Source organism: Gossypium hirsutum, chromosome A04 (genome assembly GCF_007990345.1).
Source record: "Gossypium hirsutum isolate 1008001.06 chromosome A04, Gossypium_hirsutum_v2.1, whole genome shotgun sequence".
NCBI lineage: Eukaryota > Viridiplantae > Streptophyta > Magnoliopsida > Malvales > Malvaceae > Gossypium > Gossypium hirsutum.
The window spans coordinates 61,255,285-61,399,463 of record NC_053427.1 but is presented as its reverse complement, the minus strand read 5'-3'; the positions used below and the strand labels follow the sequence as shown (position 1 = coordinate 61,399,463).

The 144,179-nt window shown below is 33.5% G+C and overlaps 3 protein-coding genes, 1 long non-coding RNA gene and 1 pseudogene across 36 annotated transcripts; 2 read left to right on the top strand and 3 right to left on the bottom strand.

The window, feature by feature from the left end:
- Positions 1 to 1,829: 1,829 nt before the first annotated feature.
- LOC107948396 (F-box protein PP2-A15) lies at positions 1,830 to 5,848 on the bottom strand. The gene is made up of 3 exons (XM_016882930.2): positions 5,260 to 5,848; positions 4,969 to 5,087; positions 1,830 to 2,345 (listed from the first exon to the last, which is right to left on the bottom strand). Exons 1-3 carry the CDS (start codon positions 5,569 to 5,571, stop codon positions 1,883 to 1,885), a joined length of 894 nt encoding a protein of 297 aa, XP_016738419.2. The 5' UTR covers positions 5,572 to 5,848; the 3' UTR covers positions 1,830 to 1,882.
- Positions 5,849 to 47,308: 41,460 nt separating this feature from the next.
- Positions 47,309 to 51,750, top strand: LOC107948395 (uncharacterized). Of its 30 annotated transcripts, XR_005925531.1 has the most exons (11): positions 47,315 to 47,597; positions 47,776 to 47,952; positions 48,449 to 48,601; positions 48,755 to 48,772; positions 48,850 to 48,898; positions 49,205 to 49,363; positions 49,996 to 50,109; positions 50,222 to 50,674; positions 50,914 to 50,967; positions 51,117 to 51,230; positions 51,590 to 51,750. XR_005925531.1 is itself a non-coding variant. In XM_016882929.2 (6 exons), the coding sequence occupies exons 3-6, from the start codon at positions 48,743 to 48,745 to the stop codon at positions 49,564 to 49,566; spliced, it is 342 nt and encodes a 113-aa protein (XP_016738418.1). In that variant the 5' UTR covers positions 47,323 to 47,597; positions 47,776 to 47,952; positions 48,449 to 48,742; the 3' UTR covers positions 49,567 to 49,704. The 30 variants fall into 30 exon arrangements, 1 of the variants encoding a protein (XP_016738418.1); XR_005925530.1 differs by having other exon boundaries at positions 47,313 to 47,597; positions 49,463 to 50,109; positions 50,222 to 50,967; XR_005925522.1 differs by lacking the exon at positions 48,755 to 48,772 and having other exon boundaries at positions 47,323 to 47,597; positions 50,222 to 50,261.
- Positions 51,751 to 74,730: 22,980 nt separating this feature from the next.
- On the bottom strand, positions 74,731 to 77,873 carry LOC107948394 (pyruvate kinase 1, cytosolic-like; annotated as a pseudogene).
- Positions 77,874 to 98,356: 20,483 nt separating this feature from the next.
- Positions 98,357 to 99,160, top strand: LOC121228004 (uncharacterized). Its single transcript, XR_005925515.1, has 3 exons — positions 98,357 to 98,495; positions 98,573 to 98,711; positions 99,031 to 99,160. It is a non-coding gene; the product is annotated as an uncharacterized lncRNA (long non-coding RNA).
- On the bottom strand, positions 99,069 to 111,713 carry LOC107948393 (probable 3-deoxy-D-manno-octulosonic acid transferase, mitochondrial). Of its 4 annotated transcripts, none has more exons than XM_016882926.2 (12): positions 111,329 to 111,713; positions 111,067 to 111,109; positions 110,792 to 110,914; positions 110,377 to 110,496; positions 110,192 to 110,270; positions 109,762 to 109,872; positions 109,123 to 109,220; positions 108,502 to 108,592; positions 101,112 to 101,231; positions 100,961 to 101,031; positions 100,144 to 100,301; positions 99,069 to 99,800 (listed from the first exon to the last, which is right to left on the bottom strand). In XM_016882926.2, exons 1-12 carry the CDS (start codon positions 111,634 to 111,636, stop codon positions 99,788 to 99,790), a joined length of 1,335 nt encoding a protein of 444 aa, XP_016738415.1. In that variant the 5' UTR covers positions 111,637 to 111,713; the 3' UTR covers positions 99,069 to 99,787. The 4 variants fall into 4 exon arrangements, 2 of the variants coding, with proteins under 2 accessions (XP_016738415.1, XP_016738416.1); XR_001697354.2 differs by lacking the exon at positions 99,069 to 99,800 and adding an exon at positions 100,638 to 100,765 and having other exon boundaries at positions 100,143 to 100,301; positions 111,329 to 111,705; XM_016882927.2 differs by lacking the exon at positions 99,069 to 99,800 and having other exon boundaries at positions 100,143 to 100,765; positions 111,329 to 111,705.
- Positions 111,714 to 144,179: the final 32,466 nt, after the last annotated feature.

Below are 144,179 nucleotides of genomic sequence, written 5' to 3'. Positions count from 1 at the left end.
TTTATTAAAATAACATAAAGATTATCCCAATCAACTCTAATAAGTATTCTAATCAATAATAATTAGGCATAATAATAAAGCATTCTTAAAGAAATAAAATTTGCATCCTAAAGATGATGTTAAAAAAGGCAACCATGAATCTTGAAAGGTTAATTTTCATACACCATAACTCGAAATGAAAAATACACTAGTTCCAAAAAAAAAGGGGGGGGAGATTAGAAAAGAAAAGAAAATGGTCTAAATTATAGTAGGGTTGATTAGTTGAAACAGTTGAAAACATTAACTAGAAAAAGCATAAATCTGCTCTGTTGGGATAAAGTTAGGGAGGACCTAATTGGAATTATAGGTGTGAAGTTATAGACGTCAAAATTCATGGATATATTGGATCTGAATTATCGTAAGTGGACCAATGTCTAAATGTTAAGTTAAGCTACATGAATAATAAATTGAAAAGCCAAAGAGATAAATGGGAAGAAAAGGAGACACTTGGTTGGGAACTTAGAACTTGGAAGGGCTAACCTTGTCAATGGCATGCATACATACATACATAGCCACAAATATTACAGCTATCAGCTATGCTATGCTAATAATAGAGATTCCAACTTGCAAAGAATCAGCATAGTGCAAACAGAAGTTAAACATAAAACCTGCTGCTTCAACATCTAATTTGAAAACATGCTGGATGCTTAAATGAAACTCAAAAAGTGACATACCTATTTGCACCCACAAAACGTAGTTTTAACGTCCAGATAGACTGACATGTCTTCATTCCACCTCAAAATGTAGTCATCTTGACTGGAAAACAACTCAAACGCATCATTGCATAAGTTCACACATCAAACACCTACTGTGGCGTCAACAAATTTTATTTTATCTTATCATCCCACGATCGGGTTTTAGACAGCCTCAACTTGTTGGTGGCGGTCCCGCCTGCCCTAGCATCAACCGCTTTCATTTGCCCATAGCTGTAAATTGACTCCATGGACCAAACAGTGGTAAAGAACACTATAAGCCTAAGGGTCAGTCAAGAGTTTCAACTAGGACTGCAACTTCAGTCTTATCTCAAATTAACAACTTTTGAAGTTTTGAACCATCCAGTGATTAACAACATGTTCAAAGATCGAAACTTAACCACCTACCTACAATGACATGCACCTATGCTACTCGAACTAGTGTGGGACTGTCAGAAAGGACAGGTATGTGTTCCGCACAAGCATGTGTCCACCACAGGTATATCCCCATACCAAATATGTGTCAAACATGAGTGGTAGAAACAGGTATTTCAAGCAAAAAGAAAAGTCCTAGCAACATGAAATGTAACATTTCAACTATCACTGTTGCAGTCACTTGATGAAAGCATTAAAACAAAAAACGTTGTAGTAGAGATGCCACGAATTTCATAATCAATACAAACATTCATTCTGGTGGTGTAACCATTAAAAATAATTTAACATATTTACTGCAACGGCTAAAATGTTGAGAGATCAGAAGAGAGAACAAAGATTCTCCTAGCACCATGAGCTTTTCTAAATATATAAAGACGCAATGAAGGGAATAAAACCGTGTCGGTAAGACCTAATAAGGAATTTAGAGTTGTACCTCATTTGCATCACAAGTAAAGAAAATTTTAACAGAAAGCGCCTCGTGAAACAATATGATAAACAAGCATAATCTTTTAATTTTATCTGCAAAGGTGCAAAGGAAACAAAACTGGATCAAACCTGTGATAGTGAAACTTATATAACCATACCTACTCCAAGACCAATTAATAATGTACCTACTAAAACAACACACGCCTTTAGAAATATAAGCTGCATGAGAAACCCCACCTGGAATTTCCAGGGATCATCGATGATAACAACCAACCCTGATGTGTTTCAGACTATTTCAAAATCCCTCGCCTTTTACAGTCTATTAAATCAGTGGGGATAATAAATACAGAATCTACACAAAGTCCTCCTTTAGAGTGTGTGCAATCTATCTGTTTCATGGAAAATCTGACTTCGGTGACTGTCTCTGAGTTGCTGACAATAAATTCACCTACCTTGTACTCTATCCAGCATCCTCGTTTATGGTTTCTATTTTCATAATCTTGTTCCATATCATCTAAATAGCACTCACATGATGCTAGCTGACCATCAGTAGTAGACAACTCAAATCTTACAGGCTTTATGTCCCAACCATGGGTGTGCTCAAAACTAGACACCCGTCTTCCCAACCTTTTGGAAAATCTTCCAAGGTGAATCCTGAATGACAGAGTATAGACATCAGCAGGAAGAGGGAACTTCACAACTCCATCAACTTCAAACCACCATATTTGCAGCAAATAGGCCACAATATGGAACCTGCAAGAAGAGCAACGTAGAGGGTACTTGTTCAAATTCATTAACCAAAAGCTGGGGTGAAAAAAACGTGGAAACATATTAATGACCAAAACAATTTTGCAAAATAATTTTTCAATAACACAAAATTCTGAACAGTGACCTGCAGCAATTGTTAACGTTCCCAATGGACATTGACTCTTAACAGAGCAAGAAAAGAAGTTCAATAAGAATTTTGCAATTAAGTAATACACTGTTCTCATTGACCAATTGAGAACTGTGAAGAATGACTGCATCAGTGTATATAATTATTAAAGGAAAAAGGTCACTGGGAACCCATTCTTTTGTCACACTGTAATACGTTCGAGAGGAATAAAGATGTGGGTAACATTACATCCTATCTAGAAATACATGCCTCTAGCACATTCGAAAATTGATCTCCCTAAATGCTTCAGACAACCAAAACAGTAAGTCAAAATTAGCCCCATTTTATATATCTTCTATAAGTATAAAAGCATCTATACACTGTCTGAAGAACAGAAAGAAAAGAAAAGTAATCACTCTACTAATGAAATGCATATAGATATAGTCACAAGATAAAGACAATCATTAAAATTCAGATCACTCTTCACCAGAAAATAGAGAATTAACTTTATTGACAGGATCAACAATACTGTGGCCGTGATCATTATGATCAATACAAGAACCATTCCCAGTTGAAGAAAATTAGAAAAAAGTTGAATCATGCTAAGTAACCAATGAGAACTGATGACATGAGAGTACTAAAACCCGGAAAGCCTACTTGAACAATAAATTTATGCTTCTATAGAGCCCTTAATCACAAAGTCTCCTACTTCAGTAATTGTACCAAGAACTTGAGATCTATCATGCGTAAATAAAGGACTGGAGAGTTTATGGGAAAGCGAAGGGCTACCCTCTTATCATATGCATAGGCATTGCAAATAAATAAGCTCCTAGTAATCAATCAAAAAAAAAAAGGATGAAAAAGGCTCCATGTAGGCCATCAATGGATTAATCATCAATATGAAGGAAGAAACCTGAAACCAGCCAGCCCTATCAAAGTGCTAGGAGTCCATTTAAAAATCATATAGAGTTTAAACATAGAATTTTTAAATGGAAGCCTACAGATGCAAAGATGGGAATGTTTTTGAAGAGTTTTATTTATCCTTTTACAATTTAGAATATAATAAAGCAAATACCAAGCAGAATTTCCATAGCTTCTCCTCGGCCGTCATTTTCTCCTTGTTATCGCTTTGTCTGGTGTTTTCTTGTCTGGGTTTCTATTAGTGTCTTTAGATTCTGATCTTTGGTTCTATTACCTGAACACTCTTCATCTTGAGAGATAAAAACTGACAACTGTTTTTAATTGAAAGTTCTCTACAATTGGTTTCCAAACAATTACATGCTTTTATCTTAGATGTGGACTGGCCAGTTGCTCTAGGGACTCAAGAGATATCCCATTTCCTCAAGGCAAAATCTTAAAGTAATTAACATGGGACAAATACAGCGACCTGTAGTTTAAAACATATATCAAACAAGGGAATAGAATAATACTTAAGAAAGACCAAAGCATTAATGTTTTTAAAGACTTGCACAATATATAATCATCTAAATGAAAGGACAAACTTCTAAAATCGTAGTGCATGTAAAAAAGTAGGAAAATGGTCAGTGTTCTGTTCACTGAACAGATAACTGATAAACCCTTATTAACTCGGACCTTACACTGATGATAAACGCCAGTTCAAGCATGGAAGACAGTTATGAACAATGTATAAAAGGGTAAAGAAATTGAAAGTTTATCAGATTATCGGCTTCCATATGCTTATTTGTATATTCGACAAAGAGTTTCACCATTAAAATAGCATATGTAATCCAAAATAAACAAATCTAGGAAGCTAAAATCATATGGCAAATATCTGTAAAACGAAAATCTCAATTTACTAGGAAGATTTGAAAAAGTAAACTAAAACTAGGCAGCACTATATCCATTCATGAAAGCTCACACTTCCATATGGTGATACAGCTCTATCAAACAAAATCATCTTTCTTATCCCGCTCTTCAGACCAAATATACCTTGAGATTAAGAATGTGGCAACCAAGACAAACACCAAATGCCATACATCATGCATATATGTATGTATACATTTATTTATGCGTATATGTATAAGCATATATACATACATCATCTTGAGCTCAATACTTAATGATCAACAAAGATACAAATATTCAGAGGTTTCAGCCTTTCCACATAATACCATTTGTATAAAAACAACATCAACAAGCAGCAAAGCCTAGAAAACAGCAGTTGATTAGCATCCAAATGCATTTCCTTCCACCAAAGGAAAAAAAAGGTGTAGATTGATAATACAATTTACCAAGAGTTCCATTCCAAGAAATATATAGCTTATCCATCGACATGCTCCATGTAGAAGAAAAATTATAAGCAACTAATTCTACTTTATGCTAGTTCAAGCAATCAATACAAAAATCCCACTCCTATGGTTAAAAAAATTTACTAGAAACATTTCAAGATACAAGTATATCAATCCCATATTAAGTGAACGTCAAATTAATAAATTCCACTTGAAACTTTAGCATCGAAATGTGATGATGTTAATATCAAACCTAGATTCTTCAGTAGCAACCCTATTCCAATATCTCCGATCATCGATTCCAGTAATTGCCATCCCTTTTGCAGATATTGCCATGCATACCCTGCCTGTCACTCTGTCTAGCCATACTTCCTGCATCACCCCATGTTCAACCGTCAATAATCTTCACTTGCTCATCTAATGATAATAAAGCAGCTAAACCAAACAAAAAGGGAAAATCATTTAACAAGGAAATGTCTAGATATTTAAAACAATAATCAAAAGGTACCGGGCGAAAAAAAAACGAACTTCTATAATGACCTACCTTATATCCATCATCAAAAGGTACCGGGCGAGAAAGAAGCGCAAAAATGTCTTTCTTGGACATGTTCTGGTACCTCTCAGGAGGCAACAAATTTAGCAGATCTTGAAAATTAGTGGGTAGCTTCTTTACCCAGATGGAGTCGGAGGAGGCAGCCCCTCTAAAGGCGCGATTCAACCTGGCGAGATTGCAAATCTCCGGGGGCGTCAAGTTCATGAAAACGCAGGCCAAGCAGCCCTCGGGTATGTCCCCCAATCCTGGTGTCATCTCGGTCCTATTGGTTCCTTCCGTTCGTCTGGAAAGGGAGGCACCCATGAAATCCTTTCTCTTTAAAAAATACCTTGTATTTCTATTTATAAAAATTCAGTGTTTTAGAGGTAGGTTGGTGGTGAGAAGAGTGAAGAGGGGAGGGAGAAAATCTGTGGATATTTTCTACCATTTTACTTTGGTTTGTTTTTTCCGGGAAAATGTGTGTTTGGGGGAGGTGGGAAAGAAACCGAGGCAAAAATGTTTGTTTAGAATTTACCTAGACAGACTTTTGAGGATGCGTTTGGTGGGGTACATTAACCGAAACGGAAATGGAATGCAGCTCTTCTTTTTATCATTTTTTCTATAACAATATTTATATTTTTTTTTATGTCATATGCACATCAAGGACACCCATATTTTACTATTACAATCATACTCCAACTTCAGATTTTTTCTCTTACCATATATCTTATTCATTATAATTCTAAAATTATTTATAATCCCTCTCTAATTCATAAATAAAATTATTAACGTTTTTAACATACTCAAACAAACGTCCTTCTATATTGATAATAATATTCATATCAATCGAGATAAAACTCAAAAAACCCAACTTTGAATTCTTAAAGAAAATATTTAATTAAATTACATCAAATAAACTATCTTGATAAACATGATGAAATTGTAAAAGTTTTATCCTCTAATCTATTAAAAGAAAAAAAAAAGGACAAAACTTGATCTTTCCATAATCTTTGTTTCCCTTTTAGGAATTTTTTTTTAAAAAGAATTTTATGGATGCCCATTATAACTATACTGAATATTTTTCATCCAAATTAGTTAAAATTAAATTTTAATATCCATAATAATCATGTCACATTCTTTATTAAAAAATCATCAAGTTCAGTTTGTATTATTATTGTTACAATTTCACTTTATTCAACTCGATTCAAATTTCATTTCATTCGACTTAATTTGAAAAAATTTCAAATTGAGTTAGAATGATAAAATAGGACTCCTAAACTCGATTAACTCGAAATTTTTCACTCGATTCGGTCGAACGCTCACCCCTAGTTTTGATCTTTAATTTTTAATTGTGGTGGATTTTGAATGTTTGTGCTTTAATTTCCATTGGGCAATGAAATAATAGTGATGTCGATTGAATTCTATTACTCCATTAATTATTCGATAATTGAGAATTCAATATTAACAAGTTATAGTTTTATTTGGTAATTGTAAAAACATTAGAATTTTAGTTTTACTAAAAGTATAGTTAATGCATATTTTGGTGTATTTATATGTAGATTTATTTTGTGCGTTAAAAAATATGTTTTGGCGCATCTCAAGTTTACTGATAAGAATTGCTTTGATGCATTACTACATTATTTGTTTGATTCAAATTTTAATTGATTTATATGATATATATTTAATGTTTCCATGTGTATATTATTATATTTTTAAATAGAATTTAACAAATTGGTTCGACAGATTTATGATTGAACATTTCTTATTAATAGCGATTCCTCGTGGTTTTTTTTTTTTTATTTTCGATTAGAAAACCTAAATCATATAAGTTTCTCATTGTTTTAAAACATTATTAATTAATCAATTAAATTAAAAGAAAAGGGTCTTGAATTTGTGAAATCATAGAAGACGCTATTTTTAAAGAAAATAATTCAAATTCAATTTTTATTGGTTTAGTTTTAATAATTGCGGTATTTTATTCATGTCAGTGATTTATATTGATTTGTCTGCTATTATACTTATGAAATTATTATAGTTTTTTAAGGTAGTTATGAACTTATTATATTAAATTACATCTTTAATGAATGATAATTACCCTTAACATTCTCTTGATTTTTTATGAATTCAGACTTTGACTTGAATCGTGGTGGACTTTATATAAATATATATAAGGTATTGTATATATTATGTATTCATTGTTAAAAAGATAAAATCTATTTATGATATGTTTATTTATTTACTTATTTTTTTTATATTAATGATATGATTATTTATTATACATGAATTTGGGGGATAATATGTGTTGTTAATCCATTAGACAATTTTCATGAATAGATATTGAATTGATGCAAATAAATGATTTTGAATTTTTGCATAACTCAGGGAAAACTTACCGATTCATATTTTGTTAGTTTTGTAAAGCGATGATTTTTAAATTGATTGCTTGCTTCCAGTTTGGTTGTAGTTGGCTATTAATTTTTTTTAAAGAAATCTCAAGCACATATATTTTGAATATATATATTTGGTCTTTAGAGAATTGTCAATTGATGTTCTAATAATTTTGTTATATGTTTAGGTTGAATGCTCGTTGAACTCTTATTCAATTGAAGTTGTTATCTTTATATATATATATATGAATATATATTCAATTTTTGGGTGTTTTGACAATACATATTGTAACAACCTGAAAGTCAATGATGTCCGGAAATGTACTTCTAGGACCTCATAACTGTAAACCAAACTTATAAAAATTATAACACCCCGTTTTTAGTAGAGTCGATAATAGTGGTTCGGGACCCTAATTCTGACAAGCAAGTTAGTATTTATTTTATAAATAAATATAGAGTTTGATGAGGGTTGTATTAAAAATCGGTTAAAAAATTTTGACATTGGAAGGTTAATTTAATAAAAATGATTAAATTGTAAAAACTTGAAAGGTTAGTTCCAATAATTAAAAGTATTAAGTGGTTAGTAGATAATAAACTGATGGTCTATGTGGCAATTAAACCATATAAAATATTAATGGACAAGTATTAAGTGGTTAGTAGATAATAAATCAAGCTTAATATATAATGTTTAACCATTTACACATCTTTTGTAAACATAAACACTAATAAATTCGCATGATAATCACATATGCTTTTACAACTTAAATCATTTGTGACATTAAACAAAATGTCCCTAAGTACATGCTACAAGACAAAAATGAAACACACTATACAAACTTTTTTGAGTCAGAAGCAATGGTTTGGATGCTAACGACAATCCCTGAAGCTTTGAGGAATACCTGAACCTATGCATGAATAAAACAAACTGCACAATGAGCAATTGAGCTCAATAGTACTTTTAGGATTCTAGATATTATAAATTAGTATAAATAGCATGACATAAAACATGTGAACTCAAAATGCAACTTTCATATGTTCATATAAATATTTGAACGTGTGCATTACTTCAACCAATTCTAAAACTTTTGCTACTCACTTTTCAATTACATACATGTCAAAGGCATTACTTCAACCAATTTTTCATGATCAATTTCTTTACTTACCTTATAATTTTTTGTCCAACCTGTTTCTGAAGTTTACCAACTCGTTCACATTTGTTTTAGCCCCTAGGGATAGATTTCACTTTCTTTGCATAATAAGATACATACTTCTCATTTCAATTCATATATGAACATATACAAAATATCAAGCATCATATCAATTCATTTCTAAATAAGTTATCAAACTTATTATTAATGACACCTATTAACCTAACTTGGACTCGGACTCGGACAGATACACGGATCGTCCAACCAATACACCAAACTGGCATTGAAGTGCATTAACAGAAAAACTGAGTTAGGGAAGCTAGCATGTAAGTGCATACTAGTACACAAAGTGCATCCTAGCGCACAAAGCGCATACTGGCTCACGAAGTGCATCCTGGCGCGTAAGTGCATAAACTTATACACAATCCAGTCCTATGGTATGTCAAATTATATCCGACTCAACCCAATTAGTTAATAAGGTATTAATGTTCAATTCACATTACATTATTAACAATTCATCATCAATATATCATGTAACATACCATATTTAAACTCAATTTCGTACCAATTATCATACATCAATTAAATCAGACTACTTTCTATTCTATTCAATTTAGTCCTTATTTCGATTTTCAATCTCAACCAAAGCAATTCAATGGAAACATTTCATATTGTCATAATAGACTCAACAATTAATAAGCATGCATACATGATCAAATATTTTTACCCCTAATCATAGAAGTAAAAATTGAGATTTCACTTGTCACTCATCGACGATTTTCACTTTTCCTTTGCCTCTCGACGGTTCGGTGTTGTCGTTTACTGCGAATAATAACAAAACATATCATATTATCAATATCTAGCTAAATTAAAATCAAATACCAAATTTCACATATTTTTCAGATTATTCAATTTAGTCCTTAAAACGGGGACAAGCATAACTTTCAATTTAATGCCTTAGATTAGAATCTAATTTCACCAAAACTCATTAGGGACTCTCTATTTTCTATTCCTACCAAAATTTCACAATATTTTTGAGTTAAATTTGATTTGGTCCTTAATGTACTAAACTAATAATATAGCTTTACAATTTAGTCCTTTTCTTAAACTAAGCTTAATTTCTAACAATTTCACACCAATTTCGTTCAATTCTCAATAATAGAAATAACCAAAAACTTTAAAATTTTTGAAAATTAGTACATGGGCTAGCTAAATCAAGCTCCCATGATCTCAAATCTATAGTGAAAAATGGCTAAGAACTTACTTAAAAATAGTGGTCAAATGTGTAAAGCTTTCAAAAGCTTTCTCCCATGGCCTTTAGGGTGGGCGATGGTGAAAAGATGAAGAAGATGATATTTTATCATCTTCTTCCACTATCTTAAGTATATATAGTTTGTTTAGTTTTAATTAAACTTAATTAATTAACTTAATTATAACCAATTAATCACTAATCCTTAATTACTCTAATCTAATGGTAATTAACATCACACCTCACTACCATCCACTTAAAATCGGCTTATTAACCATTTTAGCCCTTTGAATAATTTTTATTTAAGTCCCCAAGCCTTAATCTAATTAAAAATCTATAATGATTAAACTTTTACGATTTAGTCCCTGAGCCATAATTACTCACAATTTCAACTAAATCACTTAACCAAATTTCAATTCATCCATACTCTAACTTTTTAAATATCCTTATTTAATATTTAAGAACTAGGTTTACAAAAACAGGATCCCGAAACGACATATTCTAACACCACTAGAAACTTTCGTTATAGCGTTTGACACAAACAACTCAATCATTTTTCTATTTAAAAAAATCACAAAAGAATAATATTAAATTAAAAAAACCCTTAAATTTTTTTAAAATATTGAGTTGAAGATTTCACCATATTAATAGCGTAACACTAATCCATCCCGAACTTGGTGGTTAAACTCTATTGCGGTGACGATACTGTAGGAGAAGTCCCGTGGTGAAATAGTCAACAAATTTTACATAGAAAATAAGTTAAAAATAATAAGTTCTTTTTAGAGTTGGAGTGTGATATCCCGAATTAGGGCCTAATTGGAATAGTGGTTTCGGGACCACAAATCTGAGATAGAAATAATTATTTTATGATTATTTTGAGGTCTATGATATGATTGCATGATTGTGTGAAAATTTCATGAAGAAATTTTATGCATAAAGTGCTTAATTTGAATTTAGGGACTAAATTGAATAAGTTACAAAATTTGCATTCTAGAAGTTTCTAGTATGAAATTGCTTTGAAATATTAATTAGGAGGTCTTAAATAGCAATTTGATCAATTTCTAAGTTTATGGACAAAAATTGGACATGGATGGAATTTTTGAAAGTTTAATAAGGAAGGGCATTTTGGTCATTTTGATATTAAATGAAATAAAATGGGAAAAATTACACAAAAATGATCATCTTCTCCATAAGTTGCTGCCAAATTTTGCTCTCCACCATAGCTAGGGTTTCAACACTTTTAAGCCTTGATTGTAAGTGATTTCTATGCCCGTTTTTAATGTTCTTTACATTTTTGAAATCCTCGTAGCTCGGTTTACCTGTTTCTACCAATATTTTGAGCTAGGGTTTATATTTAAAAATTTACCCATGAATGATATGCATGAATTTTGATTTTTTATGGTAGAATATGAAGCTTGAGATTGTGTTAAACAACTTTTCCTAAGTGATTTTACGTAAAAACGACTAAAATGACATAATCGGTAAAAATACCTAATGTTCATAAGTACATGTTAGAGTGAGAATTGGATGTTGCTGTAGAAGGGAAAAATGATCAGCATATCATAAAACATAAGAAAATAGGATGAAGTTTAATTTACGAGATTTGGGGCAAAAGTGTAAATATGTGAAAGTTTAGGGGCAAAATTGTAATTTTTCCAAAATATGATTTTGGGTTGATTTGAATAATATGAGTCCTAATTAGGCTATATTTGAAATGATAGAGCAAGGAAAATCGAAATTCGGGCTAAAATAGGCAAAATACCAAGTTGTGGACAAAATGGTAAAAATAACCATTTTCGTATACGAGGTAAGTTCAAATATAAATATTGTAATATAACCGTTATTTTAAATCATTTAATGTTATTTATACGATATTATGATTGTTATCATGCAATTCTATGCTTTGTGGTCATTGTTGGACAACATGCAAAAATTTTATGAATTATGTGAAAAATGTGAAAGACTACCAAAGTATCGTCATGGGTATTCCAAGGAGAATGGTAAAGGAGTACGAACGAGGAAAGTCCTGTTGAACCTTAGGAATAGATTCGGATATTTTGGCATCCGAGCTCGTTGAGTTGAGTCCGAGTTCACTTATGGATGCGAACGTCCGAACTCGTTGAGTTGAGTCCGAGTTCGTGAGATGTAACTAGGCATCCGAGCTCGTTGAGTTGAGTCCGAGTTCACTTATGGATGCGAACGCCCGAGCTCGTTGAGTTGAGTCCGAGTTCGCTTATAGGCGGGTTACATGGTAGCTTGGCTACATATGTGGCACTTATGTGCAAACTTTCTATGTATCCAAGTTATATTCCGATGTGTTCAACGGGTAAAATTCTAGTGAAATGAAAGAATACTCAAGATGCAAGTGACGTATTGGTAAGTGTTGTGGAATGTGCACTTTGGACAGGTATGTACTTAACCCTTGGGTTGAGACTTGATACGACAACAATAATATGGTAAGATGATGAATGATGAATAGAAATGTGATATATGTTTTGGTGATATAATGCTAATGTTGGTTGGTATAATTGCTTTGTTAAGTTATTTGTTATTTGCATGTGAACTTACTAAGCATTTATGCTTACTCCTTCCCTTCCATTCCTTGTAGTTTTGACAAGCCGGTTTGGAGATCAGGATGGTCGGAGGCACGCTCACACTATCAACGGACCATCTCGGTATGGTGGCTTGCATATTTTGGGAATATGGCATGTATAGCATTATAATCCTTTTGTTTATATAATCTTATGATATAGCTCATGTATGGCATAAAAATGTTTGAGAATGATTAGCTATTGGAGTGGCTAATCGAGATTATATTTGATAACACGTATGCTTTATGTGTTAACTAATCTATGGAAATCCATAAAATGGTGAAATTGGCTATATAACAGAATCACACAGCAGCAGTGATGTGAGTTTGAAAAATCACTAAAAATAGTAGAGATAGAATTAGATGATGAATAAAATATGGAATTGAAGCTTAATGAATCTATTTTCATGTGAAAGAAACAAAATAGGTAAAAGAGTTGTATTTTATGAGATATTTATGTTTTGGTGAAACAAGGTCAGAGCAATTTCTGAATTCCCTGTTCTGACTTGTGTAAAAATAATTAGGACTCACAATTTATATTTATGGATTCCTTATTGAGTTTATTTTTAAGTGAAACAAACTGTATAGTCATTGAATTTCTGTACAGAAAGATATCTGATTCGTAATACACAGGGGTCAGAGTAGTCGAACCCTGAAATAGGGGAGACTTTAACTAATAAACTGTACTAATTGCCCCAACCAAAAAATTCTAGAAAAAAATTAGTATATAGATATATGAGTCTATTTTCAGGAAAATTTTACGGAATTGGATTTCGAGTTTCGTAACTCGAGATATGGATTTTATAGCGACTGTGACGCAGTTAGCCAGCTTTTCTGAAAATTCTAAAATAAATTGTTTGAGTTGTTTTATTAATGAATTAAGTCCGTTAACACCTCGTGCTCGACTCCGGCGATGGTCTCGGGTACGGGGGCGTTACATGGAGAGGTGAAGATGATTTTGGAAGGAAAGAAAAGAGAAAGAATAGAAATTGATTTCACTTAAATGAGCGGACAACCAAGTAAATTCCCAAATTAAACTAATCGACTCTAAACTTGAATACCATGAGTGTAATCGTTAATTTCACATTACAATGCTTCTCTCTGCAAAAACTGCTATGATGATTTTATATCACCTTGATGTTAAGTAATCCTAAAAATAACATTGATGCAATATAAAAGTCAAAATTCCTAATTATAGATGCTTTAGATAAGACGGATGATGTTATCTTCATACAATTAAACAGGCTACCAATACAATCATGATCACTAGAATTTTCTATTTAATATATTTTGCAAAAGGAATTGGCGTGAATTTAAAGTAATGCAGGCATCATAGATTATTATATCATCCAAATGCTTTAGGTTTAAATGGTGAAAGGGAGAACCAATTTATCAACTAATTTTGTACATTACCGATTTAAAGATTAGTATATCATCGAAAAGACAAATTTTGAAAGAATTACATTAAAATTAAATTAAATCCTTAAAAGGCAAAACCTCAAACACTTGAACACTTTCTCTCCTCTTTTAAATTAATTTAGCAATTTCATTAGTTTCTTCATTGACTTTCCTAAGAATACGTCGAATGACCAGATGTCTTTTTTTTATTTTGTATTTTTTATAAAAGTAAGTGAATTCTTCTAACCAAAGTTGAATCTGAATCATTACAAGCTTGATCTTGATTTGCTAGGACTGCCTCCATATTATCAATCTAAATTATCACACTTTTATAACTCCGCTCTAAAAGAAACGATGATCCATCCATGATGCCCCACAACTCAACCTCAATAACAGAACAAAATCTCAAATACTGGTTATAGCCTAGGATCCAATTTTCATTTCGATCCCGCAAAACTCCCCCAGCTGCAGCAAAACTAATATCCACTTTGACTAAACAACCTGAACTTAAGCAAATTCAATTCTTGTCCAAGGATGTAAGTGAGGATGTAGTTTGCAAAGCATCCTTTGTTGCCTTATTATTAAAGGAGGCATCTAATTTAGTCCAACTGTAGGCGACTTTAATAATTTCGTTTGCACTCCATGGAATATCCTGAAACATAAGAAGATTACGATTTTTCTATATAAGCCACAAGATGAGTCCAAAGAGGCATTGCCAATCAACTTTCCCCAAATGTATCTGATGGTGGTTTTGCAAATTTGTCGCTAACCACTCCAGTAGACCTCTTGAATTAAAACAAAGACATCTTATCAGCTGGGACTATAAGCTCCTAAATATCTCTAGTCGCTGGACAAGCTCTTAGAACATGCAGCACATCTTCTAACTCATAATGATAGAATTTACGAGAAATATCCATACCAATATGCCTCCTTACTCTTTCTACATTTGTAAGAAGTCATTGTTGAAATGCAATCCAAATGAAGTATATAACCCTCTGAGGCTCTTGAAATTTCCACGGAAGTTGCCAAACTGTCTGTTTTGGATTCCATGACTTTGGAAAGATGATAGCCAATGCTTGATAAGGATGTCTTGAAAGTCAGATAGCCAATGCTTGATAAGGATGTCTTGAAAGTCAGATACATCTCATCTCATAAGCAAATGTGAAATTAAAAATTTTGTATTGAAATTTAAAATTTTAGAGAGGTTAAAGCTAAAATTATTTATGTTGAAATAATTGAAATTAAATTATTAATATTTAAAGCAACCCCAATTTTTACATATAATTAAAAAGTTAAAAGATATTATTAATATTTTGATTCAATTTGAATTAGAGGTGTGCATGGGCCGGGCCGGACCCATAAAAAAATTTCTGCCCGTTTTGAAGGCCAGGGCCTGGCTCTGGCCCTGCCCGAAATATGAGCCTAGAAATTTGTCCAAGCCCGGCCCGGGAAAAAATAGTAGGCCCGAGCCCGGTCCGGCCATATTAATTTTTTTGCTTTTTTTGTTAAATAAAAAAAATTAAAATATAATAAATCAAATACATTTAAAAACATAAAAACAAATATTAAAACAAAAAACAAATAAAAAATGAGACTAAAATAATTCTTAAAATAATACATAAATTAAAAATATAATAAAAAGTAATTATATTAAAATTGAAAAATTGAAACAAATTAGAACTAAATTAAGAACCAAATTATATTAATAACAAAAGTTTTACAATATCAAAATAACATTAAAAACAACAAAAAGAGTAAAGTCAAAGTACTAAAGTTACTTAAAATTAAAAATAAAAAAATTTAAAAAACAATTTAATATTAAAATCGGGCCGGGCCAGGCCAAAAAAATCTTACCCGGGGCCCGGTTTGTTTTCTAAACGAGCATCGTTTTTTGTCCAAGCTTATTTTTCGGGCCTATATTTTTACCCAAACCCTCCCATTTTTTGGGCAGACCTTCGGGCTTGGCCGGGCCGGGCCGCTCGGCCATGCACACCTCTAATTTGAATTAATAAAATATATAAAGTAAAAAATTGTTTCCAACACAATGATGTTTATCATTGTGATTTGAGTTTGACTTATTGACGGGTTTATGTACTTTTAATTCCAATAATATTTTACATGAATAATTAGTTAAGTTTGATTGTAATTTTTACTAGTTGTTATAATTTCATTAATTAAAACGCCGAGAAATTACGTCAAGAAAATGAAAGGCCAGGACTTTTCTGCGTCTGTATGTCTACCATTTTGTCACCTAAAAACATATCAGATAAACTATACTACGATTCGAGTTAATAAATTTTATTTTATTATTTTAATTTGATTTAAATTAAAAACTTTTATTTCACAAATTCAATTGGACCCTATATAGAATCATAAAAAAAAACTAATACTTATCCTTAAGATACATAATCTATAAAATAAAAAATTAAAAAAAGAAATAGTATACTTACCATTTGATTAATATCAAGGTGGCAATAAGCCAAAACTAAGTCTACTGCCTCCATAACCTAAATCATGATTTAATGTGTGAAATTGGCGAGATAAAGTCATAATTAATTCTCCTATCCAGTTAATAAGAAATTAGTAAAAAATAAATTCCAATATCTGATTTAAAACGAATAAACTATATTATTTGGAGTCCATTCTTTCTCAGGGCTAGTTTAATCATGTTTTTGAAAAGTGCTTGAAAAATAAAATTTCTATTTTAGGCATGTTATTATCCAGTAACAAATATGCATTTAAATAATATTTAAATTAGTTTGATATTATTATATTTTAGTAAGAATATAAAAATCAATTTATTTTAACTTGTTAATATTTTAATATATGAAATATAAATTTTAAATATTATATTAATTATTTATAAAATTTAATTAGAATATATAAAATATATTTTAAATATTTAAATATAACCATTAAATACTTGTAATTAGATATTAACATATTTTTATTATTTTCAAAAATATTTTTTTTTATGTTTAACACATTTATAATTAAACACCAAGAAAAAAAAAAGAGAAAAGTACTATATTGTTGAAGGGTGAAAAAGTAATTAAGCACCAAAAGCGTTTTTGGTAAAGAAAAAAATTAAAAATTTGGATGGTAAAAGGTAGGTGGGGAAAGTAAAAGGGTTAGAGGTAAAAATGTAAAATAATTAGAATAAATAATAATATAAATTTAAAATTTAAAATAATATAGTTTGATATTCTATTTATTCGAATTAAAAAACTTAATTTGACTCGAAGTCAAAATTCGAAAAAAATTTGAATTGATTCGATTAATTTGATTCGAATAATTTGAAATCCAAACTTTTTTTTCAATTTTTTCGAGTCAAACCGAATTTTGCTCACCACTAATATCATTAGTCATTAAATTATGGACAAGTTTTTGTTTTGGTCACTTAATTGAAAAAAGTTACAATTTAGTTATTGAACTATTTGAAAGTTTTCGTTTAAGTCACTAGACTGTTAAAATTGACGCCATATGACTTTTTCTGTCTGTACTTTCTGCACTAATTGAAAGTTCCCTTTCCCATTTTCTTCTACAATTTAATTTTTTTATGAAACAACTTTAGAGGTTATGAATTTGCAAACTAAAATTCAAACAACTTTTTTCTTTGATATCTGACATTGGCAGTTAGATCAATTTGGATTTAAGGTATGTTTTTCTACTCATCAATGGGTACTAATCCACAATACCGAACGTCGAATCATTACTTAGATCTTATTGGCAGAACTTTAAAGAAAAAATTAATAATTCAATAACTTAAAATAAAAACTTTTGGATAATTTAATGACTTAAATTATAATATTTTAGTTAAATGAAAATGAAAATTCATAATTTAAGGAGTAATAGTAAAATTTTACCGAAAATCATTATGATTTCATACAACACTTCGTGTCTTTGTCATCAACATTTCATTCCCTTCTTTCTGAAGGGTAAATGAATTTCGATGCTATGATTGATGATGAAGTTATACTCTGATGAAGTTTTCAGGGGGAAATGCATTTGTCATTTTGTGTTATTATCATATACTACCTGTCCCAATGATTTTATTATCATGAATTATAAGAAAAACATTATTAATTAATAATTTCATCCAATTGATAATTTTGAAATAATTTTTAAAAATATGCATGTTTAATGATGAAACTACTCCTTTATCTCACCTGAAACAAAATTTAAACAAACCATTCAAATTGAATAGACACCTATGCCAAATTACTATTCAGGGATATTAATTTTTTTTATACCTACTCATATTTATTTTTATAGATAGATGCAAGATTGAATTTTAAAAATAATATTATTAAAAAAATAAATTACAAATATTAAATATAGATCATAAAATAAATATATAAAGTACATAAAATTAAAAATACAAAAAGTCAACAATTATTAATACTTCATTATTAAAGTTTATTAGTATATTTTTTCGAGATTAAGCCTACTAATATTATTCTCCTCCACTTTAGTGTGGTTTAGAAAATTATTTAAAAGAGGTCATTAAATTAAAGATAAAGAAAGAGTGATGGATGACAGAAGAATTAGGAATTGTGAGGTGGAATGGTGATGATGATGAAATTGAGAGGACATTTTGGGTCACGATTGCTTTTAACCAGCTGTAACCCAGTTTTCTATCAGGTTATGCTGTCAAAATATCTATACTATAATAGTTCGATTCAAAATCTGTATTTGTTTCAGGAGTTAATTTGTTTTTTTTTTCAACATAAATATTTCATTTAACAACCATAGGATTACAATAAGATGGAATACAGAACTGTCAACTTTTTATTGTGTTCTTGGCTACCCAATTGCCCACCTGATTTCTAGTACGATGAATGTGTCTAAAACATATGGAACCCTATATAAGAAGTACTTGACATAATATCCTTACTGATTGTCGAGACGTCCCATATCAAGCTAAGCTTACCTCCAATAATGCTGATAACCTTGGAGTAATTTCACTCAACGATAACATTGTTCCATCCATTGTGATTGATCTAATCGCCAAGGTTTCAACTAAAAATGCGATAAGAGAGCTCCTTTGTGCATTGATTCCGTCAATAACATTAACATTACCGTTTCTAGCTACTGTTGTCAAACTAGTCGTATTTGAATTTCTTACAAAATAGGCATTACGATTGATTTTCACGGAGTTTGGAGGTGGAGAGGCCCAATAAGGACCAAGATGATTGTGTCCTGATGAATCGCTAGCATGAGCTGTTGCGGAAGCGACGATAATATTAATAACAATATTATCAGAAATATTTAGATAATTATTATGCCAACAATTATACTAAGAAAATTCCCAGTTAAATTGGAGGGGTCACAATGGTCCCGCTTAAAACCCAACAACTAGACAGAACTCACTTAGATATTTATAGCAATAATAACTAAATAAATATAACCAACATAAAGCTATTAAATAAAAGCAAACAAATAAGAAATAAAATACCAGAGTTTTAACGAGGTTCGGCCAATTTAGCTTACGTCCTCGGACACTACCAAATTAATATTTCCTCTAGAAATATTACAAAAGAGAAGATTTTGGGATGATACAACCAAAGGGGGAGGGGTTCTATATATAACAAACCAAACCCCCTCCCTTTCTATCTTTTCCTAATGTGGGATATTGCCAATATTCAACAAATCTCCACCTTGGCGATATTCCACATCTTCGAACATCTTCTCATAACACAAACTTCAATAGTGTCTTCAAATTTGCGCCAACGACGCCATATCAAATGTGTCGGACATTGATCAAGTCTAAACAATGTTCAAACTTGGCCCTTGTAACCACCTTAGTCAGCATATCTGCAGGATTCTCCGTAGTGTGAATCTTTTGGAGAAGTATCTCCTCTTCTTCGAGAATTTCCCGCACAAAGTGATAGCGAACGTCTATGTGCTTCGTTCGTGCATGAAAAACTTGATTCTTTGCTAAATGAATAGCACTCTGACTGTCAGAATACACCTTAAGTTGTTTCTGACCAACTTCCAAGTCTTTAAGCAATCCATGAAGCCAAATTGCTTCCTTCACAGCCTCTGTAATTGCCATATACTCTGCCTCTGTTGTAGACAAAGCCACCGTGGACTGTAAGGTAGATTTCCAACTAACTGGCGCTTTCGCTAAAGTAAACAAATAGCCAGTTGTAGACCGTCGCTTATCCAAATCACCTGCATAATTAGAATCACAATATCCAACTATGCATTGACCAAATGATTCATCCTGCTCGAATGCCAATCCGACATCTATGGTATTTTGGAGATACCGCAGAATCCATTTCACAGCTTGCCAATGACCCCTGCCCGGATCATGCATGTACCTGCTAACAACACTAACAGCCTGTGAAATATCTGGTCTCGTACATACCATTGCATACATCAAGCTTCCAACTGCATTTGCATATGGGACTTTTGCCATGTACTCTTGTTCTTCCTTAGTCGTTGGAGATAACTGGTTACTTAGTTTAAAATGAGGAGCAAGTGGGGTACTTACAGGTTTTGTACCTTCAGACATACCGAAACGTTGTAGTACCTTCTCCAAATACTGTTTTTGTGACAGCCAAAGTTTGCCCCTCTTTCTATCCCGAGTTATTTCCATGCCGAGAATCTTCTTAGCTTCCCCTAAATCCTTCATCTCAAACTCTTTACTCAACTGAGCCTTCAGTCTATCAATCTCCATTTGGCTCTTTGCTGCAATCAGCATATCATCAACATACAAGAGTAAGTAGATGTAGGAATTATCTTGAAGCTTGCGCAAATACACACAATGATCGTATTTGCTTCTTTTGTACTTCTGGTCCTTCATGAACCTGTCAAATCGTTTGTACCATTGTCTCGGAGATTGTTTCAATCCGTACAACGATTTGCTAAGTTTACACACCCAATTTTCTTTACCAGCAACCCTGTATCCATCTGGCTGAGTCATATAGATTTCCTCCTTCAAATCACCGTGTAGAAACGCGGTCTTCACATCAAGTTGAGCTAGCTCCAAATTCAACTGCGCTACCAAGGCCAACAAAATTCTAATGGAGGAATGTTTAACAACTGGAGAAAATACCTCATTATAGTCAATTCCCTCCTTCTGAGCGTAGCCTTTAGCCACTAACCTTGCCTTGTAACGAACATCTTCTTTGTCGGGAAATCCTTCTTTCTTTGCAAATACCCATTTGCAACCAATCGCCTTCTTCCCTTTTGGTAGTTGTGCCAACTTCCACGTCTTGTTTTTCTCTAGAGATTGCATTTCCTCTTCCATTGCACCTAACCATCTATTATTCTCTAAACTCTGAATGGCTTCGGTGTAAGTGGATGGAATATTATCAACAACTGGAAGTGCATAAGCTACCATGTCAGTGAAACGAGCTGGTTTCTGAATTTCTCGTCTCTGCCTTCTGACTGCAATTGGCTCTGATTGCTGTTGAGGTTCTTGGGTAGAAACCTCTTCCTCATCTGACTCTGCATCTGCCAATGAAGAATCACTAGTGGTACCTTCTGCTGGAATTACCACACTCTGCTCAAACTCCACCTGCTGCGGAGTACACTCCACCTGCTGCGAAGTACTACTCACTCCTTCTGGATTTACCTTATTCAACATGGCAGATTCATGAAAGGTAACATCCCTACTGATTATCGTCTTCTTTGCCTCTAGACACCACAAACGATATCCCTTAACACCAGCATTGAAGCCCATGAATAGAGCCTTCTTTGCTCTTGGATCTAACTTTGATTCTTTCACATGATAATATGCAATAGAACCAAAAATGCGCAAGGTGTCATAATCAGTAGCAGGTTTTCCATACCATTTCTCCAAAGGAGTCTTGCCATTTATAGCAGATGATGGCAAATGATTGATGAGATGTTGAGCGTACGTCACAGCCTCAGCCCAAAACTTTCTATCTAATCCAGCATTAGATAACATACATCGAACTTTCTCCACAAGCGTTCGATTCATACGCTCTGCCACCCCATTCTGTTGCGGTGTTCCACCTACGGTGAAGTGCCTTACTATGCCACAATCTTGGCATATCTTCAGGAAAGGATCGCTTTTATATTCTCCACCGTTGTCTGATCGGAGAACCTTAATCTTCCTTCCTGTCTGATTTTCAACTTTAGTTTTCCACTTAAGGAAAACTTCAAGCACCTCATCTTTGTTCTTCATAGGGAACACCCAAACTCGTCTGGAAAAATCATCAATAAAGGTGACAAAATAACGTCTTCCTCCAAGTGATGGAGTCTTGGACGGTCCCCATACATCAGAATGCACATAATCCAGAATACCTTTAGTATTGTGAATCCCAGTGCCAAATTTCACCCTTCGTTGTTTTCCCAGAACACAATGCTCGCAAAATTCAAGTTTGCAAGTCTTTGTACCTTTCAATAATCCTTGCTTGGCTAGAGTTTGCAAGGATTTTTCACCAGCATGGCCCAAACGCATATGCCACAGCTGTGTTGCCTCAGCGTCCTTCTTGGTACTCGTAATTGCTGCTGCTGTTGTCCCGACCACTGTACTACCTTGGTAGTAATACAGATTGTTCTTTCTTATGCCTTTCAACATCACCAATGCTCCTGAAGTTGCTTTAAGAACTCCATCTCGTATTGTCACAACTAGGCCTTTAGATTCTAACGACCCCAAAGAGATGAGATTCTTCTTCAACTTTGGGACATATCGTACATCCCGCAAAATTCTAGTAGATCCATCATGACTCTTCAGTTTAATTGAACCTATCCCGGCTATTTTACATGTGTTATCATTACCCATGTAAACAACCCCTTCATCTAGTTTTTGAAATTCAAAGAACCATTCCCGAATGGGACACATATGATAGGAACAACCAGAATCCATGATCCACTCATCTGCATATAATGTTGAAGATGTCATACTAAGAGAAAAGTCTGACTCTGCTTCACTATTGCATTCTGCAACATTTGCATCTTGCGGAGTCTTCCCTTTTTTCTTCAATTTTGGACAATCTTTCTTCCAATGTCCTTTTTCTTTGCAAAAAGAACATTCATCTTTGGCAACAGCTCGACCTTTGGACTTTCTTCTCTTCCCCTTAGACTGACTTTCCTGACGATCTCTTGTTACCAATGCTTCCACTGCTGCTTCACTTGAACCTTTCAACTTATCCTTTCGGCGTAGTTCATAGCTATACAATGCAGCAGTTACTTCATTGAAAGTTACTTCCGATTTTCCATGAAGTAGAGTAGTTTCAAGGTACTCAAACTCCTCAGGAAGCGATCCCAACAACATTAACGCCAAGTCTTCGTCTTCAAAAGTCACATCCAAATTCAACAAATCAGCCACCAGCTGATTAAAATTGGTAATGTGCTCGTTCATCGTGGTACCAGGAACATAACTGAAACGAAACAGTCTTTTCTTCATATGTAACTTATTTTGACTGTTCTTCTTCAGAAATTTCTCCTCCAATGCTTTCCACAATTTACTTGCAGAAGTCTCTTTACTGAATGTATACTTCTGCTCTCTGGAAAGACATGATCGAATTGTACCACATGCCAATCGGTTGATGGTCTTCCATTCTTTATCATCAACCCCTTCTGGTTTTTCTTCCTCAATGGCAATATCTAGACCCTGTTGAAAGAGGGCATCTAGAAGCTCGCTTTGCCACATGCCGAAATGACCTGTTCCATCAAAAATTTCCACTGCAAATCTCGTATTTGTAGTTCCAACCCTCGACAAGATGTACGAGGTGGAAGTTGTTGCTGTGGATGGTTTTTCTTCTGTCATTTTTGCCATAGCTTCTATTTAATAGCCACCAAATGCTGAATACCCACAAGCTTTAGGAAATGTTTCTGATGTGTAAGATCAGACTAAGCTGCAAACACAGAGCATACTACAAAACCTTGGCTCTGATACCAATTGTTGCGGAAGCGACGATAATATTAATAACAATATTATCAGAAATATTTAGATAATTATTATGCCAACAATTATACTAAGAAAATTCCCAGTTAAATTGGAGGGGTCACAATGGTCCCGCTTAAAACCCAACAACTAGACAGAACTCACTTAGATATTTATAGCAATAATAACTAAATAAATATAACCAACATAAAGCTATTAAATAAAAGCAAACAAATAAGAAATAAAATACCAGAGTTTTAACGAGGTTCGGCCAATTTAGCTTACGTCCTCGGACACTACCAAATTAATATTTCCTCTAGAAATATTACAAAAGAGAAGATTTTGGGATGATACAACCAAAGGGGGAGGGGTTCTATATATAACAAACCAAACCCCCTCCCTTTCTATCTTTTCCTAATGTGGGATATTGCCAATATTCAACATGAGCCTTAGTAGCTTCAATGAATTCCATGAACTTATCAAATGTATCATTCTAAATACACACAAGACTATCTTTGATACTTCAGAAATCTATCTATTCCTAGATTTTCATATGTTCCAACACAACTAAGCAATAAGATTTGTTCTCGAAATTACCCCAAATTCCGGAATCTCAATGTTAATTCTCATCCATCAATGAATAAACAATCCAAAACTCATTGAAGATGGTTGTAATTGAAGGTTGATGCTCTCCAAGTTGCTTGAGCTATATAGGACAGAAAAAAAGTATATGTTCCAAAGACTCACAATCAGCCCTCAAGGTTTTGATTTTTTTAGGTGTTTTGAGATTCCAAATCTTATTCCATTCATGCCTTGCCATTGTGATTAGAAACTAGTACCTATTTATGATGGTTGATATAAATTTCGATCAACCAAGTGATAGCCTAATTTCACATTATAAACTCCATATACAGAGAAGTGCCAAATGAGTTCATCTTTTTGTTCTGGGTCTTCCAATTGGGATAAGAGTAATGGCTTTACTATCATCTCATTAAAAAATGGGATAAGAGTAATGGCTTTACTATCATCCTCATTAAACAATGATCTTAAAAGATTAAGATTCCACATACGACTATTATTGGTAAGAAAATGTTTAACCAACATTGGCTCCTATCCATTTGGTTGAAGTGATTGAGATTTTATAGTTTGGGCGCATGGAGATAAAATTAAACCCCGAAAACCCGAAAACAAAGAATCCTCAAAACGTAAATACAAAATTTTCTAAATGTGTTATGAGTTCTAATATCTAATGGGTGTATTTTCTAAGGTTGTAAAAGAGGCTATTTATAGGCTAAATTCATAGGCCAAATAATAATAAAATAATCTAAACTAATCAGTATTTGATTGAAACAAATAAACAGTGTTTAACTGAAAGATTATTTCTCAAATTTGACTGAAAATAGGAGTCATATTTAACAAATCTCTACCTTGACTCATATTTCTACAATGCCAACTTTGCCAAAGCCCGCCACGAGCCTATCTTGAACTATGAAGGGAGTTAACTGAGTTGAATTTGTGCTTAGAAACTAGAAGACTTCTAACCTTCAACTTGTACACTACCAAATCAAAACTAACCCGAGTCTGATTTTCACAAACATAGTGCCTTAACTTTTCAAAACATGCATCCAAAAGAGAACCTCTCTTTAAGAAAACGGTCATACCTTTTTCTCTCCTATGACTAAGTTGCCTCTGCTCCAAACGAGTTGACTTCGACTCTATAACGAATGAGGGGATGTCCGATTTCACCGGTCACTGTAGAACCTTCCATAATATAAAGACTACCAGTTCTTTTACCTTTTAACAGAATGAGAGCTCTATGAGATACTTTAATGCAGCTCGACTTGATGTTGATTTTGCATCCTTTCAAGTCTAAAGTACTCAATGAGATGAGATTCTTTCGTAAATCAGATCCATACCTGACATCTGAGAGTGTCATAATCGTCCCATCGTGTATCCTAATTTTAACAATACCAATACCAATTATCTTACTAGATGAATCATTTCCCATGCGCACAACTCCACCTTCAACCGAACTGTATGTGGAGAACCATTCTCTTTTGGGACATGTGTGGAAAGAACATCCCGAATCTAGGATCCACTCGGACGTAAGCTTGGAGTTATCGTTCGTTGACACTAACAAGAAATCATCACCATTTTCATCGGCCAAATTAGCACCAGCTACATCTTCCTCGTTACTCTCAGCAGCTCTTTTACTTCGCAGTTTATAACAATCTACTTTGACGTACCTAACTTTTTACAATAGCTACACCTTTTGTCTCGTTTCTTTGATGCTACCAAAATGGAAGCTTGTCTATCTGTCTTGCTATCCAAATGAAACTCATTGTCGAGTTTGTCTGTACTCAACAAATGACCTTTCACATCTTCGAACGGAAGTTTGTCTCTACCATAAATCAGGGTCTCCTTAAAAGACTTGTATGAACGGGGTAAAGAGCAAAATAATAGAATAGCCTGATCTTCATCGTCAATATGAACCACAACATTCTTTAAATCATTTAAAAGAGTAATGAATTGACTTTTTCCCAGTAACAACCTTTTTCAATGAGGATTGAACTAGAATTGCCATCATCCGAACTTGCCACAGATTAAAATTTGTCTCACCATTGAACTTCTCAATTTCAAACCTTGTTGTTGCCATCTCTGAATAAGCTGATCTATGAAAATTGAACTAGTTTTAATACCACTTGTTAGGATAGACCCAATTAAGTAACAAGTAAAAAAATAGCGGAATAAATTGAGAAATTAAACACACAAATTAACGTGGAAAAACCCTTCCAAAGATGATAAAAAACCACGGGCAAAGATAATTTTACTATAATGGCAAAATAATGAAGAGTACAAAATATGGAGATAAAACTAAACCCCGAAAACCCAAAAACAAAGAACCCTCAAAATGTAAACACAAAATTCTCTAAATGTATTTGAGTTATAATATCTAATGGGTGTTTGTAAAAGAGCCTATTTATAAGCTAAATTCATAGGTCAAATAATAATAAAATAATCTAAACTAATTAGTATTTGATTGAAACAAATAAACAGAGTTTAATTGAAAGATAATTTCTCAAATTTGACTGAAAATAGGAGTCATATTTAACAGGAATCCATTTCTTATCCAAAATTAGGATGTCTTCTCCATTTCCAGCATTCCATCGAATGCTTTTATCAAGAAAGTTGAGCCTCTCACAAAGGCTATTCCAAGCTTATGAAAAGTTCTGGCCCCCTTTAATATGGAGAGGCGTTGAATTGGGAAAATAAATTCTTTTAAGAAAAGAGGCTCATTTCAACTTGGGTCTTGGATAAGCTTCCAAGCTTGTTTAGCTAATAAGGCCAGATTAAAAGCTTGAAAATCACGAAATCCCAAAATCCCAAAATCCCATTCCACTATTTTGCTTTTTTATTACAAGTTTGCTCCATGACATCCATCTTATCGAATTCTTTGATGGATTCACACCAACCCACTAGAATTTATTCATCATCACATTAAGTTCAATATAAAAGGAAGATGGTATTTTGAAGTTTTGCATAACATAAGTAGGCATGGCTAAAACCAAAGATTTGATAAAGACTTCCCTCTCAGCTTGAGATAAAAAGTTTGTTTTTCCAACTAGAAATTCTTGAGGATATTTTACTTTTCAAGAAAGCTAGAGTTTCTTTCTTTTCTCTACCCCATGTTGATGGCAATCTAAGATACTTAGAATGAACTAACATTGAGACAATTTGGAGAGTATTCTTAATTAGTTTTATTTGGGCAAGAAGGGTGTTGGTTGAGAAGAGAATGGAAGATTTCTCTAAGTTAACCTATTGCCCCAAAACATATTGGAATAGAGAGATACAATATTTAATAACCATTGCGTTTGATAGATCCATTTTGCAAAATAAAAAACAAAAGTCGGCAAAGAGGATATGAGAAATTGGTGGGCATCTAGGTGTGATTCATAACCCTTCAACAAAACCATCCTCTTCAGCTTTCCTGATTATGGTCGAGAAATTATTTATGGTCGAGAAACTATTACCAATCAAGTTGAAGTGATCGAAAAGAGAGGATCTCCTTGTCAAAGCCCCCATTTAGAGAATATAGTTTCCTTAGCTTTTCTATAAATGTGGGCATGCAAAGAAGTGGAAGAAACACAATTCATTATCCATCGGACCCAAAACTCGCCAAAACTTATTCTAAAGATCAAATTTTCAAAGAAAAACCAATAAATTTTATCACATGCTTTGGCAAGGTCAAGCTTGATTACCGTTATACCTTTTCTCTCCCATTTCTTCTTTTTTATAGTGTGAAAAGCTTCATGCTCCATTAGAATGTTCTATTGGATTTGTTAGCCTAGGATGAAAGTCGATTGAGTTGAAGAAATGATCTTTAGAAAGATCAATTTCATTCTAGTTACGAAAATCTGAACAATTACTTTATAAATGAAATCACAACATCTAATGGGCTGAAAATCATTAATTGTTCAAAGGACAAATCTGGTCTCACCTCAATCTCTTCTATTGGTACTATATATGAAGGATCAGATTGACATCGTCTCAACATGGAGACATGGAAAATGTCATGGATGTGGTCCAATTTTGATGGTAATTCTAATTGGTATGCCATTGATCCGACTCTCTTAAGGATTCTATAAAGGTTCGATGAACCTAGGACTTAATTTTCCCTTTCTTCCGAATCTCATCACCCTCCGTCATGGGGTCATTTTCAGGAAGACTTGATCTCTATCATGAATTAGTTTGATTTTCCCCTCAAACTCTTGTACCACTTGGGGACCCAAAATTTTCCTTTCACCCATTTCGATCCAACACAGTGGTGATCGACACTTGCGACTATACAAGGCTTCATAGGGTGCCATTTGTATGTTTTGATTAGAAGCTATTATTATATGAAAATTTTGCTAGAGGCAAATGTTCTTCCTAACTACCTCGGAATTCGATGATACAGCCCCTTAGCGTATTGTCCAATATTTGAATGAATCGTTTGGATTGTCCGTTAGTTTACGGATGGAAGGTAGTATTAAAATCTAAATGAGTAATCAGTGCCTCGTGAAATTTTTTTCCAAAACCGAGACGTAAAACTGGGATCTCGATCCTAAATAATTGATACGGGTACCCCATGCAATATCCGGAATATATAACTTAGCTAGCTTTTGTAAAGAATAATTTATCGTCGCCAGACATGCGAATGTCTAGACTGGAAATACTATAGCAAAATAGATAAATAATTAAATAGTAGTGTCCGCAGGTGTACGAGTCAAATTATTAAATAGTTTAGTTTAACAACAAAACACTCCAGGAAGCATTCCAAGGATCGTACCCAGTAGAGGTTGAATTAAAACCTAAATTATTAAATAATACTGATTTAAAATTATATTACAAAAAACAAATTAAAATGAATTAATTAAACTAACATAACAAATTAAAATGAATTAATTAAACTAACATAAAATTATCTAACATTAAAATCTACAAATTAACAATCGAAATAAATCCAATAAATCGAGCAGGGGATTAACTCACTTTAGTGATCCTAATTAGCTTCAGGATTCTTGTTTATAGAGTTAGCTATTAATTAACTAGTTATTACCTCTCAGCCTCTAACTAATTAACAGATCGACGAATACACGCTTACTCTCAGCCTTACTTTCTTGATCGTGATAAATTATGATTTACTTGGTAAACTTATCTTTCGATCTCGTTTATCCTAAATTACTTCCTAGGGGCGTTACTTCCTAGAGTTTAATCATATTAATTTAAGTCAACTAAGCTAAAATTTAACCTTAATTCATCCGTTAATTATTCACACATCCATTTGTTAATCTCTATTTGGAAATTAGCTACTCATTGATTGTAATACAATAATTCCTAAACTCATATTTAACATGTAGAATGGCAAATTACATAAAAGTAAGGAGTAGAGAAAGAAATCCATTTTTTATATCAATTGAAGCTTGGAAGCAAAATATCCTTTAATAGTCACAAAGATCATCTCAATTGCAATTGGAATCAACAACAAAATAATGAAAAACTACTATATTAAAGCCTTGGATCGAAATCGAATCCAAGTTAAAAACAATAACAAAAGTATAAAAAGGACTAAACAAAAAAGAAAATAAAACTAAACTAAAAAATACTAAAAAAAACTCACTTGGCCAAGCCTCCTTAAATGAGACTTAACATGCCTATTTATAAAGTTTATATTCAAACTTAATTAAGGTTACTAAACAACCCAAAATTCTGATTAAGGTACATTATGAGGAATAAAATACCCTTAATTAATTTTTCTTGTTTGTCACTCGATGTCGTGACACCACAAGACTGGTGTCACAACACTACCTTCATTTCTTGGGTATCTTGGCTTTGAAATTCGATGTTGCAACACCACTTCTCGGTGTTATGACACTGCAATCATCTCTCGCCTTTTAAACCTGAAAATAGTGTCCTACACGCTAGATAGAGTCATTAGATCATCCCTAAGCCCATAGTGGCCCATTAGGTCATAACATAACTCAAAATTGTGAAAAAATGCTTATTTTGCATAAATTAAGCACAAGGTAATTAAAACTGAAAATGAAATAAGAACACATATAAATGCTATGCAACAAACTCGTTAAGTGCCGAAAAGACCTTAAGTTCAAGCATTAGATATTTTCTGGGTATTTATAGTCTAATGATCACAGTTTATCTAAAGTTTCAAGACTAACAACAACTCGAGTAGGATCAACATTAGAGTCTTGGATTTAATTTCCTGTAGAAAATCAATTTTCCAAAATCTTGTGGCATGGTTTTTTCCAAAATACCCCATTTTCAATGCATGCATGTAGACTCATTCAAATTTTAACAATTAAAGTTTAAAAAACCTAAGCTCTCATACCATAAAATGTAACTTCCCCAACCTGGCCTAAACATTAAGCCTGAGTTTAGAAGATTACATTGACCATCGACATGGCCTAGTAAAACTATCAAAGTTTAAAACAGTTGTTTAAAACATCTATTTTACTTTCTAAAGAAAAGTTTAGTGGGTTTCAAAAAGATTGTGATTTAGTTTCAAAACTAATAGTTTTTAATGATTAATTTATAAAAGTATTTTTCAATTTAAATGTTTTACAAAGCCTACTTACGTAGTAATGCAGCGGAAAAGTGATGTTTAACTTAGTCCTTAATAAAAACCAAATTTTATGCATAAATAAATAGAATCCATATTTCAGCTTCCTATATTCAAATTAAATGTCATGCATGCTATAAAAGATCAAATCCTAAGTTCCATGCCTCAGTTTAAAAATAAAATAATATAGTTTCTAAATAACAGAAATTTCAAATAACAAATCTAAAATACTTTATAAAAAAAATCGATTTCAAACCGAGACCCTTCGGATGTTGTGTTTGCATCCTAACTTGGTGGGTTATCTGTAAAGATAGAAATTAAAAGAAGTGAGTTTAAAGAGCTTAGTGTGAGTCTGACCAAGTAAATCTGTAGCACCCCTAACCCATATCTGTCGCCGGAATAGGGTTACGAGGCATTACAGAAAATATACAACTTTCATACATTCACACAACCACTCAGATCATATTCGAAAGCTTACCTTTGTAACTTCAATTAAACAATTCTTGAATCATTAATACACAAAGCACAAAACAATTTTATTGTATTTGCATATAACCATTTTGTTATCTTATAGCATAAATTACTATTTATATGATCGAATATACTTCTTTTACATTGAAAATTCATGCGCAAATTATCATACCAATATGAACCATTTTATAACACAAATGTTAAGTTATATCACCTAATTCGCAAGCTAAATAACATGTCTAACCATCATATATTCAAACAACTTATGATCCATTTCTAAGCATAATTACCAAGTCAAAACATACCTAAATTTATATGCTAGCATAGTAACAAAATTACTAATACACAACCAATTCATTTGCTCACCTATTCATCTATCAAAATTAACCCTTTTTAGTCATACCAATTCCACCATTCAATTTTAAATTAAATTTACCATTTAATAACCAAATACACATGTCAAATCGTCACTTTAAATATCAAACCATAAACAAGCATGTCATTTGCATACGTATCCAATTTATCTATCATTAGCCGAATATGCATGCACATCATTTACCAATTCCAAGCAAATTTTACAAGACAAAGTATATATCAAATTTTATATCAATAATCAACCACACCAAATAACCAAAATCATAATATAGCAAAGTCATCTCATAGCTTAACAAAACATGTACCACATTATACATAATAATCTATTTTAAATCTTCATTGCCGAATACATCCATTCATGATATCATGCATATCTTACACATAGCTTATATCATTAAAATACACATTACCTTTGAACATGATCAAGCTAAAACCAATCATTAGACATATTACTCAATCATATATATTTCCAACTATGATTTCACCTATATGCCATAACAAAATATTCTTTAATACCAAATCACATAATAACACCTTAACTAAACATAACAACCAAGTTCACATATATTTTTATCTATGCATGAACCATAGCTGAATTAACCAAACACACACATCCAAAATCACCAACCATTTTCAATGCGTATAACACATATAACTTAACTAAAGATTCATATATTCACATAACATATTAGTCATTTTCACATGGCTTAATATATACATAACTTCAAACTTAACCAAATATAATCTAGCTTATACATGCCATAGGTTCAAGTTCAAACTTATAAAGTACCAAAAACAGTCGATAGTGTGATAGACTTTGCTGACGATCCCCGAGCTTGTAACTAGATTCCAAAACCTATAAAACAGAGGTAAGCATACATATAGAGTAAACTATCATAGCTTAGTAAGTCATAAGCAAATAATAAATCAATCTAATCAAACCAATTTATAATAACATAATCACATTTAATCTCAATCTTAAAGTTTCATATACAATTTATACTTTCATAGATGAACTATACGTTGGCTAAATATAGATATATCTATTATCAAAGTATCATACACTTTCAAAGCCATATTATCAATATGTATATAACCAAATATACATAAACTCATATACATATATTCATGAATCATTTCATAAATATTCACATTTTATATTCATAAGGCCGAATATAATCATATACATATGTTTGTACATAGATCACAAATAAGATATCACTATACATAACCTTTGGCTAAATGTACTTTTCATATACACATATATTTTCATTTACTATATATTTTATTTGCAACACATATCAAGTAACCTACTTACCTTATTTCAAATAAGTAATAAGCTATCACATACTTGATCACTTTAGCTCGTTTAACACATTCAATCACAACTTATCTTTGCCCGTTGAACCTTTCGGAATTGATTGGATACTCGGATAATTAAACATGTCATACAATGCCAACGTCCTAGACGCGGTCTTACATGCTATCACATATCGATGCCACTGTCCCAGACATGGTCTTACACGTAACCACATATATCGATGCCAACGTCCCAGACGTGGTCTTACACGAGAACACATATCGAAAATCCTATGTCATGACATATGTATCCTAGCTATTCCTAAGGTTCGTACAAGGCTTTCGGACGTTGTAACTCGATCAAATCGAAGTCGTACACATAGCTTTTAAGCATATTCACATTCGGCTTCCATATATACATTTTCACATAATTCATTTCAGCATATAAAACTCGTATTTATTTAAAATTAACAACATCTATTTGCTTATAAACTTAACTCGAACAACAATAATCAGAACGGGACGACTAATCGATAATTTTGGTTTACCCTCGATCCAAATCCGATTTCTTTGGTTCTTGATCTAAACATATTCAAATTTAACCCATTCAAACATAATTTCATTCAATTTAGTCCAAAAACACACAAATAGGCAAATTATCATTTTACCCCAGACATTTTACATTTTTTACAATTTAGTCCAAATTGTACAAAACACAAAACATGCAAAATTTGCACCACCATGCTTAGGCCAAATCTTGCTTATGCTCATACGAGTCCATACATTTCATTTATTTCATATTTTAGTCCCTTAATTTATTATTTTTGCAGTTTAGCCCTAATTACTCAAAATCATCAAAAAATCCAATACAAAACATATTAATCTAAAACATATTTTTCATAATTCATCATCTAACATCACAAAGCTCAATTATTCATCAATGGAATAACTCAAAATATTCATCGAAATCAGAAATTCAAGCATGGGCTTTGTACATTACACTGTAACGATATCAAAAACGTAAAAATTACAAAAACTGAGCTAGTTACATACCTTAATTAAGCTCAACAATGGTCGAATACCCTAGGCTTTATTTATTTTCTTTATTTTTCCAAGTTTCAGTCAAAATAATAAAGATGAACTAATGGCTTTTAAATTTTATGTTTTATTTTATGATAACTAATTATGCATTTTACATAATTAACCTTTAAAATTTAATAATAAAACTATATAATATAAGGTCACTACCGCCCATTACATGCTATCATGGACAAATTGCAACTTAAACACTTCAAATTATAAATACAATCACATTTTGTCCCTTACACATTAAACTATTAAATTTTTATTTTACGCGATTAAGCCATTTTTTTAAATCGGGCACCCAAACGATAAAATTAACACACGAAAATTTCACGAATATAAATTCACACATAATAAACACAAAAAATAATTTTTAAATATTTTTCTAACTCAGATTCGTGGTCCCAAAACTACCATTTTGAATAGGGTCTAAATCGGGCTGTTACAAAATCAGTGCAGAACAATAAAAAAAAGTATATGAATTAACAGCTCTCTAAAAAATTGAAATCGTATAGCATAGTAGAATTCGATAGTTCATTTGAACATGTTTATAAATGTCCATGCAATGCATAAATAATAGGAAAGATCCTACCCATACTCTGCTATACTCCTCAATAAGAGTTCCTCAAAACTTTTCCAACCATAACACTTCAGTTTGTAGATGAACCACCAATATTTGCAGATAACTGCTAGTAGTAAAAATTGTGGATGAACCACTAGTATTTTAAAAACAATTTGCAGACAAGCTGCCACTTGGTTCATTATTGAACCATATGTTTGCAAATAATCGCCACTTGTTGTGGGTGCACAACATATTTGCAGATAAAAGCTGCCAGTAATTTGTGGATGAACCACCAATGTTGTAGATTATTAAACTGCCAATACTTCTTCCGTAAAATCGTCCCACACTATGCAATGCAGTATAACATGCTTGAAATAGTATAATGTAAAAAAAATTAACATACTTAACATGTTTTCAGTTCAATAGTAGCATTAGGCATGCTTAACATGTATTCAGTTCAATAGTAACAGTAGATATGCTTAACATGTATTGGGGTTCAATAGTAGTAGTAGGCATGCTTAACATGTGTTTCGTAATACAGTGGTATGAATAACAATAATAGTTAATTAGTAATACAGTGACAGTAGACATGTAACATTCATTTATCAAACATTATAACAGTTGCAAATCAGTTATGAATTCATAAAATTCCAGCATATTCATAATATTAGGGACTTAATCGAGTGAATAAAATCTATAAAAGAAATATAAGGATTATACAAGGACTAAATTGAACAATTCACAAAATTTTGGGCAAAACTATAAAATAGGGGTCACACGGCCGTGTGGCCTGACCGTGTGTGATGCTATAAGTCATGTAGAGGGTTTATATGGTCGTGTGGCCATATTGTGTAACAAATTAAGGTCGTGTGGCAAATGTAAAAATTAACCTACATGAGGGACACGACCGCGTGAAAGGTTCTTAATCATGTGGTTCAAAAACTATCCTAGGGTTTGTAGGGCACATGATTGTATGGTCCACCCATTTGGTCCACATGTTCGTGTGAGAGGTTGAGTGGCCCTAATCCTAGACATGGTTTGCCCCAATTCACTTGTAAAATAACACACACCTTTCACTAGGAGACCAATCGACCTTCTTCACGTCTGATTCTAATCCGATTCACCTAAATTAGGTCATTCAAACGACATATTTACACACGAGTTAATGATTGATTTCAAGATTTATCAAGAACTAAAAAAGTTTGTTTAATCAAACGTAAGATTAGCATCAGACAGAAAATTACATAAATTCAGGATTTAAACTTTAGAACAAGATGTACTTACTGTTTCTTGGCAAGGTTCAGAATGCTATTGATGGCAATTATGAATTTGGTAGAAAAACGAGTAACGAGGAATGATTTACTTCGAGAAAGCAAAAAATATTCGGCAGCAATGGAATGAATTATGATGAAAAGAATAGAAAAATAAAAGAAAATAAAAAGAGAAGAAATAGAAAAGATGGAAACTAAATTTTAAATAGGATTGAAAAGAGAGTAAAATCTAGTTTAATTAGAAAATAATGGTTAAATAGTCTAGGATTTGAAACCCTAGGGCGACAAGGGTAAATATCCTAAAGTTTTAGGCCAAAAATAAAAAAAATAAATAGGGGAAGAGAGTTGCTCGAATCTAGGTTACATAAAAGGGGAAACTAATGCTAAACTATTGGGTTATTACCTATTTCTTGTTAAGTTTTATCTCCAACAGAATATATTTTAGTGTGCCTTTATCCTAGATTGTTGAAAATAAAAAAGGAAAATAAACGAGAGAAGAGTGACTCAAACTTAAGTTTTTAGGAATGATACTAAGCAGGGATTTAAATAGTGGTCGGGTAGAGGAATACTGGCCGCTATATAACGGTAACGGCACCGTCCAAAACCGCTACTGCTGAAAATAGTAGTGTGAAGCGGAGTCACACCAATAGCAGTAGATTGCGGCCACAATTTAACGGGTAACGGCCAGTTGAGGTAATAACGGGCCACTATTCCCGTTATTTTTCGTTACAGTAAAAATTAAAAATACTGAACGAAGCAAGAATTCTTTTCCTCTCGTCTTGAGTTAAATTAACGCTAAACATGGAAACGTCAAGGTTCATTTCATCGGAAAGTTGATGAGCGATCTCTTGCCATCGAAGGATGACTTGGGTAGCATTTTGTTCAAGTGTTAGGCTGACGAAAAATGCCATCACAGACTCACAATTGCAAGAACTGGAATGAGTTTTAGTTTCCAGGCAAGTACGATTCCAAAGCTACCACCACCACCACCTCGAATCGCCCAAAAGAAATCTTCCCCCATAGATTTCCTATCAAGAATTCTTCCATTTATGTCAATGAATTGAGCGTCAATCACGTTATCAGTTATCAGTTATCACCGCCAGTACCGTATTTTTTGAAAAACAACCCGAAACCTCCGACGCTAATATAACCGCCAACTCCAATTGAATAAAAACGCCACTTGCAAAGGTGAGTGTTCTACTTTTCTCTGCAATTCTATAATAAACTTCACCGAAAATTGCACTAGCTTGAACCCATGCAACTATGTTTTCAATTTCGACATCCACCGATCGGAAATTAACCAAGTCAATGACAACAAACGGGACTTTGACAACATACGAAAGACCTTCGTAATTATGGGCCGCCACTTCGGGTCCAAATATGGAGCCCATGTTTCCTCGAACAGTAAATCGTTGCTTGAAAATGGGATGTTCGCGACGGTGTTACGATGACCACGATGACCAAAGGCTTTGGAGTATTGTAAAATTAAAAAAAAATTCAATTCATCTAAAAAAGAATCAACAGAAATACAAAGAGAGTATGAGTCAAAAAGGAATATATTCCTCACCTACAAAATTAGATAGTTTTCAATAAAAAAAGTAAAAGAAGTCCAAATACAATAGAAAAAAAACAATCAAAAGTAATAGAAAAATATGAAATTCTATCATATTTCACTGTTTAAACATCAAAGACCAAACCAAACAAAATCACAACAGACAACACAAACAAAAAAAATCTCTAAAACAAAATCTTACTTGCACATTCGGAGATTCATAATTTTCAACTTTCAAGTAAGTACCTGAATTTTTTTGTCTTGAATTCTGCTTCTTTTTTGTTGTAAAATGCTAGAAATTGCGAACATATATCATTTAATGGATAGGTAACAAACAAGTTTTGAATCTGAAAATATATTCTTTAGGTTAGGGATGACTGATGAGAAATAGTTAAGGAGAAAGGGAAAGGTTTGGAAGGATGCTTTGAAATATGAATGGGTTTTGAAAAAATTTTGAGGGTTTTGGGTTTCCAATATTTTTGTTTTTTTTTTCATTTATTGTTGGCGGTACTTGAGACTTGAGAGTTGAGAGGCAGAGCTGATGGCCTAATGCTTTATTTTTTCCTACCATCCATTTGTTTTTTTTTTATATTGTAAGATTTTATTTATTTTTATTTTTTTGGGGTTTGTGGATTTATATTTGATTTTTGTTGGATTTGGTGTCTATTTTAATTTTTGTTTGGTTGTGTGCTGCCCATTCTCTATATCCAATCCAACAATCAACTTCTAAAAGCCCCTCAAACCATCCTACAACTAAAAATATCAATTTAAAATTAAGTTATAAATTTTTATTAGAGTTAAAATGTGATTTTGTATTGGTTTGTATCTTGATAGCTCTCAAAAGGATTAATTGAAATTTTGACATTTTCTAGGAAGAAATTATAATTTTACCATATATTAACTTAAGATTTTATAAATCTTGGGAGACTAAAGTAGTAATCTTTCATTTTTTTTTTTGGAGGTTAGGGCACTAGTTGGCTCTCTTTTTTACCATATATTAACTTAAGATTTTATAAATCTTGGGAGACTAAAGTAGTAATCTTTCATTTTTTTTTGGGAGGTTAGGGCACTAGTTGGCTCTCTCTTTTTACCTTCTATCGTTCTAATTGCTCAAATTTGATTCCCACCATGTGAGTTGTCTTCATATTTATTTTAGCTTAAATCTTACTATGTGTGAGTTCTCTTTTTTAAATTTTGAAAATTTAAGGGGGCAATGCCCTTTTGCACCTTTAAACTCTCACTTGAATTTGAACTTCAAATATATATATTTTTTGAGAATATAAATTTGAATTTCATTCATTATATAAATTGTAAAAACGAAATGGATACATATATGTAAATTAGTTGAGTTTGAAATTAACAAATTTCTTTAAAAAATTCAAATAATCATAAATATAATATTAGCATAGTATTTTGAAAATACAAATTCAATCTCATTCTCAAAGCCTGAAATTTATATTGTCAATCAGCTGTGAATTGTGGCTCCTATATGCTATTTGAGGATAATTTTTTTGGCACCTAAAATAGAAAATAATTATTAAACCAAAGATGATGAGAAGTTGGAGTTTTTTTTCTATATTATCTGAAATAATCATTATTTTAATCACATTTTTATTTGGTGATCGGGTAATAATGAGTTATGGTGTGTTGTTTTTTTTTTTAAATAAATAAATTATGGATTATGCAATAAATTTAATTTTTTCATGTCAATGATGTTTACATTTTTTTTGTATTATATTGTTAATAATATAAGTAATGAGTTGCTTATATTTCTAAATATGATTTTATATTTCTTATATATAAATAAAAATAAAGTATGCCACCATGTGAAGAGTTCTCGACTAAAGGATTGGAGGGTGCACCAAGTAATGATATAGGTTGGCACTTTGGAACTCCAGTGCCAAATACGAAAGGAAATATCATTTGTAAACTTTGTGGTAAAGTTATATGTGATACTTTATTATTATTTTTAAATGTTATTGTAAATTTATCAATAAAGATTATATATAATTGATAATAATATAAAGTGTGAATTATTTTTATTTTATTAACATGTGTCATTAGAGAAAGTATGATGAATATATTGAAAGAAAGCAACACAAAGAAAATAGATAAAATGAGAAGAACAGATGAATTCTTATCTCAATTAAGAGGAGACAAAGATGAACATGAGGAATTTATTGATGAGGTTTCTGCTATAAGGCAAGCAACTTGAGAAAGTATCCAATCACAACACGAGTGGCATAAAAGAGAAGAATTCAGATGAAGTACTGGTGGTTGGAATAACATTTATGAAGAAAGGCGATCTTCTCATGGATCAACTAGAAAATATCATGGAGAAAGAACAAGTAAATCCATCCCAAGTGAGTCTGAGTTTACCTTAAGGGGAGCTATACCTGAATTGGCTAGAAGCAAAAGTTAAAAGCAACCAAAGATCAGTGACTCTTTTCTAAAAACTTTACGAAGGAAGATAGGTGAAACGGTATTTAAATTTTTAACATATGAACGATTTCCTTTTCAATTAGCAAACTCTCCATGGTTGTATAACTTAATTCAAGATCAAAAGAAGTTGGATAAGGTGTAAAGCTCCCAACACCTTATGAGGTTTTAGATGTGTATTTGGAGTCAAAGTATCAATGAGTTCGTGATTGGGTAAATGGACTAAAGACTCATTGGAAAGAATTGGGTGCAACTCTAATGTGTGATGGTTGGACCAACAGTTTGAATCAAATGCACATCATTAATTTCCTTGTTTATTGTAGTAAAGGAACCACTTTTTGGAAATTAGTATATGTCTCAAGTGTTTGTAGTAGAGATGCTGAATTCTACTACAGTTTGTTAGATTCAGTTGTAGAAGAAATTGGAGAAAATTACATTGTCCAAATAGTGATTGATAATGAGGCAACAATGAAAGCTGTTGGAAAAAAATTAATGTTGAAAAGAAAACATCTATATTGGACCTCATGTTCAACTCACTGTTTAGATTTATGCCTTGAAGATATTGGGAAAAAGCTTAGTGTAGCAAAAGTGTTAGATGTGGCAAAGAAAGTGACTTGCTTTATATACAATCACATTTGGACTGTTGATTTGATGAACAAGTATACACAAGGGAAACAAATACTTCGACCCACTCTTACTCGATTTGCAACTCATTTCATTCAGCTTGAAGAGATAACAAGACAAAAGCAAGGTCTGAGAGAAATGTTTAATTCAAAGGTCAGCATTTTATAATTAGTTAATATAATTACTTAAATATAACAACCTTTAATGATTTTATTAATTCCAAATAAATAAAATTATATTATTTTAAAATTTTTCTTATGAATATATAGGAATTTAAAGAATCAAAATGGGGATAGCAAAAGTTAGGGCCTGCTTATGAAACCAAAAAAATTGTTTTGGGAAATATTTTTTGGAAAAAAGCCAATGACCTAATAAAAGTTTACGAGCCTGTAGTAAAAGTATTGAGACTTGTGGATGGCGATGAAAAACCAATAATGGGTTTTATTTGTGAGGCTATTGATAGAGCTAAATGAGCAATTCAACAAGATTTTTGATATTTCACCGAGTACGAAAAGATTATTGACAATAGATGGAATTTTATGCATTCCAACTTGCATTCAACTGGTAAGATAAAATGTTTCATATAATTAAGAGCTATTTTTATATTTTATTATTTTAAGCTTTAGATTATTATTATTTGATGATATTCTTGTAAATTATACTTAAGTTATTTTCTCAATCCTCAATTTCAATTTGGGGTGGAGCATTCTGAGAATGTACTAATAGAAACATTAGAAGGTACATGATTAGTAATTGAAAGATTAGAACTTCTCTTGATACTCAAGTTAGAATTGTTAATCAGGTTAGATTCAAGTATTATTATTTGTAACTTAGTTACATAATTTGAAATAGAATTATTAATTTTTTACTCTATCTTTTATTTATGCAGTTGTTACTATTTAGAGATAAACATGAGACATTCGGTACTCCACAAGCACAAAGAGCTTAGAAGCAAATGAATCCGGGTAAGCAATTAATTAAATCATTTAACTTAATTTATATTATTTAATTATATTGTACATTTTGAAGTTATTTTGAAATTTAAATAATATTATGCAGCTGAGTGTTGGATAATATACAGCATATATGTTCCCGAATTACAAAAATTAGCAATTAAAGTGCTTAGTCAAACAACTTCTGCATCAAAATTGCAAACGAAATTGGAACACATTTAGTTATATTCACACCAAGGCAAGAAATAGATTAAAGTATAAAAATCTTGAGAAACTAGTGTTTACCTATTATAATATGAGGCTTCAGATAAGACATCAAAAAAGAATGAGCATTGATGATATAAACGCTAGTTTTAATCCTATCAGCCTTGATCATATCTTTGAAGATGTTGATCCACTATCAGAATGTCTTCATGAGAAAGAGAATCCATTGTTAGATGGTGAAAATGCCAGTGTGTCGCCTATGGATACCTGATGAAATGGATGTTGATCAATCTCAACAACAAAATTTGTCTTATTCAAGTTCTAGTTCAACGCCAAGTCAGAGTGGCGATGGACCCGATGGTGGTGATTTAAGTCCAATTGATGGGGATGATGGACATAGTGTTATAGAGGTGAAATTAGGTCTTCTAGTCGGTATGAAGGAGAATATGGGGTTGGTACCACTAGTGGACATTTCTGTGATAGATCAGAGTTTGATGGAAATATGTTTCCTGAACCTAGGAGAGATAGAAGTGAACCTAGAGCTCCATCAAAAGGAAAAGGCAAGAAGCATACTTCTGTAGGCTCTTCATCTAGTAGGAGATCGAGTTCTAGTAACCTTGGGTATAGTGATTCATCTACTAGTACTCAAGGTTTTTATCCATCAGAACAACCTTCATATTTTCAACCTTCACATGGTTATCCACAACAATATGGTTATTATCCACCATTTCCTAATTATGGTGTGCTATACCAACCTCAAATGCATCCTCTACCACCAATGTATCACCCACCTCCACTACAAGAAAATAGGGCAAAAAACACCGCAAAAATTTTAAAATACAGAGCAATAGCAGCGTTTTACAAAAAACACCGCTAAAAACAGAGCATTAGCGGCGCTTTAGGTAATACGCCGCTAAAAACCAGAGCATTAGCGGCGCTTTTGGTAAAACGCCGCTAAAAACCAGAGCATTAGCGGCGCTTTTGGTAAAACACTGCTAAAAACCAGAGCATTAGCGGCGCTTTTAGTAAAACGCCGCTAAAAGTCATATAACCTCTAAACCTCAAAAAAATCATAAACACTAATCTATAACCCCTAAAACAATAATTATTAAACTTTATGGTTATACAATATATTAAATATTTTCTTATATAATCGTAAAAGAGATAGTATTGAATTTAAAATATTGAATTAATTATCATTATAGTTTAAGGTTTATGGTTTAAAATATATGGTTTAGGGTTTAAGCAGGTTTATAAGTTAACTATGGTTTAAGATATACGGTTTATGGTTTAAGGTTTAGGAGTTAACTAGTATTTGAAGGTTTATGATGAATTATGGGTTTAGGGATTATGATTTAGGGTTTAAGGGTTAGGGTTGAAGTTTACAATGGGACAATTATTAACTTCTTAAGAGATAATTTCCTTTCCAGATTCTTACCTGGGATGCTATTAAGAAAGGGTGATTTTGATTGTGGCAAGCTTAAATATTAATTAGCATTTGTTGAACTATGTATAATTTCCAAGTTTATATAACATAGAAATATCTTACAGAGTGGACATTATAACTAGAGTGTTCCAATAGAGAAATTGTTTTATTAAAGTTATGTAACTTTGTATAAATAATAATGCTATTGTGTATTTTTATCTGTTTTTTTTGTTTAAATATATTTAGATTAAATAGAATGTCTCAAATAAAATATGTTAAAAAGGCGATATAGTTATTTGTGTTTGCAATATATAAATATAAAATGATGCTATATCAGTAATTGTATTAATAATGTTAATATTAATTTTAAAATATTGAATTAATTATCATTATAGTTTAGGATTTATAGTTTAGGGTGTATGATTTAGGGTTTAATTTTTAGTGTTTAGGGATAAATATGGGGATCAGGGTGCAATTGTATATATGAATTTTAATTTGATCTAGTTCTTGTAAATTATTAACACAATTATTGATATAACATCATTTTATATTTATATTGCATACATAAATATTTATATTTATTCAATATAAAAATATATTGTTGTATTTATTTTTTAAAATGTCTATGATTAACTTAAAAATAAAAACTTAAAAATTTAATATTTAAAATTTAAAATTTTAGTCCATATTTCAGTTAAAAAGTTTAATATTCAAAATAAAAAAAATTCAAAAAAATGATAATCTCAACATAAAAATTTTCAAAGAAAAAAATAGAAAAAAATATGTTAAAAATGAAAAAAAATTAAAATTAAGAAATAGTTGCGTTTTTGGGTAAAACACCGCAAAAGTTGAGCTATAATGGCGTTTTTTTAGAAAACGCCACAAAAGGCCATTATTTTTTTTATAAAAAAACGCAAAATACCGCTGACTCCCAAAAATTATTTTTTGGTTACCCGTGTAGCACCCCAAACCCGGCCCAGAAGTTATGGCCGGATCTGATATGCCACATCAAAAACGTTAAAAAAAAATTCCATTCTAAGTTCAGAAAATCGTACTTGATGTTCAAAAGATTAATTCATTAAGGGTTAAAGTGAATGGAAGCTGTGCACCAGGTAGGAAACCGGAAAAGTGGTGGTGAGTCCATCGGACTGCTTAAGTACCAAGCTCCCTTCGGATCCAATCCTAGACATGCATACCGCCATTGCCACACCTTAACGTCATGGATATTTCTAGGAAACCGATTCGATTAAGTCATTTTTAGGAAAAGTGAGTAATTTTGGAAAATACTTTCATTGCGGAAGCTTTGCTTGTTGTCGTGTTATTTTGAAATCAACTGTTGTTTTTGAAAACACGCCCTAAAGCTATCCAATTTCAACAGTTAAAATAAGTATTACCTATCTTAGTAATACATATTAAAAACCATCAAAAATAAATAAGCGGCCTTATTACATTTAAAAGCCCAAAACCTCAAACGTAATAAAAAGGATGTCCAATTCACCAGAAGAAAATCAAACTTTCAGAACGGGTGGCCACTCCGAATTCCCTCACAGCTCCAAGCCCACTATGGTTGGGGATTTCCTGCGTGGATGAAAATAAAAGGGGTGAGTTTGGGGAAACTCAGTGTGTAAGGAAAACTCATTCAAAGCCCAAGTCAGCTCAAGCCTATTGGGCCTAAGCCTATTCAGGTAATAGTGGTACTGGGCCAGAGCCCTTTTCAGATAACAATAAACTGGGCCTTAGCCCCTTATTCAGATAACAGTATGACCCATAGGCCCATTTCAAAATACATGCAACATCAGTAAACATATGCAAGCCCATTTGGGGAGACTACTCAACCCACCAACCACTACACTCCACCCGTACCAGCCATACACTCCATGTGGGGAATAGCTCAACCCACCCAGCCCAACACTCCACAGTTGCAGCCTTGCTGCTCAGTTAACAGTAAATTGAGGCAAAGCCTCCAGTACGTGGACAAGCCACTTTCAGTACTTCCTCCGTCAATATCCCAATCCCATGCATTAGATAATAACAACATGGCATGCAGTAAATAACAACAGTCAAACATGCATTTAGGTCAATTTAACCCTAGGGGCATTTCAGTAATTTATCTACTAGGGGTAAAATTGTAAATTTTCCACTTTTAAAGGTATTTCAGTAATTTATCTATTTTAGGGTTTTTCATGCATATTCCTACTTTTCATGTACTAACAGAATCACGTACCGAGGGTTCTTACTGAATTGGGCCCGTTGGCCCATCATTCCAATTTTAGCCCATTAAGCCCAAAAATATCGAGGGCATAGAAATCATGCACTTTGCAGTCCAAATTTTTGCAGCTTACCAAAAACATTAATCGATTTACCTCACGAGCATTCGCACACTCGCAAATCTACAAAATACCAGTTTTCGGCATTTCGGCTTTTTGACTTTTGCCGATCCAGACTAAGAAAGAGGGTGTTAGTTACACACTTGTTTGCGACGATATGCTGACGAGATCCACACACGAACCGCCTACAATTGGATTACTAACACGTTAATCTAACTATTCAAATACGAACTACGTATTAACCCCTTACAATATTCAGCCAACCACACCTACAGATCATAGTAAGCTTATAAGAAAACAATAAGCAACTCATTAACAAATTTTTGTCAATGTTTACCACATAATCATAATTCACGACAAGCTGTCTTCCTGAGCGACAGTCACTGAATCTTTTATAACTGGAGCTACGAAACTCCAAATCAAGTGCCGTTAATTTTTCCTGAAAATAGACTCATATATCTTCTATCCATAAATTTTCAGAATTTTTGGTTTGGCCAATCAATACCAGATTTTTCTCAAAGTTTCCCATGTTTCACTGTTTGACTAATCTGACCACCCTTCATTACGAATCAAATTTCTCATTGTACAGAATTCAAAATATGTTCTTGTTTATTTCATTAGAAACTAGACTCAATAAGCTTTAATTACATAATTTATTCAGCTTCTAATTCTTCTCCCACAATTTATGGTGATTTTCCAAAGTCACGTTACTACTGCTGTCCCAAGCAGATTTATTACCAAATCACTCTTTCACACATACCTTGCATGCATGTTATTTAAACATGTATATCACCAATCAATCATCACATATCTATGCTTTTACTTAAGTATAATCTCCATTTCATCATTTTAAAGCACAACATGTTAGCTAATTTTTCCCTTTAACATCTAAGGCACATGCATGCTCATTTGTTTGGCTCAACTTCACCTATCTTCCATTTTTCATCAAAAGAACATGAAACAACAACCATTTCCTTCATTTTAATTCATGACTAAATGCTCACAACATAACTAAAAATCAAAATATACTTCAAGAGTTAAGGTAGAATCAAGAAGAACTCATGAACCTCAAAATAGAAACAAGATACCAAGAAATTACCTTCAATTTTCCTCCTCCTAATGATCGAATACTCAAGAGCTTTCTCCTCTCCTTTCTCTTCTCTAACTTTCAGCTATGATGAACAAAGATGGACAAAACTTTGTTCTTTTCACCCCTTTTTCTTTTAATAAAACTTCATATTTCATCCATTTAATTCTTTAATACAAAAGACATGAAATTCTTATCATGAAACATTTATCTAGCCCATTATCATGAAACATTTACCTAACCCATTATCATGGAACATTTACCTAACCTATTATCATGGAACATTTACCTAACCTATTATCAATTTGTATCAATTTGTACCATAAATTATGGATATCAAGTGCACATTTTGTCTACAATAACATGATGGCTAGCCACTTCATGTAAAATGGGATGTTTGTCATGCAAATCCTCCTATTTTGCACTCCTATTTATTTGGCCACTTCAATTTAGTTTATAGTATTTTCAAACATTTTCACATATGTCCTATTTCATAATTTCACTCCTTTTTTCTTATGGAACAAAAATTAACTAAAATTACCGGGTTCTATCTTAAGCTTGGGCCTTCTAGAGGCCCACTAACATAATTAAACCTATGCCAACATTCACAGGATTCCCGAAAATTAGGGCGTTACAACCCGCTCGTTAACCAAATCCCCCAAATTTCTTTTTCCCATCTACTCTCAAAATTTGCCCCCAAATTTCCTTTTTCCTTTTCATTTCACTGCACTAAATTGACCCACCATAGCTACTCCTTTTCTCTCGATCTGTTAGGGTTTTGGAGAAACAAATGGAAGTTGAAGAGAAGGAGAACGAGGAAGAAGCTCTCACATTTAGAAGATGAAAATCATGTTCTACGACAAAAAGCATTGACCCCATCCCCGAAAAGCAACCGTTCTAACTTTTTAAAGTCATTTTCAGATGTAAGTGCTTGTATGTTTTGTCTTTGATGGATTATCAGTGCGCTAACCATTGTGTTTGTTTTTCCAGTCTGACAGGCATTCTTTGTTCAATTTCTTCTTTATTTTCTTATTAAATTTGCAAATTCAAGAGAAAACCAATCCAAAATATTTTTCTCAATAGTTTTTCTCTTAACCCTAGATTTTTCAAAGCACACTGTTACGAACCACGACGTCGATTGGTGGAGCGCGTTTGATTTACCTTTTAAGCCGCTACATAAAAGATTCATTAACCCATACAAAACCTGACTCGTTTCTCCTCTTCCTCTGAACGCCGGCCTCTCAAACTCCAACCAAGGAAGCACCAAACATTTATTTGGTAAACTTTTTATTCATTTGTTAAGACTTCTGCTTGCTTTTGTCATCTGGGTTTTTACGGTTCAATAATATATATAAGATTTTTTTATTTTCATAAATTTTCTGGGTTTTTCCTTGTATTAGCAGAAAGTTTAAGGTGGTGAACCTTGAGCTTGTTTATGCTGTTATCTTTCTGTTTGTGATGGCATTTTATAATTTCATATCCAATTTTTTGAACCTTGTTGTGGGGCCTCTTCTTTGGTTTCTATTGACCTTTGTTTGTAGTTGAAGTTGAGTAGAAATTTAGGAGTTTGGTTACTATAAATGCTTGAGAAATATTTCAAATATAATTTGTGATGAATAACAAGTAGTATAAGAGTAGTTATCTTTAAGCATTCCGTAGTGGATTATGTTATTATGCACGAGAATTGGATGAATATATGTATGTAAATAATTACATATATATTTATTTAATTTGGGAATTGTATGATTCTTTATTTGTCTGGCCTTTTTTGCAGGTTGGAGCTGAAAATGAAACCTTACCTTATTGGCTGTCCAGCACCTCAGCACTTTTGTGTCTGCTACAGAAAAATTTGCGATCAAATGGCTTTTTATCTGCTGGCACTCAACGCTCTGGGGGAAACACTGGTTTTCTTGGGAGAGTTTCTTATGTGAGTTCCATTGCAATATTTATTTCTGATAGACAGATTCATGTGATACTTTTTCTTTGAAATAGTATTGTTCATGGTCATTGAACTTTGTTGTTACTGCATGGCCTGCACTATTTATTTCTGATGTTGTAACTCGTTTCAATGGCTTTCAAGCTGTCAAAGAAAGAAAAGGTGATTATTGTCTTGTTGTTCCATGATGTGTTTTTTATGTACTTACTGTATTACAAGAAAAATGGTACATAATGCAGGATAAGTGGATTAATGGTGCAAATGGTGAAGCTCTAGCGCGCAGTGCAGGTAAAAAATCGTTGCTTCTGAAATTGAGGTTATGGAAAGAAACTAAACTTGAAATAAATAACATAAAAATTGGATAATTTTTCTATTTGATCTTCCTTATTAAGGTGTTATTTCCTTCATTGAACTCAATCATAAATTCATAGAGAGACCACCTTGTCGAGGAGCTGATTGGCTGTTAATGTATAATTAAATTTATAAGATGTAATATTTAGCCAGTTGCTAGTCTTGTAACTTGGGCCATTTTTGACTTCATGGACATATTTTTGTTAGATTCTTTTTTCCTTACTTTTGTTTTTTATCTTGCAGGTTTTTATTGTGTTGAACCTATTCTATATGTTATGCAGAGGCCAAGAGCATGGACTTTACAAGCTGTTCAAGTGTATTTTCAATCAGTAATTGCAACCAAATATTTTATCTACTTTATCTACTGCCTTACATTTGTCACTTCACATCATTGTCTTAAATGTAAGCATTCTTCTGCTTATAAACATTTTTTACATTTTTGCTCCTGAATTCTCTTTATTATTATGTAGTATGATGAATTGATATGGACCTTCATTGCAGTTGCTTTGATTCCCATTTTATGCCGATCACTCGAACGCATTGCAGAGTTCTTAAGGCATAATTTTAGTCGTTCTACCTTGTACAGTAGACCTTTATTCAGATAAACTATCTTCTAGATTACTATGTTTTGGTTTTTTTTTTAATTAATCTTGTGATCAGACTATTAATGTTCACTACAAGAAATTCAGTTAAATTTGCTGGGTGATATTTCCTTATATGAAATGGCATAAAGTTCAGATGGATGGAAATTGTGTTATTATCTGAAAAGGCACAGTAAGGAGGATTATACACTCAACTTTTGCTGAAAGGGTTGGTGCTAATAAACAAAAAAAGTACTTCGTGAATGTTAATGCTACTTATCCTTTTTTTCACTTTAACCAATTCCTTAGATGTATTCTCTCAAAAAAAATCCCCAGATGTATATTACTTCAATTTGTTTTATGACATTCATTTTGATGTCACCTCAAAACTAGATGAAATGAAATGCTTACTCCATGCATGTGCATGTGTTACCCCAAGGGTTTATTGAACAGGAAGTATTTGGAAGATCCTTGTGTGTGGGTAGAATCAAACACCACCACCTTGAGCATTCTATCATCACATGCTGGGATTGGACTTGGCTGGCTTCTACTTGTTTCTTTGTTCTCGTCAGTTGCTGATATCTTTTTTCTCTTTTTGGTTCATAGTTCCCTCTAAGCTTATACATTCCACGACCTCTAGCTTTTCTAATTTGCTGAAATTTTCTATTAAATTTTGTAGGTGGCAACGCAACATTGTACAAACTTTCTTGTACTGGCAGGTCTGTAACACTACTTCTTACTTTTCATGTATTACATATGTAATGTTCTTATTCACTGCTTCTTTACAATTATTTCTATTTCTTTAAGTTTTTTCAGATACCATGATTCAACGCTAGTCTTTTAGGGTAAAACGTTGCTTTTTATTGGTGAAAATGGTCTTACTTAGTGCTTGAAATCCTTTTTGGGGTTTTTTTTGACAAATATAGATTGACCATTACATGCTTTCACCTCTGCTTCAAAACTTTGACTTGTCAGCTTCATTTGTGTTGAACACTGATGATTATTAAAACTTGGTTATAAATGGTTAATTTTTTCACTGAAACCTCTCATTTTTGTTACTCTTCTTGCGGCATGCTGATGAGAGTGTTGTTGATCCTCCACTTTATGTCCTTACCACTCAAACACTAACAAGGTTAGCTTAATGCCATCTTTTCATCCACCCTCAATCAATTGTTTCCTCTTAACTCTCTAAACTTGCTGTCAAGGAACAACCTAAATGATTGAGAAACCATCCTATTTTAGAAATGTAGTCATTGTCAATGCTAAAGCTATCCAGTAATATCATAATCCTTTATTACATTGGCATTATTTTTGAATTTAGCATCTTCAGAAATTCTTGGTTGACATATATATTTTTATTTGAATGTGCAGGAGATCCAGATTAGAAAGTTGGAACTTTTGGCATTGAGTATTTTTTATTTACGCGTACATAAATATTGTTATATATAATATAATTCTTATTTTTCAGAATTTTAATAGATTTAGTTCTGTTTTCAAATTAAAATGTTATTTAGTATTTTAATTTTAATATTATAATTTAGTTATATTAATAAAATATTACTTGTATTTTATAGCTTATCATGTTTGAGCAACATTGCAATATTGAAAATCTTGGTCGAGTTAACAAAGTTAAGGTCAAAAGGTGAATCACAGTGGAGAGTTTGCAATTAGAACCACTTTGTAATCAGGTTGCTGAATTTCTCCTTTTTCTATATTTTGTTCACTGAGGGTATATTGATTTAGATGTCAGTAATGTGTTTCCTCTATCTTAAATGCAGTTAGGCTTGTAGGTTTTCTATTCAGCATTGAAGCCTGTTTATTCCTAGTTTAAATTCATAAATGAAACTGAAAATGTTGATATATGTTGCTTGAATTCAAAATGCTAATGTTCAGTTGCATTGTAAGATAAACTTCCTGGTTTACTTGTCAGCATTCTTTCTTTTGCAATTATATGGATTGTCCATGCTTTTCCAATTATTGCTTCTTTCTTTTGGATGATTGTTTTTCTTTTCTTTTGTGATGAGTTGGCTAATTTCATAATCTACAGATCATGGAGAAGTTCTTCAAGTTCTCCACTATGAAGTTGGACAAAAATATAAACCACATCATGATTACTTCTGCTTATCGTTTTTGTAATAGCCCAAAATTGGGTCTAGTTGGAACAGAGGTTTCGGGACCACAAAATCTGAGAGAGAAATAATTATTTTATGATTATTTTGAGGTCTATGATATGATTTCATGATTGTGTGAAAATTTCGTGAAGAAATTCTATGCATAAAGTGTTCAATTTGAAGTTAGGGACTAAATTGAATAAGTTGCAAAACTTGCATTCTAGAAGTTTCTAGTATGAAATTGCTTTGAAATATTAATTAGGAGGTCCTAAATAGAAATTTGACCAATTTCTAAGTGATGGACAAAAATTGGACATGGATGGAATTTTTGAAAGTTTAGTAAGGAAGGGCATTTTGGTCATTTGGTAATTAAAAGAAATAAAAAGGGAAAATAAAGCCAAAATTGACTCATCTTTTTCATGGAGGCCGAAATTAGCATGGGGATGCCATGGGTAGGGTTTTCAAGCTTTCCAAGCTCAATAGTAAGTCTGTTCTAACTCCGTTTTTCAAGTTCTTTACGTTTTTGGGATCCCGATAATTTGATTAAGCTTATTCTAGCAATAATTTAAGTTAGGGTTCATATTTGGAAAATACCCATAGGTGAAATGTGTTTATTTTGCTGTTTTATGATAGAATATGAGGTTTTAAATTATGTTAGACAACTTGTGCTACTCGGTTTTGAGTAAAAACGAGTAAAATGGCTTAATCGGTAAAAATACCTAATAGTCATAAGTATATGTTAGAGTGAGAATTTGATGTTGCCATAGAAGGTAAAAGTGATCAGCATGTCATAAAACATAAAAATAAGGGATGAAGTTTAATTCCCGAGCCTAGGGGCAAAAGTGTAAATATGCAAAAGTTTAGGGGCAAAATTGTAATTTTGCAAAAGTTTGAGTTAAGGACTGTTTTGAATATTACATTAATTAAATAAGTAAAATATGATGTTTTAGATCTCGAAAAACGAGATTTGAACCTAGAATGAGAGAAAAATCGAAAATTGGGAAAGTTGGTAAAATGGTCGTTTTAGTATCGAGGTAAGTTCATATGTATAATAAGCATTAATTTATGCATGTTTCAATGTAAAATTAATATATTTATTATAATTTCTGAGGTGTTGAAAGCATGTAAGTTGGTATGATAATAATACAGCAATAATGCTGTAATTTATATTTGAAAGTTAAATTTAGTGAATTAATTGAATTATGTTAAATTAAATGATTGTGGTGCCAAGTTTATGAATTGATTTAAAAATATGTCTATGGTATCATACATAAATGTGATTTCTATGATTATGGATATTATGGGAAATTGTAAGTTCATATGATTTTTAATAAGGCAATGTGTAATTTAATGTTATTGCCTTAATATTAAATGAGATGTAAGTTTATATGTAAGTAATACATCAATATTACTTGTATTATGATATTTTATAATAATATTGAAAATATATTTGTGGATAATTACTTGATTGGTGAAATTGTTGGAAAAGAGAGAGAAATCCCGGTTAAACCTTCGGAAAGATTGGATGATACAAATAGTATGTAGCTAGGTCACATGTATGGTGCTGAGTGCACATCATGTGTACAAGAGAGCTACAAGACATTATGATGTAGCTAGGTCGCATGGGTGATACTATGTGTACACCATGTAGACAAGAGAGCTACGGGATATATGTAGCTAGGTCGCATGCGTGGTTCCGGGTGAAGGACACCTTGTAGACAAGAGAGCTACGAGATAAATTGGCTAGGTCACATGGGTGGTACTGAGTGTTCACCATGTGTACAAGAGAGCCGAACTATATGATGGGTGGAGCTATGTGCTGAAACCACCAAGTATCGAGGATCGATCCGAAGTGTTCAACGGGAGACTCTCTATGTATTGCTTTGTGAGTTTTGTGATGAATAAGTGCAGGAACTTGGTTATGTGAATGATGTGTTCATTAAGTGACCAGGATGTGGTAAGGTTATAAACAAGTAAGTTATACATGAGGATGATTTTATGGTGACCTTGTGATCATGGGCCTATACTTGTGATGTATGAAATGTGGTGAAAATGATTTGTGATATGTATGTTAAAATGAGGTTAATACAAAGAAAGTGTGAAAGAGTGAATTAGCAATAAAACTGTTTTGGACAGTAGCAGTGACGGGATTTTGAAAAATCACCAAAAATAGTAGAAATTGAATCAGAGACTGAATGAGATATTAAATTAAAGCTTAATGAGTCTATTTTCATATAAAAGAAATAGAGAAAGAAAAGGAGCTTTATATTTTGAGATATTTATGTTTTGTGAGACTGGTTCAGAATGATTACGTGATCCCCTGTTCTGACTTTAGAAAATCACAAAAATTTGGATAAAAATAATTAGAGGCTTAAAATTATATTTTTAAAATCAATAATGAGCCTATTTTCAAGATAAATCAACAAGAACATTATCTGAGTTCTGTACTATAAGATAATTAATTTTTAGTGAAGAGAGGTCAGAACTGTCAGAATGTGAAACAGGGGAAATTTTAATGAATAAACTGTACTAATTGGCTAAACCAAAAATTATGAAATTTTTATGGTGGAAAGATATTGAGTCTAGTTTCAGTGGAAATTTACGGATCTTAATTTGGAGCTCTATAGCTCGAATTATAAATAAGTAAGTGACTATGACTCGTGTAAACAGTTTGATGTGAGCATTTATTAGTAAATTGTGAAATCGTACTTACAAGAATGCTATATACATTAAGGATGTGGAATGGAGAGGAGAAGGAGGAAAATAAATATATGTGGAATACATGGAAACTATGGTATATGAAATATTGATATAATGAAATAAATGATATGTGTTTATAAGAAAACAGAAAGAGAATGATATGTATCACGACATGTATATATATATGACTAGTCTCAATGTAATGCTTGTTGGGTATGGAGTTGAATTGAAATGTTTCAGGCAAACAAGTTATTTTGCACATCTAAATTGTGGTATTTTATAAAGATATGATCTAGTTTTAAATATGGATGCTTGATGATTAAGCTAAAGATATTTGGTAAGATGATAATCTTGGTATAAATGTATAAGTGATACTATAATAAACAATGTAAAATGAGTATGAGATACACATGTATGATGACATACAAATGCTATGTTTGTGGTTTAATTGAGAATATTTAATCATTAAATGAATACCATGTTATATGCTTTTGATTTTGTATAAGTGTGTAAGAGATTAAGGTTGACCAAAGCTTGGAAAATAGCCTAAGTATATTCCACATAGGCAGAGACACGACCATGTGTCTCAGCCGTGTATGGAACACGACTTTGGGACACGGACGTATGGAGCCTTAAAGCATGAAATTTCCAAGATTTTTGTAAGTTCTCGGTTTAGTCCCGAACCCTTTCTAAAGTATGTTTTGGGCTTCGTAGACTCAAATAAGGGACTATGTGTAAGTGAATGAACGTTTTGAAATATGAATGAAATTTTATAGCCCGTATTTTAGTTTAATGTTTGTATGTTTGTCCGGTAACGCCTTGTACCTTATCCCGGCCTCGGGTACGGGTAAGGGGTGTTACAGTTTTTGCTCTTATAGAGGACACAAAAGCTCTCAATCAGCTTGTATATTTTTATTATTTATTCTAGTTTTGATTCTATATTTTTATTTTTATTTTAATTTGATAATGAATTTTAATAGAAAATTTTTATATTTAAATCATGGACATTATTCTTCTCAATATTTTGATAATGAATTTTAATTTTTTTTATATTTTTCATGATCTTTTTAATATTTTTTTTTTAAATTTCATGACCTTTAGCGGCGTTTTTTTAAATAAACACCGCAAAATTTAGCGGTGCCATCTATAGCGATGTTTTTTGCGGCGCTTGTAAAAACGCCGCAAATATTTTTAGTGGCGCTTAAAAACGCCGCTAAAGGCCTAAAAAACGCCGCTAAAAGTCAATTTTGCTGTAGTGTTCCACCTCTTATGTATCCTCCTCCTCAAATATATCCTCTATATCAATTATATGAAAACCAAGGTGAAAATGTTGCTTTTTTTTGGATATATTTTTGGACAAAATCCAAGAGAATCAAGTCAAGAACGCTCTTAAAGTGAAGGTGAAAGATCTGATCCTCCTCGTCATTCCACTAATTGGTGAAAACTAAATCGTACCACTACCATTATTTGTAAGGTATGTTTTTTTGTAAAAAAAAACTTTTGTTAATGTTCTTAATTTTGATGATATTAAAACATTAAAAATATATCTTTAAATAAATGAATGAAGTATATTTTATGAAAAGATAATTAAGAATCGAAGCATGTTAAACTATATATGAAAGTAGAATGAGAGTGAGAATAAGTGGTAGGAAATAGGAATAATTAAAGAGAATCTATACATTTATCTATTCGTTTTTTTTTTGCAGCATAGAATGTTTATATCTTCACCATCTTCAAAGCTGTCAAGAAATATTGAAGACATCTCTCAGGTATAAATTTTTAATTATTTTATCTATAAAAACTTTCAAACTTATTAAATATGATAAATGTTTAATATTTCCTATTTTTTTACTTTGTTATTAGTTAATATAACATTCTTAGAAAATTCATAAATAAATATAAGAATAATTAATGGTTATAAAAGTTGTGTTCTCGTATCATATTAATAAAAATTCATCAGTGTTAAAAAAACACTCTAAAAATCGTTAAAAGTGACTTTTTATAATTATAATTATAATTATTATGTTTTACAATAAGTTCTGCGAATTTTAAAAAAATTCACAACCGCGATACCCGCGTGACCGCAATAGCATCGGTTATATCCGCAACGCGACCGCAACTGCAATTTAAATCCCTGATACTAAGCACTTATCCATCAAACCTATTTTGTTTTTTGTTTATTTATTTCAATTGACCCTTATATTTTGGGGTGGGACAGAAATGGTTTAGTGACCAATTGTAACCTTTTTTAGTTAAGTAATCAAAATTAAAGCTTGCCCATAGTTTAGTAATTAATGGTGTAATTTACTTTTTTTAATGGCTTTTTTTTTATAAAATGTTAACTAATTCATTATTAGTTCTGTGTAAAAAACCTGTAATATCTACTTCTTATTTTTTACCCAAAAAGAAAAAAAATACCATGAATCTGTGATTAAAAATAGAAAATAAGAAAGTTACTTCATTAAACATTTTTTAACGTGGGTTTTAAGTGATGAAACTAAAACCGGAAGTCTTCATCTTCAGCAATCAGCTATCGTCAACCCTCAACAACAATAAGAAATCCATTGAAATTGAGGGAAACAAAAAATGAAGACGTTGCGGCTGACATCTATCAACAGGCAATCTTACACTAGAAAAAAAACTAACAACCAAATTCCCACATCTAGCCATTTTTCTCTTTATATATTCCTTCACAAATATATGCTCTTTGCATTTTCTCTCTTGAGAAAACAAAAAAACAAAAAAGAAATAAAATAAAAATAAGATCTTTGTTTTCTCCATGTTTGATTTTATTATTTTCTCTTTTGGGTTACTTTAATATCTCCCTCACATTCATTCAATTATTCATCGCTAAAACTCTTTGTAAGCAAAAAGCAATACTCCAATTACATCGAGCTTCTAAGCTTTAATTCGACTCTCCATTTTACTTTCAATGCCACCAACTCCTCTCTTTCCATTGCCTTTTCAGCACCTTTGCCCAACCCCAGCGGTTGGACCGCTTAGGGCATCAATCCAACAGCTACACGCATGATAGGTTCCCAAGCCTTCATTGCCTTAAAAAACAAAGGCTCTTTGGTTGTTAAGACCTACAACATAAGCTCATATAGCTCCATCGTCGAAGGTAAGTTGTCTTTTGATGTTTGGGACCTAGAAGCCAAAACTAGCGATAGTTATAAACGGTTCCTTGAAAGTTCCGACCAGTGTGGAAAAAGTGAATAAAGTTTGGCAAGTTGGGCCAGGGATTACTAATGATCACCCGATGAAGCATGAATTAACAAAAGGTAACCTCGGTTCTTCGGGAGAGTTGAAGTTGATAGATAAAGTGAGTTCGACGAGTGCCTCATCCATTTCTCCAGCCCTTGCTAATAATGATATGGGAAGAGGGTGGAGGGTTAGTAAACTAAATGCTACATTGTGGATCTTGGGTTTGCTTTCCATTTTTTGCTTTTAAGCAATACAATAATAAAATCATACATACATATATACATATCTAGGGTTAATATTTGGTACACGGTGTAACACCCCCTACCCATATTCCGAGCCTAGAATAGGGTACGAGGCATTACCGAACTTAATATGATCAATCATGTAAAAATTAGCCATAAAATTTCTTCTAAATTAAAAACTTTCATACAAATGTTTAACGTCCCTTATATGGGCCTACAGGGCCCAAAACATACATTCAGAATGGTTCAGGACCAAACCGTAAACATATGAAACTTTTGCAACACTTAGAAAATTTTCACACTGTGGAAAGTCACACGCCCGTGTTTTCAACCCGTGTAACTCTCTGTTTATAACTTCATCACCCTTGTCAGTCGTACACTTCATATAAATAACCAGAAACGTGTATGGGCTCAATTCTCATTAAATTTCTCATATATATACACAATTTCACGTTATGTAATCATACAACATATATCAGCTATATCTCTGTAATCTAAATATATTTTCATAACAACTTATCTTGATTTCATACTATTTCATATTTAAGCTTAAATAACCAAAGAATTTGAAATATCATCTTTATGCAAATAGTACACATGAGGTATATAATTCCATAATTATGAATAAACACATTTATCAAACATTTTCCATATTCATATATCAATGTCTCATGTCTCCATCTATCAATAACCGTCATTTTCATGAATTTCGAGTTCAATTTCATAATTATTTGTCTCGTGTTCAATTTATTCCATTTCGGAACTTTATTCATTAAAACATTTGAATTATCAATACATATGGACAGTACATTCAAGATGAACAATTATATAATCACAAATGAATTCATTTATCAACCAAGTTCTATACTCATATCTTATCAACTCATACTTCCTTGTATCACATAATTCCATGTAACATTTACCAAACTTTGTCAAATTAGTGAACGTCTTACGGAATTGAGTACTTTATTTTCTCGATGCCATAGTTCAACTATGGTCTTACACATCTTCACATAATGATGCCATAGCCCAGCTATGGTCTTACACATATTCATATATCGATGCCATAGCCCAGCTATGGTCTTACACATAATCACATATCATGTATCAATGCCATAGCCCAGCTATGGTCTTACACGAATCACATATCTCACTGATGTCATATCTCAGATATGGTCTTATACAGTAGCATATATCACACCGATGCCATATCCCAGATATGGTCTTATACGGAAATCACTTGTCACTTGTAGCCGAAGCTACTACTATTCACTGATCAGGTAGCCGGAGCTACCATTTTTCACTGATTAGGTAGCCGGAGCTACCACTTTTCACTGATCAGGTAGCAGAAGCTACCATGGTCTTACACATATTTATATATCGATGCCATAGCCCAGCTATGGTCTTACACGTAATCACATACCATGTATCAATGCCATAGCCCAGCTATGGTCTTACACGAATCACATATCTCACTGATGTCATATCTCAGATATGGTCTTATACAGTAGCATATATCACACCGATGCCATATCCCAGATATGGTCTTATACGGAAATCACTTGTCACTTGTAGCCGAAGCTACCACTATTCACTGATCAGGTAGCCGGAGCTACCATTTTTCACTGATTAGGTAGCCGGAGCTACCACTTTTCACTGATCAGGTAGTAGAAGCTACCACTTTTCACTGATCAAGTAGCCGAAGCTACCACTTTTCACTTGTCATTTGTACTTGATCAGATAAGTGTAGCCGAAGCTATCACTTATCACTTTCACTTGTCCTTGATCAGATATGTGTAGTCGAAGCTATTACTTATCACTTTCATTTGTCCTTGATCAGATAAGAGTAGCCGAAGCTATCACTTATCACTTGTTGCCATGGTCCAACCATAGTCTTTTCCTTCAATTCATCTTGTCACTGAACTGAAATGCTCAATTTGATCATTTATTCAATTTTCATGCTTTTACATTATTCACGATTTTAATCATCAATACATATGAAATAACACATCATGAAATTCATAAAATTAACAAATAATCACTAAAATTTAGCCATATAATCTCACAAGTTCAATTTTTGTATTATAACGATAATTATAATTTCATAATAAATATTCCAAATAAAACATTTTATCATTTCTAATCCAACACTTATCGATTATAATCGGGCATGTGATCAATTTATACACGAGTCATTCATATATTTTTTCCTCCTCCTCCTCTCCATCCACATCCTTGGCATAAATAACACACTTGTAAGTAACCTTATCCATAATTTTCACTAATTACTTATGTGAATATTCAAGCTATCCACCCGTTTCATAGTCACTAAATTATTTATATCTGAAGCTACAGAACTTCAAATTAAGATCCGCTAATTTTCCCTAAAACTAGACTCACATATCTTCTTACCATAAAAATTTCATAATTTTTGGTTGGTCCAATTAATACAGTTTATTCATTGAAGTCTCCCCTGTTCTGCTGTCTGACAATTCCGACCCTTCTTCACTAAAAATTAATTATCTCCTCGTAAAGGATTCGAATGATGTTCCCATTTATTTCTCTTGAAAATAGACTCATTAAGGATTCTAAAAATATAAATTTAAGCCCATAATTATTTTTATCCAATTTTTGATGATTTTACAAAGTCAGAATAGGGGAACCCGAAATCATTTTGAATAGGGGAACCCGAAATCATTCTGACCTTGTCTCACAAAATTTATCATATCTCATGATTTACAATTCCATTGCTTACATCATTTCTCTATAAGAAACTAGACTCAATAAGCTTTAATTTCATATTTTATTCATCCTCTAATTCCATTCCTACAATTTTTGGTGATTTTTCAAAGTTAGACTACTGCTTCTGTCCAAAACAGTTTTAGTGCAAAATGTTGATTTCTATTTTGCCCCAAATTTCACAATTCATACAATTCAGTCCTTGCTCAATTAACCCCTCAATTAAGATAATTTTCTCAATTAATATCCAGCCCAAAGAGACCTTGGGTCTATTTTCCTTTTAAACCCTCTTTCTTTTATCATTTAAGCTATTTAATCATTTCCCACAATTTTGCATTTGATACAATTTAGTCTTTTTTGTTCAATTAACTATCAGAACTTTAAAATTTCTTGACAAAACTTTAATACTAACTTATTAACACTCCATAAATATTTATAAAAATATTTATGGCTCCATTTAAAATTCCCGAGTTCTCGATACCTCATTTTCGATTCTAATTATTTTAATATTTATTTTTAGTACACTATTCACTATTTCAAAATTTTTCCTAACTTCACATTTAACTTATACTCACTAAATTAATAATATTTCCTACTCATTTTTCGGATTTAGTGATCACGAATCACTATTCCGACACCACTGAAAATTAGGCTGTTACATACGGGTAATATACTTTCTTTTTATTTCATAAGTAGTCTCAAAAAAAGACACAATACTTGTGTCTTTTTTTAAATATTTATTTTTAATATTTTATTATACCTTTATGGGATACTTCTCAACCCTTTGACCCCACTTGTGGAGTCTAAAAACTCTCAAATATTTTCTCATATATATTGTTAAAATATGCTTCAAGATTTTGTACTTATTGTATATTTGAAATTCAATCTCTTTATTTTTATTTCCAAGAATTTAGTCTATTTACTTTTTGGATTTAAAAATGTAGGTCCAATTGCTAAAATCATTAAAATTATTATGTTAAATTTGCCAGTATGAAATTTTGAAATAATTTAATTTAATACAAGAATTTTAACAGTATTAACAACTGGGGTTGTATTTTTAAATCCAAAAAGTAAAGAGTCTAAATTCCAAAAGTATAAAAAGTACGGGACTTGAAACATATTTTAACTTATACACACACTAGATTATGAGAAATCTATGATGTGAATAAAAAAAATGTGTAAAAATATATTTATAAAAAAATAATACATGTTGAGGGTGAATATGTTGTTCCCAGATGTCTATACTTGATTTTAGCCTAGTTTCGGCGAAGGCACCAGGTCCACTAAGGAAATGTTCTATCATTTTGGCCTTGGTGAAGCTATACCCTTAAAAAGCCTTAGTGAGTAAGAAAACTAACACTTAATTAGTCTATCAAATAATGTATAATTTAATAAACATTATGATAATTTTTTATAATGACATTTGAAACTACAAATAAAAATTTTAAAAACAGAACCAACACATAAATATGGTTTTTTTTTAAATGTTCTAGTATCATATTTTTTAATTTATTATTTGTCAAATACTTTATTTTAATTATTTACTTATATTATTTGTACATCTATTAAATGTAAAATTAATATACATTAATTGAATATAATTTAATTATCAAATAGAAGATCCATGCTTGATTGAAAAGTTTATTATATAATTAAATAATATAACTAGTTTGTATTATGGTGCGATGCACAAGTTAGTTGTGTATATATATAATTTTTTATATTAAAATTCAATGTAATTTTTCTAAATAAAAAACATTAAGAATAAAGTGAAAATCAATGTAACTGAATGTTGTAAGTTATTAGATATATGAAGATTTTATAAGTTAAATGATGATATTATTTCTTGTGAAAATACAATTAAGATACTAATACAATATTTAGTATTATATTATGTGATATTACAAATTTATTATTAAATATAATGTTCATTTAAATTCAAAAAAAATTGTCAAATGAGAAAACTTCAATATAAAATTATTAAGGTGGTAATTTTAATGTTGTAATTTTATATGATTGAAAGAACGAGAAAAATTGAGGACTAATTGAGTAAATTTAAATTGCAGAAGTATTTTACAAAAATTAAAAAAATGAAGAGGGGTTTAGTTTGTAAATCCCTAGGTTCAACTTTTCTTTCTACACTTTTTCATTTTTGCCATGCATTTGGCAAAAAACGAAAAGCTCTTTTTCCTTTCTTTTTTTTTTCATAAGTTGCATTTTGCTTTTTATTTTTAACCGTCAGAACCTTTTCTAAAATTGGAAATTGCACGACACCCAATAAGTTTAAATCTCCAATTTTAAGTTTCTAAAACATCATAAAAAAAATTTATTTGAAAGAATCATATCTTTGTGATGTTGAAAAATTTTAAAAAAGAAATCAAAATTTTCAGCCCCGAAAATGATCATCTTTTCAAATACCTAAAACCTATAGAATTTTTATCTCCATGTCATCGTTTGATTTTCATTAGTGAGAAAATAATGGCCTTCTCTAGCATGAGGGTGTTAAAATCTATTGAAGGACTTAAATTATGAAACACATTCTATCATTTTATATTTATGTTATACGTATTTTTTTTAAATTAAATTTAACTCAGATAATTTATTTATGAAAAATAAATAAAATTTCAAACATAAACCATTTTCAATTCTATATGCAATCGGAAAAATGAAATTCCTGATGTTGTTTCTATGAAAGTATATCAAGAGGATTTTTAAAAAATTTGAAAGTCATGATCTTTTCTAGTGTGAGAGAATTAAATCTCAATGCAACACTAAATTTGTCAAAAGCTTATTAAAAAATCATTTTTTTTACTTTTTTCTATTTTTTGAGATTTAAGAACATGTTGAAGTATATATATATATATATATATATTAGAAAAAGATAATCAAGTTTAGTATGCATATATTAATTTTTTAATTATCGTGCATATTTGGTGAAGTAGAAATATTTATGGGATAAATTATTCATTAATTAATTAATTAAGCAATAGAATAATTATTTTTAAAAAAATATTACAATCATTTTCATCTTTTAATTGAAAATATTTAATAAATATAAAAAACCATATATGCATTATTGTAAATTGTTTATACTAGTTGCGTTATTTATAAAATAATGATAATAATTACATCTATTAAGGATATTTAAACATTATTATATATACGTAATTAGTTACTACTTTATAATTATTTCATTAAATATACATTAAAAAGATATGTGCCTAAAGTTGACCACTAAAATGTAAGAAATATTTGTAAAGTAAAATGTTAGCAATCAAAATATTGACATTAATTTAAGTATAAGTAAAGAGTGAAGTCAAATGTAGGAATTAAAAAAACTTGTTGGTATAAGAGGTTTGGAGGAAGAATTGAATTTACTTGTTTGGGTAAAAATAATAAATGGTTTTAAATTTTGTGTGCAAATTCCACAGATAATTATTCATTGAAAATGTGTTTTTTTTTTAATATATAGTAGTAATTTACGTAAAATGTTTTCAAAATTAAGTTGTTATCATTGCAATAATGATGCAAATCATTACTTAATTATGGCTATATGATTTTGAAGATAATTGAGTGTAGTAAATTTCATAATTAGAAATTGTAGAGTGAGGGTAATAATTTATGATATTTTAGGTAATTAAATTGAAAGAGTAAAATTGTATTTTGGTACAATTTATAGTTACAAATTGCTAAAATAGATTACACTTCATAACTATATAACTTTAAATTGCTAAAAAGAGATTTAAGTATATTTATAATATTTTCTACACAATCGTCAAATGAGATATTAAAGCTCCGAACGTAGTTTCCTGTAGCAGGCAACAATTTAAGGTTGAAAAAAAAATTATGTGGGAAAAGAAAAAAGAAAAAAGAAAAAAACACAGCCCTTTTAGAAACAGATTTGCAGATTGTTAGAGAAACGATATATTAGTCAGTTAGGTTGTTAGTCCAGCTGTAATGCAGTTAGAGTTGTTAGCTTCAGTTATCTCACCTTTCACGTGTATATATTCTTGCTTGTATCAGCATAGAAAACAGATATCAATTTTAGATTAAAAGATTCATTTTCTGCTTTCATTCTCTTCATTGTCTATATTTTCTTTCTATTATTTTAGATCTTCTATCATGGTATCAGGCGTCAAATTCTCTCGAATCCGTTATGAGCTTTACTCGATCAAGAAAGGTGCGATGCCGATCAAGGACTATATTGCTTAGATTCAGAACACGTGTGCCTTGATCGATGTGGCTGGATCTCGGATTTCAGAAACCGAGAAGGTTGAGATCGTGCTCGACGGACTGCCGTCGAATTTTGTCAGAGTAATTACTCTTGCGTCGTTTTCTTTCGAACCGCTACCATTCCAACGCCTGGTTGACTTCCTCTTGGAGTTTGAGAGTAGGCAGTCTCGTGCAGCGACAGAGACACCATTTCATGCCAATCTTGTTGCGTCTGCACCGGTGCCTTTGGTGACTGACTCCGTACGCGGCGGCTGTTCCTTTTCATCTCTGACGCGTGGACGTGGGTTTCGCACACGTCTCCAATGTCAAATTTGCGGTCGATTTGGACGCACGGTGCAGAGATGCTACTATCGATTCGAATCAGACTATGGTGGTCTCCCAGCTTCGACTCCGGCGGTGTCTGATCATGCGGGCTCAAGTTTGCGCGACGAAGGCTTTAATGGTGGCTGCTATGCGATGGCTCTGACTGATGTCTCCTCTGGTGCTACGTGGAGAGGGCAGCCATCTCATATTTCACATACATTTGCTACTGCTAAGATGCCTAGGCTTTCCACTTTATCAAATGTGGCTTATTATGGTCAAAAAGATGTGATAGCCTATGATGGTACGGGCCCACATAGTGCATGTGCTGCCCATCACTTAGGCTCCCAAGTGTTGTGTGAAATGGAGGGCTCCTTTCGGCGTGAATTGCCGCATGCACCAGGCCAGCCTTTTGGGCCAAACATTGGTGCGCATGGACCGTCTAGTGGGCCATTTACTCATGGCCATGGTTATGGGCCATACACCAGGCCTAGTCCTTCAACTCCTATTGTGGGCCAGCACATTGAGCCTTCAGCTAATGTAGTTGGGCTTGAGACCGATCATTATTTTTCGGCTCAAAATACGAGTATTGGTGTACCATGGCAAACCAAACCGAAGACTCGTGTTCACGATGTTAATGCCTCACCATGTGACGGGTTACCACGCATTCCAAATTTCAATGCCTCCGATTATTTGAACACCTCCGGGTCAAATGTCAATACAATTCAGTATGGGTCTCATTTTGAGTCTGAAGACTTACTTGTGCCTGTAGGTAGGGGTGAGCATTCGATTGAATCAAATCGAATCGAATCGAAAATTTTCGAGTTAATCGAGTTTTCGAATCTTATTTCATCATCCTAACTTTATTTGAAATTTTCTCGAATCGAGTCGAGTGAGATGGAATTCGAATTGAATCGAATCGAATATATTTTTTTGAGTTAAGTTTTAAAAAAAATGACTAGCGTTATTTATTTTTTTGTAATTTTTCAAAAAAATAATTTTCTTTAAAGTTTTTAAACATGATCATACAACAAAAAAATTAAAGTAAATAAGTGAATAAATACAAGCAACGCAACATCAACCCAAATAAACAACAAAAAAAATTCAACAAGATTATAATAAAAAAACATAAGTAAAAGTCAAAGTAAACAACATGAGTCGAAGTAAACAACGACATTATAATAAAAAAAAACATAAGAAAAAGTCCAAAATACAATAGAAACTTACACCACTCCAAACAAAAAAAAACACAAAAGTTCAATTAACCAACGACAATAACAAACCAAACCAAACTAATAACAATAACACATAAGCTCAAAAACCATTATAGAATAGTTTAAGTTTCTTCATGAGTCCAAATAAACAACAAAAACAATACAACAACATTGTAATTAAAAAAAACATAAGCAAAAATCCAAAATACAATAGAAACCTACACCAGTCCAAAAAAAAAAAAGAACACAACAAAAGCTCAATTATCCAACAACAATAACAAACCAAACCAAACCAAACTAATAACAATAACACATCAGTTCAAAAACCATTATAGAATAGTTTAACTTTCTTCTTGTGCTTCAATCACAGTTGATAATCTTGAAACATCTAGTAAAAGTATTGATTGAGTTAGTTAAATGATAAAAAATGTTTGCAAAAATAAATTAAATAAACATTTAACTTTATAAACTAATGCTAAGTATGTTACGTTCTTGATCTTCGGGTATTTTGAATAAATCTAGCAAATTTAAAAACAAAAATGTTAGTTAAATTATGGGAATGCTTACTAATATAAATAATACAAAAGCTTATTTTATAAATTAAAATTTATATATTACCATCTTCCATAGTTTGAAGTTCATCAACATAATCTTTAAGATTGATGGCATCATTAGATTTCCGAAGCCAATCTTGTGTGCAAACCAAAGCCTCGACCATGAGAGGAGTTAGAGAACTTCTAAAACTATCGAGAACACGTCCACCCGTGCTAAATGCACTTTCTGAGGCAACTGTTGAGATAGGAATAGCAAGAATATCTCGAGCCATTTGTGCAAGAATAGGGAATCTAGGACTGTTCATTTTCCACCACAATAGTAAATCAAATGAACTTGAATTGTTTACTTCTTCATCCTCACCCAAATATCTATCCAACTCAGATTTGCTTTCTAATCCAACTTGTTTCTTCTTCTTAAGGTATTTTTGTTTGGCCAAGCCCGTTTTCATTTCTGACTGATCTATTTCCATTGAACTGCAAAGATTTGTTGAAGAACTAGATCTAACTTCAAACAATTCAATTCTCCCTGCGTTAGAAGAATACTCATTGAACAAGCAATGCAATTCTTTATCAATCATTTTCATAATTTCATTAGCAACATTAGGAAAAAGCAAGTTGACCCCAAAGTCCACAAAACTCATTTTACATCGCGGATCAAAGATGACCGCCAAGTAAACTAGCATGTTGATCTTGTTTCCTTCACCCCAATACTTATTATATTTCTCTCTCATTTTGGAAGTCATAGAAATTATGTCTAGATCTCCACAATCTTGCCACCCATCAAAAAGACAATGTACATCCGTCAATACTTCAAAAAGTGAATGAGAGGTAACATGCAAAGATCCGGACACCTTCAATGTAAGATGATAAAAAGGCTCCAATACTTTTATAACTCTTCGAACAATTTCCCAATCATCAAATGTAGGAACTCCATCTCCAACAGTAAGATCAAGTAAAAAATTATGGTCATCACGTACATATGATTCAAATACACGCTCGTATTTTTCAGCCACCTTTAACATCATATATGTTGAGTTCCATCTAGTAGGCACATCTAAACACAATTGAGCCTTACTATCTATCATTTCTTCTTTTACCCGTTGGTTGAATTTTGTCAACCTCGATGGTGATGCTCTTATATACCTCACAGCACCTCTAACTCGATCCACAGACACAGAAGCATCTTTAATACCGTATTGCACAATGAGATTAAGAATGTGTGCAACACATCTCATATGAATAAATTTTCCATTTGCAATAGAAGCATTTCGATGATTGAATTTCTTTCTCAAATATTCAATGGCAACACTATTGGCGGATGCATTATCAACCGTAATAGTGAAGACCCTTTCAATCCCCCAATCTCGAAGACATTTTTCAATGGCTTGACCTATGCTTTCACCTCTATGAGCTGATATTGGGAAAAAATTTATAATCCTTTTTTGCAACCTCCACTCATCATCCACCCAATGTGCTGTTAAAACCATGTAAGATATCCTCTGCAATGAAGTCCAAGTGTCTGTAGTTAAACAAACTCTACTTATATCTTTTTCAAAACAGTTCTTCATCACACTCTTCATGGAGTTAAATAAATCAAGACAATCCATTCTAATTGTCCAACGAGATGGAAGACTAAACCGTGGGCATGTTATAGAAAGAAAGTATTTGAAACCCTCTCCCTCTACAATTTTAAAAGGTAGTTCATCCACAATTATCATGCGAACTAATGCTCTTCTAACAGCATCTTTATCAAACACCCAAGTTGATAAATCCGTTGTTTCTTGGCTAACCTTCACAAATGCTAATTCTGATTGCTTCAGATTAGAAATATTACCTCGAGGTCTTTTTAGGCATGTTTTCAAATGGTTATTCAAATTTTTTGTAGAACCCGAAGTTGATTCCATGGTGTAAGTAACATCACAGGTATTGCACCTTGCTCTCTTCTCCTCCTCTTTAGTCACAAATTTGGTGAAATGGTTCCAACATGCTGATCTTGGAGTAATCTTTTTTCGAACATTTTCATTGGTTGTTGTTTGATCATCTTTACTTGGGGAAGAATTTTGTGAACTTTGAGTTGAACTATCTCGCTTTGGATCACTCATCTACAAGTAAACATTTGTTGCAATCACTAACCATGACCAATAATTGATTTAAAATCAAATTTAATAAATCAGTTAAATTAAAAATTAATTAATATAATAGTATAATAGCATAAATTAATTAATATAATAGTACAATAGCATAAATTAAAAATAGATAGCACTTAATAACACATTATAAGGATACTAATTCATATTTGTTAAGGGTTATTGTACATCAAGTGGAATAGTGGATAAAGCTAAAATTCCCTGAACCCCCATCATCGCCCACTGTTGTAGGTTTTTTCTTCTTCAATCATTGTAAATAAATTACATAATATTATTAGAAAATAGATCTCACTTGAAGGGAAACTGAAGCGTTACATTTTTTTTGGTTTAAATTCATATTTTTAGTATAAATTTTTATTCAAACTTGCTCAAATTTGAAGTAATTATTAGACAATTTTATATAACAGTATTATGACTACAGTTTGCCAATGAAAGACTGCTTTGAAATTTAGTGTTACCATATAGCTTTGGACTTGAAAAGAAAAATAAATGAATTAAGATTAGAATTTAAAACATACGATACGATTATATCACTTAAAATTTAAATAAATATAAATTACTGTGGTTATAAGAAATTATATATAAATGAAAAGAAATATAAAAATTTATAGACGCACAATAATCGGATCCATGAGACCAATAAGGTTGGAAGAATCGGTTATAAAATTATCTCGCACTTTGACTCGAGGGGCTAATATTTTAATACTAATTGATTTCTTCCAAAATTCTTCATACAAAATGAATTAAGATTTCCTCACTTTTTAGCCAAAACAAAATTATATTGAAGAAATAAGAAAACAACTTCTACAAGGCCTCAACAGATCAAAACTTTTGTCAATATTCCAACTCACCACGTTTGATTAGTTCTTCCTTTAGTGGTTTAGGTATTTGTCGAATAAAACTGGCCTTTGCATCTGCAATCAACTTCTTCCTGCACAAAAGTAGTTGAAGGTAAGGATCAAGGTTTGACATTTATGAAGTTGATACAAATTGTGGGGATATTATTGCAATAAAAAGAAAAGGAATTAAAAGAAAAAAAGAGTGTGTAGTGCATCTAGCAAAGGAAATAGAAAGGCCATTTGTTATGTTTTACTCCTGGAAAATTCAAAAACTTGCTGCAAAGAAAATGGGCATACAAATTGAAATCTATGGTGAAAGGGAACCAGACATCACACAGCATCCCTCATAAAACAAACATTGCATCTCAAAATGACCATTTATCCTAAAACGATACATTATGAACAAAACCTGCAGCATTTTTGCAGGCAAGAAAGCAAACTAAATTCTTGCAAACTAAACATAAGCTCAAATCAATTCAATCACAGCAACACTTCTATCTCATTATCCAGGTCCATGTATGTGCATGTTTATATCAAGGTTGAGTAATAAATAAGCCTTATGTTTGAAAAACAATGCTTGAAAGCATTTTATTGACTCAAAAGCTCTGGGGAACCAAATCAGCCCTGGCTTGGAAAAAGAAAAAAAAAATTGTCTTTCTTTGCAAGTATATGCTTCTACAGAAGTTTATCATACATGCCAACAATTTACACCATTTTGATGAAAATTTACAGCAAGAAGAATGCATCAAAATTCCTAAAGAAATCATGCATGCAAAGTAAACATAAAAATTAAATTACCCATACATGGGCATATTACATAACAGTTCAACAAAGACAAAGACTTACTCGATTTGGAGTAAAGATTTTAATTTGAAGGTTGTAATGAATTAAAAGAAGAAGGAAGATTTTAATTTTAGGGTTTTTTTAGAAAAATAAAGTTTAAGGTTTCATGGAAATGGAGGTTTGAATAAAGAGTTTAATTTTAGGGTTTCATTTCATACAAAACAGAGTTGGGGGCAGGGAGAATCAGAGAATAAGAAAAATAATTGGAAATTGGAATTGGCTACAGCTGGGGTATGGGGGGTTTGAATTGATTTGGATTTGTGGGAGGAATGGGTTTTGGGAAAATAATATTTTGGGCAAACGGGCTTGGGTTGGGGTGGGGAAAAAATAGGATAAAATAAATTAATAAAATATTTGGGCTTGGGTTTATAATTACTAAAAGCTTAAAATCTAAAAAAATTTAAAAATATAGTTTATATTCGGTTTATTCGAATTATTCGAGTTATTCGAATTCGAGAATTCAACTCGACTCGAACTCGAAATTCGAAAAAAAATTCGAGTTGATTCGATTAATTCGATTAACTCGATTAACTCGATTCGAATAATTCAAAATTCAAATTTTTTTTCGATTTTTTCGAATCGAATCGAATTTTGCTCACCCCTACCTGTAGGGAACTCCTTTTGATGTCCTGATTCTAGGGCCACACATCATGTATGTCGGGAAGTCACTGCTTTGCATGAGACCACACTATACTCAGGTAACTATTCTCTTCTTATAGGCGATGGGACCCCTATAAAAATATCGTGTGTTGGGAACTCTACTTTACCTACAAGGAGTAAGATTCTTCACTTGTCTAATATCTTATGCGTTCCAAGTATACGGAAGAATTTGATATCTGTTTCTCAGTTTGCCATGACAATAATGTCTTCTTTGAATTTCATCCAACTTATTGTGTTGTCAAGGACATCCTAACTTGGGAAATATTGTTGAGGGACCATACATATGACGGTCTTTATCATTTTTCTTTGGTCTCGCCTGGTCACTTTGTTGTTGCTCCTTCCGTACTTAACACTAGTCTTCATGCTCATAATATTGGTGATGATGTTTTTGCCATGTGGCATCAACGGCTCAGTCATCCGTCTGCCTTAGTTGTTAAAAATGTTCTTGATAAGTGTAAAATTGTTTCTCATAAATTTTGTCTTGATAATGTCTGTATTACTTGTCAAAAAGGAAAATCTCATAAGCTACCTTTTTTACACTCTTCTACTGAATATAAGGACATTTTTTATTTGGTTGCCTCTAATTTGTAGGGACCGGCTTCAGTTGCATGTGGTGTTAATCTGTATTATGTTTCGTTCATTGACATGCGGAGTCGATTTACTTGGGTATATCTAATTCAGCGCAAGTTTCAAGCTGTTGACTGTTTCATTCAGTTTCAAAAGATGGTCAAGAATCAGTTTGGGAAGGACATTAAGAGTTTTCAAAGTGATTGGGGAGGAGAGTATCGTGCTTTTACGTCTGTTCTGGCTAATCTTGGGATTCTACATCATCTGTCTTGTCCTCATACTTTTGAACAAAATGGAGTTGCTGAGCGAATACATCGTCATATTGTTGATACTGGCCTCACTCTTCTCGCACATGCCAATCTGCCCATGACTTACTGGGTTATGCTTTTTGTAGTGCGGTCTATCTCATTAGTTGTCTAACTACCCCTATTCTGAAAGGTCAGTCTCCCTATCAAGTGCTCTATCGTAATGAACCTACTTATGATTTTCGTATCTTTAACCATTTGTGAGTCATAAGTTGGGGTTTCGATCTCAACTGTATACATTCCTGGGGTATAGTTCTTAACATAAAGGTTATCATTGTCTTACACCATACGATAAAATCATTGTTTCTCGTCATGTTATATTTGATGAGCGATACTTCTTGTTTTCATCGTCTACTGTGGATCGTGCAGACAACAGTGAGTATGTTCCTACATATGTTCCTCTTGTTTGTCCTACTGTGTCTCACCCTTTTGCCACCGTCGGGAGCCCTACTAGCGTTCAAGTACCTACTCCTCAGTCTACTCCTCAATATAGTCCTATACCAGCAGACTCACTGGCTGAACTAGGGACTGCTCCATCCATAACTGGGTGTCATTCGCCTACTCCAGTCTTAGTTACTGAGCCGTCACCATCTGTTTCAGTGAGAAATACTCATAATATGATTACTTGATCCAAGGCTAGAATTTTTAAACCCAAAACTCTCTCTATTGAAGCTATTGCCTATGAACCATGCATGGTTGAGGAAGCTCTTGCTGATTCTGCATAAAGACCAGCTGTTCAAGTAGAGTATGATGCTCTCATAAACAATTCCACCTAGGAACTTGTTCCTCTTCCTTCTGGCCGCAAGGCAATAGGAGGTAAGTGGCTTTTTAAAATAAAAAAATCCTGATGGGACTATTGCTCGGCGTAAGGCTCAGTTGGTTGCAAAAGGATGTTGGCAGGTTCCTGGATGTGATTTCAAGGAAACATTCAGTCTTGTGGTCAAGCCTACTACTATTCGGACCATTCTTTTCGTTGCTGTCTCTCGTGGTTGGCAGATACGTCAGTCGATGTCGATAATGCCTTCTTGAATGGTGATCTCACCAATGAGGTATACATGCAACAACCTCTAGGATATGTTCAATTCGGTCCAAATGGCGAGAAATTGGTATGTCGTCTAATGAAAGCTTATACGGGTTGCGTCAAGCTCTTCAAGCTGGGTGTGATAAATTGAAGAAGTTTTTGGTCTCTACCAGATTTCTAGTATCCAAGTTTGATGTGTCTCTGTTTATTCGTGTCACAACTGAGTCTGTTCTCTATGTTCTAGACTATGTGTACGACATTATTGTTACAGGGAGTATGGCTGCTAGTATAACTAGTTTTATTCAGTTACTAGACAAAGAATTTTCACTCAAGGACATGGGGGACCTGCATTACTTCTTAGGTATTGAAGTTACTCAATCGCCTTTTGGAAGTTTGCATTTATGCTAGCGGAAGTACATCAGGGAGTTACTTGATAAAAGCATTTTGAATAATGCAAAAAGTGTTCACGCACTAATGATCAGTTCGTTAGCTTTGTCTAAAGATGACGGAGGTCGTCTTGCTGATCCTACAGAATATCGGAGTCTTGCTGGTGCACTTCAATATGTAGTTTTAACTCAACCAGATATTTCTTATACTGTAAATCGTGTATGTTAGTTCATGCATGCACCCACTACAGTACATTTTGTAGCCCTGAAACGAATTTTACGGTATTTGCGTAGGACCATAGATCATGGATTGATTTTTTGGCCATCCGATCGACTATCTCTCGTTGGTTATGCTGATGCCAACTGGGGATTGGATTTTGATGATCGCCGTTTTACAACTGAATATTACGTCTATTTTGGCCACACACCTATTTCTTGGTGTTCAAAAAAGCAACAGGTTGTGTCTCGGTTAATAGCTGAGGCTGAGTATAGAAGTTTGGCTGCTGCCGCTAGTGATGTCACGTGGTTAGTGTGTCTGTTGACGGAGCTTCAAATATCATCTGCTGATCTGCCTAATATTTGGTGTGGTAATTCTGGTGCGTAGCAGTTGCTGCAAATCCGGTTTTACACTCCAAGTTCAAACATGTTGAACTTGATCTATTTTTTGTTCATGAGAAAGTTACTCAAGACGCTATCGTTGTTGGTGAAGTTCCAGCTTGTGACCAAGTTGCTGACATCTTTACGAAACCATTGTCTGTTTCTTTGTTCGCTAGGTTTCAGAATTTGCTTCGGGCTTTACCCATCGAGAAGTTGGGTGAATGTTAATATATATGAGATAAGTCTGGTTGTTATAGTCAGTTACATTCTGGTATGTTGTTAGCTCCAGTGGTTAGCATTAGTTATCAACTTCTCAATGTATATAAGTATCCTTTCAGTACAGATTCATTCAAGTTGAGAAATAATAATAAGAAATATTTAGCCAATTGTTTTCTTTGTATTCATTAGTTCTCTACTGTTATCTTCATTCATTTGCTTACTCCTAACATGCAATTATAAGAAAATTGGACAATAAAAAGGATGGGTTTTAAGTCCTTTATTGTGAGTGGTGGCAATAACCATTAAATAATAGGAAAGATTTATATCTTTGTTAGAAAAAGTGTAAGTTCCCAAGTTGAATGAACAAGATAAGAAGTTTTTTTCATACATCAATGAATCTCGACTCAAATAGCATGTAATCATAAAGAATTTGAAATATATATATAAAAGAACGAAGTTGGAAACAATGTGCACAATATAGTAATATACCATCAAGAACAGCATTGGCAACATCAATTGCCTCAGCACGAGTTGGCCTCAAGTTCTCAGTCATACTGTCCACGACACGAGTGACAACCGCAGGTTTTCCAGCCATGTTACACTTAAAAAGGGCAGCTTTTTTGAAATAAGAACACCTGCAGAGAAAGGGAAGTTAATTAGCAATGAACTCTAACCAAGAATCCAAGACTACTAAAAAGCATTTATAATTGTATTTATAGTGTACAATTATACATGATTGAACAGACTGCATGATTTATTCAACAAAATATATTTTGAAAAAAGAAAGGTAATGCAACATACACATAGCCCTCTACAAATTGGATCGCTAGTATTTATATAAACCAGTTGCATATTTGATAATAAGGACTATAAGATCAGCAAGATTATTGCTGGTTCAGAGTTAAGACTGACCTTCTCAGGTGGGAGATCAATGCCCAAATTTCCACGGGAAAGAATGATACCGCTAGCTTCCTTTAGGATCTCATCAAATTGGTTTAATCCCTGAAAAATGAACAACATTAGTCACATTCTTTTTCACATTATGTGCAATCAAAACCTACATTTTCATATTCTCAGCAAATACAACTTATACACCTCTACATTCTCAATCTTCGCAAAAATTTGTGTCTGATAGAGGTCACCCAAATTTGAAAGGAACTTACTAGCCTACAAAGAAAATTGCAAGATCTATCAGAGAAGTGCAGAATTTTTTTTTCTAAAAAGAATCCGCATAAGGATAGACAAAAGTCTACTTACGTGGCGCATATCTTCTGCATTTCGTGTAAATGATAGTGAGAGGAAGTCGATTTTGTTTTGAACTCCCCAAGTACTTATAAACTGAAGCAAGTATTACCAGGTCACAAAAAGACTTGATGGGAAACATCAGGAAACAAGCTAAATCTTACTGAGAGAGAGGTTACTTTCTCCATTACTTTAATCATTAACAAGAAAAAATAAATGATAAATTCACTTTATTGTCTTTATCAGAAATGGTAGGCAAATCAAGAGATATTTGAGAGGCATACAGGGTGAACAATGACCCAGTCAATGTCACTGAGTTCTTTATCAGACAAACCACGTTATTTCCATTTACCTCTGTAACCTGTAGACAATTTAGGCAATGATAGCTTTTTAGGAATTTTTATGTAATGTTCAAATTGCATAGTTAATTAACCAACGAATAGGCAGCAAAAGTAACAGAAAAAGATCTCAACATAAATACAAAGACAACCACTCATATATCTGGTCTGGCTTTCCTTACCTCCAGCCACGCAGATATGGTTTCACTCCCAGTAAACAGGTACTGACCAATAAAATTAGTGTCTCCCTTCTTCACTGCCTGCAAAAAATCAGATTAAATGGTTTGTCATAAAGATTGCACAAAGAAACAAGGGAATCACCAGCAAATACAATTTCCTCTGAGCTAAATGAAAAAAAATTGTAATTAAATTTATCGTATTAAGAAGTTATAAGTATTTCACCAGACAATGCCTGCCTCTCAACCCCTAGAGAACGAAAATCTGTATATAAAGACATGAAGGTAAGATTAACGAAAACGCATAATGTTTTCCGAAGGGCAACAATGAAAGGCTCATGCAGGTGCTTTCTCAGAGCAAACAATATAAGATAAACAAAACGCAATGAGAAGTAGAGGACTAGCATTGAACCTTTGGCAATCCATCAAAATTGATAGGAAATAATTCTGAAGAGGCTTCTAATCCTTCATCGGATGTCAAAACAATAGTAGCATCCTCCTTAAGTGAGATGGCTTGCCCGCTTTTATTAACAACCTACAACTCAGGACCCGTAGTATCCAACATAGCCTGAAACTAGATAGAAATCACTTTATTTTCTTAAGTTTTTTCCTTTTCTGTTCATCATTTAAGTTTCATTATCCCCATGCAAGCAGTCAAAGAATAGTAACGAACAGCTACCAGACACACGGTCACAGTCAAAATTCTGGCAAAAAATGTCCTCAAGTAACATTAAAAAAAAAGAAGACATTTTTACAAGAGAAACATGACAAAAACATTCTGTTTTATACTGAATGCAAGTTTACACTAAAACGGACAATTTTCCATGGAAACTGAAAAAAGTTTTATAACTAATGTAAATCAACCAAAATATAAAGACTATACTATACCGCACAGAGCTTCTTAGTGAGTTTAACGACTGCCTTTAGATTTTCTAAAGTTTCCTGATGGTACTCCGGATCATGCCACGAGAAATCGAATCTAGCCACTGCTAAAAAAAAAAAAAACTTGGTTCCAAGTTCCAACTCCCAATAATACAGTAATTTACGCCAAAAAAATAAAACTATAGAAGAGAGGCAGCAAAAACAGTACCAGACATTCTAGCTTTAAGGCAACTGGAAATAACACCAACGGATTGAGAGTTGGGACCTAAAGTTCCCACAATCTTGGTCATTGCGGGGGAAAAACTCTGCCAAAGAAGATAAGAAACAAAATAGATTCAAATCTAGTGGGATTCAAACAACTAATAAGTCTAAAGCTTAAACAATTTGATTTGAAATGAAAGTGAAACTTACATCCTTGGATGGCTCCAGAATTGAAGCCATCCTGATTGGCTCTTCAAGAAGCAGATGACACGAATGCATTTTTTTTTTTGCCTATTAAAACACACAAAAAATCGATTTCGCTTGTACGCTACTTGTTCACAGAGAATCCTTTGATCAATAGCATCGGATTTGAGAGAGCGATGGGATATGTTTGGAGGTTGAAGCAGAGAAGATATGAGGTTTTCTGTAGTTATTGATGGAGGTTCAGAAAACCTGCCACCTTTTTTTAATTAAATATGATTGAGAGTTTATCTAAAGAAGCAAATGCAACTTCAATTTCAAACCAAGTGAGTAGGAAAATAACATAAAAGAGATCCCAAAATCCTATGCGCGTTGGGATTTTCACTTTGATTGGCCAGTCTTTTCACTTTCATTCCAGTACTGTGGCATCTTTTTTATAAAAATATCTAAAAATTTTGATTATTTATAAAAATGACTCACTTTGACAATTTTAAAAGAGGACTGACCTAACTTGCAAATAGACCAAAATTTTAAAAGCATTTAATTGGTGCTGTCAAGAGAAATGGTGCCACCCTTTTTTTTTTCATCCAATCTAAAAGGGTAATTACATCATCAGGTCACTGAACGTTTTATATAATTATACTTTAGCTCGGTAACACCAATACTTAAAAAAATAATATATTTTTTAAAATTTGAGGTGGTGACGCCAATGGTAATGGCGTCACCAACGTTTACTATTCAAAATGGACCATTTACGTACATAATTTTCAAAGTAGGTCATTTTCATAAATAATAAAAAAAATGAGTCATTTTTATAATAAAAAAAGCCCAAAACTCATCAAACATTTTCCTCTAAATTCATTTTTTCTTTTGAAAACTACAAATATATATTTTCAAAAAAAAAATCCTTCATAAATAATTTTATCTTTATATAAAAATTATCTTGAATTAAGCGTCATATAATAATTTTTCATTTAAAAAAAATTAAAAACATTAATATCAAATATTATAATGTTTAATATTAATGGTTAAATATAAAATTAGTACCCAAACTTATCCACTTCTTCCAGGTTGGTACTTATGAATTTTGTTTGTCCCAAATTGGTACTCGAACTTTTTTGCCGTCCACTATATTAGTACCCAAGTGTAACAGCCTGTTCTTGGGTCAAATCGAAACAGTAGTTTTGGGACCACAAATCTGAAGTAGAAATATTTATTTTATTATTTCTTTAAGGTCTATAGCATGATTGAATAATTATGTGAAAATTTCGTTAATAAATTTTATCGATTGAGTGCTCAATTTGACTAGAAGGACTAAATTGCAATAAGTGCAAAATTTGAGTTCTATAAGTTAAAGGTGTCTAATTGCTATGAAATTTTAAATTGGAGGTCCTTAAATGATAATTAGACCTTTATAATTTTAGGATGGACAAAAATGGACATGATTAGGTGAAATTTTAAAGTTATGCATTAAGGGTATTTTAGTAAATTGGTAAATAAAGACAAATTAACTAAATAAAAGTATCCATCTTCTTCAATTTAGTCCCCTATAGCCGAAATTCTCAAGAAGCCATAGCTAAGATTTTTGGCCAAGCTTTCAAGCTCAATTGTAAGTTCGTTTCTGTCCCGTTTTTAACGATTTTTACATTTTTGAGATCATTGTAACTTAATCTAGTTATTTCAAGGACTAATTTGAAAGAAATTTAAAGTATAAAATTTTACCCATGTTAAATATGTTTGTATTTTGATGTTTGATGGTAGAAAATACATGTTTGTTGTTAGTTAAACAACATTTGTAAAGTGATTTTCGATAAAAACGTCAAATAGGGACTTATTTGTAAAAGGTTATAAAATGTGCAAAAAAGTGTGAATAAATGAAAAATGTGGGTTGTTATGAGTACTAGTAATATTCGGCTAGGCTTGGGTTGTAATGGAATTGAAAGAAATTCATTTTACGAGCCTAGGGACTAAAACGTAAAATGTTAAAAATGTTAGGGGCAAAAATGTAATTTTTGCCATAATGTGATTTCGGACTGAATTGAATAGCTTGATGACTAAATAAGTTAAATATGGTATTATAGATCAATAGAAACGAAGTTCGGGTGAAGATCGGGAGAAAAATAAAATAATTGACGAATAGATCATTTTCATCGTTTTTGTAACTGAGGTAAGTTCGTATGTTAATAAGCTTTGTTAGAATTGTATTTTAAATGCTTTAATTTATGCATGAATTGTGAAATCGACTCTACGGACACATTTGACGACATCCTGGCAAGCGAGAAAGCAAATCGAACCATAAGAATAGATTAGGATAAAAATGACATGTCACTAGGGTTTTATAATATGTAATTCGGGTGCTGGTCCTGTACGTCCTACCGGTGGCTGAGTATACCGGCATATGTTGCAGTTACTTGACAGTTTGTGTGAGCAGCACCGTGTAACTACGTCTTAACTGACAGCTTGTGTGAGCACGCCCGTTGATGGCTTGAGAGCGAGCATATATGTGTTATGAGATAGAGGTAGCAATGGTTACATATGTGGCACCTTGTGTGCAAGATTTCTTGAATATCCGATATTATTATTTCGAGTCGTTCATTGGGCATATCAAAAATGAGAATAAGTATGAAACCATTACGAGTTGGTACAGATATGTGCACAAAACTTATGATTATTAAATTCGCGAAATGATAAACTCAAGGTAAGTTTATGATGGAATGATCTAGGGTTATGAGATTATGGTAAATTACATCGACTTATATTTATTACTTGAATGTTAAATGTATGGTAAGATTTGCTTATTTCTTTCATACGAGCTTACTAAGTTATATAGCTTACTCCGTTTTACTTTTCATGTTTTATAGTGTCACCAATCTAGCTCTGATTGGAGATCATCGGAGATCGCATCACACTATCAAACTGTCATTTTGGGTATCGATGATCTTAAACATTTTGAGTATACGGCATGTATAGGGACTTGGTCATTTTGTTGTATGTGTCAACATGATTTTGGTCAAATGTATTGGCTTGTAATAGTTAAAAGCTTGATTTTGTATTTGGCCATGTAAATTAGCTCATTTTGGTTAAATTGATTGTAAGCTTATATATATTTATACATATATGCATGTATGTGCCAATGCCCTTGATGATGTGGTTTATATTGATTTTCTAAATGTTGAATGCGGCTTAATGACTTGTTGTGAAATGGATGAGTTTGGTTCATTGGTATGCTAGAGTATCTTCATAAGTTAATACAAATTGAAAGTAGTCTTAGTGGTGTTAATGAATGTGAAATTGGTATATTTGATTTGGCATAATGAAATGTCTTGAGCATGATAGATGATGCTATTGCAATGACATGTGTTGACCATGATTGTGAATGTTTTGGTTGCCTAAGTATACCATGATTTATATCATTGAATTTGTGTATGTATATGTAGATGAGGGTAGAAAATGGCTTGGTAAATAGCCTTTATTTTATCCACACGGGTAGACACACGGGCGTGTGTCTAGGCCATGTCTATCGGCATGTGTTTTGGCCTTGTGTCCCCTGCACCTTAATTTTGAGAAACAGAATGCTCAGAATTGAGTACACGGGCAGAGACACGGGCGTGTGTCTCAACCGTGTGAGGGACACGGCTCCAGACATGGGCGTGTGAAGTCTGCCCCTATTTTATGAAAATTAATTTATCACACGGCCTAGCTCACGGGCGTGTGGCTTGGCCGTGTGACTTCAATTTTTTCATGCTTTGCAAAACAGAGAGTTACACGGGTTAGAGACATGGGAGTGTGTAACAACACGGCCTACCCACATGGGCGTGTCCCAAACCACACAGGCGTGTGACCCTTGTTTATAGCAAAAAATTTCTAAGTTTTGTAAAAATTTCCTGAGTTATCAGTTTAGTCCCAAACCACTTTCAAAGCATATTTTGGGCCTCGTAGGCTCGTATTAAGGACTTTATGATTGAATACAAATAGTTTTAATTTGGATGCAAATTTATGACTCGATTTGTATGTTCACTTTTGATGTAAGTCCGGTAATACCTCGTACCTTATTCTAGCGTTGAATACGGGTAAGGGGTGTTACACTAAGCCTAACAATGTTAGGTTTTTATGACATGGCAGCATTGTCCAATCACGCGGTGCCACGTGACATTCTATTTGCAACTATTTTTCTTTCTATTTTTTTTTGTTTTCCCTTTTTTTCTGTACTTTTTCTTTACTTCTTTTTCTACCCTACTTTTACCAACCGTTAGGCCACCGTCCAACCTTCTCTGATGAGCCACAGCATGCCAATCTTCTTCTCTATTGATTTTGTTCTTTGCAGAAATTTAAACATCGAATGTTGCTATCATTTGAGGAATTCTGTCAAGACCAGAATACAAATTTTAGGCTTTTAAAGCAAATTTCTTTGCTCCGTTAATGTCATTTGCTATGAACTTATTCTCAGCAAGCTCTTTAGTTCTAATAGCATTATCTTTATTACACTACATTTCCCTTTCCCAATGTTGCTCTCTAATAAAAGAGTCACTAACAGACAACTCTTAAATATCTTAGCCACCCTCAACTTAGACTATTTCTTATACTTTACAAAAAAAAAAAGAAAAGAAAAGAAAAGAGCCTAAAGCTTAATGAAAATCACCATACAAACATTGCCCAAAATCATCCAGGATAGGTGCAAACAATACAAGTCAAGTCCTTCATCAAAGATTAAAAATCAAAGTAAAAATTGGGTCAAATGCAATAAAATAAGAAATTTCTCATACACCACCCTAATGTCAAGACATCCTCCGATCTTTAACACTCCTTTTGGTCGTTGTCGTTAATACGACCTTTAGAAAGTAACCATGCCTAGAAAAGCTGGCATTTGTGTCTTTGTTCATCATTGGGTTGAATACTTAGGGGTTTGTGTTTTACAATAACATGTAGTTGTTGATAATGGCACTTTTTTTTTCGGGTTTTAAGTGAAGAGTGCGGTGAGCTTTTTGTCGCCGTGAGTGGCGGTCGGGATTCGAACCATTGGTGTTTGTTGTTGTATGTTTATCTTGTTTATTTGGTTTTCTTATTAGTTTCTTTGGATTTGCAGCTAGGAAAGCAATTTTTGTTACAACATTTACTGTCATTGGTGTGGTTAATAAGTTTCTTTCTATTTTGATCAATGTATTGATTTGGGATAAACATACTAGTCCAATTGGCTTAGTTTGTCTCATTTTCACATTGGCAAGTAGGCTTCTTTATAGCAATGGTGTAGAAATAGGGAAGAAGAAGTGGAAAAATGAAAACGGGATAAAATAAGGGAAAATGAAAAATGAAATAGCAGTCCACGTGGTGCTGCGCGATTGGCCAATACTGTCACGTCACCAAACAAGTAACGGCGTTAGAGGCAGGTACCAATTTAGTTGACGGAAAAAAAAAGCTAAGGTACCAATCTGGGACAAAAAAAACCATAAGTACTAATTTGGGAGAAGCGGATAAGTTTAGGTACTAAATTTAACCCTATTACTAACATACATATTTTCCTTAAAAATATATATTTAAGTATTTATGCCGATTGTGTAACCTCCCCAACTCGACCTAAACGTTAGGCCTGAATTCGGAAGATTACATCGGCCACTAAAATGGCCCAGTAAGTATACGGAGTTTTTAAAACAGTTATATTAAAACATTTGTTTATTTTTAAAAGAAAAATTAGTCTATTTTTAGGAACTCATGAGCTATCAAAACCCGATTTAGACTAACTTTCCTATATAACAATAACTTCATAAAAAAAACTTAGTTAATAACCAATTCGTTTATTACTCATAATTTATTTATAATTTAGTAGTAGAAAAGTTATATTTACTTAGTTTTAATAAAATCTATGTTTCATAAATAATTAATTAAACCCTTATTTCAACATTTAAAAAAATAAATTAAATGTCATGCATGCTATGATAAAAGAAAACCCAAATCCTACATCTCATGTCACAATTTAAAAATAAAGCATTACAGTCTCTGAAAAATAAATATATCAAATAATACATCTAAAGTATTTTAATAAATCAAAACCAAGCTAACACCCTCCGGATGTCTGCCTGCGTCCTAACATGTTGGGTTATTTGTAGAGATGGAAATAAAAAGGGGAGTAAGCTATGAAGCTCAGTGTGAGTTTAATCACAAAGAAATCAGTACAAACGATTAAGCATACAAAAATACGACACATAGAAATAATTTACAATAGCAATTTCAGAATATCAATATTTCAGATCATTCAACAATATCTGTATATATATGTCATTTTAGAAATCCCAGTTTTGTATGCACATTCTTAGTGAAAGTCATATAGTTTCAGTTTAACAGGAAAGATCCTACCTCACCACTACTATGGCACCCAAACCCAGTCGGGGCAGTCTGACCCGAATTTCGAATGTCACATTAACCACTGAAGTGACTCTCCATTTAAAACATCACAAAACACACTAATCAACCATGCACACCTTGCATTTGCAACACAAATCATAATAAAAATGAATCTAACAACATGCTCTCTATTCACATCATCAAAAACAAGCATATTAGTGTAGATTTAAGTCACCTACAAACCAGCCTTACTAAAAAAAAATCAACAACTCGCAACAACCTAGCGAGCATAGCTCGCGACCTACCCATGAACCCAACTCACGACTGGCCTTGCGAACCCCCTAGTTCGCGACCTAACTGGCGACCTAGCTCATATCTTTCTCTACGACCCCTAAAGTTCGATGAACACCCTAATGTTTGGCGAACCTAACTTCCTTGGTGAACTTGCAAGCTAACGTATCCATCGTCACTGGTGAACCTATCCCAATTTGGCGATCCCTACTAGTGAACTCTCATAGTTTTTAGCGAACACCCTCACTATCTAGAGAGCTACCTACCTTGGTGAAATCCCTAACTGGGCGAACACTAGTCTTGACGAACACTACGTGTTGTCGAACCCCCTATTGGTACTAGCAAGACCCTATACTTACGACCCCCTAGCTCACAGTACACTTGGTTAGCTCGAAGTACACTTGGTTAGTTCGCAGGTTTTATTTAATCATGTTCCACATTCATCTCATGCATCCTAAGTTGTTATTTTGATTTAAACATACAAGTGGTACAAAGGCATACCTTAATTTCCCGGCAATCTCCTTAACCTATATAAGCTTGTTAATTTATCAAATTAATATCAATCAACATGTATAAAATCCAAAAAGGCATGCACTCAACGAAGCAAATATAAAGTCCAAAGTCCAAATTATACAATCCGTAATGATCATTTACAACTCGTGAAAATTTATTTATAAGTCTAAGTAAAATTCTAATCCTATAGGATAGTTCCACATTGCCTTCTACTTTAAGGTTTGAAAACACGTCACATACTCGAAAGGATTTACCTTGAGTTGGATCACCAGGTTGCCACACTTCACCATATGTCGCACTAACTACTTATCTACAATGAACATGTAAGGATTGTGAGCTTATTGAAGCTCAATGAGTGCTTATGCATATAACACATATAAACATTTCATCATGCTAGCAATTAATCATGCTACAATAGTTCACATTATATACAATACTCATGCATATTATAGTGATATATTGGCAACTTGTGACTGTGAAACATATAAGTGGACTCTATCACCACACATTGGATAAACGAATCTCCTTATTCACTTTTGAATCAAAGAGCCTTACACATCTTCGATATAAGTGTAGCACGAATGTTCACACTCTCCAACACACTTCATGACTCATAGAGCCTTACGCATTTTTGGTGAATTGAGCTATGCTCTATATTCCCTTATCTCTCCAATGCATCTCTAGGCCACAATGCTCATCACAATAATAAGGGTGAGTACTCACAATCTTATGTCATGCCAACTATATCCAATGATTTCGAGAGGTCACAGTGTAAATATATCATTTTTATCACATTCACAATATTCAAATATAATAGGGATTGCAATATTGTTAAGCTCACACATGACAGTTTGCATTTAGTAGAGCTTACATTTTTTGCAAGGCTTGCACTACACATAGGTTCGCATAACATGGGTTCATTTTATGGCATGGCTCGCATACTTCAAATAGGTTCACACATACATATAGGTTCACATATAGCATATAGGTTCGCACATGCATCTAGGTTTGCATAAGACATCAGACTCGCCTAAAACATTTAAAAGCAAAGTCCGTATGTATCTCGTGAGGGTTCACACAATATATGGGCTCGCGCGTTATTAGGTTCACACATATATAAGCTCGTGTACCACATGTGACAGGGTTTGCATATATCATGTGTTAGGTTTCGCATATCATAGAGTTTGCACATACATATAGGCTCGCAAATACATATAGGTTCGCACATGTATATGGGCTTGCATAAGTGAGAAGGCTCGCACACACATCTAAATACAGTTCGCACACATGGTAACAGAATTCACAAGTCATAAGTAAGACTCACATAAGAATATAATAGTGCTTGCATGTTACATACAAGGGTCCGCGCATTTAATTAAGGGGTTTGCATACCTACTTGGCTTCCCTTAGCACACGAACTTGTGTTTAAGTGTGATATACCAAAACACTCGCTTGTGTCTCGCTGCTGATTGCCGAACCTATACCATCTTCTGCTTGCCCTTGTCCTTTCTTGTTGAGGCAGATTCACCACAATCAAAGGCTTCGCATAAAATATAAAAACACAGGTTACTTAGCATTCTAAACAGACAGAGTAACCACCTAACAACTTAACAACTCGCCACTCTCCTAAATCTGGTAAACTCCCCTTGCGTGACTTCAATATCTCAATTACTCTAATTAAACTCAATTAAATACTCACTTTTCACTTCCTAATATCATATTTAATGCCTAATTACAGATCTAGGTCTTTAATTTTACTCAATTTCATAAATTAACCTTTTTCGGAAAAATCATGTTTGTTTCAATCTCAAAGTAAAAAATCGTTCGATTCATACACTACCTTTAAATATTTGTTAAATCAAGTTTATAAACCTCTTAATCATGTTAAAATAAGTTGAAAATCATTCTAAAATCATCACATAGCCCTTTTATTATGAGATTCACCATTTTTATGCAAAATCAAACTTTAAAATCATAGATATTTTGTTTTCTTGCTTAGATCTATAAAAACACAAATTGAAATCACAATAATAAATGTTTAATCCACAAGAAATCATAATATTTACCTTTAATTCGAAGATCTCCATAAAATTGAATTAATTTAAACAAAAACGAGCTAAGTGTTGATGGAAAATTGAAAAAGAAAGAGTGAATTTCTTTTAAAATTTTGAAATGGTTGAAAATGTGGATGGAAGGGATGGTGGGTGTTCTTATATAGCCATCTAAATTTTAAATTTTGGGTTATTTACCCTAAAGGCCCTTTATATTTCCTCCCTTGTTCTGATAGCTCCTATTTCCATTAAATCTCTTAATCTACTCATTAGACCTTTTAATTTAACTAATTTTCTAATTTAACCCTCTATGTTTATTAACTCAACTATTGTTATTACCTAGTTAATTATTTTATTTTATTAATTTATAATCTCTACAACACTGAACTTGTTATCTCACTCAAGCCTAAGATTTAATTACCTGACTCTACTAAATTGGGTTTCGGGGTGTGACAACTACACACCATAATGGGAGTTTCCCTGAACTCCAACCACCTACACATCGGGTTGTGATTTAACCACCAATGATTTGTAGATAATGTAATGCCCCCACGCCCGAAACCGTCACCGAATTCGAGCTTGAGGGGTTACCGAACATAATTTATCAAATTAAGAACTTCAAATCATTTGTTTCTACATTCACAGCTTTCTAGCTACCCGCATCACAGTTACAAGAAAAATCATATCTCGATTTACGAAACTTGAAATCAAGATCCGTAAATTTTCCCTAAATCTAGACTCATATATATATTTACTAATTTTTTTCTAGAATTTTTGATTGGGCCAATTAGTACAGTTTATTAGTTAAAGTCTCCCCTGTTTTAGGGTTTGACTGCTCTGACATCTGTGTATTACGAATCAGATATCTCTCTATACAAAATTTCAATGACTACAAGGTTTGTTTCTATTAAAACTAGACTCAATAAAGAATCTGTACATATAAAGAATGACTTCTAATTATTTTTTTACAATTTATTATGAATTTTTAAAGTCAGAAAATAGGATCCAGAAATCACTCTGGCCCTGTTTCACAAGGTTTCAAATATCTCATAAAGTATAATTTATATGCCTGTTTTTTTTTATCCATATGAAAATAGACTCATTAAGCTTCAATTTCATAACTTTCTCATCATTTAATTCCATTTATACTATTTTTAGTGATTTTTCAAATTCATGTCATTGCTGCAGCAATATTCTGTTTTAAGGCAAATTTCATCTTTTCATGAGTTGTTATGAGCTAGATAACCTATTAAACTTCCATGATATCAAACATGATCTAAATTTAACCATCACCATGACTTATCAATATCAAACATTTTCTCAACCAATCATGGCCATATCATAAAATTATTTACACAAAATAAGTATATTGCTATACATGCCATACTTAAGTTTTACAAGCCATTTACTCAGATGAAAGTCCTTTGGATAGTGTGATCGAACCTTCGACCCATCCCGATTCTTGAGCTGGCTTGTTCAAAACTACAGTAAATAAAGAGGAGGGAGTAAGCATAAATGCTTAGTAAGCTCACATGCAAATAGCAAGTAACACAACTATATACGCAAACATAAAACATCATTTGCATAATCATCACCGAGACATTCATATCACATTTTCATTTATCATCTTACCATATTGTTATTATATCGAGTTTTCAACCCGAGGGTTAAGTACATACCTGTTCAAAGTATTCATTTCACAACACTTACCAATACATCCCTTTCATCTCGAGTATTCCTCCATTTGAGTAGAATTTTACCCGTTGAACACATCGGAATATAATTCGGATACATGGAAAGTTTGCACATAAGTGCCACATATGTAGCCAAGCTACCATGTAACCCGCCCATAAGTGAACTCGGATTCAACTCAACGAGCTCGGACGTTTGCATCCATAAGTGAACTCGGACTCAACTCAACGAGCTCGGATGCCTAGTTACATTTCACGAACTCGGACTCAACTCAACGAGTTCGGACATTCGCATCCATAAGTGAACTCGGACTCAACTCAACGAGTTCGGATGCTCAACCATCCTAGTGACATGTCACTTGTATCCTAATCTATTCCTAAGGTTCAAACGGGCTTTTTCCCTCGATCTCACATTTGCCGTCTTCCATGGAATATCGGAACCGATACTCGGTAGCAATTCATATTTATCAAGTAGTAAACATAATTTGCATATTACTCAATATTAACCACAAAGCATAATATTTCACGATTAAAAATCAGCATATCATATAATTAACATTAATAACTTAAAAATAACATTTATGCTACATTATTTACACATGAACTTACCTTGGTACCAAAATATAAAGATTTTGCAATTTAGTCCACAATCTTTTCTTTTCCTCGATCGCGACTTGAATCTCGTTTCTCTTGATCTATAATGCCAAATTAATCTTATTCAATACATACATTCATCAAAACAGCATTTAATACGAACTTTGGAAAAATTACACTTTTGCCCCTAAACTTTTGCATAATTACACTTTTGCCCCTAGGCTCGGGAATTAAACTTTATTCCTTATTCTTATGTTTTATAACTTGCTGATCATTTTTCCCTTCTATGGCAACATCAAATTCTTACTCTAACATATACTTGTGACTATTAGGTATTTTTGCCGATTAAGCCCTTTTACTCGTTTTCACTCAAAACCGAGTAGCACAAGTTGTCTAACATAATTTAAAACCCCATATTCTATCATAAAACATCAAAATACACAAATTTCACCTATGAGTATTTTTCCAAATATAAACCCTAGGTTGAATTATTGCTAACATACGCTTAATCGAGCTACCGGGATTCCAAAAACGTAAAGAACATTAAAAACGAGGCTTGGAATCACTTACTATGGAGCTTGGAAGCTTGAAACAAACCCTAACTATGGAGAACCCTTGAAATTTTGGCCTAATGAAGAAGATGGACAAAAATTGGCTTTTAATTTTGTTTTTAATTCATTTTAATAACTAAATGACCAAAATGCCCTTACTACTAAACTTTCCAAAAATTCCATCCATGTCCAATTTTTTCCATAGACTTAGAAATTGGTCAAGTTTCTATTTAAGACCTCCTAATTAATATTTCAATGAAATTTCATACTAAAAACTTCTAGAATACAAATTTTGCAACTTATTCGATTTAGTCCCTACTTTCAATTTAAACACTTTAGGCATAGAATTTCATCACGAAATTTTCACACAATCATGCAATCATATCATATTCATCAAAATAATTATAAAATAATTATTTCTATCTCAAATTTGTGGTTACGAAACCACTATTCCGATTAAGCCCTAATTCAGGATATTACAGATAAACTGCCAATGGTTGTGGACAAAGCAAAAATCTCGCAAATGGTTATGGATTGCACAACAGAGAACTCTCAGATTGAATCTGCCTCTGGTTGTGGATACACAGCAAATTTGCAGATAAATTGTCAATCTTCCTCTATTCATATCATCCCTCCCCATGCAATGTAGTGTGACATACTTATAATAGATCAAGACTATAGTAATTAATATGCTTACAATAAATCCAATCATCAGCAAAAAAAAAAAAACATGTTTTATCATGTATTCATTTTAATAATAACATAAGGCATACTGACCATAAAAAACGTAATACGAATGCATCAGGCATATATTTTTCACATGCCATGCATAATATAATAATTTAGATCATGATTTTCTATACTCATATTATCAGGGTTCAATGAAGAGAAATAAAGCTCTAAAAATAGCTTGGGCACTATTCAGGGACTAAAGTGAATAAATTATAAATTATGATCAAAATTTTGATACAAGGGACACACAACCATGTGGCTAGGCTGCTTGAAATGCTATAGACCGTGTGGAAGGGTTACACAGTCGTATGGCCAGGCCATGTAATAGACTGTGGCCGTGTGAAAATTGCAAAATTAAGCTACATGGGAGACACTGTCGTGTAGTAGGCCGTGTAAAGGGTTTATGATCGTGTGAAATTTGAACTATTCTAGGGTTTCAGAGGTACATGGCCGTATGGTCCACCCGTTTGGTCCATACACCCGTGTGGCCCTAATCTTAGTCACGATTTACCACAATTCACTTGTAAAAGAACACATACCTTTCACCGAAAGCCCGATCGACATCCCTCATGATCAAATCTTCCGATGCACCTAAAATGGGTCCTTCAAATGACATTTATACACGAGTTAATGATTGATTTCAAAATTTATCAAGATTATCAAAAGATTCAACAAGAGCTGAAAAATGGTTGTGTAATCAAATTATAAGTTTAACGTGTATAGGAGTTCTACAGAAATTCGAGTGTAAACACTAGGATTGAAATGTACTTACCAAACTTGGATGAAAAGAATCGGATGCTATCAATGACATAATCAACAATTGGTAGGGAAAACGATACAATCGAGAATTGATTTTAATTCAGGAAGCAAAAATAATTTCAGCAATGGAGAGAAATTATTATGCATAGAAGAAGATGAAAAAGAAAAGGGAGAAGAAATAGGGAAAAGAAAACAAAAAATTTGTTTGTTTGGAAAAGGAAGCAAGAATTCAAATGTAATTAGAAAAAGGGCTAAATACTTAAGGTTTTCAAACTTTAAGGAGTTGCATGGTAATTTTCTCTTGATGCCTAAAATAAAAAAATAAAAAAACAGATGGGAATGGAGTGGCTCAAACTCAGATATGCAAAGGGAAATGGGTGTGTTAACCATTAGGTCTAGGCCTATTTCTTATTTAATTTTTAAACCAAGCAGTATTTATTTTAGTATAGTTTTTATCATAGTTTGCTGAAAATTAAAAAAATAAAAATGGAAGAGGAGTAGCTTGAACTTAGGGCCTTTAGGAAGTGCTCTAACTATTTAACCATCAAACCTAAGTTATTTCTTGTTAATTATTTCAATTAACCTCCTATATTTTGGAGCGTGACATATTGAGTTATAACTCGATTGGCATTGATATTGTTGTCAGTGCAAGAGAACATGAGTTTGAGTGTGTTGAAGCGCATTATCCGCCTATTTAAGGGTTAAAGAGAGACTATGGGTAAACTTTATATCAAACAATTGGTAACAAATATAAATGCATTCATAAAGTTTTTGAGTTGCATTCATAAAGCTTTTGAGTGATCCATATGACAAAAGGTAAAATCCCATTAAACTATAATGATTAAATAAAATGGTTACTTACTACATGAAAAATAATACTTATAATTAGTTTTTAACAGGTTTACTTTTAATAATACTTATAATTAATGGTAATCCCATATTTTATTTTGTAATGTTGTTTAACTTAAATCTTGTAATTGGATATTAATAATTGTACAATTAAGGGTGTGCTTGTTCCATGAAAAATGATTTATAGAAAATACTTCTTCTTCTTCTTCTTTTTTTCCTTTTTTTACATTTTCCTATATTTTTGTTTCATGCAAAATAACTTGGTTAATAGAAAATTATTTACAACGAACAGAAAATAAGTCATCTTATCTATAAATTGACTTCCCTTCTTGAAAAACGTAAGCCATTTTTCAAAAAAAAAAAGAAAGATTCTTACGAGTAACTTGATTTTTATATAAAAATTAACTTCAATATAGACATGATCATGGGTCGGGCCAATAGAAAATTCTAGGCCCATTTTTTTATGTCCGAGCTTGGGCTCGGCTCAAAAAATGTACCTAAAATTTTGTCCAAGCATGACCTAGATAAAAAATGCTAAACTCGAGTCCAGCCCGACCTGTCGTATTAGATTTTTTTATATTATTTTTTATATAAAAACAAATTTAAAAATATAATACATCAAATGTAGTAAAAACATTAAAATAAATGTTTTCCAACAAATTGAATATACATTCAAAAAAATCTTTATACTTAAATAACACTAAGATAGTTGCAAATTAGTGAGCAAATGCCTCTAAGAATAAAACAAGAGTTATACAATATCCAAACAATAGCAACAAATTAGTAACAATATAATAGAAAAATAGCAGTAAAATAGCAACATGGGAAAATATTATGCAAATTTGGGCTCGGCCGAACCCGAATAAAAAAATCTTACATGAGACCTGACCCATTTAGAAACGAGCCTTATTTTTTATTCAAGCTCATTTTTCAGACCTATATTTTTGCCCGAACCCTTCCACTTTTCAGGTGGACCTTCGGGTCTAGGCAGGTGACCTAGCTCATGATCATGTCTACTTCAATCAAACCCAATATTATTATATTAATATTTTTTAAATTTAATTTAAAAAAATATTAAATATATATTTAAATATTTATACCAAATATTACATTTTTCAATACTATTGATATTCTGATTTTCAATATTATTAAAGATAAATGTTTATACATAATAATATAATAAATTAATAACAAAGTTAATACTATATTTTTATTTTAATAAAATTCCTTAATATTATAATTTTTTAATAATAAAAGCTACATTAATAATAATTTTAAATAATGTTCTTACTATTTTATTAAAAATATTTATATTAATATTTTACAATTTATGAATATTTAATAATATTTTTTAATAATATATATAAGTATTTACTTAAATCATACTTAACTTTATTCATCTCATTTATCTTCAATCAATTAGTGTCCACCCTCGTGTGTGTATATATATATGTATATATATATAATATAAGATTAACTTCAAATTAAGTCTTAATTACTCATTGTTTATGATTAAGACTCTAGAAGATACTAATTATTATAAAATAAATTTCAATTATTAAAATTAAATGCTTTTATAATATTTTGTAATAAATATATTTTAAATTGTATTTGTTTTATTAAAAATAACTTTTAAAAATAATTTTAAAAAATCTATAAAACAATAGAAAAATATTATTACAAAATTATCTAAATATAAAAAAAGAAAACTAATTGTAAAAAATTATTTTCCAAAAACCGTTGAGGGTAAAATTGTAAATAAAAATGAGAGATGTTATATGTTAAGCGAGGTAAAGAAGGCGAAAAATAAGGGCCACACTTTGATTTTATTTAAAATGGCAATCCTCTTTATTTGACTTGAAATTCAATTCGGTTGAATTTAAGTTATAATTGGAAATACACTTCAACATTTTAAACTTCCTCATTTGTAAGTCTTACCAACACACAAAATAATTTTTGAAGCTTCACTTAATTATTCACATTGCATTTACTATTTAAATTATGAAATTCTTAATTTTTATAATAATATTTTATTACATTTTGGAATTTTGAAAATAAATTATAATTTTTTTTAATTATGAAAAGTGCATATTTTAAATAAACTTAATTTAAGTATTTTTAATGCTTTCATATGTACAAATTACATCAATCACAAGTAATTTTTTTAATATATTATTTATCACTCATTATTTTTATTTTTAAATATGTAATGACGTAATTTTAAAAAAAAACTAGTAAGAAAATAAAAGACAAAAATCATAGAATTGTGTAACCAATCAAAGATTTGACATCGTTCAAGTCTCAAACCCAATGGGAGAAGAACACTCAAGATTCATTAACCAAGCTTAATTTAAATATTATATTCCTACTAGTTAATACATATTGTAATGAGTTGTATTTATTATTCATTAATGTTTGATTAAATATAATTATATGTCCCATCACTTTTTTTTTAAACAATTTCATTATAATTTCTCATCATATTTGTTTTTTTATGACACAATGTCTAAAACTACTCATAGTCCCTCCCCAACTCATAAATAGGAGGATAATGCGCTTTAACACACTTCAACCTACGCCTTCCTATATTAACAACAATGCTCATACTAATTGAACTAAGACTTAATCGACAATTATATATTACATCATTGATGTGTGTATAGTAATTTATATATATATAAGGTATAGATAGAATCATCTATTTGGTATGTCATGTGTACTCATGTTGCATGTTTGGAAAAATCATATACCATCTAGTTATTTGTACTGTTCATATTGCTTAAGTGTGTTTTTTTAAAAATAATTTTATTATAGATTTTGATTATATTTGGTTTGTTTTTTTTTAACAATGTTAAAACTACTCATAGTTCCCTCAAACTATAAATAGGAGGATAATGCGATTCAGCGCGCTTAAATCCTCATCCTCCTACGTTGACAACAATATTCATGCCAATCAAACTAAAACTCAATTGATAAAAATATTTATTTAGTTAAATTCCTCATCATTAAAATTATTTTTCAAATTTGCAAAATAAGTCAACATTTCAACATTAAGGAAATTTAGAAAATCGTTGTCAAATTTATTTGATGCAATTTCATTTAATGTTTTAATGTTGAAACCTCCTTTTAAAAAATGAGTGAATAAAAAATAATTTTTTTATAATAAATAAAAATATCACATTCTGACAAATTTTTAATTTTTAAAAGCTAATTCATCCGGTTAAATAAATTCATGTTTATTTTAATTTTAAAGAATCATAATTAAACATCCAAAGTCTGAACTCGTATTTCTAAAGTTGGAGACAACATATAATTAACAAGATACTGATTTCTGGACATTACAAGGATGTTATAACCTTCCTCTTACATAATTAACTCTCAAATCCAAACATATTTTACTTTGGGTTTTAAACACAAATCTAATAATTACCTTATTAAAAAAAATAAATTTTCTTTTTTAAAATGTGATTTTATTAATGCTCGATCACACCTAACAAATAGACCGGTGACAACTCTAGTGTTTTTAAAATTTTAAATTTTCATGTTTGCTCAACTATTTTTAAAACAACTCTTGGTCTAAATAAGGTTTCAACAGTATACATGTGAAGTATATGTACATATATATCTATTATTATTAAGCCCTTAATAGAGTTAGTATCACGGATAAATGAAGTACCAATTCAATTGAAAAATAATATTATACCCTTTTTATTAAATAATTACAAATATTATAATAATATTACTTTTATTTTTCATATTTTTATATAATATTTAAAAAAAAGAACTAAAAATAATACATCCAAGGACCGAATATGTATAAACAAATTTTTTATCAACCCACCAAAAATCAGTATTAAGTAAATTTAAAAAATATATATATATTTTTATGTAAATTTCCTTTCACCCACATTATAGTTGATCATTCATATTTAATATATTTTCTGGCATTCATGTTTAACAAATTATGCATAAATAATGACATATTATTACAATCATATAATTTTTTATGCCACAATTTTACTCTTAAACTATAGCAATTTTCTTACCTAATTACCTAAAGTATTCCTCTATTTCAGTTGTGGTCCAAAGTTACCTATGTTACGAAAAATGTGACACAATTGATGAAAATGCGTCAAACCTTATCCCTTGTCACCGATGACGTTTTTCCCACGTCATTCATGATGTAACCACTAACCGATGACAAATCGTTGATCAACTTAGTATATATATAGCACTTCCCTTTTCTTTAAATTATTTTTATTTTATATAATTGATATATTATAAAAAAATAATTAAGTTCTTAATTTCATAAATTTGATAATTTATATATTTTTTGAATTTTTATATTTTATATAATGTTTTTACATAATTTATATATTATAGGAAACAATTTATGTATATATTTTTAAAAATTTGTATTTTTTTGAATTTATAGATATATAGTTATTTGCAAAAATAGAACAATGAAGTGAAAAGTTTAGAATATTAATTGAGAAAGAAAATTAGAAAAGTCAAAAGTGTTAACAAAATTGATAAAGTGCGATTAACTGTTGTCAACATTTAATATATTTTCAAGATTCAAAAAAAAAAAGGCAATTTATTTACTTTTTTAAAAAATCTAGAACGTAATGGATGCAATTAAGCTAGAAAATATGGAACGAAAAAGCATTAATTACATTAATTATTACTATTTTAGATTTTTGAAAAGGTTTTCCCTCTCCCTAAAACTTTTTATGGAAAACTCTCATTTTTCATTTTCGTTTCAGAAAACTTTTAATTTTCTTATTAATCATTCATTAATAAACTCAGAATTTTTTTAAAGATAAAAAAAGGGGTCTTTTTTTCCCTATCATGTCATTTTCTTCTCGCTTTCAAGCTAACTTTTTCTTCTTTTTTAACTTCCTCAAGCTATGTCTTCGATCTTCATAACTCAGCATTTCTATAACAAAAAAATTAGTTCAATCAGACTCATATTCCTTCGATCAAACCCAAAACTAACCAAATCTAACCCCTTCATCTTCAATGGAAGACCTCCTTTTCCTCTTGCCTTTCCTTTATTTCTTTACCATTAGTTCATATCATTTGTTTGCTCTCTTGCCTAGAAAATTTGGAACAAAAAAGCATTAATTCTTTCAATAGTCTTTGTAAATAACTTTTCCTTTTTACTGCATCCTACCATTGGGGCTTTTGTTTTTAAGCTGGATTTTTTTTACTTGTGTTTTGATTCTAATAGTTGTTTTTTTTCCTTTTCTTTCACTATATTTAAGCTTTGCTTTTTTTTTAATTATAAAAAATATATATACTTTTAAAAACGATGCCGCTTGACACACTAACATCATAAAAAAAATCAATTTTTTAAAACCTAATAACAATGCAGCGACAGGCCAAATTTAAAAAAAAAAAAAACGATGCTGCCTAACATTGAGTACCCGTAATATATGCCGCTGAACACAATGATAGCACTCAAGAAGATTGTTTTTTTAAGAAATCGATAATTAACTAATGATGAAGGGACAATGCCACCATGATTTTGCTCGTGGATAATTTTCGTAATTATTTAACTTGTTTGGATTAGTTTCGAAAATAACCCAAAATATCATATATATATTTTTACGAATGCTACATCATCAATTGTTAACACATGGCATATTCACATTGGTTGCATATGCCACCTATTTTTTTTAACACCAACTTTTTTATTAAAAAACTATAATGAAATGATAGTTTAAATATAAAAATGAGACGAGAAAATTTAAATACCAAACTGAGAAAATAAGTACAGTTTCAGAGCAAAATACATTTGATTATTTTCTTGTATTGTATCCACTCTTTTAACATCTCAGGCTCATATGTTTGTACATAAAATACCCAAAGATTTGTTGTAAAGGCCGATGTTATTAAAAGAAATGGTTGCAGTTACATTCTCTAAACAAGGGTGTAATCATTTGCATTATTTATGACAGGCAACCAAACGTAGAGACAGATATAAGACAAAGTCGATACGGAGAAACACTTCCCATTCAAACAAACTACATTTCCACGTTCTAGCATATAGGATAGGAGAGCAGAGAAAACAGATTACAAGCAATGCTGGTATATGTTTGGCCTAACTTACTGTTTCATAGTAAACATGTGACCAACACTTTATCTTTGGTGGATGTAACTAAAAACGTAACTACATGTCTACATCCCGTATAAAGAGAACTCCATGCATTTATATCTTTGGATATGGGTTTATGTTAATGCAGTTTTTCAAGCTACGTTACTCGAACTCGGGTGTGAGTTTGGATATGGGTTTTTAAAAAGTATTCCTATGTATTTGGAGGATTCTAAAAGGGTTATATTCTCATTACCATGTATGAAAATGTCTTAAGAGTCTAGATATAGATGGGGGACATGGGTGCTTTAAAAACAAATTGAAGAGTCTATAATTCAAGTGTTTTCTGTTATCTGTTAGTTGTCTTAATCCTCAATAGATAGCCATAGGAATAAAAAGGTAAAGAACAAAGGAATAAAGCACCGTATACTCACATGTTGGTGATCTCCCTGTAGACATACATAGTACAGACAGGAACCTTACATGCTAGCTAATGGATCTCAAGAAGCCCACTCCATGCTCACAACATAACAACTTCCGAACATAGCACCTGGAAACCAATTCATGAGTAAGTGATCTAAAGGACCATCTTCTGCATGATTTCTTACTATGATCAATTCAACATGACAGTGCACCTTGTCACAGTTCTGCTCATCTTCATCACCAAGAGCCACTGATACCTACTAAGAACAATGCAAGATCGAACAATACCTTACTGTTTCAATTAAAAAAGGATCGTATCTGGTGGTATGATCTAGATTATATCCTAGCTAAAGGGAGAAAGGTACTTTTTTTTTGTTGTTGTTATTTTTCAATAATTCAAAGCTTAGCAACAAATATAGACATGACACTAAAGCCTTGTATAAACCACATGCTAACCAGATTAATTTTTCCACAATCACTAACTGCTAATGTTACCAAACAGAATATTACTTGGAGTTGTAGACCCAACATTTTTTTACCTAGATGGTAGTAAAATGCAATTCGGCCAAAATTTGGCAGCGATATACACACACTTGCTTTGTGATAAATATATGAAACTAACATTGGGACATAAACAGTACGTAGCAAGGTACTGATTACATCATTCTACGGTTTTACAGGAAGGCCAAGCATGACAGAAGAGCCTCAAGACCTAACATTTACTACCAAATCAAGACAATCTTGATACTGTATAAATCAAATCACAGTTCAACTCGCTGAAACACCAAGCCATACCTTTAGCTAATTACTAACAGAATTGAAGGTTCCTTTTGTTTTGCAGGTTGTTATATGTAAGTATATGCTACCAAGGATCTGGGTTAGACGTATATACAGAGAACCAATTTTCAAGGAAAAAAAAATTACTCAACCTCACATCATGGCTCCTTCAACAGATTATTCTGAAACTGATGTCTGTAACATTATGAGACTCAAATGGCTATCCTTCATATGGCGAAAACTTGTTGGATCCAGTGAGAAGAAACTACCCAGGTATGTCCCCCCTGGTCACTTAGCTGTTACTGTTGGGGAAGCTGGTAGGAGGTTTGTCATAAAGGCAGATTACTTGAATCAACCAGTTCTTCGTCACCTGCTAGATAAAGTATATGAAGAACATAGTCCAAATAAAGATGGCCCCCTGGCTATACCTTGTGATGAGTGTCTGTTCAGAGATATTATTCATTCGTTGGACGGTGGGTGGTTTGGATGTCTGTCTATTAGCTAAGCATGTTAACAACAAAGACCTCAGTATAAGCTCATGGAAGACATGAGTTCATATTTTCATGGTTCCATGTAACAAAAGTGAGCTAGACTGGTGCAAACAGCAGCAAAGACTGGGTGTAACAGTTGAAGCAGATGCCAAATCTCTATGAAATGTCATCAACATTTATTCCTGTTAAATTAATGATGAAAATAGAATTATATTCTTACCACAGAATGATAACTTATTGGTTAATGAGCTATTTATGACAAAAAAAGTAGTTGCTATTCAAACCGTATGCACATATGTTTTATTCATAACACACAGGTCTTTTAGAGGTATTTAGGATCAATTCAATGTTTTCTAGGGCAAAAAAAGTTAATTTCCAGATTAATTTTGCATGACAAAGCAAATGGTAATACCAAAATGAGATTAAAGGCCTTGATGTGCTGCGGTGTCAGAGTTGGTGAATGCTTCAAACTTATACTTAAAACTGTTGCATCATTCTTGAATTATTTTCTAAAAGATTACTTGCCTCAACAAATGGAAATTCAGTACATCCCAAGCATTGGAAACAACAGCACTTGATAAAGCATGGAAGGCTTCTTTTGCAGCCTTCTGTCGAGATTCTAGAATCTTTGCATCGGCAAAGAGCTCCATTAGAACCTTTTCCAGCTCTAGCTTACCTGACACCTGCAGACCAATTAAGATAAAATCTTTAGCATTTGACACAGAAAATATGCATTGCTATGTCAATATCTTAGATAATTTACCTAAAGGCCTAACAAGAACATGTTGCCAAAAAAGACGGCAGTAATTGAATGAAATTTCAAACAAAATGAATAAAATTTAACACGGTATCTTCCCTAAAATATCTCAGTTCAAATTAAGCTGATTTAAGGCAAAAGCAAATTCCAAGAGTATCATCCGCCAATCAAGACTGACACACGATTTATTCATAAACATCTGTGAAAAATAACCTCCAAATAAGTACTTACAACCCTAGAAGATACAGAGAAATCAGCTTACTAAACCGATGAGATTTAGGACTAGATGGACGGAAACAAAGATGAATTCAACAGGTGCTACGTAATAGCTTGGTGATAACCACACCATTCCACCACCTAAAAGGAGGTCCAGAATTTGAATGCCCTTTTCTACCAATACAACATTACAAAAAGGATTAATCAAATAAACATATTTTTCTTTAATACATACTAAATGCTGAATTACAATAATCATATACCATATTGTTGCCAACAGAGGTTATCATCTCCACAAATCAATACAGAAAGAGTCTTAATAAGAGATCACTCTGGGAGAAAAAAGGAACATTTAACTTGAAAAGATACCTGAATTACTGACAAAGAATTATATTGCTGCATTTCTCTGACCATATGTGAGAAATGCCCAACATGGTGACCTGAAATTATCACAAAATAAAACCCTTGAGAAGGGTGCACAAGGCCGATGAAAATTTTTGGTGCATGATACAAATTTTACCAGTCAAAACAGCACAGCCAGCTGCTGCTGCTTCTGATATGTTATGGCCAGCTAACCCAGGGAAGAAAGATCCTCCAATTACAGCTATTGGGGTCAACTTATACAACTGCCTCAATTCACCTGCAATACAGAATAACAATATGAAACAGATTTTGCCAAAGAAATTCAAATAGTTTAAGAACAGCATTGCTTGATGGAAATCTATTCAAAGTTATTTTACTTGCATAGGAAGTGAAATGGAAGTTGAGCTTCTAAGTCCAAGAATATAAATGGGTTCAAGAAACTTTCCTTTTTTATTCCTTGTAATGCAAGTCACCCTCTTTAAACCGGAAAGTGAAAAAAGATATGCTGGTGAAGCAAAAGAGGCTTGTATCTGCCTCAGGCAACAGTGCATGCAATGGGCTTGATATCATATAGATAGAATCCTATCCAATTTAGATATTTCATGATAGACCTTATCTGTCAAGCCCAGTTGTGCTTTTTTGTTTCTTTCCTAAACTATTTCTGAAGGTTTCCACAAGTCCCAAGGATTCCAACACCAGTCAAGTGACAAGAGCAAATTTAAATTACAACTACCTCCAAAGAAAGGGCTGAAGTTTATCAAACTATTTCAAGTAAACATATCAGTATATTCCCCAATTTGATCTTGTATGCTTAACAACTTTCTTTTATTTTAGCTCAGTTAACTCTATACCGCAGCCTATAGTTTTTCTCATTTCTACTATGTTCTTTCTAACTTCTTACACTTAAACCAGATTGCATATATGGTTCATTGTTTACCAAATAGCATCTCACTAAAAGGAAACAATAAACTTGTTGCAAAGTGACCATCCATCCATTGACGAACCCTGATCACAAACCTGCGAACTCTCCAAATGGGCAAGCTCTACAAAACAGTGAGGTCGCTAAAGGTATGAGCTCTGTCAGGCAAACCCATACGTGCGAGCTCCTTACTCTGCAAGTTGCCAACTTGCCAACTTGCACTGAAACAATAATGATATGATTATGAGATGTTTTGATTGCTGATTAGGCTGAAATCAGCCAATGAAGAAGCAATTTGAATTAATCAAGTTCCAAGGTTAGTCAGCACAATTGTTCTTGTAAACTTTGAATCTGTATTTTCAAGTAATGAAATAGTTTATCACAAGTTGATTTTCTCCATTTTTTGCTTCTGTTTTAATCCTTTCTTCAACAAACATCCAACAATTGGCATCTAGAGCCACTTTTCTTTAAGGGTTTGTTTTCATAAAAATGTCTTTAGTAAGCTTTATACCACCACCACCTCCTGTTTTCACAGTTGAAAACTACCATATTTGGGTAATAAAAATGAAAATCTATCTTCAAGCTTTTGATCTTTGGGAGGCTGTAAATGCTAAAATAGAGCCACCAGTGTTGAGATCAAATCCTACACTAACTCAAATGAAACAACACAGTGAAAAATGTGCCAAAAACACAAGGCAATGTATTGCCTACAAAACTATGTTTCAGACGTGATCTTTACAAGAATCATGGCTTATGACTTTCCTAAACAAGCTTGGGATAAGCTCAAGGAGTTCTTCCAAGATTCGCAGAAGATAATGCAGCAGTAGATGATAAATCTCAAACGAGATTTTGAAAACCTCAAGAAGAAGGAAGCTGAGATTGTGAAGCAATATTCAGATCGAATCATAACAGTGGTGAAACAGATAAGACTGCTAAGGGACCAGTTCGCGGTTAGTCACGTAGTTGAGAATGTGATTACCACACTTCCTGAGATATACGAATCAAAGATATCCTCACTGGAAGATTTCAAAGGATCTATCAACCATCTCACTCTCAAAACTAATCAATGCTCTGTATGCTCAAACAAATAAGGGCAAACAGAGAAGAAGGGCACGCCGAAAGAGCTTTTCAAGTTAGAAACGAGCTCCTCAAATTAGAAAGAAAAAAGAGTTGGTTAGATAAGAAGTCAAAGAAAGACGGTGAAAAAAAAATGTCCACCGTGTTCGCACTGCAAGAAGTTGGGTCATCCTGAGAAATTTTGTTGGTTCAGGCCTAATGCCCAATGGAAAAACTGCAAACAGTTTGGTAATGAAGAAAGGATATGCAAGAATAAGGGGCATGCACAACAACAAAACACTCAAGCACAGACTGCAGAAATAAGTCAAAGAACTGATACTTCATAGCCTCATACGAAGCACAGCTTCCGAAATTCTGCGAACCCCCTTGTGAAGTCCAGTTCGTGGCATCATGTGAACCTTCCAACAATGAAAGAAAAAACTGGTTGGTTGATAGTGGTTGTACAAGTCATATGACTATAGATGCAAGAATCTTCAAAAGCATTGACAAAAGGTTCTACTCCAAGGTGAAAGTTGGAAATGGCCAATACATTGAAGCAGTAAGAAAATGAGATGTTTTGATTAAAACTCCATCAGGTACAAAACTTGTCACAGATGTTCTTTTAGTTCTTGACATATATCAAAATCTGCTGAGTGTAGGTCAATTGCTTGAGAAAAAATATTCAATGGTATTCAAAGACAACAAATGCTTAATTTTTTATCCAAGTGGACGAGAGCTCATTTCAACAAAAATAGTTGATAGAAGCTTTGCTGTCAACTGGAACTCAGTAACTTCAATAGCATATACCAACTCGTTGGATGAAATCAAGTTATAACATAGAAGAATGGGACATGTTGACTACAAATTCTTAGCTCAAATGTTCAAGAATAACCTGATTGAAAATTTATCAAATATAGTCGATCATGAATATGTATGCAAGGTGTGCTAGCTTGGGAAACAGGTGAGGCCTCCATTTCCTACGAACCCAGCATGGCGAGCCACTAAAAAATTGCACTTAATACATACTGACATTTGCGGACCCATGAAAACAAGTTCGCCAAATGAAAATAGGTACTTTGTGTTGTTTATTGATGACAGTACAAGGTTCTATTGGGTGTACTTCATGAAGAACAAGTCCAAGATGGCTGAAATGTTTTTCAAATTTAGAGTCATAGTTGAGAACCAAAGTAACTGCAAACTCAAAATAATAAGATCAGACAATGGGGCAGAATACACCTCAAAGAAGCTTGAAAACTTTTGCAAAGAGCCTAGTGTCCCTCATCAATTAAGCAATGTGTATACTCCACAACAGAATGGAGTAAGTGAAAGAAAAAATAAAACTGTAATGAACATGGCTTGTTGTTTGCTGCTTGCTATTTGAAAGTAAACTGCCAAATGATTTTTGGGCAGAAGCAATAATTGCTGCCATTTACTTGCTAATTAGACTACCTACTAAAGTTGTTGAAGGGAAGACACCATTTGATACCTGGTATGGTTTTAAACCTTCTATTTCTGTTGGCGTTTTAGAGGATCAGAGGAAAAAAACAAGGAACACAAAACAATGAAGCAAAAAATATTTTTACTTGCTCACAAATGTGTAGCAAGGGAGCTTATGGCTTTTAGCTCATTTTTCTCATTTTTTCAATTAGAAAAACAATACATTTATAGCCAAACACATCACCAAATACTACCTACTACCACTAATCATACATTGAAACAAGAAAAACTTAACTTGCACACAAGCTGATTATGTCAATCAGCACCTAAAAACATCAAAACAATACCAACTTAGTTCATTTTCAACTACGTAACTTAACAAAGTAAATAAACAACCTTATTGTTACAGCAAGCATACGTGCTGCAGCATGTTTACAAGCTGCATGCACTTCAACCAAAAATAGCACAGCAACATGGTTGGCCAGTTTTCAACACTCCTCCTTGGACTCCATGCTACGAATACAAACCCTTCTAACAATTTTTAAGCTTAGAAGTAACGAGATGCTTTGTTTCAAGCTAACCCTCCTCAAGCACTTCATTTTCAACCTTGGCCTCATACTCAACCAAATCTAACTCACACACTTGACCATATCAATCTTTTGTGCCAAATACTTGTTCATCAAATGGAGTGTTATCCTCCTTTACAGCCTTGGTTGACAACACATCTTACCTTGTTCCCTTGTTCATTACAATCCTTTTTCTTTTTGCAAATATAGTTCACGAGTATAGTTTGCTTCCCTTCAGTTTACCATTTTGGCTTGCACCCACTCGAGCTTGCATTTAAATCGTTCGTCACTTCGGTTTGCACCCACTCATGTTTGCATTTAGACTATTCACCACTTCGGCTTGCAATTCGACAAGCTCACACTTTGATAGGCTCGTACTTTGGCTTACTGTCTTCAACAGGCTCGCGCCTTTTGCCAAGCTCACAACTTTAAAGGAATCGCACCTTTTGCTAAGCTTGCACAACTTGCTGAGCTCGCACATTTGGCTTTCAAGCATGCCACTTGCACTTTGGACAGCTCGCATACTTTCCTTGAAACTCCTCCTTCAACTTATCCAAGTTTGTTTAAGAGTCTCATAGGGTTGAGCTGTTGCTGTCTTCTCTACAAGCAGTTTTAAATGACATGCTCTGGCAGCTTCTTTCTTTTTAACAAGCAGCGGAAGCAAAAACTAATACAAAAACATACCATTTGTTCAGCAGCCCTTCAAAGATCATAAAAGCTCCAATACCAATTGTTGACGTTTTGGAGGAGCAGAGAAAGAAAACACAGAACACAGAACAATGAAGCAAGATGCAAGAAATATTTTTACTTGCTCACAAATGTGTAGCAAGAGAGCTTATGGCTTTTAGCTCATTTTTCTCATTTTTTCAATTAGAAAAACAATACATTTATAGCCAAATACATCACCAAATACTACCAACTACCACTAATCCTACTTTGAAACAAGTAAAACTTAATTTGCACACAAGCTGATTATGTCAATCAGCACCTAAAAACATCAAAACAATACCAACTTAGTTCATTTTCAACTAAGTAACTTAACAAAGTAACTAAACAACAACCTTGTTGTTACAGCAAGCATACGTGTTGCAGCATGTTTACAAGCTGCATGCACTTCAACCAAAAATATCATAGCAACATGGTTGGCCAATTTTCAACAATTTCACACTTAAGAGTATTTGATTATACCTGTTTTGTTCATGTTCCAGGAGAGAAAAGAAGCAAGTTGGACAATAAATCGCAGTGAGGGATATTTGCTGGATATTCCAATGTTAGGAAATGATATAGAATCTATAATCCTTTCACTAAGAAAGTGATCATAAGCAGAGATGTGAAGTTTGATGAAAGAAAAAAATGGAATTGGATTGCAGCAGAGGAAGAGATGTGCAAACAGGGGAGTCCAAAACTTAATCTGCGAGCGACTAGAGACCAAACTAAAAATGATGCAATTGATGAACAATCAGTGCGAGGATCCAGATCATCACTGAAATCTATCAATGGTGTACTTTGGTGAAGCTAGAACCAGTCACTTTTGAAGAAGCTGCTTAAGAAGCTGAATAGTGAACAGCTATGAAAGATGAAATCACTATGATCAACAAAAATGAAACATGGGAGCTTGTGGATAGACCAGTTCGCAAAAAAAGTAATTGAAATTAAATTAGTGTTCAGAACCAAGATGAATTCTAATGGATCAATCAACATATATAAAGCGAGGATGGTTGCGAAGGGGTTTAGCCAACAATATGAAGTGGACTTTACTGAAATCTTTACCCCTGTTGCGAGGTTAGAAACCACAAGGCTGCTAATAACTCTTGCAGCTCAAAAGGGCTAGAGGATACATCAAATGGATGTAAAGTTAACCTTCCTAAATGATTTTTTGTAGGAAGAAACTTATGTCGAGCAACCTCAAGGGTGTACAAATTGAACAAAGCACTGTATGGTTTGAAGCAAGCACCAAGGGCGTGGTATGAAAAAATTGATAATCATCTAATAGATATGGGTTTTGAAAGAAGCATCAGCAAACAAACCTGCATTGAATCTGAATAAAACTGATAATAAAATACTCATTATTTCATTATATGTTGATGATTTACTTGTGATTGGCAGCGATTAAATTCAAGGACCAGAAGCAAGAGAAGTTTGAAAGGTCAAACTTAGGTGAAATGACATACTTCCTCGATCTAGAGGTAAATCAAGCTCACATTTCACAAACCAAAAAGGGTTCATGATGAAAATCCTACGAAGATATAGCATGGAGAATTGTACACTTGCGAGCATCCCTATTGCTCAAGGTGAGGAGCTCGCCAACAATGAAGATGTTGAAAAGATTGACAAAACAAGCTACAGAAGATTGGTGGGATGTCTATTTTACTTGATAGCATCTAGACCTGACATAATATTCGTTGTAAGTCTATTGTCAAAATACATGCATTGCAGTAATATGAACCACTACAGAGCAGCAAAAAGGGTTTTACGATCCATAAAAGGAACTCTTAGCCATGGAGTGAAGTTTGTAAAGACTAAAAAGGTCAAACTACTTGGGTATTCTGACAGTGATTGGCTAGGTCTACTAAAGACATGAAGCGTACCTCAGGTTATTTCTTTACGCTAGCACTAAGCGTGTTTTGTTGGAGCTCTAAGAAGTAAGAAATAGTGGCGCAATCAACTGTTAAAGCTGAATATGTTGCAACTGCAGCAGCTGTGAATCAAGCTATTTGGTTAAAGAAACTGCTGAATGATTTGAATATAAAACAAGAAGAAGCAACAGAGATTAAGTGTGATAATCAATCTGCTGTTGCAATTGCAAAAAAACCAGTGTTCCATGAAAGAACAAAACACTTCGAAATTTAGTATTACTTTGTGAGAGAAGTGGAACAAGTCAAGGAAGTAACCTTGGTACATTGCAATTCACAAGATCAGTTGGCTAACATTCTAACAAAACCCCTTGGGAAGATGAAGTTTGAAAAGCTACTTTATGATATTGGGGTTCGCAACATGGAGGCCAAGGAGGAGTGTCGCGAAGTGACCATCCATGCATTGGTGAACCCTGATCACAAACCTACAAACTCTCCAAATGTGCGAGCTCACCAAATCTATGAGCTCACCAAAACTGCGAGGTCGCTAAAGGTATGAGCTCTGTCAGGCGAATCCATACCTAAGAACTCCTTACTTGCCAACTTGCACTGAAATAGTAATGATTTTTTATGAGATGTGTTGGTTGCTGGTTAGACTGAAATCAGCCAATGAAGAAGCAAGTTGAATTAATCAAGTTCCAAGATTAGTCAAGTTGTAACTATTTTATTATTATTATCAGCTTATTTAAGCAAAATTGTTCTTGTAAACTTTGAATATTTATTTTCAAGTAATGAAATAGTTTATCACAAGTTGATTTTCTCCATTTTTTGCTTCTGTTTCAATCATTTCTTCATCAAATATCCAACAGGTCTGATATTTAATAACATTAACTAAATACCTATAAAAGTTCATATTAAAAATCTAATAAGAATTTTGACTAAAGATTAACTAGAGAAAAATCAGGGAAAAATGAAAAGGAACAAGATGCTCTATACCAAGTGTATCCACCAAATATATGCTTGTTCCTGGAATAAGTTCTTTATGTTGAGATCTCAAAGCTACATTTTGCCCTCCTTTCTGCAATTCCTGCATTATAAAAGTAAGGTTTTGAAATAACTCTAAGAAAATGTAAAGCCAATATAAATTAAAGATACCATGCAACAAAAACATTTTTTTCTCAATCAAGGGGAAGCTAATTCCTATTTTATTAAATAATGACCTCATGATTATGAAGTACATGGAAATTTTAATGGTAAAAGGAATTTAATTTCAGTAACACCTAATGAAAATGAATGATATAGAGGTAGAAGCATGTTAAAGATGATAAATAAAGTTCATTATCATAAGAGGATGACTTTGATGAAGAGGAACCAAGTTGTATTGCCCATAAATTAAAATCAAGGTTCATAAACTTCACAGTATAGTATTCAAGGGATAATAATTCCCCTAATGACTTGTAAATAGCAGTTATCACCTGATATAAAGTATGTAACATTAGTTCGTAAAATGAGAAGGAGTAAGGAGTGTAAAAGGAAAGAGATCAAAATTCAAGCGCGTGGTAGATCAACTAGTTGTATTGAATGGAAAAATAAAACTGGTGCGCAGCAGAATCATACTTCAGCAATCTCTTGTCCATGTTGTGGATGCCGAGGAACAATAATGGTGACAATGTCTGGGTGAGTTTGCACAAGAACGTTGTGAACTCCCAAAATTACTGCAGAAAATGTCTGTTAGTGCTTTGTCCAAGAAAAGGATAACTCACAGCATGTGGATTTTCATTCCAACTGGTAAAGAATTGCAATGATCCTGAGAGTTTAAGCTATAAAATGAACCCATAATCACCAGAAGAAACATTAACCAAATGCAAAATGACCATGATTCATTAAACTATCCCAGTGAATGCACTAAATTAACTGCAGAAGCCATGGTCATCGAACAAGTGACCAAAGTAAACATGAAAATAACATGTTACATGGAGGAATTATGTGATTTTAATGAAAGCCAATGGCCAATGAAAAAGGAGGGTAGTCACAGACTGATCAGACATAAAGTAAACCATTGTTATCTTGGTGGCAGTTCCATAGCAGCTTCAGAACTAATCATCCAAAAATTAATATGGCATTCTAACCTTGCAAAACAACTCAATTAATATATGGTAACATACAAATGGTTAAGGTCTTGTGTAAAATTATAATGCAAATGAAAACCTAGAACAAGGCAATCATGGTAGAGTTACAAGAGTAGCAAGAACTGACTTTCTTCTTCACCACGGTGAATTGAAGCAGCCATCCAAACCTGTTTTTGGGAAAGCTGTTTTTGCAGATATTCTATATGTCTGGTATCTTTTTGTTCATATTCATCCACCACTGAATAGAAGGAATAGTAGCATATCAGGACAGATCATAATAATTTCTTAAGAACTTACCAATATATTATCTGAAAAAAAAAAAAGGGATATTTATACAAGGAAACTAGAAAGTAATAACTGAGTGGAAGGAGGCATTGCAGTGATCATTAAATTATTCTTTTCATGTTGTAATTATAAATAAAGAACAGCACAAACGAATTGACAATTTAACAATGTAAAACAAATGTAATCTACTGTACCACTTTGTGATTCAGTAAAAGAGCAGAACTGCATATGAATAAAAAATGATATTTGAAGAGAACATACTATCAGCATACCATATTTTAGATCACCAGAAAATTTTATGCTAAAAGGTGGAGCTTGCAGAAGCTGAAAATGAATTGCCTGGACAGAGCTCTGTGGCAAGCAACAAAGAATTTCTGAAGTAAAAAAGGTACTAATTTGAGCAATGACATGACAAAGGAAGACAGAATGAAGCATCTAAAGATAATGAATTACATACCAATGGGGCAATCAAAGAAAATTTGGGCAATAAAAGAGACATTAGAGGAAATAGCACGGGTCTTGACCAATGTCTAAAGGACTTTGCAGACAATCGAGCATTTAATAATGCCAGACCAATCTGAAATAAATAAATAAAATTCATATGTTATAAAAGATTAAGAGACCTGAAACATGATAAAACACCATAAAAGTAAAACTGAATATCATATAATAGAGTAGATAAATGGTGTAGACTTAATAACGTGTGCCGAAAATTCATCCTTCTTTCTCATATCATTCAGCAAATGTATAGGAATTAAAAGAAAAAAATCAGACACGTAGCTGAACAAACCAATGGCGTACTTTCTGTTCCCTCAAAGGGTCCAAAATGAAGTGATATACATACATGCATCGCAAAGTAGGAAACAACTTACTCCACATTTGGAAGCACCAATAATAAGGTTCGGCCATAGTTCACTCTCCATTATTACAATCCAATTTGGCTTCCAATACCCAAGGAAAGCATCCATGGCAGCAGGTGTATCAATTGGAGCAAACTGTTACAAAGTTCTAAAGTTTCACTACATATGTATATATGAAAAAATGAAAACATAATTCATAACTTAAGTGATTTGCATGCATCAGGATCAATCTTCCAAGTTTCAAATTCCAAGTAAATCAAACATTAGTTGTATGTTAGGTAACTAACCTGATATATAACATTAGCTGGAAGTCTATCTTTCAGTACTTCACTGCAAAAGGAAAGTTAAACTAAAATGGCATACAGAGTTTTATCTGTAAATTAACTAAAGGATCAAATTACAGCTATTACTATATATTTATTTATAATTTAAAAACGAATTGAAGATTTTCCGACTATCTTAACACATTTAACTAGATAACCTTAAGCGCTCGTAACAAGATTAATTTAAAAAAAAAAAACAGAAACGAAATTTAAGGCGACGTCTTACAATGCGGAAACTGTCGTAGTTGTCATCAAAATGTGGACGTCAGGTCTCCGTTGACTACAAAATTTAATGACAGGAATGGCGGCCATTCCTTCTCCTAAAGAGACGGCGTGGAACCAGAGAAGTGGGCCGGAGGAGGGACGGCGGAGAGAAGGCCGACCTAAGCGTTCGCGCCCCCTGATAGGGTGCTCCAGACCTCGGAGCTTGCGCCAGTGTAAGTGAAGGTGCAGCAAGGGTGATAGACCGTAGGTTAAAGCTCTGTAGATTTTGTAAACTATCTCTCCCTTTGCCATCGGTCCCGTCATCGCCATTTTGATTTTGGATTCTGCTTTGTTTTGGGACCGCTGTCTCCCTTTTGTTTTTAAAAGGTGAGTTTGTTTCGTCGGGTTTTCTCAATTTTTTATGTTCCATTATTGTAAATAAAGCTGGATTCGATTTTAAAAAAATAAATATTTAAATTTTGAGGTAAATAAATTACATTAATTGAGTCATTCGAATTAATTTAATTTTTTTTAAAAAATTTTAAGTTTGAATCGAAATTAATTTTTTAATTTGAATACAAAATTATAATATTTTATATTTTTACATCATAGCCCCAAATATAATATTTTATATTTTTTCCTCGTACACCAAGAGTCACTAAAGACTTTAGGTAGCTAGCAAAATAATTACCTAAATTTCATTTTAGTCACTCAACTTTGGGTGGCTGACAAAACAGTCACCTAAGTTTCATTATAGTCTTTTTGACGTTTTCCATCATAGACGTCACGACAAAGTGACATGGCAAGTGACAGCGTCATTGACGTCAAAAAACCGTCCAGCTAACCAGTTACTCTCACTTTAACAGTCGTACTAGCAACATTTTAGGGTCAAAGGAAAAGAAGAAGGAGAAGAAGAAAAGAAAAAAGGAGAAGAAGAAAAATGGAGATGCTTGAAGTGATTTGGGGAAACTGGTAATCAGTTTCAAGGGTTAGGAACATCCTTAAATCCTGACAAAGCTTCATCTGGAGCAATTCTTGAGTTCCCATTAAGTTTTTGATCAACAACTTGAGAGAGTCTACTTCCATGCCTATATATGAAAGTAGAAGCAGAATTAAGGCCAGGAAAAGGGGTGTTATAAATTAGCAGCCTATGATTACCTACGATATCACTACTTCTAAAGTGGGAGGGATTACTCAAAGGAGGAGTAGACGAACCCCCAAATTCACGATTCTCAGATGACTTAGATGGCTTTCGAGGAAGCCTGCCTAATATCTGCTTGACCATATTCAAATCAAAATAAAAAACCAAATCCAAAATGAACCAACCCTTATTTAATTTTCCTTTACAACATAACCTAGTCCATTAAGAGAAGGGAACTACAATTCCAAAATCAGAGAAGAAAACCCTATAAACTATCCCAGAAGTAGAAACCTCTATCAGGACAAAATTTCGAAAAACCTCAAAAGCATCTACCAAAGCAAACACTCTTGCTCATACCAATCATCCTGAACCCAAAATTTGACTACTTGTTTTGCTCATTACAACTATAAAACAGAAAGATAACACCTTTTGACTTAACTTCAACAGAAATAAAAGAAAAAAACAAATCCACTTAAAACTGGAAGGCAAAACTACAAACTTCAAGAATTAAGAAAAAGGCTCCAGGTTTCTAATTCTATGTAGTTCCCCATTACCTCTTCTTTCCCAAATCAGCAGCCAAAGTCAATTGGGTCAAATGATGATAGGATTTGGGTTTTATCAAAAACACATAACTAGCATCGATCATGGAAACTATGAACCAATATATATATATGAACTATAAAAGGTGATGAACTAAAACAGAAGATAACATAACAACAAGAAGAAAAAAGCAAAAAGAATATAGAAGACATGTAACACCCCACACCCATGCCTCACGCCGGGTCGGAATATAAGCCATTACCTAACTTAAACTTATGTATATAAACGTTTTCATAACACCAAAACATGGTCAAATTAAAACTTTTTCAATTTTATTTATAAACTCCTTAACAAGAGCCTACTAAGCTCAAAACATCCATCAGAACCCATTTGGAAACAATCCGAGTCCTTTAAAGAACTCTGAAAATAACTCTTAACACAGGGGCACACGCCCGTGTGGAAAGGGCAACACGCCCGTGTGACATTTCAACATGGTCGTGCTATTAGCCCATGTGGCTCACACGGCCTAAGCAATATAGGGACATGCCTGTGTTCTATACCTGTGTGGAATTAATTCTAAATGTACACCTACAGGGGTTTTTACACGGCCTGGAACACGCCCGTGTCTTTGGCCCATGTTCTTCACACAATCATGATATGCCCGTGTCCTAGCTTGTGTGCAAAAACTTAGACATTCTATTTCTGACGTCAGCAATCCTTAAGGGCCACAAGGCCAAGACACACGCCCGTGTGCTAGGCCGTGCCCTTCACACGGCTGAAACACACAGTCGTGTCTCTACTCGTGTGTTTACTACCATGCATACTGACTTACAATTCTTACGTGCAGGGGACACACGGCCAAATCACACGCCCATGTGGTGGACCGTGTGTCACACACGGCCTAGACACACGCCCATGTGCCTACCTGTATGGAAAAATAAGGTTATTTACCAAGCCTTTTTGTCACCCTTACTTATATAACCTGCACCAATCACTCTATACTAACATAAGGGCACATCACATAGCCAAAATAACCACAATGGACAACAATTCATTTATACAATTTACTCATCCATAAAAATATCATCTTCTATTTATAAATCAAAATGAGTATTGATCATCAACTATGGCTTTATACAAAATGAGTATCATATTCATCATATGAGCCAACACATTATGGCTAACTAACAAAAACACTAAACAAAGACTCGAGTCACTATACATGCCAGAAAACAAAACAATGAAACTAGCTATACCAAGGTCTTGAGTGATAGTATGATCGAAGCTTTTGATGTCACTGGATCCCCAATGCTAGCTTGGCGGCACTATAAGAAAAGAAAAAAAAGGGAGGTAAGCATGAAATCTTAGTAAGTATATATATGCAAATAAAGTGTAATTATAAGAAAATCATATTCATCCAACGGTAGCTTGTCATGCTTAAAAGATATAAATCACTTAACGTCTCTATCTTACTCTTCCTTTCATTCATGTATACTTAATACATCTCGTTCCTTACTCAGGAACTAGCCATGAGTTCTGTATACATACCTCATCAAAGTATTCACCAACTGAATCTTCGGGTTACCCGTTGAACTCTTGAAATACATATGGATACGCGGGGAATTTGCGTCTAAATGCCATATAAGAAATCAGGGCTACCTTGCTCTATGAAACGCTCATATTTGAGTTACTCACGGGCCGTTTTATCAAGTCAGGACCTCGACCCCATAGCTATCATGTAACGTTTGCTCATTGAGCCACTCACGGGTCTATACACAAAGTTAGTACCCGTACCCACGTTACTTATAGCATTTATCTCATGAACTCAGACTCAACTCATGAGTTTAGACCACATAATTTTCATAACATGCCCCTTTGTATCCTATGCTATGTCTAAGGTTTAACAGGGTTTCATATCTAATCGAATAGCATCGCATTTACTCACATTGCAATTTACTCGCATAACATGTCATTTATACATTCGTGGCAACAATTAGAATTTAGACCCATAACAACAATAAGCTAATTACACATGTATATTATCAAAATATACCAAAGTAAGTTTCAAAAACACATTATTTACATATGTACTTACTGGGATACAAAATGATGAAGACGAGCTCAATCCTCGTAAACTTTGTTCTTACCCCGATCAAGACCCGAATCACGTTTCTTTTGATCTAAATTAATAAAATTCATTTATTTCATCAGCATATCAATTTAGATGCCCGAAAGTTCATAATTAAGCAAAATGACTATTTTGCCCCTAGACTTTCACAAAATGACCATTTTACCCCTATGCTCAAAAATCGATTTTTATCAAATTTCTTCATATTATAAGCCTAGCTGATTAATTTTTATACTAGAAGCAATCCAAAATTTCCATTATTTCTCACATTTATCAATAAATTTTCAACTTATGCAAATTAGTCCCTATTAGGGTTTTCAAGAAAAAATCCTTCATAAAAGTTGTTTATTACACATCTAATACTCATATTCTTCCATAAAATTTCAGAAAACTACACATATACTTTCCTGGCAAAACCCTAATCTCTCAACCATTTTGCAAAATAATCCCCTTCATAGAAAGCTTATGTTACAATGAGTCCAAAAATACAAAAATCATCAAGAATAACCTTATAAATGACTTACTTGTAGGAGATGTTAATGGCTAATATTTTGAGCTCTCAAAACCCCCTTTAGAAGATGAAAATCAATTGGAGAAGAAGAAATAAAAATATGAAGCCTTTTTGTTTTATTTTATTTAAAACTAGTCAAAATTGGTGACCAAAACACCACCTAATTTTGACTTTCCCATCAATTTGTCCCTTATGGCTGGCCACCCTATTCTCTAAGGGTCAAATTGCTCTTTAAGGCCTCCAATTTAGGTTCTTTAGCTAATTGACGCCCTTATCTAACAAAATAGGACTTTTGCACTTTATGCGATTTAGTCATTTTTCACAGCAAGCAATCGCTAAAATTAATTCACCAAAATTTTCAAGTACTTATCTAATCATGCTACAATACATAAAATGATATTTAAAATAATTTCCTCGACCTTGATTTAGTGGTTCTGAAATCACTATTTTGACTAGCCCCAAAATCGGGCTGTAACAATTCTCCCCCATTTAGGGATTTTCGCCATCGAAAATCTTACAGGTAAAAAGGTTTGGGTATTGGCTTTTCATGATCTCTTCGGGTTCCCATGTGGCCTCTTCAACCCCATGTCGCTGCCATAATACTTTCACAAGGGGAACGCTTCTATTTCTCAGTTGCTTAACCTCTTGGGCTAGGATCTTGACAGGTTTCTCACTATAAGACATATCCGGATGAATCTCAACCTCTGTTGGCGCAATCACAAGCGAAAGGACTGATCTATATCGACGTAGCATGGACACATGAAACACGTCGTGAATCTTTTCCAATTCTGGTGGTAAGGCCAATTAATAGGCAACCGGCCCTATTCTCTCGGTAACCTCATAGCGTCCTATGAAACGAGGACTTAATTTGCCTATTCTATCAAATCTGAGAACTTTTCTCCATGGGGATACTTTCAAAAACACTCAATCGCCAACTTGAACTTTGATCTCTTTCCGTTTCAAATCCACATAGGATTTCTGCCTATCCTAGGTGGCCTTCAAATAGTCACGAATTAATTTAACATTCTTTTCAGTCTCCTTAACTAGATCGACCCCGTGAATCTGACTCTCTCTAAGCTTGATCTAATATAAGGGCGTTCGACACTTTCGCCCATATAAAGCCTCATAAAGCGCCATCTTCAAACTCGACTGATAGCTATTATTGTAGGCGAATTTAACCAACGTTAAGTACCTTTCCCAACTACCTTGAAATTCGAGAACACAACACTGCAACATGTCTTGTAAAATCTGAATCACACTTTTCGACTGACCGTCGGTTTGCGGGTGAAATACTGTGCTAAAACTCAACTTTGTTCCCAATGGCTCTTGTAACTTTTTCCAAAACCTTGAGGTAAATCTCAGGTCCCTATCCCAAATAATCGACAAGGGCACCCCGTGTAGTCTTACAACTTTAAAAACATACAAGTTAGCCAATCTCTCAAGGGAGTAGTCGATACGTACTGGTATAAAATACGCAGACTTTGTTAGCCTGTCCATAATAACCCAAACAACATCCTTTTTCTTTGGGGTTACTGACAAACCCCTCGCGAAATCTATAGTAATCTGATCCCACTTCCACTCGTGAACCATGATAGGCTGAAGTAGACCCGAAGGTACTTGGTGTTTAGCCTTTACTTATTGACACACAAGACACTTGGAAACGAACTCTGATATGTCTCTTTTCATTCCTGGCCAATAATATATTTTTTTCAAATCGTTATACATTTTCGTACTCCTGGGGTGTACTGACAAACAACCACTATGTGCCTCACCTAATATCTTCCGAATCAAATCGGTGTCCTTAGGAACACAAATCCTATCCCGGAATATCAAGCAATTGTCGGAACCGATCCGAAAATCCGATTCGTACAAGGTTTTCTTGGATAGTAATTCGCTATCATTCTTCTGAGGCTCAAAAATTTCTTGAAGAAACGTCAGTCTAGCTTTTAGCTCTGCTAGAACTGAACCATCATCTGACAAGGTCAATCGGGCATTCATTGCTCTCAAAGCAAACAATGATTTTCTACTTAATACATCGACGACCACGTTCGCTTTTTCCGGATGGTAATCTATAATCAACTCATAATCTTTTAATAGTTCCAACCATCTACGTTGCCTCAGATTTAAATCCTTTTGGGTCATCAAGTACTTAAGACTTTTATGATCGGAGTATACATGGCATATCTCTCCGAACAAATAATGTCGCTAGATCTTCAGAGCAAATACTATGGCGGCCAACTTTAGGTTGTGTGTCGGATAGTTCTTCTTGTGAGGTTTCAATTGTCTCGAGGCATAAGCCACAACTTTGCCCTCTTGCATAAGTACACATCCCAACCCATTCAAAGAAGCATCACTATAAATCATGAACTCTTTTCCTGATTTGGGCTGTACTAGTCTGGGAGCCTCAGTTAACAACATCTTCAACTTCTCAAAACTCTGCTAACACTTATTTGACCATACAAACTTAACTCCTTTTTGAAGCAACCTTGTCATGTGAGTCGCAATCATAGAGAAGTCTTTTACAAATCGCCTGTAATAACCGGCCAACCTTAAAAAGCTTCTAACTTCAGTCATATTTTTTGGTGGTTTCCATTCAATAATAGCAGAAACTTTGCTAGGATCAACCCTAATACCATCACTCAAAACAATATAGCCCAAAAAGCCAACTTCTCTAAGCCAAAACTCACTTTTACTAAATTTGGCATACAATTGATTGTCCCTCAGAGTCTGCAAAACGGTTTTCAAGTGTTCGGCATGTTCTACCCTATCTCTAGAGTATATTAGGATATCATCGATGAATACAACTACAAACTTAGCTAGATGTGGCCAAAATACTCTATTCATAAAATCCATAAACACGACAGGAGCATTTGCTAAGCTGAAAGGTATGACGAGAAACTTATAGTGGTCATACTGTGTCCTAAAAGCAGTTTTAGGCACATCTGCTTCTTTAACTCGTAGTTGATAATAACCAGATCTCAAGTCTATCTTAGAAAACCATGCAGCTCCCTTTAGTTGGTCAAACAAGTCGTCAATTCTCGGTAATGGGTATTTGTTCTTGATCATCCTCTTATTTAACTGCCGGTAATCTATGCACAACCTCATAGATCCATCTTTCTTCTTCACAAAGAACACCGAAGCACCCCACGGTGAAAAGCTTGGTCTCAAAAAACCCTTGTCGGTCAGTTCTTGCAACTGAGACTTTAGTTCTTTCAACTCATTTGAGGCCATTTGATACGGAGCAACCGAAATAGGCGTGGTCCCTGGCATTAGCTCTATACCAAATTCAACCTCTCTATTAGGGGGTAACCCAGGCAATTCTTCCGGGAATACATCCATATATTCACTTACAACTGGTACTGACTTAACCTTCAACTCTGATTCCTTAGTATTCATTACAAAAGCCAAATAAGCTTTACATCCTTTCCTCAAACATTTCTGGGCAGACATGGAGGATATCACCATAGACAAGTTCCCTAGCTCACCTGATTCAACCCAAAGGGTTTCACCATTTTCACATTTTAATTTAATAGCCTTTGTCTACAATTTACTACAGCATCATGGAATGTCAACCAGTCCATGCCCAATATGACATCAAACTCATCGAATGGTAACAACATCAAATCGGCCAGAAAACAATGACATTTAACTACTAAAGGACATTTCTTACATACTTTATCGACTATCACATATTTGCCTAATGGGTTTGACAATTTAATCATAAATTCTGTAGACTCAATAGGCATGTTCGTGCTAGACACCAACTTCATGCACACATACAAATGAGTAGAACCAGGGTCAATCAATGCAATAACAGTATTATCATAGAGAGAGAATATACCGGTGATCACATCAGGAGAAGATGCATCTTCACGTGCACGTATGGCATAAGTTCTAGTCGGAGCTCTAGCTTCAGACCTTACGGTAGCGTCTCTCGTCACATTCTTGCTACCAACCCCAACTCCAACATTCTTTTGAGGTCTTCCTTTAGAATTGGTGCCACTTGGCCTTACACTCTGAAATTTCTTTTTGTCAGTCATTTCGGAGCAATCTTTAATAAAGTGGTCTTGAGAACCACATCGGAAACAGGATTCATTGTTCATTCTACACTTGCCGAAATGATTTCAACCACAAAGTTGGCATTCTGGTTTGAAAGATTTGACATTGCCTAAACTAGCCACTGATGTATCCCGAGACTTAAAATTGGAATCTTGTTTCTTACGATCTCAGTACGAATTCCAGCTAATGCATGAGAACGAGAGTAGGCGTCTCTGGATTTCTTAGACTGTGATGGAAATGACTTGCTCACATGTCTCTTCCTTACATCTCTAGTTTTCACTTCGGTTTTCTTCTTTTCCTTGATTAATTTCTCAGATTTACAGGCTCGATCAACAAGTACAATGAACTTTTTCAACTCAAGGACACCAACTGACAGTCTAATATCCTCATTAAGTCCGTCTTCGAACCTTCTACACATCTTAGCCTCGGGGGCTACACACTCCCGAGCGTACTTACTATGTTGGACGAACTCTCTTTATATTCAGTGACCGTCATGTGGCCTTGTTTCAAGTCAAAAAATTCCTTATGCTTTTGATCCATAAATCTTTCACTAATGTATTTCTTTCAGAATTCCCCTTGGAAGAATTCCCATGTGACCCTTTCCTGAGGCACCACTGAAACTAACGTCTTCCACCAGTAGTATGCAGTGTACCTCAACAAGGATATGGCACACTTCAAGTATTCTTCGGAAGTGCAAGATAATACATCAAATACCTTAATGGTATTCTCAAGCCAGAATTCTGCCCTTTCAGGGTCATCATCTTTATTAGCACGGAACTCCTCGGCTCTATACTTCCGGATCTTATCCACTGGAGGACTATTCTGCCTCTCAAGGTCCATACCCTAGGGTACTACGGGGATAGGTTGAGGGATAGGTGGGGGTGGAGGGGGTTGAGCATTCGGGTTTGCTCAGACGAACTCTGTGTACCACTAATTCATCATGTGGAGAAAGGCCTCTCGAGCCCCTTCTCTTCCTCCCTGACTAATCGTGGGACGTTGATTATCGGACGGCACTGCCCCTTCGATGGGGGTCGACGCGTTACTTTCTACGTCGTCCGCCATAGTTCAATCGGGATTCATTACTATATGGAAACACAATTTAAAAGGTCAGGAGTCGACACACTATCACAATTTATTTATGGCATGTATAGCTAGACTAGTACACACGTTACTTTAGTCTGAGAATCGACTAAACCGTAGCTCTGATACCACTAAATGTAACACCACACACCCGTGTTCCACGCCGGGGCGGAATATGAGGCATTACCTAACTTAAACATATGTATATAAACGTTTTCATAACACCAAAACATGGTCAAATTAAAACTTTTTCAATTATTTTAATAAACGCCTTAATAAGAGCCTACTAAGCTCAAAACATTCATTGGAACCCATTCAGAAACAATCTAAGTCCTTTAAAGAACTCTGAAAATAATTCTTAACACAGGGGCACACGCTGGTGTGGGAGGGGCAACTAGGGGTGTGCAAAATTCGGGTAAAACCGAAAAAATTTGGTTAACCGACCGAATTCGGTTAATCGGTCGGTTAACCAAATTAATTCGGTCGGGGGTCGGTTAATAATTTTTTGAGTTTTCTATTAACGGTTAATTCAGTTTGAAACCGGTCGATTAACCGAATTTTTTCGGTTTAACCGAAAAAATTAATAAAGAAAATTATAATATATAAATAGCTCACTATTCACTCAAACCCAATCCAACGTAAACCCAAATACCCAATCTAATATATATTAACCCAAGTACCTAGCCCAACCCAATTACTCAACCCAATCATAAAATTACAAATAATTTAATAAATAAAAATAAAAATAAAAATAAAAATAAAAATAAAAAACATATAATTTTATACAAATAATTCAGTTAATTCGATTAATTCGGTTAATTTGGGTAATTCGGGTAACTCTGGTAATTCGATTAATTCGATCAATTCGGTTAATTTTATACTTATTTTAACCAAAAATTAAAAAAACATATAATTTTCGGTTAATTCGGTTAACAGACCGAATTAACCGAAAAATTTTTGGTTCGGTTAATTTTTTTGAAAAAATTTCGGTTTGGTTAACGATTAAAAATTTTGAAAGGTCGGTTAATTCGGTTAATGTTATTTTGGGTCAGTTAACCGATTGAACACCTCTAGAGGCAACACGTCTATGTGACATTTCAACATGGTCGTGCTATTGGCCTGTGTGGTTGACATGGCCTAAGCAATACAGGGACACGCCTGTGTCCTATACCCCTGTGGAATTAATTCTAAATGCACACCTAACAGTGGTTTTCACACGGCCTGGAACACGCCCGTGTCTCTGGGCCGTGTTCTTCACACGGTCATGACACGTCCATGTCCTAGCCCGTGTGCAAAACCCTGGATATTCTGTTTCTGACGTCAGTAATCCTTCAGGGCCATATGGCCAAGGCACATGTCCGTGTGCTAGGCCGTGCCCTTCACACGGCTGAAACACACGGTCGTGTCTCTGCCCGTGTGTTTACTACTATGCATACTTACTTACAATTCTTAGGTGCAGGTGACACACGGCCAAATCACACGCCCATGTGGTGGACCGTGTGTCACACACGGCCGAGACACACACCCGTGTGGACAAAAAAAGGTTATTTACCAAGCCTTTTTGTCACCCTTACTTATGTAACTTACATCAATCACTCTATACTAACATAAGGGCATATCACAGCCAAAATAACCACAATAGACAACATTTCAATTATACAATTTACTCATCCATAAAAAGATCATCTTCTATTTATAAATTAAAATGAGTATTGACCATCATCCATGACCTTATACAAAATGAGTATCATATTCATCATATGAGCTAACACATTATAGCTAACTAACAAAAACACTAAACAAAGACTCGAGTCACTATACATGCCAGAAAACAAAACAATGAAACTAGCTATACCAAGGTCTTGAGTGATAGTGTGATCGAAGCTTTTGATGTCACTGGATCCCCGATACTAGCTTGGTAGCATTATAAGGAAAGAAAAGAAGTGGGGGTAAGCGTGGGAGCTCAGTAAGCACATATATGCAAATAAAGTGTAATTATAAGAAAATAATATTCATCCAACGGTAGCTTGTCATGCTTAAAAGATATAAATCACATAACATCTCTATCTTACTCTTCCTTTCATTCATGTATACTTAACACACCTCGTTCCTGACTCAGGTCCTAACCATGAGTTCTGTATACATACCTCATCAAAGTATTCACCAACTAAATCTTCTGGTTACCTATTGAACTCTCGCAATACAGATAGATACGTGGGGAATTTGCGTCTAAATGCCATATAGGAAATCAGGGCTACCTCGCTCTATGAAACGCTCATATTTGAGTTACTCACGGGTCATTTTATCAAGTCAGGACCCAGACCCCATAGCTATCATGTAACGTTTGCTCATTGAACCACTCACGGGTCTATACACAAAGTTAGTACCCGGGCAGACGTTACCTATAGCATTTATCTCATGAACTTAGACTCAACTCATAAGTTCAGACCACATAATTTTCATAACATGCATCTTTGTATCCTATGCTATCTCTAAGGTTGAACGGGGCTTCATATCTAATCGAATAGCATCACATTTACTCACATTGTAATTTGCTCGCATAACATGTCATTTATACATTCGTGGCAATAATTAGAATTTAGACGCATAATAACAATAAGCTAATTACACATGTATATTATTAAAATATACCAAAGTAAGTTTCAAAAACACATTATTTACATATGTACTTATTGGGATACAGAATGATGAAGACGAGCTTAACCCTCGTACACTTTGTTCTTACCCTGATCAAGACCCAAATCACGTTTCCCTTGATCTAAATTAGTAAATTTTTTTATTTCATCAGCATATCAATTCAGACACTCGAAAGTTCATAATTGTGCAAAATGACTATTTTGCCGCTAGACTTTTACAAAATAATCATTTTACCCCTATGCTCGAAAATCGATTTTTATCGAATTTCCTCATATTATAAGACTAATATATTTTTAATGAATTTATTCATATTATAAGTCTAGATAATTACTTTTTATACTAGAAGTAATCCAAAACTTCCATTATTTTTCACATTTATTAACAAATTTCCAACTTATGCAAAATAGTCCCTATTAGGGTTTTAATGAAAAATCCCTTCATAAAAGTTGTTTATTACACATATAATACTCATATTCTTCCATAAAATTTGAGAAAACTACACATATTCTTTCATGACAAAACCGTAATCTCTCAACCATTTTGCAAAATAATCCCCTTCATCGAAAGCTTATGTTACGAGGAGTCAAAAAATACAAAAATCATCAAGAATAACCTTATAAATGACTTACTTATAAGAGATGTTAATGGCTGATATTTTGAGCTCCCAAAACCCCCCTTTTGAATATGAAAATCAGTTGGAGAAGAAGAAATCAAAAGATGAAGCTTTTTGTTTTATTTTATTTAAAACTAGTAAAAATTGGTGACCAAAACACTACCTAATTTTGACTTTCCCATCAATTTTCCCCTATGGCCGGCCACCCTATTCTCTAAGGATTTAATTGCTCTTTAAGGCCCCCAATATAGGTTCTTTAGCTAATTGACACCTTTATCTGAAAAAATAGGACTTTTGCGCTTTACGCGATTTAGTCCATTTTCACAATTAAGCAAGCAATTGCTAAAATTAATTCACCAAAATTTTCAAATACTTATCCAATCATACTACAATACATAAAATGATATTTAAAATAATTTCCTTGGACTCGGTTTAGTGGATTCAAAATCACTATTTCGACTAGCCCCAAAATTGGGCTGTTACAATTCTCCCCTATTTAGGATTTTCGCCCTCGAAAATCTTACCGGTAAAAAGGTTTGGGTATTGGCTTTTCATGATCTCTTCGGGCTCCCATGTGGCCTCTTAAACCCCTTGTCACTGCCATAATACTTTCACAAGGGGAACGCTCATATTTCTCAGTTGCTTAACCTCTCGGGCTAGGATCTTGACAGGTTCCTCACCATAAGACATATCCGGATGAATCTCAACCTCTGTTGGTACAATCACAAGCGAAAGGACTGATCTATATCGACGTAGCATGGACATATGAAACACGTTGTGAATCATTTCCAATTCTGGTGGTAAGGCCAATCGATAGGCAACCAGACCTATTCTCTCGGTAACCTTATAACATCCTATGAAACGAGGACTCAACTTGCCTATTCTATCAAATCTTAGAACTTTTCTCCATGGGGATACTTTCAAAAACACTCGATCGCCAACTTGAACTTTGATCTCTTTCCGTTTCAAATCTACATAGGATTTCTGCCTATCCGAGGTGGCCTACAAATAGTCACGAATCAATTTAACATTCTTTTCAGTCTCCTTAACTAGATCGACCCCGTGAATCTGATTCTCTCTGAGCTTGATCTAATATAAGGGCGTTCGACACTTTCGCCCATATAAAGCCTCATAAGGCGCCATCTTGAAACTCGACTGATAGCTATTATTGTAGGCAAATTCAACCAATGGGAAGTACCTTTCCCAACTACCTTGAAATTCGAGAACACAACATCGCAACATGTCTTGTAAAATCTGAATCACACTTTTCGACTGACCGTCGGTTTGCGGGTGAAATACTGTGCTAAAGCTCAACTTTGTTCCCAATGCCTCTTGTATCTTTTTCCAAAACCTTGAGGTAAATCTCGGGTCCTTATCCGAAATAATCGACAAGGGCACCCGTGTAGTCTTACAACTTCAGAAACATACAAGTCAGCCAATCTCTCAAGGGAGTAGTCGATACGTACTGGTATAAAATACGTAGACTTTGTTAGCCTGTCCATAATAACCCAAACAACATCTTTTTTCTTTGGGGTCACCGACAAACCCCTCGCGAAATCCATAGTAATCCGATCCCACTTCCACTCGTGAACCATGATAGGCTGAAGTAGACCTGAAGGTACTTGGTGTTTAGCCTTCACTTGTTGACACACAAGAGACTTGGAAACGAACTCTGATATGTCTCTTTTCATTCCCGGCCAATAATACATTTTCTTCAAATCGTTATACATTTTTGTACTCCCAGGGTGTACTGACAAACAACCACTATGTGCCTCACCTAATATCTTCCGAATCAAATCGGTGTCCTTAGGAACACAAATCCTATCCCGGAATCTCAAGCAATTGTCGAAACCAATCCGAAAATCTGATTCAACATCCAATTCGCACAGGGTTTTCTCGGATAGTAATTCGTTATCATTCTTCTGAGGCTCAAAAATTTCTTGAAGAAATGTCGGTCTAGCTTTTAGCTCTGCTAGAACCGAACCATCCTCTGACAAGGTCAATCGGGCATTCATTGCTCTCAAAGCAAACAATGATTTTCTACTTAATACATCGACGACCACGTTCACTTTTCCTGGATGGTAGTTTATAATCAACTCATAATCTTTTAATAGTTCCAACCATCTACGTTGCCTCAGATTTAAATCCTTTTGGGTCATCAAGTACTTAAGACTTTTATGATTAGAATATATATGGCATATCTCTTCGAACAAATAATGTCGCTAGATCTTCAGAGCAAATACTATGGCGGTTAACTCTAGGTCATGTGTCGGATAGTTCTTCTTATGAGGATTCAATTGTCTCAAGGCATAAGCCACAACTTTGCCCTCTTGCATAAGTACACATCCCAACCTATTCAAAGAAGCATCGCTATAAATCACGAACTCTTTTCCTGATTCGGGTTGTACTAGTACGGGAGCCTCAGTCAACAATATCTTCAACTTCTCGAAACTCTGCTGGCACTTATCTGACCATTCAAACTTAACTCCTTTTTGAAGCAACCTTGTCATAGGAGTCGCAATCATAGAGAAGTCCTTTACAAATCGCCTGTAATAACCGGCCAACCCTAAAAGGCTTATACCTTCAGTCACATTCTTTGGTGGTTTCCATTCAACAATAGCAGAAACTTTGCTGGGATCAACCCTAATACAATCACTCAAAACAATATGGCCTAAAAAGCCGACTTCCCTATGCTAAAACTCACTTTTACTAAATTTGGCATACAACTGATTGTCCCTCAGAGTCTGCAAAAAAGTTCTCAAGTGTTCGGCATGTTCTACCCTGTCTCTAGAGTATATTAGGATGTTATCGATGAATACAACTAAAAACTTATCTAGATATACTCTATTCATAAAATCCATAAACACGGCAGGAGAATTTGTTAAGCTAAAATGCATGACGAGAAACTCATAGTGGCCATACCTCGTCCTAAAAGCGGTTTTAGGCACATCTGCTTCTTTAACTCATAGTTGATAATAACCAGATCTCAAGTCTATCTTAGAAAACCATGCTGCTCCCTTCACTTAGTCAAACAAGTCTTCAATTCGTGGCAACGGGTATTTGTTCTTGATCGTCCTCTTATTTAACTACCGGTAGTTTATGCACAACCTCATAGATCCATCTTTCTTTTTCACAAAGAACACCGGAGCACCCCACGGTGAAAAGCTTGGTCTCAAAAAACCCTTGTCGGTCAGTTCTTGCAACTGAGACTTTAGTTCTTTTAGCTCATTCGGGGCCATGTGATACGGAGCAACCGAAATAGGCGTGGTCCCTGGCATTAGCTCTATACCAAATTCAACTTCTCTATTAGGGGGTAACCCGGGCAATTCTTTCAGGAATACATCCACATATTCACTTACAACTGGTACTGACTCAACCTTCAACTCTGATTCCTTAGTATTCATTACAAAATTCAAACAAGCTTCACATCCTTTCCTCAAACATTTCTAGGCAGACATGGAAGATATCACCATAGGCAAGTTCCCTGGCTGACCTGATTCAACCCAAAGGGTTTCACCATTTTCACATTTTAATTTAATAGCCTTTTGTCTACCATTTACTACAGCATCATGGAATGTCAACCAGTTCATGCCCAATATGACATCAAACTCATCGAATGGTAATAGCATCAAATCGGCTAGAAAACAATGACCTTTAACTACTAAAGGACATTTCTTACATACTTTATCGACTATCACATATTTGCCTCATGGGTTTGACACTTTAATCATAAATTTCGTAGACTTAACAGGCATATTTGTGCTAGACACCAACTTTATGCACACATACTAATAAGTAGAACCAGTGTCAGTTAAAGTAATAATAGTATTATCATAGAGAGAGAATGTACCAGTGATCACATCAGGAGAAGATGTATCTTCACGTGCACGTATGGCATAAGTTCTAGCGGGAGCTCTAGCTTCAGACCTTACGGTAGTGTCTCTCGTCACATTCTTGCTACCAACCCCAACTCCAACATTCTTCTAAGGTCTTCCTTTAGAATTGGTGCCACTTGGCCTTGTACTCTGAAATTTCTTTTTGTCAGTCATTTTGGAGCGATCTTTAATAAAGTGGTCTTGAGAACCGCATCAAAAATAGGATCCATCGTTCATTCTACACTTGCTGAAATGATTTCGACAACAATGCTGGCATTCTGGTTTGGAAGATCTGACATTGCCTACGCTAGCCACTAATGTATCCTGAAACTTAAAATCCAAATCTTGTTTCTTACGATCTCGGTACGAATTTCCAGCTGATGCATGAGAACGAGAGTAGATGTCTCTGGATTTCTTAGACTGTGATGGAAATGACTTGCTTAGATGTTTCTTCCTTACATCTCTAGTTTTCGCTTCGGTTTTCTTCTTTTCCTTGAATAATTCATCAGCTTTACAGGCCCGATCAACAAGTACTACGAACTCTTTCAACTCAAGGACACCCACTGACAGTCTAATGTCCTTATTAAGTCTATCTTTGAACCTTCTACTCATCTTAGCGTCAGAGGGTATGCACTCTTGAGCGTACTTACTAAGTTGGACGAACTCTCTTTCATATTCTGTGACGGTCATGTGGCCTTGTTTCAAGTCAAGGAATTCCTTACGCTTTTGATTCATAAATCTTTCACTAATGTATTTCTTCCGGAATTCCTCTTGGAAGAATTCCAATGTGACCCTTTCCTGAGGCACCACCGAAACTAACGTCTTTCACCAATACTATGCAGAGTCCCCCAACAAGGATATGACACACTTCAAGATTCTTCAGAAGTGCAAGATAATTCCTTGAATACCCTGATAGTATTCTCAAGCCAGAATTTTGCCTTTTTAGGGTCATTATCTTTATTAGCACGGAACTCCCCGGCTCCATGCTTCCAGATCTTATCCACTGAAGGACTATTCTACCTCTCAAGGTAGAGGTGTTCAATCGGTTAACCGACCCAAAATAACTTTAACTAAATTAACCGACCTTTCAAAAATTTTAATCGTTAGCCGAACCGAAGTTTTTTCAAAAAAAATTAACTAAACCAAAAATTTTTCGGTTAATTCGGTTAATATTTTTTTAATTTTTGCTTAAAATAAGTATAAAATTAACCGAATTAACCGAGTTAATCGAATTAACCGAATTAACTGAATTATCCGAATTACCCAAATTAACCGAATTAACCGAATTATTTGTATAAAATTATATGTTTTTTATTTTTATTTTTAGTTTTAGTTTTAGATTTTTATTTTTATTTATTAAATTATTTGTAATTTTTATGATCGGGTTGGGTAATTGGGTTGATTTGGGTACTTGGGTTAATATATATTAGATTGGGTATTTGGGTTTATGTTGGATTGGGTTTGAGTGAATAGTGGGCTATTTATGTATTATAATTTTATTTATTAATTTTTCGGTTAAACCGAAAAAATTCGATTAACCGACCGGTTTCGAACCAAATTAAACGTTAATCAAAAACTTAAAAAATTATTAACCAACCCCCGATCGAATTAATTTGGTTAATCGAGTCGGTTAACCGAATTTTTTTGATTTTACCCGAATTTTGCACACCCCTATCTCAAGGTCCATACCCTGGGGGTATTACGGGGATAGGTTAAGGGATAGGTGAGGGTGGAGGGGGTTGAGCATTCGGGTTAGCTCAGACGAATTACGTGTACCACTCATTCATCATGTGGAGAAAGGCCTCTCGAGCCCCTTCTCTTCCTCCCTGACTAACTGTGGGAGCTCAATTATCGGATGGCACCGCTCTTTCGGTGGAGGTTGGCACGTTACTTTTTACGTAGTCTGCCATAGTTCGATCAGAATTCATTACTATATGAAAACACAATTTAAAAGGTTAGGAGTCGTCACACTATCTAGACTCATACACACGGTACTTTAGTCCAAGAACCGACTAAATCTTGGCTTTGATGACAATAAATGTAACACCCCATACCCGTGCATCACGCCGGGACGGAATATGAGGCATTACCTAGCTTAAACTTATGTATATAAACGTTTTCATAACACCAAAACATGGACAAATTAAAAAATTTTCAATTTTATTTATAAACTCCTTAATAAGAGCCTACTAAGCTCAAAACATCCATTGGAACCCATTCGGAAACAATCCGAGTCCTTTAAAGAACTCTAAAATTAACTCTTAACACAGGGGCATACGCTCGTGTGGGAGGGGAAATACGCCAGTGTGACATTTCAACATGGTCGTGCTATTGTCCCGTGTGGCTCACATGGCCTAAGTAATACAAGGACACGCTCGTGTCCTATAACTGTGTGGAATTAATTCTAAATGCACACCTATAGGGGTTTTCACACGGCTTGGAACACGCCCGTGTCTATGGCCCTTATTCTTCATACGGCCATGACACACCGGTGTCTTAGCCCGTGTGCAAAAATCTGGACATTCTGTTTCTGACATCAACAATCCTTAAGGGCTACACGGCCAAGGCACACACCCGTGTGCTAGGCCATGCCCTTTACAAGGCTGGAACACATAGTCGTGTCTCTGCCCGTGTGTGTACTACCATGCATACTAACTTACAATTCTTACGTGAATGGGACACACGACCAAATTACACGCCCATGTGGTGGACCGTGTGTCACACACGGCCTAAACACACTCCCGTGTGTCTATCCGTATGGACAAAATAAGGTTATTTACCAAGCCTTTTTGTCACCCTTACTTATGTAACCTGTACCAAACACTCTATACTAACATAAGGGCGCATCATATAGCCAAAATAACCAAAATGAACAACATTTCGTTTACACAATTTACTCATCTATGAAAATATCATCTTCTATTTATAAATCAAAATGAGAATTGACCATCATCCATAGCCTTATACAAAATGAGTGTCGTATTCATCATATGAGCCAACACATTATGGCTAACTAACAAAAACACTAAACAATGGCTTGAGTCACTATACATGCAAGAAAACAAAACAATGAAACTAGCTATACCAAGGTTTTGAGTGATAGTGTGATCGAAGCTTTTGATGTCCTTGGATCCCCGATGCAAGCTTGGCAGCACTATAAGGAAAGAAAAGAAAAGGGGTATGTGTGGAAGCTTAGTAAGTACATATATGCAAATAAAGTGTAATTATAAGAAAATCATATTCATCCAACGGTAGCTTGTCATGCTTAAAATATATAAATCACTTAACATCTCTATCTTACTCTTCCTTTCATTCATGTATACTTAACACACCTTGTTCCTTACTCAGGTCCTAACCATGAGTTCTGTATACATACTTCATCAAAGTATTCACCAACTAAATCTTCTGGTTACCTATTGAACTCTCGAAATACATATGGATACGCGGGGAATTTGCATTTAAATGCCATACAGGAAATTAGGGCTACCTCGCTCTATGAAACACTCATATTTGAGTTACTCACGGGTCTTTTTATCAAGTTAGGACCCGAACCCCGTAGCTATCATGTAACGTTTGTTCATAGAGCCTCTCACCGGTCTGTACACAAAGTCAGTACCCGGACCCACGTTACTTATAGCATTTATCTCATGAACTCAGACTCAATTCATGAGTTTAGACGACATAATTTTCATAACATGCCCCTTTGTATCCTATGCTATGTCTAAGGTTCAATGGGGTTTCATATCTAATCGAATAGCATCGCATTTACTCACATTGTAATTTACTCGCACAACATGTCATTTACACATTCGTGGCAACAATTAGAATTTAGACACATAACAACAATAAGCTAATTACACATGTATATTATTAAAATGAACCAAAGTAAGTTTCAAGAACACATTATTTACATATGTACTTACCTCGATACAAAATGATGAAGACGAGCTTAATCCTTGTAAACTTTGTTCTTACCCCGATCAAGACCCGAATAGCGTTTCACTTGCTCTAAATTAATAAAATTCATTTATTTCATCAGCATATCAATTTAGACACCCAAAAGTTCATATTGGGCATAATAACTATTTTGCCCCTAAACTTTCACAAAATGACCATTTTACCCCTATACTCGAAAATCGATATTTATCGAATTTATTCATAATATAAGCCTAGCTGATTATGTTTTATACTAGAAGCAATCCAAAATTTCCATTGTTTCTCACATTTATTAACAAATTTCCAACTTATACAAAATAGTCCCTATTAGGGATTGCATGAAAAATCCCTTCATAAAAGTTGTTTATTACACATCTAATACTCATATTCTTCCATAAAATTTTAGAAAACTACACACATGCTTTCATGGGAGAACCCTAATCTCTCAACCATTTTGCAAAATAATCCCCTTCATAGAAAGCTTATGTTATAAGGAGTCCAAAAATACAAAAATCATCAAGAATAAATTTATAAATGACTTACTTGTAAGAGATGTTAATGGTTGATATTTTGAGCTCTCAAAACCCCCTTTAGATGATGAAAATCAGTTGAAGAAGAAGAAATAAAAAGATGAAGCTTTTTGTTTTATTTTATTTAAAACTAGTCAAAATTGGTGACCAAAACACTACTTAATTTTGACTTTCCCATCAATTTGTCCCCTATGGCCGACCACCCTATTCTCTAAGGGTGTAATTTCTGTTTAGGCCCCCAATTTAGGTTCTTTAGCTAATTGACACCCTTATCTAACGAAATAGAACTTTTGCACTTTATGCGATTTAGTCTTTTTTCACAATTAAGCAAACAATCGCTAAAATTAATTCACGAAAATTTTCTTTTACTTATCTAATCATGCTACAATACATAAAATGATATTTAAAATAATTCCATTGACCTCAGTTTAGTGGTTCCAAAATCATTATTCCGTCTAGCCCCAAAATCGGGCTGTTATAGTTCTCCCTCCTTTAGGGATTTTTGCCCTCGAAAATCTTACCAGTAAAAAGGTTTGGGTATTGGCTTTTCATGATCTCTTCGAGTTCCCAGGTGGCCTCTTCAACCCCATGCCACTGCCATAATACTTTCACAAGGGGAACGCTCTTATTTCTCAGTTGCTTAACCTCTCAGGCTAGGATCTTAACAGGTTCCTCACCATAAGACATATCCGGATGAATCTCAACCTCTATTGGTGCAATCACATGCGAAGGGTCTGATCTATATCGATGTATCATGGACAGATGAAATACATCGTAAATATTTTCCAATTCTGGTGGGAAGGCCAATCGATAGGCAATCGGCCCTACTCTCTCGGTAACCTCATAAGGTCCTATGAAACGAGGACTCAACTTGCCTCTTCTACCAAATCTAAGAACTTTTCTCCATGGGGATACTTTCAAAAACAGTCGATCTCCAACTTGAAATTCGATCTCTTTTCGTTTCAAATCTGCATAGGATTTCTACCTATCCAAGGTAGCCTTCAAACAGCCATGAATCACTTGAACTTCCTCGTTAGTTTCCTTGACTAGATCGACCCCGTGAATTTGATACTCTCTAAGCTCGGTCCAGTATAAGTGCGTTTGAAACTTTTTCCCATATAAAGCCTCATAAGGCGCCATCTTCAAACTCGAATGATAGCTATTATTGTTGGCGAATTCAACCAATGGTATGTACCTTTCCCAACTACTTTGAAATTCGAAAGCACAACACCGCAACATGTCTTCTAAAATCTGAATCACACTTTCCGACTGACCGTCGGTTTGCAGGTGAAATGCTATGCTGAAACTCAACTTTGTTCCCAATGCCTCTTGTAACTTTATCCATAACCTCGAGGTAAATCTCAGGTCCCTATCCGAAGTAATCGACTAGGGCACTTCGTGTAGTCTCACAACTTTAGAAACGTACAAGTCAGCCAATCTCCCAAGGGAGTCGTCGGTACACACTGGTATAAAATGTGCCGACTTTGTTAGCCTATCCAAAATAACCCAAACAAGATCCTTTTTCTTCGGCGTTACCGACAAACCCATCATGAAATCCATAGTAATCCGATTGATCGCGAGATTTCGTGATAGGTTTTAGATATTTATAATTAATCGTTCTTGAAACTAACTATTATCGCGATGTAGGCAAGTGTACCTATCGAACAGTAGTATAGTTTTAGCAAGACCAGATTGTCAAACCCAAAGGAACTAAAAGTACTAGTAATGACTGTCTTTTTATTATCTAGCCTAAGAATAATGGGGTTTTGTTTTAACTAACTAATTATCTAAACTAAGAACTCACAGAGATTAGAATTGGGGAATTTCTTTTGGGAAAATCGATTGAATTAAGACAATACCTAAGGAAAAATCCACCTAGACTGTACTTGTTATTCTGGCTCCGAATAGGACGATTTATTCATTTAACTTGTTTCGTAGAAATCCCTAAGTTATGTTATTATCCCTATTCAAGACTAATAACGTCTAATCCCTAGATTGAGTAATTGAGACTTTTCTCTAATTAACACCTTAGGGTTGTATTAACTCGATCTATGGATCCCCTTATTAGGTTTCACCCTAATCTGGTAAAATGTTATCACCCTATGTCTAAGCACGCAATCAACTCCGCTTAATTGTGACAAATGTACTCTTAGACAGGGTCTATTCCTCCTCTGAATAAGAGTTTATCTTGGATCAGTATCCTGGGATATCAAAACAAGGATTAAGAACACATAATTAAGAACAAGTTAAATATTTATCATACAATTCAGAAAATAATAACAACATTCGTCTTAGGTTTCATTCCCTTTAGGTATTTAGGTAATTTAGTTCATAAGTAAATAAGAAAACATCTCAGAAAAATACAGAATACAAAACATAAAGAAAACCCAAAACTCTTGAAGGGGAATTGAGGAGAGATCTTCAGTCTTGATGATGAATTCGGCTTCTAAGATGAATCAATCGGTTTCCTTGAAGTAATTCCTTACTCTCTATTCTGTGTGTCCCCTTTTCTCCTCTTCTTGGGTGTATTTATAGGCTTTGGAATACCTATGAGCCCTCAAAAGTGGCCTTTTCTGAATTGGACTCAACTTGGGCTTGGCAAGGACACGCTCGTGTGCCACGCCCGTGTGCGATTATTTCAGGCCGTGTTCGAGCCTGTTAGAATGGCACGGGCGTGTGTTCCACCCGTGTGAGTTGCGCTTCGATTCTTTCAGATTGACACGGCCGTGTGGGCTGCCCGTGTGAGGAAGTCTAGGCTGTGCTTATTTCGTACTTTGGCCCATTTTCTCCGTTTTTGGCCCGTTTCTTGTTCTTTTAACTCTCCTATGCTCTCCGAAGTATAAAACATGAAATTAAAGCATTAGGAGCATTGAATTCACCAATTCTAATAGGAAATCATCCATAAAATACGTTAAACATGGGGTAAAATATGTATAAATTACGGTTTATCAAATACCCTCACACTTAAGCATTTGCTAGTCCTCAAGCAAAATCCTCAACTCATAATCAAAATAAATTCTTCTCAACTTATAATTTCTATCGATGATATCTCAAAATAATCCAAGGTAATCATACATTGAGAATTCAACTTAAAAGAACATAAAAGTTTCAAACATTCCAAGTTGAGTATTTAATTATGCAAACATAGGTGTCTCCCCTCATCTGTGTAATTACCTTTGATTCAGAATATCACAGAGTTTCACATTCTCGCTAAAGATTCACTCAAATCACTCGAGGTGTTTAAAGACAATATATGAAGCACTCAATAGTCAATAATGAAAAGTCATTACCATAGGCTTGCATGAAAATCAAATATTCACCACTATAATTTAAGATGATACATCAATAAGAAGGTCTTTAGAAGGTTGTAGTGAGGCTTGGCTAGGGGGTGTGGTCACAAGCTGAAAGAAAAGGTTAGAATCGAGATTGAATTGAAAAATTGCCTAACTAGAAAAAGAGTTAATCATTACTTGCGTATAACAGAGCTTCTTCTTAGAATATGGAATTACTAATGGTTTTTATTATTATTATTTAAGAACAAGTTAAATAATATAGACTAACTTATTACAAACAAGACATAGCTAAGCAATTTACTCAACTTAAATCTCGGCAAAAATAGGGATCAAATTAATTTAGGGGATTTCAATAATAATGGGTTAAGGGTTAATATTGAGGGTAATACAAGGAATGACTTGTTAGGCTCAAAGGGGTATACAAAGGGTTAATATTGAGGGTAATACAAGGAATGACTTGTAGGCTCAAAGGGGTTTACAAAGGGTTAATCGTGGAGGTAGGTGGAGGTAGGCTTTTCATGGCATGAGTGGGTTAATCCTACGTGCCTTAATCATTTTGGCATATCAAATCAAGCGGTGTGGTCTTGACATGCATACTCAAGCAAGTTCTAGAATAACAGTTCGATATTGACGCACTCAAAGCAATAATAAAAGTGAGCATGAAAGAATTAATAGATGCTCAAAAGGCTCAAAAATCTTACAAAAATTATAGCTTTTGGATGTTTAGACCCGTAAATTCCAATTCAAAGTAATACCTAGACCTGGGGAAACAACCTATAATTTTAAATTCTTAAAAATCAACTTATCATACTTGATTCTCTAATGTTTTAAAGTTTAAACAATCAATGTAATAATCCCTATGTTTTAATTCAAGATATATCAATCAAAATCATAAATAAATTAAAATTTATCCTAAGTATGATATGAGAGCTTTTCAAGAGAACAAGATAATCTTTCAGGGATTTTTCTGATATTGAAATGAATGCCCCTCCACACTTAAGATGTACATTGCCCTCAATGTACAAAGATAGATATTTAGAATATAAAAATAAGATAGGGAGAGAAGTGAAACTTCTTGCATGAAAAATGGGTGAAATTCTTGGATTAGCGAGAGCGGGTTGTTGGAAATAAAGCTGGAAGACAAACATTATTCTAAAGAACAAAAGGAGAATTGGGGGAATAATTTGATAGTAATCATAAAGATAAGTCATGTTTAAAAACAAAAGAATCTTAAGAAAATTAATGAAAGAAAAATAAAAGAAGATAGATAATATAATTTTTCTCAAGTGACACGGCCAGTTCACACGCCTGTGTGGTTCGTGTCCAGCCCGTGTTTGTCGCGAAGTGAGATATCGTCACACGGCCTTTGGGCACGCCCGTGTGTCTGGGCCGTGTGGCTATATAGTCATGTTATACGATCGTATGTTATGTGGTTCACTTCTCCTACGGTCTTGTAGCTCTGTACATGCCCGTGTTCTTTTGTCAGTGTTGTCCACAGGTGGTAGACACGGGCGTGTCGCACGCCCGTGTGCATTTGGCAGATTTGACCACGGCTAGGTCGCATGCCCGTGGCCACTTATCGCATCTCGTATTGGGAAAGATAACTTTTACCCTATTTTTGCACGGACATATCGCACGGCCATGTTTCCGTCTGTGTTAGTCACACGGCCTTAAGCATGGCAGTGTGATCAGCCGTGTGGAGTTGGGAACCTGTGCTTCAAAGACTCTGTTAGTGACCTAGATGTTTACAAATTGAAATTTAAATAATTAAAAACCGTTAGTACTCGGGTTGCCTCCCGAGAAGTACTTGTTTATAGTCTAAGCTCGACTGTTACCTTTCTATTGAATGGTCATAGTGGTTTGAGGAGTTTATACTCCTCATTCTTGCTATCAATATCATCAAAATAGGGTTTTAAACGGGTGTTGTTTACCTTAAAAGTGCCAATCTTGGGGTGACTCACCTCGACCGTACTGAATGGAAAAATTCTAAGTACCGTAAGAGGGATTTCTTCATCCTTTCTAACAGTGACAATGTGAGGATCTACGGTATCTAATATGACTTTATCGCCAACCTTAAGTTGATTTGGAAAGGTATCGAGCTCGTTTTGGCGCAGTTTTGGTTTATTGTGTGTTCTTGGTTTATGTGTTCGCCATTCATCTAGCTCATCTATTTGTAGTCTTCGTTCCTCATGAGTAGGTCCTCTACTATTGCTTGAGAATAACTCATGTGCTTCCTTCAGACTCAATTCCTCCAAAGTAGGTTACACCATATTGTTAGTTTTAGTAGAATGGTTTAAACGATCACCTTCAATTTCTGATGTGTTGCTAGAATTGCGAGCTTGAAGGGTGATTGTTTTGTCTCCCACCCGGAATGTGAGTTCACCTATGCCAACATCAATGATCGTTTTAGCAGTTGCTAAAAAGGGCCTTCCTAGAATTAAGGGAGTGTTGCTATCCTCTTTTATGTCTAGAACAATAAAGTCAACGAGAAATATAAATTTGTCGATTTTAACTAGAACATCTTCAATAATACCCCTAGGGAATCTTATAGTTTTATCTACTAATTGAATGTTCATCCTAGTCTGTTGGGTTTCCCGAGACCTAGTTGCTTAAACATTTTGTAAGGCATGACGTTGATACTAGCCCCTAGATCAGATAATGCATTATTAACATCTAAACTACCAATTAAGCAAGGAATCATAAAACTCCCTGGATCTTTTAGCTCGTTGGGTAATTTATTTTGGAGAATAGCCGAGCAAACTGTGCTCAGCTCCACATGCGACGCCTCGTCCAACTTCCGCTTATTTGCTAAAAGCTCATTTAAAAATTTCATTGCGTTTGACATCTGTGATAGAGCTTCAATAAACAGTAAGTTAATATGTAATTTTTTTAAGAGTGTATGGAATTTACCAAATTGTTCATCTGAGCGGTCTTTCCTTGTCTCGTTGGGGTATGGCACACAAGGTTTATATTCGACAGTCACTGGTTTGTTTTTATTATAATCTACCTCACCATTACCTTTGCTTACCACTATTTCTTGCCTCGATTTTGGCTCAGCCTCAACGACTCCTTCTTCATTTCGAAGATTAATTGCGTTGAGTTGTTCCCTTGGGTTGGGTTCAGTATTACTTGGCAGGCTACCTTGTGGTTGTTTGGAGATTAGTTTAGGAAGCTGGCCTATCTGAGTTTTGAGCCCTTGGATTGACGCTTGTTGATTTTTAGGTGCTGTTTCGGTGTTCTGAAAGCGGGTTTCTGACACCGAGATAAACTTTGTGAGCATCTCTTCAAGGTTCGGCTTCTTTTCCTGTTGATAGGGTGGCTGTTGGTAGCCCGGAGGTGGTCGCTGATTTCCTTGGCCTCCCCATGAGAAATTGGGGTGGTGCCTTGATCTAATACAATTCAAATTCAACCATTCAATCATTCATTTCATTCAAAATAATCCATAAACACATATTCAGGGCACTTTGCATTTTAGCCCTTACATTTTCGATTGTTTTGAGGTCGAGAGTTATTGTTACCCATATATTGGACTTGTTCATCCTCGATGATAGGGTTGAAGGGTTGATACTCTGTGCATGCCATTCCTCCATTCGTTTTGCACCTCATTACTAGATGAACCTGTAAAGAACTAAGAAAACCATCAATTTTCTTATTCAAGAGTTCTACCTGATTGTAACAGCCTAATTTTCAGTGGTATCGAGAATAGAGATTTGAGATCACTAAATCTGACGGGTGAGTTGAAAATTTAATAAATTAATACCTATGAGTCAAATGTGAATGTAAAAGCATTTTTGAATTAGTGAATTTGGTGATTTAAAAGAATTAATTAGGTAAATTGGGTCGAGAATAAGGTATCGAGACCTCGACTTCATAAATCGAGCCATAAATATTTTTAGAAATATTTATGGAGTGTTGGTGAGGTAGTAATAAAATTTAGTCAGAAAATTTTGACGTTTGGGTGGTTAATTAAATAAAAAGGACTAAATTGAAAAGAGTGTAAAAGTTGCTAAAAGGAGTAAATAGCTCAATTGTCGAATGAGTAAGGACCTAAAGTGAAAATAAGCCCAAAGGAGATATTTTGGGTCGCAATAGCTGAGAAAAATCAGGAAATGGGTGAAATAAGGGTAAAATTGGAAAATTGACAAAATTGGCTAAATAAAAATGGGACTAAATTGGAATATCTAGAATTCTCTTCATTTCTCTTCATATTCATCAGCTGAAAAATAGCCATGGAGGAGGGTTCAAGCTGGTTTTCATACTCTAGCTTCATGTAAGTTTAATTCTTGCTTTCTCCTTGAAATTTTTATGTTTTTGGACTCTTACAATTGGGTCCAACTTACTATTTCATTAGTTTTTGATTCCATGTCTAATTTTTGAAGTTATTATGGATGAGTGCTAAAAGTATATGATGATTTGGCATGGAATTAGAGCTTTAAATTATTTATATTCTGATTTTATTGAAAGAATTAAATAAAAAGTGAATGTTTGAGACCTAATTGTAAAAGAGTTTGAAGTTAGAGATTTATGTGGAAATTATAAATTTCAATAGTTATGAAATAACTTATAATGTCCAGAAAAAGTATTAATTCAGAAAATTATCTTAATTGAGGGGTTAATTGAGCAAGGAGTGAATTGTATGAATTGTGAAATTTGGGGTAAAATGGAAATCAACATTTTACACTAAAACTGTTTTGGGCAGCAGCAGTAGTTTAACTTTGAAAAATCACCAAAAATTGTAGAAATCGAATTAGAGGATGAATAAAATATTAAATTAAATCTTATTGAGCCTAGTTTCTTATAAAAGAAATTATGTAAGGAATGGAATTGTAAATCATGAGATACAATAACTTTTGTGAGACAAGGTTAGAATGATTTCGGGTTCCCCAATTCTAAATTTAGAAAATCATAAAAAATTGGATAAAAATAATTATAGGCTTAAATTTATATTTTTAGAATCCTGAATGAGTCTATTTTCAAGAGAAACAAACGAGGACATCATTCGAATCCTGTACGAGAAGATAATTAGTTTTTAGTGAAGAAGGATCGGAACTGTCAGACAGCAGAACATGGGAGACTTCAATGAATAAACTGTATTAATTGGCACAACCAAAAATTATGAAATTTTTATGGTAAGAATACATACGAGTATAGTTTCTGGGAAAAATTGTGGATCTTAATTTGGAGTTCTGTAGCTCAAGATAAAAATAATTTAGTGACTATGACACAGATGGACAGCTTGAATATTCACATAAGTAGACAGTGAAAATTATAAATAATGTTACCTACAAGTGTGTTGTTTATACTAAGGATGTGGATGGAGAGGAGGAGGAGGAAAATATACAAAAATATATGAATGACTCGTGTATAAATTGATCACATGCCCGATTATAATCGATAAGTGTTGGATTAGAAATGATATAATGTTTTATTTGGTATATTTATTATGAAATTATGATTATCGTTATAATACAAAAATTGAACTTGTGAGTTTATATGGCTAAATTTTAGTGATTATTTGTTAATTTTATGAATTTCATGATGTGTTATTTCATATGTATTGATGATAAAATCGTGAATAATGTAAAAGCATGAAAATTGAATAAATGATCAAATTGAGCATTTCAGTTCAGTGACAAGATGAATTGAAGGAAAAGATCATGGTTGGACCATGGAAACAAGTGAAAAGTGATAGCTTCGGCTACACTTATCTGATCAAGGAAAAGTGAAAGTGATAAGTGATAGCTTCGGCTACACTTATCTGATCAATGACAAATGACAAGTGAAAAGTCGTAGTTCCGGTTACCTGATCAGTGAAAAGTGGTAGCTCCGGCTACCTGATCAATGAAAAATGGTAGCTTCGGCTACCTGATCAGTGAATAGTGGTAGCGTCGGTTACAAGTGACAAGTGACAAGTGATTTCCGTATAAGACCATATCTGGGATATGGCATCGGTGTGATATATGCTACTGTATAAGACCATATCTGGGATATGGCATCAGTGAGATATGTGATTCGTGTAAGACCATAGCTAGGCTATGGCATCGATATATGAATATGTGTAAGACCATAGCTGGGCTATGGCATCATTATGTGAAGATGTGTAAGACCATAGTTGAACTATGACATCGAGAAAATAAAGTACTCAATTCCGTAAGACGTTCACTAATTTTACAAAGTTTGGTAAGTGTTACATGGAATTATGTGATACAAGGAAGTACGAGTTGATAAGATACGAGTATAGAGCTTGGTTGATAAATGAATTCATTTTTGATTATATAATTGTTCATCTTGAATGTACTGTCCATATGTATTGATAATTCAAATGTTTTAATGAATAAAATTCCGATATGGAATAAATTGAACACGAGACAAATAATTATGAAATTGAACTCGAAATTCATGAAAATGACGGTTATTGATATATGGAGACATGAGACATTGATATATGAGTATGGAAAATGTTTGATAAATGTGTTTATTCATAATTATAGAATTATATACCTCATGTGTACTATTTGCATAAAGATGATATTTCAAATACTTTGGTTATTTAAGCTTAAATATGAAATAGTCTAGAATCAAGATAAGTTGTTATGAAAATATATTTAGATTACAGAGATATGGCTGATATATGTTGTATGATTACATAACGTGAAATTATGTATATATATATGAGAAATTGAATGAGAATTAAGCCCATACACGTTTCTTGTTATTTATATGAAGTGTACGACCGACAAGGGTGATGAAGTTATAAATAGAGTTACACGGGTTGAAAACACGAGCATGTGACTCTCCAAAGTGTGAAAATTTTCTAAGTGTTGCAAAAGTTTCATATGTTTACGGTTTGGTCCCGAACCACCCTGAATGTATGTTTTGGGCCCCGTAGGCCCATATAAGGGACGTTAAACATATGTATGAAAGTTTGTAATTTAGAAAAAAATTTATGGATGATTTTTTTTACATGATTGATTATATTAAGTTTGGTAATGCCTCGTACCCTATTCTAGGCTTGGAATACGGGTAGGGGGTGTTACATTTAGTGGTATCAGAGCTTCGATTTAGCCGATTCTCGGATCAAATGAGATGTGTAAAGTGTTTATAGATACATGCCATATAAATTTGTGATAGAGTGATGTGTATAATCCGATCAAATTTTTATTTTACTTAATAATTTTCAATCGAGTTACTTCAGAAAGTATTGAAAGTGACACTAATGTGTCTTAGTAAGAATGTGTTTATGATGAGTTGAAACTTGGAAAGGTATGAAAAGAGTTCATGATATGGATGTGATGATGTATGATATGAAATAAAAGTTTATCTTGTGATGAGCGCGCCTATGTTGTTTGGTATTTATATGATGTTATGTTGTTGATAAATGATATGCTAGATGTGTGTATATATATAAGAGCTAAAAGTCGAGGCTTTACAATCTTCACCCCCTATCATTGTGGTATTATATAATAAAGTTTATGAAATTTATATTAAATAAGTTCATAAGTGTGAAACAAAAGAGTTCAAAAAGTGGAATAATTAATAATGTGGTCAGAGATAAGAATGGTTTAGCAAGTAAAAACGGTTCTGGAAGAGATGATAGACTATTTTGAAAATCATTCAAATTAAGTGATGCCACAGTTAAAGAAGAGGACAATCAACTTATCCAGGTATGATATCTAAAGAATGTGTTTTCAGGAATTCTTCGAGTTTTCTTAAGAAGATTGCATCGACAAAGTGTGGTTTGTGACTATTCAAGCTAAATTTTTATATTGATTTTCTTTTATTAGGTAATATTGGTTAAGGTCAATGACATAAATCGAGATTTGGTGTTTTGTTTGAATTAATGCCGTTAGTAAAGCTTTTTGACTAGCATGTTACGGAAATTGTAAAAGGTTATGTGTTTGAGTTGTTCTAACAATTTGAAGAGGAAATTGTTTTGAAAGGTTATTATTGTTTGACAGTTAAGATGGAATCAGATGTTTTAATCAGAACAAGTTATTAATTTGGAAGGTAAATTGAGATATATGCATGTAAATCGATCCTCGAGTTTGGAAATGAATTTTATGTATTCATGGGTAAATAGACGGATAGTCTGGAAAATAAAAAAAAATAAAAAAAATTGCTAGATACTCATTGATTCCAAGAGTTTAAAGTGTCGAATATTACAGAAAAATTTGAATTTAAGACAGTAATGATGATTTGAGCTATTGAAAGATTGTGAGTAGCTATCGATTAACCTTTGAGAGGAGTAAATGTAGATATGTATGCTCTGAGTAATGAAGTTTTGTTTACTTTGCGAGTGATGATTACTTAATTAATATTGTATAATGACATTCAGAAAATTAAAAGTAATCGAGTACAGTGTAAGGTTCTTAGGCAACATTACGGGATGGAGGATTTATGTTGAAACCTTAACCTCTTTTCTAGTAAGATTTTCGGGGACGAAAATCCCTAAAGGGGGGGAGAGTTGTAACAGCCTAATTTTCAGTGGTATCGGGAATAGAGATTTGAG

Coding starts and splice junctions, on each gene's coding strand:
- LOC107948396 (XM_016882930.2), bottom strand. CDS start 5,571: ATGGGTGCCTCCCTTTCCAGACGAACGGAAGGAACCAATAGGACCGAG. Junction 5,088..5,259: donor CTTTTGATGATGGATATAAG/GTAGGTCATTAT, acceptor GGGGTGATGCAG/GAAGTATGGCTAGACAGAGT. Junction 2,346..4,968: donor GTTGCTACTGAAGAATCTAG/GTTTGATATTAA, acceptor CTCTTCTTGCAG/GTTCCATATTGTGGCCTATT.
- LOC107948395 (XM_016882929.2), top strand. CDS start 48,743: ATGGCTTTCAAGCTGTCAAAGAAAGAAAAG. Junction 48,899..49,204: donor AGCTCTAGCGCGCAGTGCAG/GTAAAAAATCGT, acceptor TTTATCTTGCAG/GTTTTTATTGTGTTGAACCT. Junction 49,364..49,462: donor TTCACATCATTGTCTTAAAT/GTAAGCATTCTT, acceptor CCTTCATTGCAG/TTGCTTTGATTCCCATTTTA.
- LOC107948393 (XM_016882926.2), bottom strand. CDS start 111,636: ATGGCGATGACGGGACCGATGGCAAAGGGAGAGATAGTTTACAAAATC. Junction 109,873..110,191: donor TTCTGGTGATCTAAAATATG/GTATGCTGATAG, acceptor CCTTCTATTCAG/TGGTGGATGAATATGAACAA. Junction 108,593..109,122: donor ATGGACAAGAGATTGCTGAA/GTATGATTCTGC, acceptor TTTATAATGCAG/GAATTGCAGAAAGGAGGGCA.